At 34.3% G+C, this 121,896-nt stretch overlaps 2 protein-coding genes across 10 annotated transcripts; one reads left to right on the top strand and one right to left on the bottom strand.

The window, feature by feature from the left end:
* Positions 1–12,218: 12,218 nt before the first annotated feature.
* Positions 12,219–93,584, top strand: LOC127865925 (protein pangolin, isoforms A/H/I/S-like). 9 transcript variants are annotated; one of them, XM_052406070.1, is made up of 12 exons: positions 12,219–12,465; positions 12,599–12,653; positions 42,739–42,827; positions 45,737–45,775; positions 74,499–74,622; positions 76,920–76,998; positions 79,318–79,473; positions 80,884–81,055; positions 84,797–85,001; positions 86,026–86,104; positions 86,508–86,565; positions 88,876–89,028. In XM_052406070.1, exons 1-12 carry the CDS (start codon positions 12,310–12,312, stop codon positions 88,894–88,896), a joined length of 1,233 nt encoding a protein of 410 aa, XP_052262030.1. In that variant the 5' UTR covers positions 12,219–12,309; the 3' UTR covers positions 88,897–89,028. The 9 variants fall into 9 exon arrangements, with proteins under 9 accessions (XP_052262030.1, XP_052262031.1, XP_052262024.1 ...); XM_052406071.1 differs by lacking the exon at positions 84,797–85,001 and adding an exon at positions 84,112–84,280; XM_052406069.1 differs by lacking the exon at positions 84,797–85,001 and adding an exon at positions 82,574–82,778 and having other exon boundaries at positions 12,222–12,465.
* Positions 93,585–102,100: 8,516 nt separating this feature from the next.
* LOC127865935 (uncharacterized) lies at positions 102,101–120,640 on the bottom strand. The gene is made up of 12 exons (XM_052406091.1): positions 120,414–120,640; positions 115,561–115,679; positions 114,450–114,569; positions 113,349–113,435; positions 111,076–111,139; positions 110,518–110,580; positions 110,202–110,242; positions 107,581–107,667; positions 106,912–107,000; positions 105,815–105,884; positions 104,269–104,308; positions 102,101–103,407 (listed from the first exon to the last, which is right to left on the bottom strand). The coding sequence occupies exons 1-12, from the start codon at positions 120,634–120,636 to the stop codon at positions 103,370–103,372; spliced, it is 1,041 nt and encodes a 346-aa protein (XP_052262051.1). The 5' UTR covers positions 120,637–120,640; the 3' UTR covers positions 102,101–103,369.
* Between the last annotated feature and the right edge of the window lie 1,256 nt (positions 120,641–121,896).

Genomic DNA, 121,896 nt, shown 5'->3' with positions numbered 1-121,896 from the left:
GTATAAAATAAAGTATAATCTCCCTGTAATCTTTTACTTCATGAATAAAGAAATCCTCAATTTAAAAGGTATTTCATGCGACTGTATCACGATATATTATATCTGTAATATTAACCGGCGAGTACGATACATTTGGATCTTAAATGATACAATTTTAAAAGCTAAAATCACGCTCCCTCTGCGGCATCTATTTCCGGTTTCAACTACACGCAAAACTGTTGCGATGAGGTCTTATAAATCTGAACGGTTTTGAAAGAGTAAAGTTATTGTAAAGTTGTGCGTTCTGAGAAAATAAAAATGATTTACGTCCACAAGTTTATGTGTTTTTATTCAAATAAGAGTGACCTCGAATATTTTGTACAAACTGGAATCTTGATGCAACTGAAGATCGTATAACAGTAAAAATCTCTTTATACCTAGCGATTAGTTGAGTTCCGAATAAGATCCATTCAATTTGTATTTCAATCCATAAAAATTCAAATGACACTAAAAAAGTGAGATTATACCGCTATGAGTGATAATGAGTCATGTGAGGTAAGTGGTAGAAATTCCAATCAACATTTTAACCGCGCAAAACGGGGGTCGATTTGTAATAGCATGCCTTAACGGCAATCGATATATGTTGTGTATTGAATATGTAAAAAGATATCTTAATTAATAGGTTGGGTAAGTTAGCAAATTTGATACGAATTGCTGTGATTGTTCACACGCCGACATTTTCGTTCAATCACATTTGGGAGAGACAAACAAGTGCTACGTGTGTATGCATATGATACAAAAACATCTGCCATTGCCAACAAAGAGTCGAACGGCATCTCCGTTCATCCTGTTAGAGCGATCCAGACCGACATGGTGCCGGGGAAAGATCAGATCTCGCTGGATGGAGGCACTTCCGGGTGAGCGACCACATTTCGCCGGCTAGGGACACTTCCGCCCCCGGCAGATGAGAAACGCTATGCATGTATACATCAAACGACTCTAATGTGTAATGTTCTAGGGTTCATATTTTCTAATAAAAAGCGCCGATTATCTCTTCCGCGGCTGTGACTTCACGTAATGTGGTTGTAGTTTGATGATTAATGTGGTTGGCTCAGTAGACGTTATAAAAGCGGAGGTTAATTTCTTTACGTGATATTATTTTGGTGGCAAATGCTGAAATCCTTTCAAGACGTTTGAAAGTTAATTCTGTCTTTAACAATTCCGTTATACCTTTTTATTGTATAATTGTATTCTAGCGAACAATCGATGTCTGTAACTTTAGCAAGAACAATTTATTAATGTTCTGTTCGGCAAGAGACCGATGCAATTATGTTGTTTGATTATAACTTGTTATTTGCAATCGACGCTTTTTCATTCCACTGACTAAACTTTAAAAAAACAACAACACAACAACATACGGAATGTTAGTAAATTCAACTTAAAACGAATGTTAAAAATCGCCAAATAAAAGTAATGTTACCAATACCGAATACAAATGCTGCTTAAATTGCACTTAACATTTCATTTTGTAAGTAAATGGAACATCTTGAATATTATTGCGTTGTTTTTAATGCATTGAAAAGAAAGCACGCTGAGGTGAAAGGTTCGACTCGCTGAACGGTTTTGGATGCACGCATTCCTGGTCATTTTTAAGAACATATTTGTATCGTAAGTCGCAACGTAAGCAGGTTCGGGGACTATTTATGTAAGGAAACTTATTAAACGCCTTTTTAAATACTACCATATGACCTTAACATGTGCAGGGCTATTCAAAATATGTGAATTATTAAAGAGTTAGCAGTCTGATAGATGTTTTGTGCTGTATTTATACGATAACAAGAATGCATTAATGCACAAAACAGTACATACAGATTGATAATTGTACGAATGTATACATATATGCACGAAATAAAAGAACGAATATATAATGAAGGAAGGAACGAACGAACGAGCGCACGCACGAACGAACAAGTAAAAACATAAATAAATAAATAAATACACAATTAAATGATAAATAAAAACATAAATAAACGGATTCATAAATGCTTAAATAATGATAATAATAACAATAATATTTAATAATAATAATATAATAATAATAATCATCACCATCATCATCATAATAATAAAATTATTAATAATGATGATGATGATGATGATGATGATGATGATGATGATGATGATGATGATGATGATGATTTATTATCTATTATTATTATCATTATTATTAGTTGTATTATTTTAGTTGTTTTATTATTATTATTACAATTATTATTATTATTATTATTATTATTATTATAATAATAATAATTATTATTATTATTATTATTATTATTATCATCATCATCATCATCATCATCATTAGCATCATCATCATCATCATCAAGCACATTCTTATAATAATAATAATAATAATAATAATAATAATATATTATATAATAATAATAATAATAATAGTATTATTATTATTATACTTATAATTATTATTATTATTATTATTATTATTATTATTATTATTATTATTATTATTATTATTATTATTATTATTATCATTATTATTATTATTATTATTATTATTATTATTATTATTATTATTATAAGAATGTGTATACGTAGTAGTAGTGAAAGTGTAATGTGATTAAAAAACGTATGTTCAGTTGACTGAAGGCCATAATGAGATAAAATAAGATAAAATCGTAACAAGGACGGCAATTATTATCAATATAATTGCGAGAAGTAAATGCTATCTGCTGATTTATGTTTCAACTAAATACGCCGTCATTTTTTTTTATTCATAGATATTCATTTGATGTCAAATGAAAATCACCCCCAAGTGTTTACTATTATTAGTAAAGGGCAATAGTTGCCAAGTATGATATCGAATACTAGTATTCATACGGCTGATTGGTTGGTTAAATAATTATTGTAATACAATAAATAACATAAAACGATAAAATTTAAACAGTACTATAAACGAGAAAGGATTGTTTGATTAACGTGTACACAAAACAATAAACGTGCAAATAAAAAACAACAGACACACGTTGGAGAAGCTGCGTGTGTCACCAGACGTACCACAGATTCAATCATTTGTTATTGATCATCGTTGCGATGTTATAAATATAAAATATTATTTTTTAATGTGTTACGTATCACGCGTCATGATTGATCGCTATCTATCTTAAGTCGTAATCTTTCAGAATTTCTAGAGACAAAGATGGTTTAATTAGTTAACATATATCATATGTGCAAAATACCATTTCAGAGTGGGTGAATATGCACGTAGACTGGCGATGCCGGTTGAGGTTCGGCTGAAGAATTGTTGTTAATACGGCATAATGTTTACAGTCACAGTCATCGTACAAAACGTAAATTTTTGTAAGCAAACGACCGACATGACGATCAACATCAATAAACACTACAAAAATGCCCCACACAATTCACTGTTTCTGTTGTGTTTAAATATAAACCATAAAGACATATATTTTAATAAAGTAGTTTGAACCCCAAACACAAAGTTCATTGTCGAATCATGCTAAACTTTATTTATTTACGTATTGTTTTGTTTATTTCCTTCAGATTATTTGCTACAATAATGTTTTATCATGCAACGGTTGTCATATTCCGCTGCCTGTTGACTGTGAAGGACAATAACGCAAACGCAAGCAGAAAGTATACTTTTTCATATCAATTAGCAAATATACCGACAGTAATCAATATTATTTAATAATTAAGGCGTGTCGTGGGAAAACAATGACATCATTCTCCAATTAATGGTGTTTTTTAATTTTCTATAAAGACCCTTATATTTTGCATGAAACCACTGTATGAGCCGAAAGCGCCGTCGTTCGGACTGCCCTGTTTTATCCGGGTTGACACTTCACGCACGTGCTTTCCCACGATACGCCTCATATACTGGTAGTTCAGAAGTAATTCAATATGTGATTATTTACATATCGCAGTTCCGTCAAAGTAAGAAAATAGCGTTGATTCAACGCGTAGGGAATTAATGAAAATATTATTGAATACGGTCGTGTAAGCATGGTAACAGGAAAAATCACAGTTGCTACGAGTTCATATATTAGAGCTATTCTACTGTTCTTTTACATTTAAATAGTGCACTCGGTGGCTGTCTGAATTGCATTCGCTTGTCATAATGTCATAACAAAAAGTTATAAAACACCACCTTATAATAATAGTTTTACAGACCATAGTGCTCGGTTGTAAAACTGCTCCGTTTTCATGTAATCGGTCCTCATTGCTACAATTGGAAACACTAATTATTATGCTATTCGTTGTCTTGACCGATGAGGATTCATTCTACAAAGCCGTAGTTGTTTCATGTTGCCCCGGCTTTTTCTTGTCCGTTCAGGAACATCACTACTTCGTGTACCTCTACCTGTCCATTGCTGCATGCATCCACTGTACAACAGCCTTCATGTCTTGTCATCTTGAAACTGCTCCCCGTGCGTACCATAGGTTCATATCATTCTGTAAACAGGAGGCCGCTGTTGTCCGCATCTGTTGTGTGCCAGCGCACAATGCCATGTAAACCCGCTGTTAAGACTTGCCGGTGTCTGTTTCCGGTAGGTAACGGTATGCATACCGTCAACGATGTCATGTCGCTAAGAGCGACGTTAAATTTGCAAACTTCACATTAAAACTAGTCAATAAATATATTGATCGTTTAACTGTATTCCTTTCTTGCAGTGAAACGTTAACTCCATTTCCAGAAGGTCTTAGCAATATGAATTGAAAGAAAATGTGGTGAAATGTTTGTGTCTTTTATTTAAACATTTCTTAGCAATACAATTTCCCTACCACGGTCCTGGTTCAGTTTCAAAGCAAGTAATAACACTCATTATCATAAACATTACAGAAAGCTAGCAATTTGAGCAACATAAAAGCAGACATATTTACACTGGGCATAGAAGCAAAGACGTTCAGGGCCCCTACCACCTGCGCAGCTGTAGTTTTCTTTGCAAATTTTCCCCTCATTTCACTTTTTAATGATTATACAGCTGTAGTTATTTTCATGTTTTCGCCACCTTTTCATATAACTTAAATCACTGTGCTCGTATTAAATTGAGCATCATGAAATTACGTTAAGGTCTATTAAACCGATTGCATTTAATGAGTAATGGCACTATAACCATACATGTTACGGCACGCCAGACACCCTACTCACTTCAATTATCAATTGTGCTTCCGTCCGTCTTTCCATGTGTTCGTCCGCCTACACATGATATGCCCAACATTCCTGAGTTGAACGGACTGTGGAATTCTTGCTGTAGGTACTTTGGCATGGTTTAACGGGACCTTTTCACAGATTTTGGCATATATTGAAGTTTGTCATGCTTTATATCAATTGTTAAATGTAAACAATGGATCAAAAAAGCTCTAGTAAAAAAAAGAATACAATTAAAGAAAGAAAAAAGTAACTCTCAACTGGGCTCGAACCACTGATCCCTGGAGTAAAAGTCTATCGCCTAGAACACTCGTCCATTCGTGTTCATAATATGTGTACTGTATTTTATACTTTATATAAGCAATACTCGTAGTGTCACAAAATATAACTGACAACAACAAAATTCTCTAAATTATTCAATCGTTTCGCCTTGCAACGCTGTATAATTTTTATGTTTTTAAATCGTCAAAAGATGCATATATAATGGATATTATAGCTCATGGTAAATGCTCAGTATTACTGTTTCCTCGCAAATACCATAACTACAACGAAAATTGCGAATCTGAAACATTTTTTAAATAACTGTTGTCAATTTACCAAAAACGTGAAAAGGTCCCTTTAATGTTCATGGTGGGTATTTTGAACGTGGAAACCTGACGCTCCTCCCCCACATTAGTGATTTTTAGCATAATAATATTGGCTTTGTTTTCAAAAGACTACATCATCTCGAAACAGTGTCCTTCGAGAAGTAGTATGTGTTGGATTATGAGAAATTATACTAACGCCTATATGTTTTATTGAACAAATGCCTTGGTGATATTGCACAGATGTTCGGGTAATGTGACCAAATATAATTGTCTGGACTATTTAACACGCAGTTCATGAACAAATGTCTGCGCAGTATTTCTAATTCATCTTAAATGAGAACGTATAATTCAAGGGATGACAAATTGCGAGATTAAATACACATAAAATGTATGATGTATTTTACACAAAAAACCACAATGTTCATATTTCATTTTCGCAGTTTTTGAATTCATATGTGATTAAATAGATGTAATTACCCTCGCGCGATTCTAGAGTCGCTTCTTTGAAGTGTTCTAATTCCCTCAGTACCAGCGGGTTTTATTACTTATTTTTCTTCAGATATGTCATTAAAAGAAAACGTTAGTCGCGAAACGAGGCCGTTAGTCTACGTACTCACTGCATGTAAAACATACGTTACCTTCTATATGCATTCATTAGCATTCTCGAAACTTCAGTCTTTAGTCTTCAGTCTTCAATTCTTTTCTTTAACAGGGTGGTTGTATCAATGTGATGCATATATATGTACGTTCGGTGTGTGTACATGGGGTAGAGTACGAAATGTAAATAAAATAAAAGAAAATTTAAGGAATATATGAATGAATGAATCGAGGGATGGATGAAGGAAGGAAGAAACGAAATTTCATTCGTGTTAATACTACAACGCGATGACATGTTTCAGTGCCCACAACAAACAGGAAATAATAATAATAATAATAATAACTTTATTTCATGAAGAATTCACATTAAGAAATAATTTCTTTTTTACAATGTGGTCTTCAGTAAAAAAACACAAGTATATATTTTGAAACATGCATACGAACATACAAGGGAAAAAAGAAAATGAACTATACAGTTAAATGTTATAATAAATTCCTTATCAATTCGGACGACGTCGACGACGACGAAGACAACGACGACGATGATAATGATGACGATGATGATTATGATAATACAAAATATGCAAAATATGATACAAAAATCAATCTTTCAAAAATTAATCTTTCAAATAAATCACATCAGACACATCACAACAAAGTATTAACATAGAAAAAACATAAATGGTGCAATAGAATTTAAAGGGGCCTTTTCACAGATTTTGGCATTTTTTTAACTTATTCATTAAATGCTTTATATTGATAAATGTAAACATTGGATCCTAAAAGCTCCAGTAAAAAATCAAGAAAAAAAATAAAAAAAGGAAAAGAACATTGCCCGGAGCAGGTTTCGAACCAGTGACCCCTGGAGTCCTGCCAGAGTCCTGAAGTAAAAACGCTTTAGCCTACTGAGCTATTCCGCCGAGTACACATTCTTGACGTATTTTATACCTTATATAAGCAATCTTCGTAGTTTCACAAAATTTAACGACAAAAACAGAACTCTCCAAATTATTCAATCGTTTCGCGTTGCAACGCTTTATAATTTTTAGGTTTTAAAATCGTCAAAAGATGCATATAATGGCTACATTAGAGCATGGTTAATGTTCAGTATTACTGTTTCCTCACAAATATCATAACTGAAACGAAAACTTACGAATCTGAAACAATTTTTTTTCAATTTTGTCAATTTACCAAAGCGTGAAAAGATCCCTTTAACTGCAGTACATATTTATACGAAATCAAACATAAGTGTATAATATTCATATAGTAAAACGCAAATCCAATGAATACACACTCATACAATACCATCATACTGCGTTTCTTTCAACAAGAGGGCTTGAAATGCACAAAGTCGCTCACCTGAGATATAAAGGAACTGGCGTGTTATGTGCAGCCCAATATATGATTAGAACAAATACTCTAACCAAGTTCCATGAAAAGTGAACTATAGTCTGTAACTTTAAGCGTGCTTACAATGTTTTACTATAGCCAAATTAAGATAACTTCCCCGCCCCCTGGCTGCTATGTTTTTCAAGAGACCAGAACTATTTTCGAAGTCATCCAAGATATCATCAAAAACAATGTTTTGACAAAGTTTCACGATGATTGAACACTAAATGTGACTTTCAGAGGTAATACAAACCATATGAAATGCCTCGCCCCTGGCCGCCGTGTTTTTTTTCAACCAACCGGAACCATTTTCGAACTCGTCCAAGATATTATTAGGGACACATTTTTTGACCAAGTATCAAGAAAATCGGACAATAAATGTGGCCTCTAAAGGGTTAACAAGGTTTTACTATAGCCATTTATAGGCTTATATGGAAATAAGGGCAGCGCACGACGCACGACGGACGACGGACAAAAGCTCCCCATGAGATACTGTGCTCAGGTGAGCTAAAAATGTGAATAGATAATAGCCGCGTGTGCATATTCAATGAGAATCTTTTATCCTTCAAATGAATGATCTCCGGTTAAAGCCACAAAGAATTCTCAAACTATAATAATGATGTATACTAGAAGAATTCTATTACCTGACATTCCCGATGAAGTCGGGTTGACACGATGGTTGCGTTTATTTGAAAGAGAGATTATATCAAGTTGATTTACTTTACAAGAGGCATACTTGTTGCGAAGTTCAATAATATCTCTTCTCTACAATTTTATATTTATATGTCTAAGAGTATGAGCCACGTCATTCGAGAAAGAGTCGATTGACGTGTGCGGCAAGCTTTATTCCAAACCAACCTGAGGGGCTACTCTGTCTGCTATTGAGACCACCAAACCTTGCGTTACTTTATAGCGGACAGGAGCATCTGTCCTAAATACAGTACGTCTTTATACGGATCTGTTTCGACGCTGGCCGCATATGACATAAAGCCCATTTACCCATGACGGTGACTCGTATACAATACCCAACGAATTTTGGCACGTATTCACACTTGTACCACTGGCAGCACTTTTAGTGGTATTAAGACAAAATTTAGCCCATGAAAATAAACTCCCGAAAACAATGCAAGAAAAAAATAAAGCGGTCGACAAATCGTGCTCGCTTTACCAAGTTACCTTGGAAAAGTTGTCAAGGTTTTTATGTTAAGCAAATTCAAAATTGGCCTCAGGCTATCATATGAGATCTTACGAGCCTTGTTCTGAGAAAACTGGGCTTAATGCATGTGCGTAACGTGTCATACCAGATTAGCCTGTGCAGTCCGCACAGGCTAATCAGGGACGACACTTTCCGATAAACTTGAATTCGGTAAGGAGGGACTTCCTTGAAACTAAAAATACCATAAAAAGCGGAAAGTGTCGTACCTGATTAGCCTGTGCGGACTGCACATGCTAATCTGGGACGACACTTTAAGCACATGCATTTTGCCTAGTTTTCTCAGAACACGACTCTTACAAACTCAATATTTTAACCGCGTTTGGGAAAACTGTGTTGAATGCACGTGCACAGGCTTAACAGCGACGACACTTTCCGCCTAAACTGGATTCTCTTTTAAAAGAGACATTCCATTAACGAAAGATTTAACAAACGAGGCAAGTGCCTTCCCTAATTAGCATGTGCATACTGCACATGCTAATCTAGGACGATACTTTACGCACGTGCATTAAAGGAGCCTTTTCACAGATTTTGGCATGTATATAAGTTTGCCATACAATGCTTTATTTTGATAAATGTAAACATTGGATCTAAAAAGCTCCATTAAAAAAAAACAAGAATAAAATTAAGAAAAGAAAAGAAAAAAAAATAACTCTCAACTGGGCTCGAATCAATGACTCCTGGAGTCCTGGAGTAAAAGTCTACCGCTTAGACCACTCGGCCATACATGCTCATATAATAAAAATGTATTTTATAATTTATATAAGCAATTCTCGTAGTTTCACAAAATATAACGACAACAACATAACTCTCCAAATTTTATAATTTTCAGGTTTTTAAATCGTCAAAAGATGCATAAAATGGATATTTTAGAGCATGGTAAATGTTCAGTATTACTCTTTCCTCACATATATCATAACTAAAACGAAAATTTGCGAATCTTAAACAACTGTTTTTAATGTTGTCAATTAACCAAAACGTGGAAAGGCCCCTTCTCCAAAACGAGACTCATTTGAAAGAAACGACTGCATCAGTCTCAGCGGCATGCTGCGCACTCGCGCGCGGGGCCAGCTTGTTTCGAACACGAAAATGCTAATTCTAAGCTTGAAAAATGTTTTGAAGGAGTTCTGTCCAAATACCAATTGTGCAACATCGTATTTGTCAAGTTTTGTCAGAGCTAATGGCCTAAATACTACCAGTCGGAATAACATCACGAAATAAATGGTGGAAGTTCGAACTTTTATGCTTTGTGTATGATGTGGATAAATATTATATGCCGACCCGGGGTTTAATCAATGCTCCAGAACATTTCGAACTTAATAAAATAGGTGAAATATAAAAAAGTTCAAAACGTTCATACGATGCCCAACACTTCGTTCTTAAAAGCTTTCGTTTTTGTTGTGTCCAAAGGAAGTAACCGGAGAAAAGTACGCGGAAGAAAGCATGATGCGATCAACCCATGCCCCGTGCGTTGGGACGAATAATGACGCATATGTATTCCTGCACGGGCGCGCCGTTTACATAATCATATTATTAAGAAACCCAATGTCTCGTTCTCGTATGAGTCTTATATGACTCCCCACGTAGCAATTTACTTGTATTACAGAATCTTCGTCTTTGTTCATATTTCGGCTTCCAAAATAAAACTCAGTGTTAATATTGAATTATCTCATAATGACAATTCATGATATGTTATTCGTGATAATACAATGTGTCAGCATGTAAATGGATCTCAAATTTTTGATGCATATTACCTGCATACACATATAGAATGTATTGTTGATTTTACACATGAAATGTCAAAAATTGTACCTAAACATTCCGACAACATAGGTTGGTTCATTTATTAACATGATATTAAACGATTAGCTCTACAATAGTAAATGCACTAACTGAAAAACGCCTTATTCCATACCTCCGATCAAGTCTACATTACAAGAATTGAGGCTCAAGCTTGCATACGAATCTGGCCTCGTTGAAACGGGGTTTAATGCACGTGCGTACAGTGTCATCCCATATTAACCTTAGCAGTCACCACAGGCTAAGTAGTGACCATACTTTCCGCGTTATTGTATTTTCCGTTTGTAGGAAGTTCTCCTCTAAGCGAAAATCCACTTATGGCGGAAAGTTTCTCCCTGATTATTCTGTACGGAATGCACGGGCTTATATAGGAAGACACTTAACGCACGTGAATAAAGCCCCGTTTTTTTTCAGAGTGAGACTCATATGTTATATTAAAGGACCCTTTAGTGCCAGCCATATAAGAAATATTGATGACAAAAAGTGGGGTAAATGTATAAACCACACAATTAGTTTGCATGTCCGTTTATAATAAGAAACGAAATACGACTATCCTGAGTCGACCATTTACACTCATCTAGCGCATCTGATACCCTGCGCGTCCACTGACCAAAGATGACCGTTTCAAACGAGTTTCCCGCCGCTGCGATGACCCCTTAACCGCGGCCCAGATTGATACATCCATTCATGTTGCGGATAACTTAACATCGTAAGGATATTTGCAAACTTAAAAATCCTTTTTTAACACACGTTAACCTCGGTGCTTTTTTCTTATGAGAATAACCTTGATATTGCCGGCTATTAAACATCGACATATCAACAGTTTATACAAGTGTAATGTGTCAATGCACCTCTGTATTTACATGGACTGTTCTTCAAAGCAGATCTTCAAAGGGAAGTGGAAATAATGTTGACCCAATTTACAGAACACGAAACAGTCTAGCTATTACTCTATTTAGTGTTACATTTTGCTAATCCAATAATAAACTACTAGGATAAATCCACCGTAAGCAAGCCATTTAGACGCAAACTTATTTCAGTGCATATTAACGATCTTATTTCATTTCTTCATCATCGAAACGCGCCTATTTTGTTGTGTTTTCACCAAGTTCAAAGAGAAGGCTCCTTGAGGGAAATTTAATGTCTACAGTATTATGATAAAATGTCCGTTTTGACTATTAAACTCTAACAATATTTATGTCATGTCGGAATCCAATACAGAATTTCCCAAACTGTGAAACAGAGACACTTCTGTACATTTCATAACAGATTGCAAGTAAATAAAGTGTGTATTGGCGTGGCATATGAACGTGCTAACCTGTAAAAAACAAACCCTTTGATCTGCTTTGATCTTTGAAGTGTGCTCCCATTCGGGACCTCTCTCAATTACGTTAGATTTGTAAAACGCGCAGCGATTGGTCAGTTCTTTAAGCGCTCGCTGCCAATTGGGCAATTGAAGACTGAATGTCTTCACTGTGTATTTTCATGGCGGATTCAAAACGTGTGTGTTAACTTCGTGTGTTTTTGTGTAAATTAACAACAAATATCGACTACATATGACAATGCCGCATGTTAATTCTGGCGGCAGTGATGATATATACGACAGTGACGAAGTTAAAGTGTATAGACATGAAGGGGATGAGGAAAATGAAAAGAAATCGTCTGAAAATTTATCGGAGGATAAGTTAGGCCTGGTGACCGAAACTGAAGAGGTGAGGCTTATATCGTCTGAGTCAGCGTGTTTTCATCTCTTGTTCTGTTGATATTTCAAGTGCAAGTTTCTCTTCAGAGCCTCATTGTTTTGTTTTACTTTTGTGAAATGCATTTCTCTCACTTTCGTTGCAGAATAAAGTGGGTTATGCAGGAAACAGTAAAGAGCACAGGCTTGTTGAACATGAAGGTATGTTATTTGGTGGAAAATAAACTTCAAAGGAAATTTACATCATCATAGATTATAGCCAACATGGAAGATCAGATCTAAGCCATTCATATCTTGTAATCTGATTCGGCATTGAATGTCGTGTTTTAAACCCTCCACAATACACTGCATTTAAACCTGTAAGATATACACATTGAATTTGAAATGCAGAAGTATATCTTTCTCAATTGTGTTTATCAAAATAGAAAGTTTACGATTATACATTTTATGTTGGGTCATGCATGAATTGTTATTGTAGTTCACAGTGCTGTTTACTACGCTGTTACACCTCAAACTTGAATGTTCCTTAGGGATCATCAGGTGTCACCTTTCAAGGGAATGTATCATCATGGACATATGATATCCTTGTTCTCAAAACTTTGTAAAATTGAATCATTGAGCGTAACTGATACAGCATTCATCAGGCGATCAATGTGATCTTAACTGTTCAAGATGAACACGATAAAATTAGCTGAAACCATTAAAATTTATGCATAATTACAGACGATTTTAGTTTAATTGGTTTTTAACTAGCTTTTAATTATTGTAGTAATCATCTTGTAGGGTCCTTATGTTTTCATTAAACAGAAGTACAAAACATTAATTATTATGACCTTAAATAATGTGACCCTGACTTTTATTTTAGGTCAACTTACATACACAAAGAAGAAAATCAGTATCTACATGTAGCTGATGATGAAAAACTCTTTTGGATCTCCTATTTTTCTGTAAATCTTTTAACTAAAATTTATAATACTTGTTTTACATTCTAGAGACAAGTACAAATTCATTTGCTGGAACCATACTGGCTTCTCTGAAATTTTGTTGATAATACCTTCAAACAAAGTGTACTTTCTTCATGAAGTTCAACGAGATAAATATTTTATAAAAAACACACACATGAAATAGCAGTTTTGCACATAAAGCAGCAGTAACACACTTTAGTTGTCATATCATTAGCTGATCCATATACATGTTTAACTACTGTACTGTTGGTTAGTCAGACTTCAATGAATTAAAGGACAACCAGAATAACAATCAGCAATCTGTATTGTTCCTTTTTGTGGGCAAAGTTTGCCCAAACTGTGGTGACCTTATTTAAGTGGTAATCCAGTAATGTCAGTCATTGGACTTAATACAGATTAGGAGGGTAAACACACCTGAATCACAAATGGGTCCATTTACTTTGTTCTCTAAGAAATGGTCAATGTAAGGCTTAGGATTTGACAAATTTGATAGGCCACCGCGATTGAAATGAGTCATTTATCAGTGGAGCATTTCCATTTCTTATGAACATGTTCAAAATGTGAAAGCAAACAACAGTTGTCAGGTTTTAAATGAGAAGCTAAATGTTTTTTTCTGCAGTATCTTTATATTATTCACTAGTGGTATCTAATACATAGTATATTCAGGGCTTTAGATAACAAGAGTGTTTATTACGCAATTAAATTAACCTAAAACATATATAATTTCAAAATAAAGCATACAAAAACGCAAATACAAATTTAATAATGTAATTCCTGTAAAATGCCTTGCCCCACGAAACGCAATTCTTACGAACACTGGGCGTATTTTTTAGACTGGTTATTTTTGGTACTAAAATATATCGGATAGTCTATATGCCGTCCTATGAAGAAAAGAAGGCAGTCTTTTCAGTCGTTATCAATCTTTGGGGTATTATTGTATTATTCATAGGCCCGTCCGATTTTTACTTTCATTTTTAAGGTTTTCAACTAAAAATGAACTGAAAATGGGGTGCATCGCTTTGAACAGCTATAACTTCATCAATTGTGCAGCAATGTTCACTAACTCTGTCTTAATCTGACAACGCAAATATAAATTAACTTTGAACAGAAATTCAGTAATTGTTTGTTGTTATGTACAGAAACCTTTGTGTATTCCATTTGTATAAATAATATAGTAACCTTATTTGATTTTTATTATATGTGTATTTCCCTAAATTACCCAATTGAGTTTAAAAAAAACGGGGGTGTAAAACACAATTCAGCTTAAAAGTAGGTGGTGAAACTTTTTGCTAAAAGTATTGAATTGACAAAAACCCAATTGTTGTCAATAATAGGGGGTGAATTACCCAATATACCTCAAAAGTTATCTAGTATAGCCCTGTATATTTTTGCTCAAGTCCTCTTATAAATCAAACCAAGAGAATCAACATACATGTACAAGTTAGTATAACTACATGTAGAACAATCTAAAGATGGTGATGTTTCTGAATTAACCTTCTAGTTTAGTACTTCAATTATGAATTATATAACACAACCATATTCAAATACAATACTGTTAGTTGGGTTTATTCTATACAATTTTTTTTATTTGCTTATAAACGGTCAAAAAGTTAAAAAGCAACCTTATAGAGATGATAAATACAAATGACAATTTATCATGTGCTTCATTACTTTAATAATATAAAACGAAACTTATTTCATTGGTTAAACATTTATGAGTACATTACATCATTTTGCCTGAGGGAACATAATTTTTGGGACATGCTGGTATATATTTTACAAGATCAGATAAACTCACATTTTAGTGTGTTTTATCAATTAAAACATCATGATTTGGCCACACTTGGTGGACAGTGGTATGGCTTGCCATCAAAACCATCCAATTATTTGCTACAGTTAATGGTCTCACATAGTTTACCTGGGGGACATTAGGACTTGTAATAGATTGTACCTACTAATTTTGGAGTGATTTACACCAACCTAATATTGCTTGAGGGTCACTTCAGGTCACTGTTACTTCAGTTTTACCTCGTTTTACTTGTCAAACTTTTTAGTTTAATATGCAGCCTTAGAAACGTAATTTTGTATTTACCATTGTTTATCACAGTTTGGAGTCGAGATGCTAAGGAAGTAAAACTATAAGAGCATTAATGTGATTTGTTTTGACATTATTTTTACTATACTGTCTGTGCTTGTGTTCAGATTTCCTTATGAATTGATCATGAGTACCTTATTTTAGGGTAAATATGACTCACTTGCATGCTGTACTCAAACTGTCATGATCCAGTTCTATTTTCGGGATTCCACCTTTCGACAATAATAATACTATACATGTTATGGAATTCAAAACCTGTTATTTTATGTAATTAAAATAAATTAAATTATGTTGACGTATAATTTTTTTATTTCAAAATTTGGTAAAAAAATGTGCTTTTATTGTCACAGTGATGTTATAAATATATGTGTAGTATAATATAATTTTCGGTTCAACATATCAACCATCACATACAAATTAATGGTTGTACATTACAATATTTATGCCCCCCTTCGAAGAAGAGGGGGTATATTGCTTTGCTCATGTCGGTCTGTCGGTCGGTCCGTCTGTCCGTCCACCAGGTGGTTGTCAGACGATAACTCAAGAACGCTTGGGCCTAGGATCATGAAACTTCATGGGTATATTGATCATAACTCGCAGATGACCCCTATTGATTTTCAGGTCACTAGGTCAAAGGTCAAGGTCACAGAGACCCGAAATAGTAAAATGGTTTCCGGATGATAACTCAAGAACGCTTAGGCCTAGGATCATGAAACTTAATAGGTAGATTGATCATGACTCGCAGATGACCCCTATTGATTTTCAGGTCACTAGGTCAAAGGTCAAGGTCACGGTGACCCGAAATAGTAAAATGGTGTCCGGATGATAACTCAAGAATGCTTATGGCTAGGATCATGAAACTTCATAGGTACATTGATCATGACTGGCAGATGACCCCTATTGATTTTCAGGTCACTAGGTCAAAGGTCAAGGTCACAGTGACAAAAGAAACCTATTTACACAATGGCTCTCACTACAACGGAGAGCCCATATGGGGGCCATGCATGTTTTACAAACAGCCTTTGTTTATGAATGAATTGATTGCCTAATCTGATCAGTGTTGATTTTCTTTATGGCAGTGTTCTTCATAAAGAATTTTAGTAGCCAGTTATAGTTTCAAAGTAACCAGCGGCTAAGAACTAAAACAGGCATTTTTGCACTGTTTTGAATTGATATTATGAAGAAAAGTAGTTGGCATCGAGATTGAAAGTAACCACTTACATTGCCAGTGCTTCAGAAAAACACTGTTAATGGCCTTGTACTTCATTTGATTTATGTTTGTCGCACCTCTGTTTGCTATGTATTTTTGCAAACCAGTCTGTTGGGTCAGTTCATCATATTTATTATTTTTTAGTAAGTCGTGTTATTTCTTCCATAACTACGTGTGGTGTTCTCATGTTATACTATCAATAAAACTTGAAGGCAGACAAAACAAATAATTAAATGGCAACACTTTAACCCTTTGCATGCTGGGAAATTTGTCGTCTGCTAAAATGTTGTCAGCTGAATTTCTAAAATTAGCATTTTCTTCGATTTTTTTCAAAGAATACTATCAGAATAGCAAACAGTCTGGATCCTGATGAGACGCCACGTTCTGTGGCATCTCATCTAGATCCAAACTGTTTGCAAAGGCCTTCAAAATTGGGTTCCAGCACTGAAAGAGTTAATAGCACTAAACTAAAATTTCACATGCCATCGTTTGAACTGTCCAGTTCCTTTATATAAAATATACATGTAATTTTCCGTAAAACATACCAGAGGTTTAATTTATTTGTATTTTTAATTCAAAATTAATGCTTGTGTTCTTTACTTTTATTCTTTTAAACGTACCCCCCCCCTGCAATTCTGCTTAATATTCAAAATTCGTAGTATAGAGCATTTTGTGCACTCGCTGATTCTCGATTATCATGGGCTCTCTTTTGAATTAAATTTAGCATCAATTGAGTGGTGTTCTGGGAAAACTGGGCATAATGCATGTGCCTCAAGTGTCTTCTCAGATTAGCTTGTGCAGTCTGCACAGGCTAATCAGGGACAACACTTTCCGCCTAAATTGATTTTCGGTGTTGAGGGACTTCCTTGAAACTAAAGCTCATTGGGTCATTGTTGACCTGAAAGGGCTTGAAGTCACCCAGGGGTGACTAGAAGCCGATTTTTGTCACCCTAGGGTGACTTCAAGCAGATTCATGTCACCCTGAGATGACTTCAAGCCGACCGGGTGACTAGAATCGGCTTGAAGACATCCCAGGGTGACTTCAAGCCATTTAAGGTCGACAATGACCCAATGAGTGAAACTAAAAAATACCATACCAGGGCCCTCAATCTATCAAATCTGCCACCGAATTTCGGCTGCAGTCCCCCACCTTCAAAGTATATATTTTTTCCCCTAAAACTGTTTTTTCCCCTCAGAAAATGTAAAAAAAATCAACAACAAAAAATCGCTGATTTATAGTTGAAATTTGACTCCAATATATCACGGTCTGTTATATCGCTTTGTCCAATATAGTCCTAACGAAAAAGAAGTCTTGTTTCCGGTTACCCGTCGACCCTGTTTTTTTAACCGCCGACTCAAAAGTTTTTTCTGTTATAAAATCCGCATCCGGAATTTAATGTCCAAAATTTACACAACTGTGAAAAGCATCTGGATTGTTCAGAACTGTTATTTTTGTTAATGTTTTGTTTCATTGACATTTATTCTAATCAATAAATGCTTTATTCAAAACGCAGTCTTCAGTTTTCAAATAATATTTATTTGTACAGTAATTTACAGATAAGGACAAAAGCTTTTTCTGTTACAAATTCCGCGTCCGAATTATATGTCAGAAATTTACGCAACTGCGGAAAGCGTCGGAATCGTTCAGAACTGCTATTTTTGTTGTTTTGTTTCATTTACATGTATTCTAGTCAATAAATGCTTTATTCAAAATGCAGTCTTTAGTTTTAAAAGAATATTTATTTGTACAATAATTTACAGAGAAAGACAATCTGGACCAAACATCTTATTAAAAAACTATATCTGAAAGTTAGTACTATGTCGTCATGCATTTCACACTGCTGATACCTGAAAATAATGACATTCTCATTGAGTTAAATGTTCAATTAAGTGTTGTGGTAAGAAAAAAAGCCTACCTACTGACACACATTTAAATTAGATAACTGTTATATAGTCATTAGATTGAGTAAAAGGTCACCTTTCTGTCCTATAGACAGTCACATATAGAAATATATGTATATAACAGTTAAACACAGTTGTTGTTGTTTTTATATGAAAAATCCCCCATTTGCAAAAAATTCCCCCTCCCTAGGGCTGCGGACCCCTTCCCCCAAAGTAGTGTGAGGGCGCTGCATACAAGCGGAAAGTGTCGTCCCTGATTAGCCTGTGCGAACTGACACTTTACGCACATGCATTATGTCCAGTTTTCTCATTTAATAAAACATTTTGTTCATATGTACCATTGTAATGTAAATATATTCTGATTCCATACATGTCAAGATTGTCATTGTTTCATATTATGACTACCTGCATAAAATGCTGGTGGATTCCTGAAACTTAATTGGATTCTTGCAAGCTACTGGATTTTGGCAAGCCATGTTTGTTGTTTTTTTGTCTAAGAAAAGATCAACACAGTATTTTGTTAGAAAAGTAAGTTGACAATTGCAGATATTGTTTCATTGGTTTTCAATCTTTTAAACAAATATTATTGTTCTTTAAGTTTTACTAAAACAACAATTTTATGATGACTCGTTCAGGAGTATGTGTATACAGTGCTTTCCACAGGATTTTTGTTAGGCGCCCCGGGGCTGATAGGGGTGGTTCGGGAGGGGACACCCCTGCCCGACGTCGCTTTAAAAAAAATTTACGTGTCAATTCATGTTCTGTGGTGCGTTTTAACTCAAAGAAAAACAGCGTCAAAAGACGTCATTTGGTGCGCTATGACTCTTCAAGAAAATTCCCCAGTCATTTTAAAATATATATTTTTTTGTTATATTGTTTAATTGTTTTAAAACTTTCCCGCACATAGGTAATTATAGTAAAGTCCCGACTCGAACGATTCCCCAATACATCCGTTTCAACCCGACTCTATGACTGTATACTTTTCAAGTTTCTTTTTGTTACCCGATAATCTCGTTTATTCCGTTTTTATAAATCACTTTCTGGTAAATATTTACGATAAAAGCTCTCAATTAATTTCTTTAACACAAACCTGGCCATTTTTCTATAGTATCAAATAAGTGACTATTTATAGATTTGATGAAATATTGCCTCTGAACATGCGTCAATCCCCTGGCGTGTTGTGTGCTTGTTAAAACGTTCAATATACGTACAATACACATGACGCGACGTTGTACATGCTGCATAATTTTCGCGCTCTTTTTGATTGAGAAAAATATTCGACACAAAATAAATTTGCACTGCTAATTTTAGGCAAGACTATTTTAACGTTGCGCTAACATTGACATTCGGAAGTGTGTTTCGGATTAAAAACGCATTAACATCGACTTACGGGAATGGGTTTCGGATTACAAATTTAATTATTCCCATTTGAGATTTCAACAAATATTAACAGTTGCGTTATGAATTCAACGATAATTTGTTTAAACACTTACGAGTCGAATAAATGTTTTGACAGAATTATGCATGAAATTCACGTTGTCCATGAGGATTACGACTGGTTGCCATCATCAGTCTTCTAAGTATCGATTATCGGACGAAACATTTACAAGTGTGCGTAATTAATTCAACAATTTTTTTTTTAAAGCGCATTACGTGTCAAATAAATGTCAGAAAACCAGTTGAATCAGTTCTAAATGGACATGATGAAATATACATGTACTGTAATAAAATTGTTATGGCATAATTATAACCAGGTGTTATTTGATCAACTTACTCGCTATAAGAAATTAATTGTTTACCACTCGCAATTAATTTCTCGTATTAATTATATGTCATAGGTAACACTTGTTTACAGTAAAAAGGTGTGATGATGATGCCCGAAAACGTCTTTAATGTACTGTACTGTATTAGTTACCAGTTTTATAAGCATTCGTGTAACTGATTGAATGATGAACATCACAGTTTGACGACTGGAAAGTTACCTGATACATCCTTGTCAGCATTTAAATGACTGTGTTAATGTAGCTAGAATAATCGATACCCGGGTCTTATCAGTGGATTATCAATTACCCCATGTGGTGTTTATGGCGATTACTTGTGAAAGTAGGTACCGAGTGCTTTTTAAAACAGTGAATATTGATACACTGATTTTGTTTGACAATCTCCACTTTTTATAACTGAAAAATACACTGATCGGAAAATTTCAAGCATCCCCGGACACTCTGATTTCGAAATTCAAGCGACCCGGCGAGGGATCGTTAAATGGCCTGTGGAAAGCCCTGTATACTTTTGAAGCGCCATTTAAAGGCAGTTTTATACATAAACAGTTAAATAGTTATGCTAATGCTCTACTTAATGTCCACAGATGCCAGAATTTGTTGTTTGTGAACAGTGAAGTGTGAAACTTGAAGGCTTACTTAGGTTATTATCAGCAATTATTTTGTGGGGAGGATGTAGGATTGGCCAGCAGTTTATAGTTGTAATTTACTCTTAATGTCAGAGTATAATTGTCCAGTGGTATTTCCACAGGCACAGTTTTATTGACTTGTTGATTTTTTTGCGCTGTGCATATGCCTTTTCTTTCTACATTCAAGACAAAGCTGCTTTTTGTACGAAAAACCACAAAATGTTATAAATAAGAATATATTTACATGTCTATTTTCAGTATATTCTGTGAAAACTAATAAACTGTCTATAAGAATTCAAAAGCAAACTTTATGATATTACTTAATAGTAAACACCTTAGACTCTTCTATTAAGCATGCCACATGTACATTTCTAACCAATAAACAGCAATCTTCACCTTACAACATTTATTTTGTTTAATTGGTAATAAATATTATTCATTCACAGATGCCTTATGATTCAACTTGCATCATTCTTTGTATTTGTGAGCAGTGTAGCAGAAAATATTTACATTGTTTTATGGAGCGTAAAACTGTGTGTGTCATTTGAAGGAAAACTTAAGATCTAGCGTAAATAAAGCGTATACACCATCCTTCAATATACATCGCCCATTGTTGTCAAATATGATCTTCATTTTTTACGTTATTTGAACATATGTGCTCTGTATTAATATTTTTTTAATGTTTGTGCACCGTTTTAGATAAATCCCAAAAGTTTACAATTTTAAGGAATAGCAGTAAAGAAACTAATACATTGGTAATTTTGATGAGGTTTGTTAAGTAAAAACTTTGCAAATATTTTGCTTACATACATGTACAAGACCTGACCAAACTTACATTGTTATACTTCAATAAATTGTTTATTAAAATTGCTGTTTTATGATCATAGTAATATCAATAATAATTATTTCTTATATTTTTTATTAATTTTAAATATTTGTCTCATTTTAACAGTAAAATGTGTTTTTGTCACTTGCAATGGTTCACCCGTTTTTTAACTTTGTCATAAAATTATTTATGTCATGTGCATTATGTCTTTTCGTGAATTTTGAGATTGTATTAGTTGTTTGTTTAAACACCTTGCAAATAATATGTAAAGTGTAATAACCTGTTGGAAATCATCTCTTAAAAACTTTTGTTTAAAGATCCAACCCTGAATTATGTTTATTAATATTATTGTCATATGTTAAGAAGTTCTAAAACATGGTTATACAAAAAATATGTTGATTATTCTCTTTATGTTAATGTGTCAGCTTTTACGTAGTGTTTTAACAAGCTGTACCAACATTTTGAGTTGTGTTTAACAATGCATGACTCATAGAAAGAGAATCTACAAGGGAAGTGTGAATGTGTAGTGTGTGACCGTGGCACAACAATTGGGCAAGGACAATATTGGTGTTGAAAATGTAGACAGCTGTTCAAGCTTCAAAGACAACAGATATTCAAACACCTTTACTGTTTAAATGAAATAGATGCGAAAATCAAATTATGTCAGTTAATTTATTATTCAGATGAATGAAAAATGTGAATTAATAAAAATAAATAATGTGATTTAACAACAGTTTTAAGCATTTCTTTTGAATTCATTTTAAATAGTAACTTGAATATTGTGAAATCTTAATGATGTTACACAGTCTGTTAATAGTTCATACAATGATTAAGAATATTAACAGACATTATGATGATAATGGATGGTATCATCATGACCTGTCAAAATTAAAATCAGAATATCAAATATGAAGCTCTAGAAAATAAAGCAGGGCAAGAAACAGATCCAAGACATTCTCATCCATTCTTGTCCATGATTATTTCTGTAATCATCACATTTTTAACTGTAACTCAACATTCAACAGTAATAATAAATAACAATAATCATATTGCCACAATAAAAATCCTTGATGAAACATGTGTGCCTCCACTGCCAGATGTCATCATTCCAGAAAACATAACACCATGGTCTTTACAGTGATTTTATGCTTGCAAGATCCACACTTTGAAAAAAGTTTGGCTGTGAAGCTTGAGCATGTGCTCACCAGGCTTTGATGTGGACTGGCCCCAGGAACAGGTGCTTTGTTAATTGTTGCTTGAGAAATACAGTTTTACAACTTCTTTGTGATGGCTTGATATTATGGTGATGTACATGTATGTGCATTATATTTATCATTTGATTATTTCATTTTTTGTGGAACAAATTTTGTTTAGACATGATAGTGAATTCTTCTTACTAATACACTCTCCCTGTACTGTTAAAACATCTTATTTTTAAATTTTTATACTTTTTTGCTTTGGCTAATCTGGGATGACACTTTACATACATGCATTTAGCCTGGCTTTTCCACAGTGGGACTTGACTGTGTGTGAGTGTCATTATTATTGAAGTTCATATTTTAACCAAATTGCAGAGATTATGACAGTCATGTGCTTATGAAATGTGTATGCCTTTAAATTTCACAGTGCCCACAATTTGTTACTGTTTCATTTTGTGCACTACGCGGTTGACAGTTGACAGAGAGGGATGGCACACTACCTCTGTTGATGATGGTGGATGTTAGCCTCACGCTCATTATTACTGGCATGACAAGGGGCCGTAATCCTTGTCCTTCTGTGTCAATTAGCATGACAGCATTGACAGCTCTGTCCAAATTTTACTTAGTATCTATTACTCATGGGGTGCTTTGGCTAATTGAGTTGTATTTTATGTTGTCAAAACTGAAGACTGCCTTGACACAGTGTTTGTCTCAAAGAAAATATTGTTAATAGCCATGTAACGTTTCCAAATCAAGAACTCCACTAGATAATGAATAACATGATAATGTTGACAATGTCATACTATTTTGTAATTTTCATAAATAAAGGTTTACTCTGATATTAAAAGTCAGATAAACTTATTTCAATAATCACAGACAAATCTTGTATTAAAGACATTTTTTGTAAAAGAGGCATACTTCATGGTAATTTATGTTAATCAGAACTATTAACTTTTTAAATAAATGTAATACAAGTTTCAAGCCAAGGCTTAAAGTATGTTATTTTGTTCTTAGAAAATCTTCAAAAGAATTTAATCAAATATGCAAATATTTTCCCATTGGTTATTAATGCCAGCTGTTAAGAAAGCAGTCTAAACTATATTTCCAACATGTTCTTGACCGGTAATTTGGTGTAATCTGTGAGCTCTTTTTCTTGAAGTTTCTACCTGCAGCTGCTTGATTGCCTTGTAATTAGTGTGGGAAGATGGTGTAAGCTGGGCCCCTAGCTGGCGCCCATGTGACCATTACTGAGAATGTAATATGCAGGTTTGAAAGCAGAGTGGTTCAACATCTATTGGGTTTGGACAGCTGCTCACTAAAAAAGAAATAAATAGATCCTTTATATGTAAATTAAAAAAATATATATGGTTTTAATGTGCAAAAAATATTGTGTAAACAATCATAAATGAATGTGTTATCACCACCATATTTGCATAGTTACTTACTCTTGTTTTTTTAAGCAGTTTATATTAGAACACATCACTTAAGTTGATAATCACTGTGTCTTAAACAGTTTTTAATAATCATTAAAAAAGAGTACTGACAGCAACTAATTATATCTTGTGATTTTCTTGTACATTTTTTTGGCGACCATTTGATTGTTCTTGAAATATAACTTTTCTACTTTTAGGACAAAACCATGTACCAAATGCAATTTGTTTTCATGTTTTTGACGATAATAAAAGACTGAAATATATTATTTAATTGTGAAAAAGGTTTTCAATAACTACAAATTCCTGCCTGCCAACACATTTCAATCAAATGATGGATTAGATATATTATTTCTTTGCTGGAAAATATAGCAACTATTAAGACAAAGACAAAGATAAAGATGCATGTTTCAATTATTTTTTTTCCATCTATAGAGATTGTCCTATCAAAATAACCTCAATGCATGTACATGATTATTACAAAACTGTTATGGTCATGGTTTTTTATATGTCTTCGTTGTATTGAATGAAAAACAACGTGGTCAACAATTCATAATAGTGTGTTCAGTGGTTATGATATTGTATCTGCCATTGTTGTATAGGATAATTGAATTTTAATTATTCGTTTTTCTATCACCAGTTGAAACCAACAGTTTAAACTTGTCAATGATAAAGATAGCAGCCTATTAGACCTGTGATCACTCACTGCATCAGTGAATTCTGATTAAAGATAAACATTCACAAAATTGCTGGATAATACTTCATATTGTAAAATCCCATTGAGGGGGATGTATGGTTACAAGGTATTTGGTTGGTTTTGTAAGTATTATGAATCAAAAAGAAAATATGATGATCTTAATTTAGCTCAAGAAGCATGGACAGCTGTTTTTTACGTGACAATCATACACAAAAATCTGTAGGTCTTCGACATTTGTTTATTTTATTAGTGACTGTGCAATAGCATTGTTAAACTTTTTAATTTGTTATACATAAGAACCATTTTTTTCCCCTCTGTTTGCATAATTAAAAAAAAAAAATCGACATAGCTGTTTAACCAAGCTATTCACCGTAGCTTACCTTTGTAAACGACCAATCATTTTGAATATAAAATTTATTGCCGGTAGGCCTGAAACTTTTCGAACTAGAAAATGTGCAATCTACAAACAGCTTCCACATTTACATTAATATGTTATTTAATCGATTTTCTATTTTTGGTAGGTATATTGTATGAAAAGAAGGAATACTACAGTGTGTTAAGCAACGATGTTAACTGTGTGTTCATCATGATACAATTTTATCTCTAATGATAAGGCTTTAGAGATAAATCAGTTTCACACTTAACTCTCGACATCAATACAGTATGTGTGTGTCCCTATATATTTAGAAGATTGTCAGCGCCAGAGCGTTTATACTTAAAGGCTCTGTTCTAATATTTAGTAATTACTACGATATTGCATTCTGTGCACTCATTTATTGAAGATCATTTAAGTATTGTTGTTCAAAATCTGATATACGCTTTGATGAAATATTTTAAATTGTTTTCAAAATCAACCGTTAAACATCTAAATATATAAAGCTTTAAACTAGCAGTCGTTCCAGCAGTGGATTTGTTACCTCCTTTTAATGAATTGCATTCCATCCCGGAAGGTATTTATGTCAATTTGTGGTCAGTATTAGAAAACGTGATATAAATGCTATCGCGTTAACTATGTGAACTAAAGTTTATTTTGATCACAAAGATATAAAATAAAGATATTTGGCGATATTTGCTTAGACTTGCGCTGTAAAAAGCTATTCGCTATGTTAGATCTATAACTTTTGTTCGTTCATCAACACCGACCTCAATAAATGCCCAATATATTTGTATGCCCCCAAAGGAGGACATTTGGTGATTACACTGTCCGTCTGTCCATATGACTGTCTGTCTGTCACACTTTGCATTCATGTTTCGAAAATCGCTTCAGATGTAACCTTCATATTTGGTATGCATGTGTCTATGGACAAGGCCTTTCCATACGCACACAAACTGACCTTGAACTTAGGGTGTACGTTTAGGTTTCGAAAAATGCTCATAACTTCTGTCAAAGTGTTTTTTGGGAGCATATGTCATCCTATGGAGACAGCTCTTGTTTTAAGATATTAATGGTTTGATTTCCTTTTGAAAAAATAAAATTCTATGACTGGGATTTTTTTGCACTCGCAATTCATTTGCAATTTTGTTTGCTCATTCAGGTTAACTCATTACATAGTTTTATCAAGTAGTGAATGTTGACTAAACTTCAAAGGCAGAACTTAATACTATGAGCAAACAGTAGGCCATTCATTACTTTTCTATCTGTCAATAATGCCCACAGGTTGTTTGTTAAAACTTTCCTTTCTTTCTTCACAGATCTTTAATACCATGGTTTGTTATTGCATACCTAAAACATGATCTCACATTGTCACTATTTAATATATGATGCTTTATCCATACCATATAAAGTCACATTATTGTCTTTTATTCAGCTTCCAACCATATCACTAAGATGTACTCCCAACTCACAATAATATACTGTTTTTGATGTTGTTAGTAATCCATTGTACTCAGAATCCATTTGCTAATTTGGTCTTTATTGCTCTTCAGTGAATTTACCTTGTTGCATTAAGATCACGATGCACAAAACCACAGCATCTATATGCATCACGGGCTTTAAGAATGGCCCCCTTATCCCTCTCATGTGCTAAACGCATAATATGTATATACATCACGGGCTTTAAGAATGGCCCCCTTATCCCTCTCATGTGCTAAACGCATAATATGTATATACATCACGGGCTTTAAGAATGGCCCCCTTATCCTCTCATGTGCTAAACGCATAATATGTATATACATCACGGGCTTTAAGAATGGCCCCCTTATCCCTCTCATGTGCTAAACGCATAATATGTATATACATCACGGGCTTTAAGAATGGCCCCCTTATCCCTCCCATGTGCTAAACGCATAATATGTATATACATCACGGGCTTTAAGAATGGCCCCCCTTATCCCTCTCATGTGCTAAACGCATAATATGTATATACATCAAGGGCTTTAAGAATGGCCCCCTTATCCCTCTCATGTGCTAAACGCATAATATGTATATACATCACGGGCTTTAAGAATGGCCCCCTTATCCCTCTCATGTGCTAAACGCATATATGTATATACATCATGAGCTTTAAGAATGGCCCCCTTATCCCTCCCATGTGCTATACGCATAATATGTATATACATCATGAGCTTTAAGAATGGCCCCCTTATCCCTCCCATGTGCTAAATGCATAATATGTATATACATCATGAGCTTTAAGAATGGCCCCCTTATCCCTCCCATGTGCTAAATGCATAATATGTATATACATCATGAGCTTTAAGAATGGCCCCCTTATCCCTCCCATGTGCTAAATGCATAATATGTATATACATCATGAGCTTTAAGAATGGCCCCCTTATCCCTCCCATGTGCTAAATGCATAATATGTATATACATCATGAGCTTTAAGAATGGCCCCTTATCCCTCCCATGTGCTAAATGCATAATATGTATATACATCATGAGCTTTAAGAATGGCCCCCTTATCCCTCCCATGTGCTAAATGCATAATATGTATATACATCATGGGCTTTAAGAATGGCCCCCTTATCCCTCTCATGTGCTAAACGCATAATATGTATATACATCACGGGCTTTAAGAATGGCCCCCTTATCCCTCTCATGTGCTAAACGCATAATAAGTATATACATCACGGGCTTTAAGAATGGCCCCCTTATCCCTCTCATGTGCTAAACGCATAATATGTATATACATCATGGGCTTTAAGAATGGCCCCCTTATCCCTCTCATGTGCTAAACGCATAATATGTATATACATCACTGGCTTTAAGAATGGCCCCCTTATCCCTCTCATGTGCTAAACGCATAATATGTATATGCATCATGGGCTTTAAGAATGGCCCCCTTATCCCTCCCATGTGCTAAACGCATAATATGTATATACATCACTGGCTTTAAGAATGGCCCCCTTATCCCTCCCATGTGCTAAACGCATAATATGTATATACATCACGGGCTTTAAGAATGGCCCCCTTATCCCTCTCATGTGCTAAATGCATAATATGTATATACATCATGAGCTTTAAGAATGGCCCCCTTATCCCTCCCATGTGCTAAATGCATAATATGTATATACATCATGAGCTTTAAGAATGGCCCCCTTATCCCTCTCATGTGCTAAACGCATAATATGTATATACATCATGAGCTTTAATGATTTCTTAAACCTAAAGAAACCTACATATTCAATTTTATCATTCCCGTTATTCCTTGGATGTGCACAAACCTGTCATGTAAAAGCATCATGGGCTTAAATGATACATTTTGTGTCTAGAAACCCTCATGATTACTTTTAAAACACCATTCCCATTATCCCTTTGGTGTTCACAAACCTAATGCATCTTTGTATGAAATTATCTCTTTTTTGCACAGAAACCCATACCTTTATCTCTAAATCACCATTCTCCTATGCCCCTTTTTTGTACAGATCCATCAATCCACTGCCCTGCTCAACCCATGTGTTACTCCAATCCACATCATTATCAATCCATTGCGCTACTCATCCCATGTGTTACTCCAATGCACAGCATTATCAATCCATTGCCCTACTCAATCCATGTGTTACTCCAATGCACAGCATTATCGATCCATTGCCCCACTCAACTCATGTGTTACTCCAATGCACATCATTATCAATCTATTGCCCCTCTCAACCCATGTGTTACTCCAATGCACAGCATTATCAATTCATTGTCCCACTCAACCCATTTTATACTCCAATGCACAGCATTATCAGACCATTGCCCTACTCAACCAATGTGTTACTCCAATGCACAGCATTATCAATCCACTGCCCTACTCAATCCATGTGTTACTCCAATGCACAGCATTATCAATCCACTGCCGTACTCAACCCATGTGTTACTCCAATGCGACAGCATTATCAATCCATTTCCCTACTGAACCCATGTGTTACTCCAATGCACAGCATTATTAATCCATTGTCCTTCTCAACCCATGTGTTACTCCAATGCACAGCATAATCAATCCATTGACCTACTCTACCCATGTGTTACTTTACTGCACATGATTTTCAATCCATTGCCCTACTCAACCCATGTGTTACTCCAATGCACATCAATATGAATCCATTGCCCCACTCAACTCATGTGTTACTCCAATGCACAGCATTATCAATCCATTGTCCTTTTCAACCCATGTGTTACTCCAATGCACAGCATTGTCAATCCATCGTCCTACTCAACCCATGTGTTACTCCAATGCACAGCATTATCAATCCATTGTTCTACTCGACCCATGTGTTACTCCAATGCACAGCATTATCAATCCATTGTTCTACTCAACCCATGTGTTACTTCAATGCACAGCGTTATCAATCCATTGTTCTCCTCAACTCATGTGTTACCCAATGCACAGCATTATCAATCCATTGTTCTACTCAACCCATCTGTTACTCCAATGCACACTACTCAACCCAAGTGTTACTCCAATGCACAGCATTGTCAATCCTTTGTCCTACTCAACCCATGTGTTACTCCAATGCACAGCATTATCAATCCATTGCCCTACTCAACCCATGTGTTACTCTAATGCACATCATTATCAATCCATTGCCCTACTCAATCCATGTGTTACTCCAATGCACAGCATTATCAATCAATTGTCCTACTCAACCCATGTGTTACTCCAATGCACAGCATTATCAATCAATTGTCCTACTCAACCCATGTGTTACTCCAATGCACATCATTATCAATCCATTGTCCTACTCAACCCATGTGTTACTGCAATGCACAACATTATCAATCCATTGTCTTTCTCAACCCATGTGTTACTGCAATGCACATCATTATCAATCCATTGTCCTACTCAACCCATGTGTTACTGCAATGCACAGCATTATCAATCAATTGTCCTACTCAACCCATGTGTTACTCCAATGCACATCATTATCAATCCATTGTCCTACTCAACCCATGTGTTACTGCAATTCACAACATCATCAATCAATTGTCCTACTCAACCCATGTGTTACTGCAATGCACAGCATTATCAATCAATTGTCCTACTCAACCCATGTGTTACTCCAATGCACAGCATTATCAATCAATTGTCCTACTCAACCCATGTGTTACTGCAATGCACAACGTTATCAACCAAGTGCACAAGTGTGGTAAAACGACACACAACCTAAGAAGTCAATCTCACAATTATCCTTGTTTGGTACATAAATACACTTATCAATAAATTGCCACATTATCCTATTATGATACACCAATGCACAGCATTACATGTATCAAACAAATACCACATGATTCCTCTCTGGACAGGCTTTTTTTATGAACATTTTTGGGAAAAAAGGTACTTTGGTTAAATTGGGAAATTCATGGTGTTATGTCCTTAAAATTTGGAAGTTAATACTGCTAAGTGATAAGTGAAATGAAGAAATACAGCATCTGAATACAATAATAATTAATAGATCAGCAACAATTTCTTAAATTTCTCTCCACTTAGTTATAAATAAATAAGCAAGGTATGAAACCCTATTTCATCACAATTTCATTATTTTTCCATATAGTGTGTCATTTTTTTTTGGAACTTCTATAAAACATTTAACTAAGAACCAAATCAAACATTCTTATATAGACTTTGCCATGACGTACATGTGTAAGCTTTTGTAATATATTTCATGGGTTTTGGAAATATATATTTGTTTGCACAGAAATCTTAACCACTTAATATTTAAATTGTATTCCTTTCCTTTCCCAATCTGATACATCCAAATGTTTAAATATTGTTAATAAGTTATCACAAATCTTGACAAGTTATAAGGCAGTTCAAGTCATTAATTACTTTCATACATGCCTTATTTGTTCAGGTAAAAATCTGGACATTGGATGAAGATTGTTATTGTATTTGACCTTTTGGCATTATGACACAAAACAGTATTTCACGTCACTCTGTATTACCAAAACACAAACTTCTAACAGTTTTAACAGCATTTCTTGCCAATGATGATGTGAAATTAATGCTTAAAGAAATATGTTTAACCCATTGATGCCTGGTGGACTCTACCATCCTTCTAAATTGGATCAATTTATTTCTGGTTCTGGTTAGAGAGTTACGGCCCTTTGAAATTTTTCAGTTGCTAAACCATCCATCGTATTATTTTGTCCAAAGTTATGCTCCTCAAGATGTTTCCTTTTATCTGAATATATAGTGCAATATTGTGCCAAAAAAACCTTTGGGGAGCATCACCCGTTTCTGACGGTTTCTTGTTTATCAGGTTCTTAACCCTTTCAATGCGAGAACCGGATTTTGAAGACCTTTGCAAACAGTTTGGATCCAGATGAGACGCCACAGAACGTGGCGTCTCATCAGGATCCAAACTGTTTGCTATTCTGATAATATTCTTTGAAAAAAATAGAAGAAAATGCTAATTTGAGAAATTCAGCAGACGACATTTTAGCAGACGACAAATTTCCCAGCATGCAAAGGGTTAAAACAATTAAATACATCTTATTAAACACAAAATGTATACATGTACCGGTACATGTTTGATCTTTATTTTTGCCAAATATTCCAAACCACCTTGTTGTTCATATTAATTACAATATGTAATGACGATAATGATGTGTGAGTTATTTCACAAGTTTCTAATTTGTTTTATGGCATGTCTATGATCAGAAAGAATTAATAGACCATAAATTCATAGTACGGAATGGCCCCCATATGGAAGGATGGTTGGTGGGGAATAGGACTTCAGTGAGTAATGGAACTGGACTTAGTTTTACTGCTGGCCATAAATTCAGAACTTGTTGCAAGGAATAATAAACATCAGAGATTTATTGTTTATAGCTCATATGCTTAAGGGTATTTGTTTCCCATGTTTCCTAAATGTTGAAATGAATATTTTTATTTATTGAACAAAGATTTTTGATCCATTTTTAAAAAATTACTTTTGTTCATATTCACATGTTTATTTACATTCTATCCTTTGTAGTTTATTTCTAGTGGCACCATATTTGTTACCAAAAACTCAATGTTTAAAATCTTCAAATTAGTTACGTTCTGAAATTTTTACAAGCCTCATTACCAGAATATTAAATCTCGCTGATAGCTCTCTCTCTTTGATCTGTCCCTATCATCTTAAATTCACATGGCAGATCTTTTCCATATTTCTCCCACTGTTCTCTCTCCATTTCACTCCATTATATTAACTCAATATGGATGACTTAAAGTTTGAATTTTCCACTGGAATTCACTCTAAGAATCATAGAAACTATTGATTGATTGCAAATGGGGAGATGGGTATTGCACACTCTCCTGATTGGAACAGTGAACTGAAAACATGTGTGTTGTGAAGGGTTGCCTTGACAAATGTTCCGATCTCATGACTAGAGGCTGCGTGGAGGCTCCAGACTTGTATCATTTGTCATTAAACGTCACCTTGACATTGCAAGGAATAAGTACTGGTTCTTCATATTCTAAAATGTTTATCACTAAATTCTTTTGGCATTTTTTAGATTTGTTATGTGTGCTCAATTTATGAAAAAATTAGTTCTACAATGATGTTAGAAAGTCCTTAAGCAACTTGACCCTTTTGTAGACCCAAATACCACATTACGCAAGATGTTGACATTAAAAACCTCATTTTGTATTTTTATGCCCCCGAAGGAGGGCATATAGTGATTGGACCGTCCGTCCTGAGTGGTGAAAGGTCAAGGTCATCCTTCAAGGTCAAAGGTCAAATATATGGCTACAAAGCGGCACAGAATGGGGCATTGTGTTTCTGACAAACACATCTCTTGTTTTGATAGTGTATTTAGTTAACATCCAAAAAAGTATCATTCTACATTTTTTAATGTGTTTCACTAGCTGGGCAAAAAGTGCAACAATAACAGTACTGGTATTTAATCCTTGATCGTACTGGTTACTTTATTGTATACTTTGTGACTACAACATATAAAGTATTGTATCATCAAACGATATTTCATCAGAACCTTATGCTGAGAGGTGTACATGCACATAATAATGAATTATCTTGTATTCACTGCTATTGCCCTGCTTTGTGGGGTGAGTCTTGTGAGCCTTATCTAATTTTATTCTCAAAGATGTAGGTTCAGATTATGGTTGCACTTCAAACGCCAGAACGCCTTTGATTTCTGGGTGCTAGATCCAACCCCTGTCTTACAGTTTGCTCTAGCTGTATACATGTGCGCTTGGTGGCCTGGCTGGCTACTATAGAGTCTGTTAAATAGGTCTACAAATACGTAGTGTTTTATTAATCTGCGATTGTTTTATGCCTTGGCAATTTGTACAAATAAGAAGCTGGTGTCTATCTCAGAAGAGGTTACACATTATATGTACTCAATTGCATGTAATGGAAGTAATTGTTAGACATATTTTATGATGTTATTGGGAGACAGATGTCATGTAATTTCACTATTTGCTCTTGTATTAATGGATTATCAAAGACATGACAGTGTTGAAGATTTTTTTTCTTTTAGATGTACAGTACATAACAAAGGACATTGTTATTTATGGAATGCCAGTATATCACAATTGATCTGGCCCCCAAAAAGTTGTTGCACTTTTTTTCGATGTTAAATGCCTTTAATTTCCCCTTATAATAATAACAATCATTTAATTAACTGTATAACACGTCTTACTATATTATTACTGTACATGTTTTCAAATGTCATATTATATTAAGTACAAGAAGTAACTTTGTAAGGCATGATAAGCTTTTTTTATGTGAAAAATAACAGTGTTTTGAGCATTACAAACAAGTTGAATATTAACTAACATCAAAATTAATATAATACAAACATAATGAAAAAGTATATGCCACATAAATGGTTGAGAATTATGTTATAAAAACAAAGTACCACACAATTGAACATCTGAAGTATAAAACATCTGATCATCAAAGCTGTCAATTCAAATGACCTTTTTCATATTTACACATTTACTTTTGGCAATAGTCATGTTTTGGACAAACAATATTTTTTATTTCTCCAGTTGTACGGGCATCATTTATTGTTCTTATTATTGGTCCTGTTACAGTTTGTCCCAGTACTTGTTAATTGATTATTCAATATCAGACACTGATCCAAAAATTACCTCTGTTAAACTTGCCAATTGCAGTACATTCAGTACAAGGCATCATCATTCTGTAATATTTAGTTTCTTTCAATCTGACATGTATGTCCCTCACATTCATATAAATTATAACTGACAGAGTCTGAGATGCTTGTATTCTGTCACTTGTGTTTTGCGCTTAAGCTTGATTCTCATGATATTTTTGGATTAAAGTATTTTTGAGAATTTATTTTTAAAATTGTCATTTATGGAATATGTTGCCAATTTTGCAAATTTGTTGCAAATGGTCATAGTGGCTTTCATCAGCTTAACTCCTGAAACTGGGTTTAAATTATTTATAATTGATGACTTATTATTAAACAATCTTTATTAAAGTGCATTTAAAATAATAAACATTATGAATTTATAGTTGAAGTATTTTGTTTTTCATGTGTAAGTATTATTTCAAAATTTACTTGTGTTAAAAACACAAACCAGTATTTTTTTGTTGATAAAAAAATCTTGACATGTGTTCATGTTAAAGTCAGGTGATTCTCACTACATAAATGTGTAGATGTATTTTTTTTATGAACTTTTAAAAGACTTGGATGGACTTGGTCTTCTCAGGTTTATGAGGCAATCATTATTAATTTCTCAGATATATTTCCACAGGAACAAACGTTATGTGGGGAATGCTTTGATTATAATATAAGCAAATTGCATCGTGTTTTACTCCTACATTTCTTTCAATAATGATTCTGTTTCTCATGATAAATGCTTGCCTTATAAATTGTTTGCTGAATGTACATGTAATGTTACTAGGAAAATTCTCAACAGGTTCCAGAGGTGTTTAAGTATTATATCCGACATATGTAATTTTACTGTCAATCAAATTTTCCCTGTCTACTAGTCGATGGTCTAGTACAATTTAAGTGTGTCAAAATGGTAATAAGTTCAAGCGTATTATTGTTTTTTATGCCCCTGAAGGAGGGCACATAGTGATTGTATTGTCCGTCTGTCTTTCCATCACACTTTTGGGTTTAGGTTTCAAAAAATGCTCATAACTTCTATGTTGCTTCAGATGTGACTTTCATATTTGGTATGCATGTGTATATGGACAAGGCCTTTCCAAACGCACAAAAATGTTGACCCCTTTGACCTTGACCTTTAACTTAAGGTCCGCATATAGGTTTCGAAATCTGCGATTAGGTTTCAAAAAAGCGTTTTTCGGGGGCATATGTCTTCCGATGGAGACAGCTCTTGTTTTAATTATTTTTTATTGATTTTTTATAAATTTAATATATAAAAACTAAAAATAATATGAAGGCCTCTTTATATAAGCAGGATGGAAAATAATGAATCAGATTTTTAAAATGAGCCTGATTGTAGCCCAGTAAAGTGGCCTGCAAATATCACATACAAACTACATTCCCATGAAAATGGATTGATTTGAAATCTCTGAAGGATAATACAATAATAATGATTGTAAAACTGTACAGTTACAAGTATTAATTAACAAATATAAATGAGAAATTCACCAAAATGATGTCCATTATAAGTTTGATCTCTCAATACAAATTCCCATTACAAGTGTAAGTTTATTGTTATTAATCATTTCCTATTTAATTGAATACAGAAAATATATTATGAAAAAGTTGAAAACAACAAATTGAAGTAAAAAATAATTTATTCCTCTTAAAAATGGTTGAAAAAACCCAACAAACTTATGTTATACAGCAAAACCAAACTCATAAACAATACTGTGTGTGATCATATTAACATAATGTGCAATAAAGCACTCATTTCAATCTAGTTTGGTTCAACCATATTCCAACATTAATCTTCAATGACATTTTTACAAGTACACATACCCAAAAACAATTGTCATATTAGGGTGATGAATTAACATAAATATAACAATAATATAACAATAGTATTGCAATGAGCACGCGAAAGTAACAACACTTGTCTGCCTAGTAGTAATACATGTACTGTAAAGGAGCTGTCATTAGCCTGCCTAGTGAGGCCTCTACCACCCATTGGGATGGAAACAACACCGAGAGATGTCAGGCCCCAGGGCTAACCAGCCAGGAAAATGTATGAGAGAGTGTATCCAACATGACAGTCTGAGGCATTTGTCCCAATATATGAGATGAGTTTCCGAGACAATGAAAAGCATGACAGGATCGTTTACTCTCTACCACTGAAATACGCATGTTGACCCAACTCTCTACCACTGAAATACGCATGTTGACTGATTTGTAACAAAGCCCCTTAGAAAATCAAATGAAAGTAAAGACTTTAAAGTTTTAAAGGTTTCATTCGCAACCTTATGATACTAACAAGCAACAAACAGCATCAAAGCTGGACAGACTTTGAGTTAAGCCTTTTGGGCTTTGCTTCTGATGGGTAGAGGATTAATGAGGATTGTATTAATTATAATATAATTTTTTATTGAGATTTGTTCAGGCTTGTATTCTCAGAAGGAAGTGTTTGGTAGTTAGTCAAACACCCACCCAATAATACCACTTATTATGATTAAAATGTTTCTTTGGAAGAAGCCCCGTCCTTTTCACACTTCCTCATATAGCCTGATAAATAATATACATATAGTGAGCAGATGGACAATAAGACAATGATGGGTAGGGTACAGAAAGTACATGATAATTACCGTAAGTGATCAACAACAATTTGGATTGATGCTCATTAGGTTTTAATGCTTCTCTATTGTTGTTTAAATACTTGCATTTGATGTCCTAAAAGGAAGCCCATGAAGAATAGTATTTTTGTTATTCTCACACCCATATGTGTGAACAGCTTCAATACACCATCTGAGTGTGTAGCAAAACAGTAAAGGCAGGGGAAATTGGTTGATACTTTGCTATGACAAATAATTACTGCTTTCCAAGTGTTTTCTTCCCGTTGTTGCATTCTTTGAGAGGCCTGTAAGTAATGAATGAACTGCGGGGTGGGGAAACAATTGTAAACTCTTTAGTGCTGGTCGTACAAATGTTCATGTGTTATGATTCAGAAATTGTTTTTAAATAATAATTGTATTAGTAATTGATACATTGTTCAAATGACTTGCTATTCTTTTATTATTGTGGCTAAATAATTTATGTTTTATGATGTTCATGTTCTAGTTTTCAATATTAAAACACATTCAACGATATTTCTAATATTGTAATTATATTCTGAGAATGGAATATTAAATTTTAATCATTAAGTCTTGAATATTACTTACTGTGTCCATTTTGTTGCTATGGTAATACAAAAATCAATTATATTTCTGTATCCCAAATTCAGTCCCGAAATGATGCGAGCTCAATGTTGCTGTTTAAAGAAAAGAAAATAGTCTTATTATCTTGCCGAGAGAAAGACTGGGCGTGTTTATTTACTAGGTAGAAACAAAATGATATTAGATGATGACAATATATTATATTTCAAAGGGCTTGTTCTCTGATCAAAGGCCTCATGGAAATTACAATGCCGCTGGTCATGCAGTTAAATAGTGTAGTCAGAGACTTGTATTGAATTAATTTTGATGAATAGCTCGCTGGTAGAGATTTCAGTAATGAATAATTATATATAAAACCAAATTGAGAAGTTATATTGCATCTTCTGATGAATTTTAGCTGTTGACGTAAAAAAAAAAGATTCGTGATTATCATGATATGTTTTCTAGCATACAAATATTCCTACTTGATGGGACTGGATTGAGTTAAATATGTACTATGATAGTAAAATATGTACTCCAGGGCTATAGATAACAAGCGTATTTGCGTTTTTACGCACTTAAAATAACCAAAAACGTAATTAAATTCAAAATAAAGCGTACAAAAACCCAAATACAAATTTAATAACGTAATTCCCATAAAAAACCTTGCATCACGAAACGCGATTCTTTCGAACACCGGGGTGTATTTTTCGCTCACCTGAGCACAATGTGCTCATGGATTGTGCTCATGGTGAGCTTTTGTGATCGCCTTTTGTCTGTTGTCCGTCATGCGTCGTGCGTTGTCCGTTGTGCGACGCCAACATTTGCCTTGTTCACTCTCTAGAGGCCACATTTATTGTCCAATCTTCATGAAATTTGGTCAGAAGATTGGTTTCAATGATATCTTGGATGAGTTTAAGAATGGTTATGTTTGCTTGAAAAACATGGCTGCCAAGGGGCGGAGCATTTTTCCTTATATGGCTATATATGGCTATAGTAAAGTCCTGTTAACTCTCTAGAGGCCACATTTATTGTCTGATCTTCATGAAACTTGGTCAGAAGATTCATCCCAATAATATCTTGGACGAGTTCGAAAATTATGCCGGTTGGTTGAAAACATGGCCGCCAGGGGGTGGGGCATTTACCCCTTTACCTCGGGGTTTGTTGTTTGAGGAAGTCAAAACTAACTACGCATGGTGCACATGGATTTCCAAACCTATTTTTAGAAACGCCGTAAATGGCTTGGGATTCCAAACATTGGCTTTCAAATGCAATTGTGTTTATCTTTTTCTTTACCTTTCAGTTACAAATAACATTGTTGGTGTTTTCAGTCACGCAGAAAACTACTAAAATTATATCGATCTAGCTTCCGTGTATATTGCATATTTTGCGACATACATTTTAAATAATCTTTTGCTTTTCATCAATTCACATTTTTGTTACGGTTCAGGTGTTGTTTACAGTACTGTTAGCAGACGAGAAATGTCTAGTTTATTTAGCTTCGGCTTTACAAGTAACTGTAAGTCAAACATTGGCACAAATCTACATTTAGACTTAAATTAGACTTTAATTGCTGTTATCATTTTGTTAAATTAGCAAAAATAAAAAAAAGGTTTTGTGGTGTATCATTTTAATCTTTATTAAAAAAAAGAGGTTTACAGTTAATGTGATATTTCATGTTTGGGCCAGTGGCTTTACGTTGAAGGCAAGTAGATTTTCTAAGCACTTGCCCGGTAGGGCAAGTTGGTTTTTAGGTAAATGTTGAGCCCTGTAAGTGACAACATGGAAAAAAGGCTTCTAATGATTTAATGTGTCCAAAGCCAGGGTTCGCACAGGGCTTGAAAAGTGCTTGAAAACGAGTCCTAGGCTTGAAAAGCCCTTGAACAAAGGTTGGCCTTGAAAAAGTGCTAGAAAAGTACTTATTTCATGTAAAAAAGCCTTGAAAATTTTTATTTTGTTCAAAATTACTTTTATCATCGCCATAAACTTAAATCGTTCTTAAGGAAAATATTACGAAAATTTATCACAAATTCCTTCGCGCAAAAAATGTGTACCAAAATATAAGTTTCACACACTATTGGGTACGAAACATTAAGTGTACACGTCACAGATTATGTGTACTACGTCAGAGGTTCGCCATTGTGATCAATTTTCGCGAGTAAAAATTCAGCGATGGGGAAGTGTCGTTTCAAACCAGAGTGGTTAACTGAATATTCCTGGCGCTACTTTCTGGTCATAAACACCGACGATATGCAGAAAAATGCTTAAATAATTACAACTTATACGATACGTCAACATTCTTTAAACATGAATATTCATGGCGCTATTTTCTGGGCATAAAGAAGTTGTCAAAATGACATTTATCGTTATGTTTTGCGCGAAACTTATGAATGTTCCTCGGAACAGAAAACAAATGACATTTGAAAAGCACATTGTTGGGTCTATATTAAGACCATTGGTGTCGGGGGGAATGGGTGAAAGCGCTTTGAAAAGCCACGATAAAGGGGAAACCCACAAAGAAAACATGAAATTGAGAAGCAAACAGGGGTCCTGCATTGTGCTTTTTGGTGAAACAGGAAGGTGCTATTGTTAAAACTGTGCAATCTAAAACAGACATTAACAACAACAGCCCTGTGAAATACAAAATGTTATAGTAACTGACTTCTGTTTAAATGAAATGAACTAGTCTGTTTGATGTGAGCATATAAAGAGACAGTGTGTTTGTTTGTAATAACTTTAAAAAGTAAATACATATGTGAGACTCATTGAGTTAAGGATGGATAACATTTATGTGTATGTAATAATTAGAAATAACACAAATGATTTATTGTGAAATTAGTTTAATGTGTTAGAGCAAATAAATGATATATACTGTATTAATCTGGCTTGAAAATGCATTTTTTAAAGGAAACTTACATACGGTTCTCGGCCTTGAAAATGAAAATTTGGCCTTAAAAAGTCCTTGAAAAGTGCTTGAATTTAGGTTTGAGATTTTTGTTTGAACCATGAAAGCAAGGTCAAGTTTTAGTCTGTCAGTCAATACATTTACCTTAACAATAAAACACAATTTGACATAGCAAGGATGCACTTTTTAAGTCCTCAAAAGCTCAAAATTATTTTGCTTCGGGGGGCTTCGCCCCCCTTAACCCCCTACAAGGGGTTCCACCCCAAGACCCCGACGGGGCTTGCAGCCCCTGGACCCCGGCTTATTTTCAGGATTGGGACTTCAAGTCCATTACAACCCCTGAAGTGTGTAAAATTGAGCATAATTGCTCCTTTCCCATGAAAAAGTGCAATTTAATACAGATTGCCATGGGTGAATCAGTATATATATAGTTCAGGGGGCCGTTTCATAAACGATCGTACAACAATGTTAACTTACGAGAGAATTTGGTAATCTTACCAAGTAGACGAACTAGCTCACTGTGCTCTTCAAATATATACGGCGCTAAGAGATGCCAATGTAAGTAATTACGTACTGAAAATGTATAAACATATGATATAGACTTTAGCAATTACAAATGTATGCATCTTCGAAAAATGTATCGTATTGTAAATGTGTATAAAGATGTTTCTTGAAATGGTCCCTTGGGCATTTTGATTATTTCGTGGTTCATTTAATAAATAATTTATTGCTAACATCTTATTTAAGGCTTGTAAAGGACACTTGTATTCGCATTATCATACACTCACTTGTAAAATGTTTAAGGAATTATATGTAATTGTTCCAAACCGGTTTCACCGGAGGGGACTTATGGTTTGCGCTCCGTCTGTCTGTCCATCGGTCACACTTTTCTGGATCCTGCGATAACTTAAAAAGTTCATAATATTTTTTCATGAAACTTAGAACATCGATAGATGGCAATATGGACATTATGCACGTCATTTCATTTTGTTCCTACGTAAAAAATTCTGGTTGCTATGGTAACAAATAGACTAGAAATACTGCTAAAAATGGTGGTTTTCTGGATCCTGCGATAACTTTAAAAGTTCTCCATATTTTATGAAACTTGAAATATGGATAGATGGCAATATGGACATTATGCACGTCATTTCATTTTGTTCCTACGTCGAAAATTCTGGTTGCTATGGCAACAAATATTTAAACAAAATATATATAAAAATTCTGACAATGGTGGAATTTCTGACAATGGTGGAGCCAGTAGGGGACATATATTGCTTGGCAATAGTCTTGTTAAATTTATTGGATTATATCCAGATTTTATTATGAACAAATTTATATCATCCAACCAGTTGTCCATAGTCTAGTGAATCTGACGCTCATGCATCAAATTAATTTCACATATGACGGTCCACTTTGAATTTTAACCAAAATATTTCAAGGCTTCTCTGTAAGTATCATTCATGAAAATTCAATTTAATGCACACCATATTAAACCTAAGACTTTTAGCAGATTTGCAAACAAGTAGCTAAATAATGAATTTAAAACATACTGAAACTTACTTTCTAAACAATCTACTTTATATGTTTACTTGTACACACCTTGCATACTGGGCTCAACAAATATATCAGCTGTATACTGACAGTATTTCCATTAGGGTGTTAAGTAAAGAGATCGCACTAAATATGGACCAACAGTTGGTGAATTCAGTTCATTGAGAAGAAGCATTCTAGTCAGAAATTCCGTCCATCAAGACCTCAAAATTGAATGAATCTCTCTTACAAAAAATATTATTCTTTTTTAATTTATCTTAAACAAAATTGTACTCAAAAGTTGCTAGACAGTCCTTGCAACAGATGACTTGTGACTTGTTTGTATTGACTGTTGATGTTTCATGCTCCTGTTATACAAAAAATAAGTTCACACAATTTAATTATTGTATGTTTTCAGGGAAGCCACCACCAGAAGTGCGAGATGGTCCGTTCAGCTACATACCAAATTACCCAGGATTCCCAAATGGTGCAACACCAACAACCATGGTAAGGCAAAGATTATTTTTTTTATTTGTACCCAAACAATGTATTTCCACAGTAGTCCTGTAGTGTCAAGTTGGCACACAAATATGGTTGGGTGGGGGATGGGGGGTCATTGTCAGCTATTTGTTTATGTGATTGCTCTCCATATATCAGATATTGAGAATCTGATTTGTTTTCTGATGATTCAAGTTATAATAATATAACTTTCCATTCAGGAAATATTTAAAAATAATGCCTAAAATTTGAAAAACAAGGAATAACAATCCAAGGGGGTTAACTCAGGATAAGGTTAAAAATGTGGCTCTGTACCTCTGAGTTTGTACCTCACTCATAATGATTAAGTCATAAATATCAGGTTTTTGATGCCTGAGCAAAGAAAGAGATATTTCAAAGGATCTAAATCCTTCAGTTGTAAAACTCAAAGGCAAATATGAAGTAGAATTTATGTTTATCAGATTATCAACTTCAAAGACATTTGGGTTTACAGGTTATGAACAGTTAGCATTTAGTGGAAGAAGCTGTAAGATTGCAGGTTTGAAAGTTAATGTCCCATAATTTTAGTGTACAGAGTTTACTGATCATTAACAGTGACTGTTTGATGTGATTTTAAAATGAAACATTATTAATGATTATTGGATGGTTTTGTGTAGTATTTTATACAAGTGAGGAAATGAAAACACACATTTTTATGGATTGTGTGCAGTTAAAAAGCTATTATTTAAGGCAGCATGCTGGGTAAATTATTCCTAATTAATACTTCAGAATTCATAGCTTTTTTCCCCACCACTTTGGAAATGGTACCAGTGCCAGTTAAACTGGCAAAAATAGCGTCTTTTTCAGGCAAAGTGGGAATTTTATTGTTTTTAAAAGCTGTCCTCAGAATGTCAAGCCAATAAGTGGAATAAATATACATTGTATGCTTAAAACAACTTGTTTTATTTATTCTTATACTGGAAGTAAGGTCAGAAAAAAATGTTTGAATTGTCAATTGCTCCTGCTTTCTTACAAGATCAATGTTTGAATTGTCAATTGCTCCTGCTTTCTTACAAGATCAGTTTCATTCCACAACTTGTGTCAGGGACAAAGGTTTGCATATAATGTATTTCAGAATTGACCACTTCAATTTCATTGTTAATTGTGAACTTAAACGAAGCCTTTTAACTATTCACCCTGATGGTTTTTTGGCATTTTTTAGTGCTTTGATTTGCCATGTCTGTTAACATGTGCATTTCAGCTGGTTCCCATTCTTGCACACAATTTATATAAGAAACATCAGAACAAATTAAATGAAATGGAAACCAAACAAAAACAGCACCAGGACAAGCGGTTACTTTCCATAGTGGTTATCAGCAACTAATTTGAATTGCTGTAGATGATTGGCTTAAAAAGTTTTTTTAAAGTATTTGGTTGATCTTTTAAGATTCCTTTTTTCTTGGAAATCGGGAATGTTTTTAAATGGCAAAAAAAAATGCGTTGGAAATAGTAGCATTGTCCAGTACCAAATTTGTGTAGAGGGAAAACACTGTGCATTTGAATGGTACATTTTGGAACACATGGTTATCGAATTTAATGAAACAAAAATTAAATGTAGATGAACTTGTAAGTTTTATCTACATAAAATTATGTTCAGAGACAGTTTTCCTGCAATTTTTGGGGGATTTTGTAAAAAATATGTCGCAGATTATGTTGTGAAAAACATTTTAATCCAGTATTTAATTTTGAGTGCTATTAACTGGTAGGGGAATCACACTTGATAGAATTTTAAGCAGCACCAGCAATGAAGAGTTTCATGACAGCTGAGCATTGTGGCGCAAGTGATAGTACTAAACTTTGTCACAAAAAGCTATAAATGTTTTACGAGGGTCGTGTCAATAGGACGTGATCGCAAGGACAAGTACTCCGTTCCTTTGATCTTGCCAATATGTATGCATCATAAATAGCACTTGACATCACATAATTAGGAAATTACGATAATTGAATATGGCTGCAAAATAAAAACTTCAAAAATGTGAGAGGTTGCGTATAAATGCTTTAAATGGGCAATAAACTTTCAATTTAGGAGATATTATTTGAGAACATGTGTCTTTTATTGATTCAATTAAATTAATGTATTGATAATTGAAAAATAAAATCAATAAGAATTATAATAATATTAGATTTTTTGTTTATTTTAGAATAATTTTATACATTTCACAATAATGAAATTGTGTTAATGTTTATTTTTCAACACTTATGCATTTTAGTTGCATGGCAGTTGATTCCATTGTGTTATTCTCTTCTCTAACATTAACATTTATGATACAAATTAATAAAAAACAGTAACACAGGCTTTAAGAGTTAAAAATTCTTGCTGAAATAATGTTGAATAGATCATTCTTGCATTACAAAAATATTTAAGAATTTTTTTGTTTGATGGAATGGGGGGATGTGCACCATTTAAGTTTGTATTTGCACAAAAAACTTTTGTTAGAGTAGGTACATGTACATGTAGTAGTGGTTTTCTGGGTTTTATTTGCTGTTTGCTTTCTTTATTGTATGTAATTTTACTAACGTTAAATGCAGATGACAATTGGGCTGTATAGATGTGTCTGATGTACGCTTATTGCTTTGCAACTGCACTGCTGCAGACAGGTAATCATGATTGACACTTGATCAAATTTATCAACTTAATAAAATATTTTACATAGTTTATGTAAAATTATGATAAATTATGTTCGTAAAATGGAAAGGACATACTTATTTATTAAGAAACTCTTTGATATCAGCAAAACTGTATCCGTAACATGATTATTATTAAGAATACATGATTTGTCTGGCGGCAACAGTGCGTTTGTTTTTGCTTGATTACTTTTGCTACTGCTGTGTTAGTAGTGACCATAAATTATGCATGTATTTGTTTATCATTTCATCAGCCGCCTTCAGGCTTCCACCCATACTTTTACTATCTACAGGTAAGTGCCACTATTTCCAGTTTTCAGTGACCCTGTTTTTGCTCTCAATGGAATGTGGGGACATTGACATCTTTGTGCCAATAACACCGGCTTTACTGTAAATGCATGAATGAAAATGAGCCTCATTGTGTGAAAACAGGGCCTAATGCAAGTGCTTAAAGTGTTCCCCAGTGCACATACTTGTCAGGGACGTCACTTTTCATTTTATTTTGGAATTTTCCTTTAAATATCAATCCAGTTTTGTCGGAAAGTGTTGTCCTTGATCAGCCTTTTGCTTAAACTGGATTTTTGTTTAGCAGGGACTTCCTTAAAATACATAATTCCATAATAGGGTAAAGTGTCGTTCCAGATAATCCTGTGCGAACTGACCAAGCTTATCTGGGATGACATATTGTTCAAATGCATCATAGGCCCTGTTTTCCCAGAATGCAGCATGAATAGATTGTGATTTGAGTTGTGTTCTGAGAAAATTGGGAATAATGCAGCGATTTTCCTTGTCCAATTGGGAAAAGTACCCGTACCGGTCCAATTGGGAAAAATCGAGTCGTGAAAACCTCAAAATTGGGAAAAATCGAGTCGTGAAAACCTCAAATTGGGAATTGGTGTATTTGATTTTTTGCTCCCAAATACTTTAAAATTGATAAACAAGTGTTTTCAAGCTAACAATATTATATAAACCTAGGTTCAAGCTATAGAGCTGCAAAGGGAAACTAACTAAATGTTGCTTTAAAAAAAAAAAAAAAAATTTTTTTTTTTTTTTTTTTTTTTTTAACTTTAATTGGGAATTTAAGGACAGCAATTGGGAAATTTGTATTTTTTTCGTCATTGGGAAAGTGCCGTTTACCGGTACTTTATAAAGAAGGAGGAAAATCGCTGTAATGCATGTGCGTAAAGTGTCATCCCAGATTAACCTGTGCAGTTGGCACAGGCATATCAGGGACGACACTTTCCGCCTAAATTGGATTTTTGCTAAGAAGCGACGAAAAATGTAATAAAATCAGAAAGTGTCCTCCCTAATTAGCCTGTGCGGACTACACAGGCTAATCTGGGACAACACTTTACGCACAAGCATTATGCCCAGTTTTCTTAGAACGCGACTCATATTATTAACCTTACTAAAATTTTCGAAGGTAACATTTTACTTAAATAAAGGACTGTTCAATTTAAAACAAAAATACATTGATTACATTTTTCATTGAAAAACTGTTTATGCTGGAAAAATATATTTTGTGTTGAATCTTTCATTCCATAGCAAAGAAGTCAATGTTGTAACTGTTAACTGTCTTGAATGATATGGTTATTTATTCTTGCATCTTGCTTTGACGCATATTGCTTCTGCAAAGTTTTGTGGCTGTTTATTATTTATACATGAAAAACAATACTAAAATATTTTGAACCTAACAATTTATTGTAACATAACTGGAATTGGTGTTAATTGCTTATAATAACAAAGTTGTGTTCATTTTTGTTCAGCATGACTGTTTCTTTGATTCTCTGTGTGCTGGTAGTGCTTGTAATACCAAACATAAAAAAAAAGATAAACAAAACACAAATCATCTGTCCATATTTTTTTTTTCAAAATATGTCTCAGATTTACAGCTTTCTCCCAGAACTCTTACATATGTTCATGAAGTGAACAGCTATTTGGGTAGACTGATATTGATAAGATCCAGGGAAGGTTCATTTTTGTCTGTGCTTTGGTGCTCAAACAGTGTAGATTGTTTGTATTTTACAGTAATGTGTGTCAATAATTCCTTTGATTGTCTGAGATTTATTTGTTTCTGGCTGCACAGGGATTACCAATTGGAATTCCTGTGAGTTCGCAAGACACTCTTTGATCTTTATTCCGTCCAATGAGAAAGGACTGTTGCAAGTAGTGTACGGTAAAGTCCCACCCCCACCCGACGGTGGTCTTGCCCTCAGATGGCCTCGTATCTTCTCACAACTCTAGACCAGCTCTACCAAAGGAACATATGAAACTACAATTAAGTGCCAAACAGAAAGAAAGGCAGAGAAAACTAGCGTTAATTATTAAGCAATAAAAATTATGAATCAAAGGCAACCTCAAATGCACCCCCAAAACCACTTCTTGGGAATTCTGCAATGCCAGTAATTTTATGCCTGCAAGAATGCAAGAGGAGATTCTGACCAGTTGTTCATATGGAACACTTTGGTGTCACAATTTCCTTATAAACCTTTTTATGCTAAAGCTAGTAAAGTTGCCTCTTTATTTCCGTGTACAATTTTGACATTGTCTCTGAGATGATTACTGAGGTGTTTGACTAATTTCCTCTAATTGAACTGCCATATTCTTTTTATGTTCGAGAAATTTTCAATTAATACCCATACAAACTTTATGGCCAAATGTCCTCTCCAACCATTGCGAGAATGTGTGCATTTGTTAATAAGCTCTGGTTTTTCATTTGTTTCGAGAGTTTTTGTGCAATTTGAAAAAATAATCCAATGCATGTTCAGTACCAGTGGAGAGCTGTTTTCCAAAATTGATCGTTTGATGTTCAAAGCATGTTTCCTTTGATGTGCTTGGTTCAGTTACATAAAAGCGGGATCAAACAATGCACTGGGTAACAATATGAAGTTTGTTTTTTCACGTTTGTGGGGGTAGGGTTTGCTAGTTTCAGCTGTAGGCTCCAACAGGCATTCTTAGCAACCTACTTGGTTGCATGGCGGACTTGACACTGCTCTCTGAGTGGCCAGCCTGATCAGATGATGCATGTATTTTTAATTTGACATAAATAACACATCAAACTTGTTTCTAGTTTTTATGTAAGTTCTTCAAGCAAAACAGGCTTTGATCTGTGGACATGAAACAGTAATGCTGTGTTTACTAATGCTTTGTTGTGCCTATCAGATGTTACTATTTCCAGTCTGGCCAGTCAGACGTGAGGTTCTGTTAAGAAGAAATGCATTTTGCAGGATAACATCTTTAAACTACCTTGACGGAAAATTATGAGAAATAAGTGTATGAGAATTTGTGACAGATTATTAGATTTTATTGAAGATTTATTGAACCTGAAAATATTAAACGGCACATGCAAATAATTTAAAGTGTTTTAATAGAGCAGTATTTTAAAAGGTATCAAATTTGTACAATGCTTTGATGTGAGTCGAAGATAAATATTTAAGCGATATTAAGATCTTAGCATTGAGTGGGTAGAGGTGAAGGGAGAAACTAAAAAGAAATCAGGAAAACTGGATTGGACAAGTGTTTTCCGTGCAACTATGATGGATCACATTCCGTTGGATTTTCCGGAATTTGAACCGATCACGTTTAATGATAATCAACAACAACACTATGAGGACTGTATACAGAACAGTGAGGTAGGAACATATTGTATGTTTCAATGCAATACGTCATAAGCATAATAAATATGAAACAATATGATCAGTACGCATATTTTGTGTTGACAATGAATTGTCACACTTGTTCTTTGGATCTTTTCTAGTTGCCAACATTTTCTGAAGTTATATTGGGTATCTGTTTCAATATTTCATATTTGTTTGGGCCTGAAAAATAACATCGCAATATGATGAGCTGATTTATCCTCAGAAACAAGGATTAGCATTTTTTTTGTAATTATGTTTTTCTTTGAAGAAAATAGTGCAAGCTCTAATTGAATATTAACTTCAAAGATGAGGCTGTTGAGAATTGTAAGAGATTTTAGTTTTTTTTGCAATAATTACAAAAGTAAAGGAGGACTACATTGATGAATTGTAAATTATATCAGAATTGGTATAGTAATACTTTTGTATCTTTTTAAAAGTATACAATTTGTCAAGTGCTAAGATTTAAATGCAAAAGTTTTGAACTACAAATGTACACATGTTTACTAACTTTATCAAATAACATGTATCTGTCAATTTTCAAATAGTTTTCAGTCTTCATTTAAAAGTTGTTTCCTGAAAAAAAAATCCTATTATATTTTAGCTTGACGAACATTTGTCTTAAACTTTTGTTTATGTTTAATAATTTTTTGTCGAACATAATAAATTCTAAACATCATGCTAGTGTTGCTTTTCTTTCAAGTAAACACGTTTTATGAAATCAACATAATTGATCTCAATTATTATTTGCCAATTATGTAATTTTTAACCAGTGTTAAAAACAAAGTTTTTATTCTTACAATAATTGAATTGCAGTGTAAATATCTGGTTATAAAAGCAATTTATATACATACAAATATTGATTTGCAGTCTCAATATCTGGTAAGAAAAAATGGTAATAAATGTTGAAGAACCCAACAGGTGATTATATACAGTCTCTTTTTGGATGGCATCTTTTGTAACAATTTTACCTATCAAATTATTCATGTCTATAAAAACAATTGACAATTGTTTTTTGTTGTGTACATTTTTTTATAATAACAGATTTTAAACAGTAGAAATTTTGTTATCTGTGTCAATGTGTGATATAAATTGTAAGATATATTGTATGTTTTTTTTGTTTTTTATCTACACAAACAAAAATAGATCCGTATGAACATGTTAATATTTGTTAAATCTGCGTTATGGTTAATTTAAACAAATAAAAATAGATCCGTATGAACATGTTTAAATATCTGTTAAATGTGCATTTTGGTTAATACAAACAAAAATAGATCCATATGAACAAGTTAATATTTGTTAAATCTGTGTTATGGTTAATTTATGATTATTTCTAAAGGACATGTAAAAGATTGTTTATTACTGTCATTATAATAGTTGATATATATCCTTAATAAGTAAGACAAATACAAATTAAAATTAATGTACCCAGTTATTTACATTTCATAATGTTATGTACAGAAATAATATATGTTTAGAAGAATGATGAGGTTTTCATTTTCCAGGACAAATATTCAAATTCTTAAAGTGATATTATGGGCATTTTGCACTGTTGAATTGAGCTGAAAAGAATTAACAGATCAAAAGAGTTAGTTAAAATGTGGTAACTGACCAATTATCTGCAACTCATCTTGCTACCAGTTGTTTATAAAAATATACATTATATACATTGCTATAAAGAACTTCGAAAATATAATATAATAGACGAAAAATACTTTATCCGAAAACGACAGTCCGAAAAATTGTACGCATTTTGCACATGAAATAAAATGTGCATATCGTTTGACTACATAAAATGTAAACAAGTAACCTAGCAAATACGTAATTATTATGCTATTCGGTTGACATATAACTTTGCAATAGCAAAGTTTGTGAGTAAAAAACAACAAAGTAATTATAACATTTTAATTTCAATCATGAACAGAAAAGTGCAACATCTTTGACATGTAACTTATTATTTAATTATCATCCTTTACTTCAGATCGATAGTCGGTAGAAATTTGTAAAGTGATCAGCTTAAAAATAATTTATTGAGTGTTATGCTTCTTTTCATTTGCTTATTTTTTATACAACTTTTGCCATCGGCCGTTATATTGTAGGCAGACGACAATATCAACTGTGTATTCCATTATCTGCGCATGAATGACCCAATATTACTCGATAGCGAACTCAATGTTGATTGGCCAGCTACTATATGCGCTTCAAATTGTTCATGGAAACAAAGAGAAAAATACTCCGGATTAAAATCTAGCTATCGGATAATATTGGGTCATTCATGCGCAGATGTTGTATAATTTGAATACAAATTTAATATCGCCGTCTGCCTCTAAAATAGCGACCGGCTGGAAAGTCGTATAAAGAGATAAGCAAATAAAACAAAACCGTGACAATACCTGTCAATAAATATTTCTAAGCTAAACACTTTTTATCTTTCTACTGAATATTTACCGATCTGAATGAAAGAGTGATAATTAAATAGTTAGTTATATGGTGATAATATTACACATCTCTTCCGATTGCCGAATTGAATTGAACGGTGATAATTAATTAATTTGTGTTTTTTTTCTCCCAAACTATCCTGAACGACAGCAGCGTATTTTAATTAAAGGGATACGAGAAAAGCAGGAGCGGTTAAATTGTATTTAAAGTCTAATTAATCGCATATGCATTTGTCAAATAAATAGGCGACTCAAATAAATAACGGTACGCGTTTTATTCATTGCTATTCTAGATATCCTTGAAAGAGCATTCAATTAAATGACACAAATAACCGGAAAGGATAAAACGCGGAAAGGAAAAATTAAGCAGAAAGAAGTTTCGGCGAGGAAAATAAAAAATTTTTTTGAAAGTAAAAAAAAATAAATTCAGTCAGGCCGAATTTAGTGGGTCGGTCGGGTTATGCCAAACAAAAGAATTTTTAGGATGGCCTGAGATTGATAAAGATTTTAGAAAAACAGGGGAAAAAAGCAAACAGATAATACCAGAAAAACATTGAAGTAATAATACAATGGTAAATGCATTTTACGCTGAGAATTATGTTTAACATTTGGCAAAACATTTTACATTTGTGTTTAAACAATGACTGATGTTTTCAAGAAATTACATTATATTAGTGCATATAGTTTTTTTTATTCAATATTGAATAAAAACAAAAGAGCGTGTACATGATTGACATTATTGTTTTTAACTTGAATTAACAAGAAGGTAAAAGTACTTTTATTTTTGACAAGTATCCTTTAAAAAAAAAAGTACTTGAACATACAATTTATTTGACCATTTATTTTTTATTTTTTGTTAATTGCAATGCTAACTTTGTTGAACCATATGCTATGCTACCTATTCACAAAAACATGAAAATGAATTGCGAATAAAAAATAAATAAATCTTGACTGTATACAAATTGAAAATGGAATGATGCAGGGATTTCAATAGACGCAGAATCCTGCGTTTTGACGCGAGCAAATTAAAAATGACTCGTTTTTGACGCAACCCTTTTTTCTGCTGTGCGTCATTTTGACGCATCGAAAATTAGACCCGTGCGTCAGTCAGTTAACATATCGAGTTCCATGGTAATAAATCCCGCTGTGCTTCTCATTGAAATTAATGTATCAGAATATGAAACTCGGTCTATAATCGAGAGAATACCCCGGGCGTTGTTTATCTTATCTCATCTCTTCCAATACACATGTCACCGTCTAAATAGTGCGTGCGCACTAACTGGTTAATTAGCAGCCGTGATTACGTGATAATTGATTGACCATCCGATAATTGCAGAGTTTTTTGCAGACTTTGCAGACGGCAAGGTTAAAGAAATACGGCAAAAATAAAGAAAAAACAAAATTGATCAAAGGTCTATTAATTACGTAGATCCACTATTCAGTCCAGCGAGTTTTGTCAGTTTGTTAATTTACCGATAATTACGGGTAACACCCATATATCTTATATAAACTGGAATACCAGTTTTTTTTTTATACTAACAAGTTATAATACTACACATAAACATTGAGAAAACACATTACTTCCGTTATATATAAATTATCCGAGTAGAATTAAATTTCTACGTCATGACTTTCGACATTGTAAATCGCTGATGTATTGTAAATTAAATTATAACCCGCATTCAATTCAAAGCTGGCTATCCAAATTACAAGTAATGGTGATTCACTTGTAATGTAACTTGTGATTCAATAATGGAGAAAGCATTAACTGGATTTAACAAACATTTGATAAGGTTTGTTAAACCAGAAAACAAGAATGAAAATTTGGATTATTAAATTTAAAATACTACAGGTAAGGTATTCTTAAGTGTACATATTTCGGACATGTATAGTATTCGGATAAACAGTAATAGATGTTCCATGCATTTAGATTGTGTTTTGTTACAAAAGCTATCATAGGGATGATGATAATATAATGACGATAAAATATGTGATGAAAAGGTGCTACCATGTATCTTAAATTACTTAAATGTGTTAAAAGACTTAAATGTGTTATGATGAAGTAGATTTTAATGAGCGTTTATTGTTTTTACAAATAAACATAGTATTGTGATAGAAATAATAAAAGTTGTGAAATGAAAATCTTAATGTGGATATTGTTCGCACAAATTATTTATGTTTTGTCCTTATCTTTGTGTACCATTAAAAAATGTTGTGTTATGTATCATGGTATTGTTATTTAATAAAGCAGTATAACTTTTCAAGATATTGTGTTACTCTTAGAGCATATGTTTATAAAAAAACATGAATAATACAGACAAAAACACAATAAACGCGCTTCAAAATTGACCCCAGCATTTTTCAATTTGACTCCTCAAAATTTCAGTCCAGGGGTCATTGACTCCTGGTTTTTAAAATCTATTGAAATCCCTGATGATGGTCATAATTTGATGATAGAAAAGCACATAAATGTCATTTGAAACAAACTTTAAAGTACTAATTAATTAAAAGACCATGATATTGATTTATAGAGAATATAAATATTTCACAAAAATAATGAACAGTTTAGTAACAGACATTAATCACTTCAATAAAATATTACTACACAAAGTCATGGGTCTCTAAATTAAGTGTACATGAGATGTATGTTGTATACAGAAATATACATACATAGTGTTCAACTAATTATTTTCAGGTGCTGGTACATTGATGTCAGATGCACTTTCTGAGAATTTTTTTTTATGAATGCACACTTGCAGTTTTGAAAGACACTAAAACTAATAAAATTCCATTGCATCATAGCTTGTTTTTAAATTTCAAGTTAGTTATCCCCCGCCACAGGCGGAGGGATATTGTTTTGGCGTTGTCCTTTCGTCCTTCCGTCCGTCCGTCCGGCACTTTTGTGTCCGGAGCCATATCTTGGAAGTGCTTTGGCAGATTTCATTGAAACTTGGTACGAGTATATATATGGATAAGAGGATGATGCACGCCAAATGGCATTGTACACCATGTGTAAATAACGGAGTTATGGCCCTTTGTATCTTAAAAAAATGCTTTTTTCTGTGACAAAGCTTTAGTTTGGCGGGGGATATCAATTTAATGAATTTGCTTGTTCATCTTAATTTTTAATATCCCAGTTGTGCAGTCCTGCAGTGACTTGGTTTGCATACTGTCCTTTACTTCTTCTCTAGTATTTGTACATAGTGTTTGTTGTTAAAGTGCCGTGCCAGATAAGCCTTTATAGTCTGCACAGACTTATCAGGGACAACTCTTTCTGCCTTGCAGTACTGCACAGACTTATCAGGGACAACTCTTTCTGCCTTGCAGTACTGCACAGACTTATCAGGGACAACTCTTTCCGCCTTGCAGTTCTGCACAGACTTATCAGGGACAACTCTTTCTGCCTTGCAGTACTGCACAGACTTATCAGGGACAAATTTTTCCGCCTTGCAGTACTGCACAGACTTATCAGGGACAACTCTTTCCGCTTTGCAGTACTGCACAGACTTATCAGGGACAACTCTTTCTGCCTTGCAGTACTGCACAGACTTATCAGGGACAACTCTTTCCGCTTTGCAGTACTGCACAGACTTATCAGGGACAACTCTTTCCGCCTTGCAGTACTGCACAGACTTATCAGGGACAACTCTTTCCACCTTGCAGTACTGCACAGACTTATCAGGGACAACTCTTTCCGCCTTGCAGTACTGCACAGGCTAATGCGGGACAACTCTTGATGCACATACATTAAGGATTAAGGCCCATTTTCCCAGAGCATGGCTCATAATAATAGTGTTGATATAATAGTGTTGATATAATAGTGTTGATATAATAGTGTTGATATAATAAATTATGTTTTTGCCGTAGGTCCTGATGGTACAAGACACAAATTGTATAATAAGCATCGTTCTCAGGTTAAGAAAAGCTACTTTCCAAATCAGTATGGCATTATTAACATATGTATTCTTTTATAAGTCTTAGTTATGTATGACTGATTTGGTATTATCAGCACACTCCCCAGTCCAGAGAGGAAAAAAAGCTCGCAACAATTTGATTTTGTTTTTTTCAATCTTAAACATGGAAATATTGAAACGAAAAGATGTCAAGTATTGTAGGAAAATAGTTGAATAAAACAAACAGGGATCTTACCTATCCGTTTCTCTTGTAATACCATATTAAATATTGAAAGAAAAGTTAAATTGTAATTTTACCAAAAAATAAATATCAATTATTGGAGCTACTAGATGGCCTGTCTTTATAGATTCATGCTGTTATCAAAATGTTTTTGTTCCAGCTGACAGAGCTTGAAACCTAAGCTCATGCAGGCTGTTAACACAATGATATCACAGATTATGGCCTATGGATAGAAGCCTCAAGTTTAATAGAGTAATGATCTAAGGGAAACAACTCTGATTTGTTTGTGTGATAAGTCCAGTTGGCTAGTCAAAGTTCTTTACCTTGAAAACAATGGAAATGAGCTGTTTTCCACAAGTAAGATTTCACAAGGAATTAGTTTTAAACAAATGATTATTATTACAGTTTTATTTAAGAAAATAGTTTCCCTTAAATTGTTTTGTTTTTGCAGTTCACAGGTTTATTTTATTTTCAAGTATTTTTATTGGTTTGAAATGAAATTGTATAATTATAGGAATTGCATTTGTGTAGCTTGAAAAAAAAGGAAACGAAAAGGTTGATTGCAAATGTTTAATTTATATTTAATTTGTCTAGAGCTTTTTATTTATCAGGATAATCGTATTTCTTTGTGTTATTAGTTAAGCTCTAACAGACACTGCAGTGTGATTGCTATGGAGATTTCATTATCCCTGGCATAAAATTTGACCATTGCCAGATTCAATTCTTATTCAAAAATGTCAGCAAGAAAAACACAAATCATTTTACTTATTTTCTTGTTTACACAAAATAAGCCTGCATTCACAACTGTACCTATTCATAGTGTATATTACAGTTATCTTAAGCATTTTTTTTGCAGGAACAAACTTAGCAATTATGGTAATTTTTATAAAGGGAATCTATTTTACCTTGTAAAAGTTATATATTTATTGTATACACAAGACCATGCGTGGCTTTAAATATATTTTCCATTAAATGTTGGTTCTTGTTTACTTCCCATTGTTTGGCCTTTCATCCAACCCATGGGGTAATCTTTTTATGTTGACCCTAATTTTATTTAGCATTTTCTTTTTTGCTTCTTAGTTCTACATTGTAAATAAAGCACATAAATATTTGGCAGTTCTTAAATTGCAGAAATATAATTAAAAATACATCATTATACGCACACATTAAATTTATGGTTATGCAAATGAGTAAATATAATTCTATAGGAGGAGAACTACAATCCTTTTAGCTCCAGACTTATAATGGTGAAATTTGAGTGAGCTTTCTGTAATAGGCACATTTAGTGGAGACATCATAATTGTTTTAATTGTACACAGCATGCTGTTAACGTGATCGTACTAAGTTTCAGTTGACAAACATGTATGGATGTTTTATTTCAACACACATAAATCTTTAGTGTCACCATCACCTTGATTGAAAAAACGACATGTGTATAAGTTAATGGTATTTGATATATTGTGACCATTTAATTAATGTTGGCTTGCCTCCAAAAACAGTGAGCACATACTGTTTGCCCTGGTAATGTTAAGTATATTGTTTCAATTTGATACATGACAAATTCTTTAAAAAATATATTTTCAAATAGTTATGCAGAAGATTAAGACATAGACACATATAAATACATACTTTGTATCAACATGACTACACAGTCGAATCTAGAATGACACTTAATGCACAAACCCAGAAATGCCAGTTTTCGCAGAACACGCATTGGTCATATTGTGCCTTTAAGCTGGCATGTGATGGTCCTTTCATATCCTTCCCAATCATGCGTTCAGTTTGCTTGTGTTTTAATGAAGATCTGGTTGTCATTTTTTAGTGTGATTTGGTGTACTTGGTAGTTGTTGTTTAATTAAAATATTTTCAAGGCTGAATTTTCATCATCTCAGTTGTATGCAAGTCAACAAATAGCAAAAAATAAATAAGGGGTTTGAGTCATTAAATTTTTTGTTAATTATTTTTTCTTAAAAAATATATGTTAAACTTTTGTAAAAACACAAATTAAATGCATATTTTTTTAACCTTATATAACTTGTTAGTATAAATTGCATCAATTATTCACAGCTGAAAATGATCTTTATAAGTTCTGAGTAACAATTAAATCTGTTCTGTCAGAGTCAGTCTGATCAAGGTTGTTTTTTGCTGCATTAATGTGCCTGCAAATGACCAAAGTCACTGACACCATGTGTGTGTGCTGGTATGTTAAAAATATAAAACACCCATTTCTTCTTGGTAGAACACCTGGTGAACAATTTTTATAAAGGTAAATTACAACAAATGAGACTTGTTTTAAATGCAGGAAATAAAGACAGACAATTGTCTCTGTGTATATATTGTGTTTTTTTTAAGCTCACCGGATTGTTCAGGTGAGCTTTTGTGACCGGTCTTTGTCCGTCTTCCGTCCGTCAGTCCGTCTGTCGTCCACATTTGGTTTGTAAACACTCTAGAGGCCACATTTCATCTCGATCTTCATGAAACTTGGTCAGAAGATTTGTCCCAATGATATCTCGATCACGTTCGAAACTGGGTCATGCTGGGTCAAAAACAAGGTCACTAGGTCAAAAAAAGAAAAACCTTGTAAACACTGTAGAAGTCACTTTGTAAAAATGTTTGCCCTAATGATATGTTGGTCGAGTTCAAAAGTGGTTCCGGTCCGTTGAAAAACATGGCCGCCAGTGGGCGGGGCAGTTTTCCTTATTTGGCTATAGAGAAACCTTGTAAACACTCTAGAAGTCACAATTTTTGCCCAATCATCATGAAAGTTGGTCAAAACATTGGTTTTTATTGATATCTCGGACAAGTTCCAAAAAGGTCCAGATCGGTGAAAAACATGGCTGCCAGTGGGCGGGCATTTTTCTCTATATGTATATAGTGAAAACATGTGAACACTAGAAGTCACATTTTTGGCCCAATTTTCATGAAATTTGGTCAGAACATTTGTTTCTTTGATATGAGAGTTGAGTTCAAAAATGGTTCTGGTCAGTTGAATAACATGGCTGCCCGGGGGGGGGGCAGTTTCTCTTATTTGGCTATAGAGAAACCTTGTAAACACTCTAGAAGTCACAATTTTTGCCCAATCATCATGAAAGTTGGTCAAAACATTGGTTTTATTGATATCTTGGACGAGGTCAAAAATGGTCCAGATCGGTGAAAAAACATGGCCGCCAGTGGGCGGGGCATTTTTCTCTATATGTATATATTGAAAACATGTGAGCACTCTAGAAGTCACATTTTTGGCCCAGTTTTCATGAAATTTGGTCAGAACATTTGTTTCCTTGATATGAGAGTTGAGTTCGAAAATGGTTCCGGTCAGTTGAAAAACAGGGCTGCCGGGGGGGGGGGGGGGCAGTTTTCCTTATTTGGCTATAGAGAAACCTTGTAAACACTCTAGAAGTCACAATTTTTGCCCAATCATCATGAAAGTTGGTCAAAACATTGGTTTTATTGATATCTCGGACGAATTCGAAAATGGTCTAGATCAGTGAAAAAACATGTTTGGCCCAATTTTCATGAAATATGGTCAGAACATTTGTTTCCTTGATATGAGAGTTCAGTTCGAAAATGGTTCCGGTCAGTTGAATAACATGGGAGCCGGGTGGGGGGGGGGGGGAGTTTTCTTATATTTATATAAATTATATATATTTTTAAAGCTTGTGAACACTCTAGAAGTCACAATTTTTGCCCAATCATCATGAAACTTGGTCCAAAGATTGGTTTTATATATATCACATAATTAATGCCATAATTATTGCCCTTAGATTGTCAAAATTTTCATTATATTATGCAAAATCCTTGTAAACACTCTAGAGGTCACAATTTTGTTTTAGATTTTATGAATCTTGGTCATAATATTTATTTTTTTGTAAGAAAAGTTCGATGTTTGGTAAGGGGGGGGGGGGGTCAACTCAAAATATAGGTCACCAGCTCAAATCTTACAAAAACACTCCATATGCCAGAGTTTAGGTTCAATAATGATGAAACTTGACCAGGATGTTTGTCTGGACAATATCTAGGTCAAGTTTGATGTTTGGTAAAGATTGAATGAACCGACTCCTCTCAGGTGAGCGAACTAGGGCCATCTTGGCCCTCTTGTTTAATGGTTAAGACATATCTTATTGTAGCTTTTTGTGACGCAACTGTTGTGAGACTTTTACACTTTTTTGAAACATCTTTAACATTATGTTCTAACCATTCCTTTTAAATTTCAAACTCATTACTTTGAAAATATATTGTATTATTATATTTCGGTTTTAAATGGTCTTTAAATGTTCCCATGGTTTGTAACATTGGACTTAAAATGCATGTGAACAATGTTAAGACACAGATAAGCAAATTTAAAAACATTCAGAAATTAGTCATACAACATTAATATAATATGGAAAACATAGCATGGTAATTTAAGTACTTAATTGCAAAAATAAAGTGCATTAACAGAGATTTACAGAGAATGTGTTAAATATGATAGTCTGACTATAAAAAGATGAAAAATATGATAATATTGTTTAAATTTATTTTATAAAAAACATAAGTAGATGAATGCCAAGGTTGACAGTTGAAGGGGCAGTACTTACATTGTTCTTTACTGCAAGCAAGGAGATTTGTTGGTTCCAGTAGATTGTACATTCACAAGTGATTTAAGAGAAATATATATTTTCATAAGTGGAGCAGCCACGAGTAAAATATTTATTTTTTTATGAGTGTCAGTTGATTAAAATAAAATATTAGTTGATAAAAACAAATAATCAGTTGATGAAAATCAATAGTATACTTAATTAACACATTTTCATTTTATTTAGTGCTTTACGTTGTTGTTTTTAGCTCACCTGAGCACAACGTGCTTATGGTGAGCTTTTGTGATCGCTTTTTGTCCGTCGTCCGTTTTCCGTCGTCCGTTGTGCGACGTCAACATATGCCTTGTTTACTCTCTAGAGGCCACATTTATTGTCCAATCTTCATAAACAGGGCCCTCAATCTATCAAATCTGCCGCCGAATTTCAGCGGCAGTCCCCCACCTGAAAAGTATACTTTTTTCCCCTTTTGGGGGAAAAAATTCCCCCTTAAAATTTTTTTTTTTTTTTTTTTTTAAAGAGAGATGTGTCTTATCTCATGATTATTATATCTGAATTCGATTTCAATTTAATCTTTTCAAACATACTAAATTATGAAAAATGCAATGAATTTAGTGCAAACATGTACAAATGTAATAATGAGAGAGTAAGTAAAAAAATCCCCCAAAAAGGGAAACGCCACGAAAATTCCCCCTCCTAAGGGCTGCAGACCCCTTCCCCCAAAGTAGTGTGAGGGCGCTGTGAAATTTGGTCAGAAGATTGGTTTCAATGATATCTTGGATGAGTTCGAAAATAGTTACATTTGCTCGAAAAACATGGCTGCCAAGGGGCGGGGCATTTTTCCTTATACGGCTATAGTAAAATCTTGTTAACACTAGAGGCCACATTTATTGTCTGATCTTCATGAAACTTGGTCAGAAGATTCATCCCAATAATATCTTGGATGAGTTCTAAAATGATGCCGGTTGGTTGAAAAACATGGCTGCCAGGGGGCAGGGCATTTTTCCTTATATGGCTATAGTAAAACCTTTTTAACACCCTAGAGGCCACATTTATTTTCCGATCTTCATGAAACTTGGTCAGAAGATTCATCCCAATGATTTCTTGGATGAGTTTAAAAATGGTAACCTTTGCTTGAAAAACATGACTGCCAAGGGGTGGGGCATTTTTCCTTATATGGCTACATGTATATATGGCTATAGTAAACTCTTGTTATCCCCCGCCAGAGGCGGAGGGATATTGTTTTGGCGTTGTCCGTCCGTCCGTCCAGCTGTCCGTCCGTCCGGCACTTTTGTGTCCGGAGCCATATCTTGGAAGTTCTTTGGTGGATTTCATTTAAACTTGGTATGAGTATATATATGCATAAGAGGATGATGCACGCCAAATGGCATTTTTACACCATCTGTTAAAAACAGACTTATGGCCCTTTGTATCTTGAAAAAATGCTTTTTAGTGTCCGGAGCCATATCTTGGTAGTTCTTTGGCGGATTTCATTGAAACTTGGTATGAGTATATATATGCATAAGAGGATGATGCACGCCAAATGGCATTGTACACCATCTGTTAAAAACAGACTTATGGCCCTTTGTATCTTGAAAAAAAGCTTTTTACTATGGGCACTTTTGTGTCCGGAGCCATATCTTGGAAGTGCTTTGGCGGATTTCATTTAAACTTGGTATGAGTATATATATGCATAAGAGGATGATGCACGCCAAATGGCATTGTACACCATCTGTTAAAAACAGACTTATGGCCCTTTGTATCTTGAAAAAATGCTTTTTACTATAGGCATTTTTGTGTCCGGAGCCATATCCTGGAAGCGCTTTGATTAGGTTAGACCTATTTTGTAAACTAGATTTTTGAAGCAACTTCTAGACTTACAGTAACTAATATTTATATCAGTTTCTTGACAGATTGTGAACTTCTTATTACATTCATTAAGGTATTTGCTGTATGTTGTTTATTTTTTAACAATACTTAGATTTTGTAGACTTGGCTTGTACCTGTTCTTAATTCTCTGTCATTGTTCTTCATTTTCCAAGTTCTTGGAATAAAAGTTAGTAATTTTTGTTATAGCTGCTTTGGTTTTCACTTATAAATAAATTCTTTGAGTGTATTCAGGCGTATCTGACTGGACACCTTTAGTAAATTGAATAACAACCAGTCAGTGGTGTCATCCTGACGGGAAATAAGCGTTCGTCAAATAAATATTTCCACATTACATAAGTGCTCACAAAGTTACATAACTCGTAACCGTCCCGTGACCGGTTCACTTGCGTAAGCGAACGAGACATCACTACCACACCTGGATACGCCAGTTGAGTTAGATAATGGTTTGGATCGGTAAAAAACATGGCAGCCAGGGTGGGGGGGGGGGGGGGGGTCTTTTTACCTTATATTTATATAGTAAAAAAGCATGTGAACACTCTAGAAGTCACATTTTTTGCCTAATCATCATGAAATTTTGTCAAAACATTAGTTATGTGGTTGTCTGGGACAGGTCTGAAAATGGTCATGATCATTGAAAAAACATGGCCGCCAGGGGGTGGGGCAGTTTTCTTTATATGTATATAGTGAAAACATGTGAACAGTCTAGAAGACACATTTTTTGCCCAATCTTCATGAAATTTGGATATATCTTGGAAGAGTTCATAAATGGTTCAGGTCTGTAAAAAAAACATGGCTGCCAGCAGGGCCATTTGTTGTTCATTCTTCATGAATCTTGGTTAGAACATTTGTTCCATTGATATCTTGGGCTGCAAAAAACAGGTCATTTCTTTTTATCTGTGGTGAGCGACTTTGGGCCTTTCAGGCCCTCTTTTTCAATTTGATAATTTTTTGGTAAAAATAACAACGTAATATTACACTGAACATTATCCATGTAAATATTGTTGTTTAATAATTTTTCACTGTTTGAAGGATTGAGTTTCCAGTTTAATTCAACAATATTTCCTATGAACCATTTGAAAGTGTAAAATGTATTAATTTATTATAAAAAACAAGGGTAATACATATTAAATGAAAAACCAGTGAACTAGGATATATAATTGGAAAATCAAGCGAGACATCATGGTTGACTTGTGCATATTTCTTAGTAAGTGCCTAACTATTTGTGCATTATGCAAAAAATTATTCAGAAAAACTGTGTTAATATTTTATGGTCCATGCATTATATACGGTATTAAATATTATTGCCTTTTTGGGATTAATGACTTTCCATTAAACTATATTTAAATTGTTAATCGATGGGTATATGGGATTTTAAGATAGGAAACAGACGTGAGGTAAAATTGGTTTTCACATGAAATATTTAGTAGATACTTAAAGGGACTTGTTTGCAAAATTACATTTTATTTTCATACATATAATTTTGGAAACAGGAGAAATAATATTCCTAACTAATAAAATATTTTAAGCAAGAGGCTTCTGGTTGGAAATGGTGTGTGACCATCTTTAACGTCTTGCACTTTTAAACCAATATAGGTTGCATATTTGAGTTGAAAACAGTAAGATTGGCGCTGCATGTTATACGTCGTTTTTTTCAAACGGTACTTTGAGAGTTGGGAGCATTCAGGGCTTTGGCACTTCAGACTTGTGACATCAGCGGACTGCCTTTCTTGGTTACTATGCTAAATTAAATACTGTAAACATATAGAAATTCGTCGGTATGAAATTTCGTGGTTTAATAAAAAACAACTAATTCGTTGACACGTAATTTCGTGGATTTCAACTTTTCGGGGAAGATTGACAGTCATAATAGTTAAACTTTTCTTAAAACAACCAGAGTAATCACGAAGAATAATCTGCTAATGTGTGTTGACAGCAAGGCTTGTGATTAATGTGCACTGAAGCATGAAAGTGTTGCCGATAATTGTCGATAAGAGCGAATAAGCGGCGATCTTGTGGGTCCCCGCTCGCTAATTGCCATCAATGTTGTTTTGACAAAATATGCAATTCTCTGCTCAATCGGTGCCCTAGTAGTAACAATTGAGTAATAAGGTCCCCAAAATACAGGTGTGAAAACCGTTATGTCTATTTTAACTTTAATTGGCACTAATTGACATATGTGATAAATCTGCAAACTGTTAATTTGACGACGTCATTTAAAAGAGAACAATCGTTGATGTACAGTTTAAATTCCGTTTTTGATATAAAAAGTATTATTACGGTACCCAAACACAACATATTGTTTTACCTAGCATATCTCAATCAAATATCTCAGATAACCGAAAACAATAGAGAATGTCGGCAATGACATTCGGAAAGGACCGATTTCGGATTAAAAATGTAAAAATAATCGTTGGTACTTGAATTCGTGGTTCAGCGGAACAACGAAATCCACGAAAATTCGTACCACACGAAATTTAATGGTTTTACAGTACTTTTATGCTAATGCGCAACATTCCTACAATATTATTTTTAAACTATATCTTATAGGGCTGCAACGAATCCCATAACTTTGTTTGGATCCGAATCCGAATCTAAATATGGTTTCTTACAGTTTTTCGGATCCGGATATCTCAGAAGAGAATATGAGAATTTTCTGTCTAAATTAAAGAAATAAATTACTATCAATTTTTTAGTTTGACTACAAAACATTAAACATTTATTAACAAAAAACATAACTAAGTTTTCGTTAAAAATTGTAGCAATGTCAAAATAAAACGAAACCTTAACACGTATTCACTTAATAGTTTGATCGTTAACATACACTTTTTACTGTACATACAGTTTGATGTTTGTTTTCACAAAAATTAACATATCAACATTGTCCGGGTCCATGCAAGCCCTATGAGCACTGACGAGGTCTCCTGCTGTGAAGAAGATTCTCTCACTGGGCACTGAAGTTCCTTGCATCACAAGATAGCATTTAAACTTTCAAGACATTACATGATGCAGGAACACAATTTGACAGGTCGCGAAATTATGCAAAATTTACCTGAATAACATTCCAGCCACACTGGATCCACTACCATTGTTTTAAATACAACTCAGAAAGACAATAAGGATTGAAAACTTACTTATTGCCATTAGGAATTGCATTTGTAATGTGTAAATCCTCCATGATTTCGAATTAGTTTTGCTTTCGGGGCTCATTATGTAATGTCCAATGACACTCTTATACAATAAAAGTTGAAGGATCTCGAATGATCTGCTTTTTGACTGTCACACGTCAATAAATATCCACTATTATAGGTATTGTTTATCTTTTAAGCAGAATCAGTCTGTATAAAAAAACATACTCGTGAAAACAGCGCTAGGTTACATACATCTATGAAAATAAATATTCGGAACCGAAATTTCCAGGAGTGGATCTGTATCCGCGAATCTGAAGGTCGATCCGATATTATCGGATATTTCGGGTACCCATTGCAGCCCTAATATCTTATGACAATTAGCTTTTTGATTAATATGGTTTATTTTATTCTTAACATTTAAACAGCATTAACCATTTTTTTGAATACATTATCATTAATTAAACAAATATTTTTGACACGAGTTGAAAATGTGTAATGCATAGATATGATTAAAAAATGCATCATGAATAGTAAGTGTTGAAGGTAATAAAAAAACAAAAAAAATAGATGCATTGTCATCAACATTTCATTTGCTTATCTTTTTTTTTTTTAATTTTGTGGTTCACTGTTTAGAACAATCCGTGTTGGTTTTATTCGCAACTAATGAGAAGGAAATACATTTGGGTTGACAATGGCCAGCATTCTACTATTGTCCTTATGAAACCCTTACATTTGGTCAAGTGTGACTTCTATTGTACTGTATTGTCCCACTGTTGTTTTCCAATGGCGCTACAGTTAAGTGATCCACCCATGGTGATCATCCAACTGACCCAGTCATTCTTGTGTTTTGTTTGGTGAGCGCATCCTCTTGTATTTCCACCATGTCTGTGCCTTTCTTGGCAGCTCAGTGCCTTGTATGCTCAGTTATCAAGCTGTCATGTGTCACTCTGTGAAACCTGACATGATGTATAGCTCCACCACACTACTGTCATACAGGGTCAAGCCGCATGATTATTAAACAGGCTGATAATAGAACCAGAAATACCGACAGTAAATACTACCACTTGTCGCTCTGCCTCAAAACTCCCCCCTCAGTTTAACACTATTAACTTTGTCAGTCAGTTGAAAATCATTGCCTGTGGACCAGCTAGCGGTAAACTCACGAGTTGAAGGTACCTGTGTGCCGCACCACTGCAGGATAGAAATTATGAATGGATTGGCACACTACTTTCATTTCACACTAGGACAAGACACTCTGGCCAGAACTTTTAGGCAGTTGTGGACCAACCGTGGTTGTGATCATACATGGACTTTCAGATTTTATTGGATATAATTATTTATCAATTATCGAGTATTAATTAGTGGCTTACATGTATTTCTATATGGTTGTGAAAGACTAAACTTTGCTTGTTTCTACATATGTATGTGCCATTTGTCAACGGACTGAAGTTATTGTATTAATTTTTATGAGCACTGATGTTTCATAAGTATATAAATATATTTATTTATTAAATATTTATATATTTTGTATGTGACTACATATGCATTAAACCAGTATTTAAGAAAAAGTGGACAAAAGCTGTAGCCTAGCAAATTGGCTCTAGTGGCTATACTGACAGAACTTCCCCCCCACGAACGGAAATTCGTTGATATCATCATAATCCATAAAAAATGTTTTATAACCTTTAGCCAAAAGTTACATTAAAAAAACAACTTAAAAATATGTTGACATGAAATTATGCACATGGAATTTGTAAACTGCGTCAAAATTTGGAATGTGGGATTCTTTAACAAAAACCTCAGCGGGAGTAGCCGGTTGTAAAGAGTGTGAGGCGGCAGCCACGGGTTGTCGGTCCGGTTGCAACCTGGCACCCGTAACTGTTGAAAGGGACCGGGACTTTCTGTGGATACGCACAAAAATGCCTGTCTGTATTTGGCCTGAAACATGTTTATTGGGCTGTACATCTTCATTGCACGAACATCTGTTGGTAAGTTGAAGCACACCAATAAAACATTTTAAAGTCTGAAAACAACAACAAACCTTTTTCATATTTAAAGACACACAGTTGTAGAACTTTGCATATTTCACTAATACTATAAATGAAATATGCAAAGTTCTACAAATGATGGATTAAATTAATGGTCTTATATTGTGAAGTCATTTGTGTTTAAATCATTCGATCATATTTTAATTAATTGGTACATAATTATAAAATGTACTTGATGTTGAACAAAAATTATGACAAGTTTGGTATCTTGCAAATGGCTGTGGTTTGATAACTATATTTTGTTTAATGTAAGCAAATTTATTGTCTCTAATTAATCTAAATTTAATTGATATATCTTTTATTATTTAGTAGCTTTAGATTATATTTTTACAAAAACGTGGCCGAAAGTTATTATGTTACTGCCAACATTTTATCTATTGACTATTTTATTTATTTGCCTAGAATATCTTTTTCATTTAATGTTTAATAATCCTACAGCGTAATCCTCCAAAAAATTGTAATGTTTTAAATGAAAAAGGTATGTATATATAGGATCTGGCTTGAGTTGTTGTCATATCATACCATATTTTATTAAACGAGTTCAGGAATTTTGTTAGTAAGCGAGCCTTAATATGACAACGAGTGTCAGATCTTTTTTATCACATGCTTTTAAATGAGCAAATTAAATAAATATTTACGCGAACATAATGATAAATCCCAAATGTTGTTTACATTTCGTTAAGTCATTTGAAGTTGCCACGTCATTTCAGCAAAATAACAAAATGCGATTGGTCAATAAACGAAAACTAATCAAATGAAAACGCTTTAAAATGTTGTATTACACATGTGTAATAAAAATAATATGTAATGATTGTATTACATGGGTAACAGGGTATAGCATGTGATAAAACAATTAACACAGCAAATAACACATTAAATGTCTAAGACCTTGCGGAATTTTGGATTGTTAAATTACATGTTAATGTATTTTATGTCATTGCAATTAATGCTTTAAAAAAATGGTAAAAAATGCCGTTAACAAACGAAAATAATATGTTAATCCATTACGTAATACGAGCTTGTCACATCTTGTGAGGTAAATGTTTTTTCCCTAATTGCGAGAACAAAGTTGGAAGTCATATTCATAATATATTCATTTGAACAACACCTGATGATAGCAACTCCAGTGACGCATAATGACTGGGGTAACCGGATCGTATTTACTTGTCAATCATTTTAGCGTAATGTATTTTTGTCATGAAAATCATGTTAAAGAATTAGAAACAATTAAATTGAGGTATTAAGTAGCGGCTGAAACTATAAAATGTTTTTGTTGAAAATAAAATCTAATTAGGGGCTAACTGTTTACAAATTGATAAAACCAATCTTTCTAATTGGGGTGCCATATTCCTTGTCATATAATTAGAAGTTATTGTAGTTTTTGTATTCAATTAAGTGTCAAAGTGATTTTTATTAAGAGGCTTTAACTTCTTTTATTCGTAAATCATTTTTATAACTGTTGTTTCATTTTACGTTAAATAATGTGATGTATTTAAAATAAGATTGTTCAGAAAGTAAAACATTTTTAAGCATAGTTTTCCTGGCAAATTGTATAAGGTTAAAAACCTAATGTATAATATTGTGGGATATCATAATTATTGTATGAAATGAAGTTGATTTCAAAAGTAATTACTAGGAAGTGTTACTTCCTTTCTTTATTATGGTTGATTATAAATCCCAAATTTAATGTCATCAACAACAAAATAAAAATAGCATATGGCAGGTTTTTAATAAGAAATAAGTCATTTTGTAACTGTTAACTTTATTTAAATTAATCAGGGCTATAGATAGTAAGCGTTTTTGCGTTATTACGCAATAAAAATAACCAAAAACCTAATTAAATTCAAAATAAAGTGTACAAAAACGCAAATACAAATTAAATAACGTAATTCCCATAAACAACCTTGCGTCACGAAACGCAATTCTTACGAAAACCAAGCGTATTTTGTAGACTGGTTATTTACCGTACCAAAGTGTACCGGATAGTTTATATGCCCTCCTATGAAGAAAAGAAGGCAGTCTTTCCAGCGGTTATCAATCTTTGGGGTATTATTGTAATAATTCTTAGACCCGTCCAAGTTCTACTTTCATTTTCAAGGTATTCAACTCAAAATGACCCGAAAACGGGGTGCATCGCTTTGAACAGCCATAACTTAATCAATTGTGCAGCGATTTTCAAGAACTCAGTCTTATTCAACGCAAAAATGAATGAACTTTGATCAGAAATTCAGTAAATGTTTGTTGTTATGTACAGGTACCTTACGTTAGTAGATTTGTATTACATATGTCATTCCGTAAATTACCCTATTGAGTTAAATAACCGGGGGGTGAAAACCCCAATTAAGCTCAAAAGTAGAGGGTGAAATTTTTTGCTAAAACCCTATTGTTGTCAAAAAACTGGGGGTGAATTACCCATTATACCCCAAAAGTTATCTATAGCCCTGAATTAAGCTAATAGTGTCAACCCTAAACCTAAATGGCAACAAGAAGGCAGACATACAGCAATAATTATCCCTCGCCATAGACGGAGGGATATTGTTTTGGCGTTGTCCGACCTTCCGTCCGTCCGTCCGTCCGTCCGTCCGTCCGGAGCCATATCTTGGAAGTGCTTGGGCGGATTTCATTGAAACTTGGTATGAGTATATATATGGATAACAGGATGATGCACACCAAATGGCATGGTACACCATCTGTTAATAACGAAGTTATGGTCCTTTGTATCTTGAAAAAATGCTTTTTTGAGTGTCAAAATAATGTAACATTTTGTGTCCAGAAGCATATTTGCGGGGGATATCAATTCAACGAATTTTCTTGCTAAATATATTTTAACATTGTATAATAGACATCGAATAATGACAGGAATAAAATAACTGCTATTATTTTTAAGAAAAGCCTTTTTTTCTCTCACAGAAGGCCATAATAACAAATGCAAAAATCTTAAAAAGATAATTATTTTGTGGTTAACATGTAACCAATAGCAACCATTATGATCATAATACAAGCCCTTATCTGGTCGTCATTGTTGTGCTTCTGTATTTTGCAGTGCTTTTTATGTTGAAGTGCTATTTCCACATCAGCTGTAAATGCAAAATTGATGGATTGTCACTTATGGAATCAGAATATTATTTTTATTACCAGAGTTACTGATAAACCAGTGTCAATGTATTGATTCTATTTTAATGCAGCTTTTTGTCCCATATCCTAATAAAAAATTAATGAATTGTGATTTTAAAATCACTCTGGCATTAACAGTGTGACATGATACCCGACCCAGTGTGAAGTGTCTACAATTTGGTTATGAGCTGTTGCAACATTCGCCCCACCGGGCCATAATAAATTTATTTCTGATTACCAAAGCTCACTTTGGGATTATGTTCACAACATCAGGGACACTTTAAAAGATATGCACCTGTCACCGTATATAATGTCAAATTAATCAGCAGGGAATAAAAATTAACATTTTGAAAGAGCATTGATTACACAGACAGTATGCAATTTCTGGGAGCTCATTATTGACTGACAACATTGTAATGGACGTTATTACGCTTAATTGTCAGTGGAAACATGTCAGTTTCTTATTTCAGAATTGTCACCAAAGCCAATACCACTATTTGAAACTCCACTCTGTCTCTCTGTGATCATATTTAATATAATTTGCAAACAGAAGATAATATGATTTTTAAACAAATTTTAGTTTCACACTGTTGATCAATGTTTTGCCTCTTAAATTTATTCTTAAATTCAATTATCACCTTTTATTGGTACTAATAGAAATTGCAGATAAATGTATTTGTCATAGCATTCATATTCAAAAGAAGAATAATTTATGCCCTATTTGTTAAAATTATTTATAAACTACTCTAAAGTGTTATTATTTGTTTTGTCAACACATTTATTTATAATTTGCTATTTAAGCATTATTAATAACTTGATTGACAACATCCCATCATTAATATAACAGCACTCAGGCATTTAAACCCCATCGGCCAACAGTAGTGTATTCACACACATTGCCAGCCTGAGCAAGCGGGAAGGTAGAGCAAGTTCTACTTCTCTGCTCCCCTGTGCAGGTTTAAAATGACTGACGTGTGTCACAATCGACTGTACCACTATTGTGGGTGAATCAGGTGGGCTCAGGTATAGCGTTAATCAGACCTATGTTCTTATTAGAAATGTATTGGCATGGTCTAAAAGGATTTTTAAAGAAGATAGAGAGGTGAGAAAGAGCTGTTAATCTTCAGGAATTTAAGTGAAGTGCATGTTGAAAAAAAAAAGAGTTCATAAAGAGATGGAGATTTAACTGACATGGGGCTTGATACCCCCAGCAGTTGGCTCATTCCAAGTGCCAGTGAAGTTTCATTTTTGTCATGCTCCCTGAACTTGACACCAAACATCAATATCTTTTACTTCTTGTGATTAATGTCTATTAAAAAGAGAAAAAAATTCATATAAAAAGCATGACCTTTCTTAAATGGGTCTAAATAAACATTTTATTGTTGTTGAAAAGCATTTTTTGTAGACAGATCCATGGGTGTTAACGTTTGCACCAAGCACTGAGTCTGGATCCCAGGGCTTTAATGCTGCTTTGTGATTGGAAGATTATAGCTCTGATAGGTAGGCAATAGATAATGTAATCGGGGAAAGAAGAATTCACGACCAGATCACTGTGCCAGATTTTGCAAATTTTATTTGGCCATTAAACTGTCAAAGAGTAGTTAAGGCATAAACCATACTTACATATTCAGAAAACGGGTTAAACAACCCGGCTTTATTGTCTTGGTTTAATGAGATATTACGGCACTGAAAATGTTAACTGTATACAATAATCAGGCGTTTTTAGATACAGCAACTCTAGAACTGATTTTATATATTTCTTGAAGAAAACAACAACACATTAATAATCTTGAAAATAGGCTACTATAAAGGCCATATCTTTATTCTTAGTTTAATTTAAATTAAATTTAAAATAAATATTATTGGTGATGTTAGTCTCTTAATTAAAGTGTGTGGTTGAGGTATTACCTCTCTTTTTAGTAATAGACTTGGCCTTATTATGTGGACTCATTATCAATTTTGTTTTTATGCTCCCTTGATTATGGGTAGGAGTACCTTTTGTAGTAGAGACCTTATCAGAGTAATCAATTTGTTTGTTGCTAATTTGATTTATCGCTGAGACATCGCTCTTCCCTGACATTTGACCCTTTTGAAAAAAATGAAGCTCTTTTTACATTGATAAATCAGCGGTAGATAAATACCTCAAAACAGTTGTGTTCCCCGGCATTATCAAGGTTTTCTATATTGTTTTGTCTTCTGTACAAGTTTATCTTGGTCCATGCCCTATTCACAAAACAAGACCTAAAATTGGTTAGGTGTTTAGGGTATTATATGATACCAAAATTGCGTGTCAGTTTTGATAAGCATTGACAATGTTTTTGGTTAGACAAAGCATATAATAGGGGTTTAATTGCGTGACTGTAAGCGGTGATGGTATCGCAGTCATAAGATACCTGATCTCTCTTGATCTACCGCAGTGGCATACCACCCGACTGCTAATTTATGACAATTACAGGTGATTGCTTTACCCAAATCACTCTAATTGCTACTCATCATTATTGATATCTCATCGTGCTAACTTATTTATTTTTTCTCTCATAACATGAGCGCATTTCAGATAATTAAAAAATGACATTGAAGAAAAATTTGGAATTGTGTTATTGTTCACTCTAACATTTTATTTGAGGATTCATGCAGACCCAGAAATAGTTTATGTAAAATATCTGTTTTCAATATGTTTTCAAAACCCTCAACATAATTCTTGCAAGATTACATGATCACCTTATTGAGGCTGAAGTGACTTCATCACTGAGCATGTCAAGATGGACTTAAATTAAAATCCTAGAAGGAATAACTCAAATTCTTAATTATAAACTAATATATACAGTATTAGGAATTGTTTGAGCAATGGTCTTTGTTAAACCTAACTTTTAACTTTTTCAATAATAGAACATTGTGTATGTGTATGTATATGTTTTCTGTTTTTTGCCTGACAGAAAAGATAATAGTCTTTTAGATAGTTTTCACATGCCCAGGATGTCTTCTTCATAAGCTAGGGATAGAAGTTGTCTTTCAATTCAACATGAAATGTTATTGCTCAATTATAAAATAGTTCAACTGCTGCAGTATCTTCATATGGATTGACGCCCACATTATTGTGTGATAAAATGCTTGTTGTATCAGATCATATCATATTATCAAGTGTCCATGTTTATTTAATTCATTTGAAGAGGAGCATGTCCTCCAATTGTTGATAATGTGACACAAACTTTGTAACCCACTTGCTATGGCCACCCATGTTACTGTAGTACTGCATTTACAAGAAATCATAGCCGCTGACATCTGACATGGAGATTGCCAGATGTACTTGTATCACACCTGAGGCAGGGCTTATCAAGGTTCACACCTGGGCTATTGATGTCATGACAATGCATGTTTCAGATTAATATGCCTATATGCGTGGATTATTTGCATAAGCTGTTTTTTACTTGGATTGCCATGCTGATTTGTAGTAATCATTTTTCTTGATAGTGAATAATTATTGTTGCTAGAATGGTTTCTTCAAACTACTACTAGAAGTACAATGTAATATGTATTTTTGCAAATGACAATTATATTCCTTTCTTTGTCCAAATACAACATGTACAGAGGTGTGCTCTTTCTTCTTTTCTGCTTATTACCTACCTTTCAATGTCAAACTAATTTTACAATAAGTTATTTACTTTACTTGAAGTATACACAATTGAAGAGTTTTAAGTGGCGCCCTGGTTCGGGTGATTTTCTCCCCTGAGGCGTTTCTTAAATCACACCCCTGCATATAATATGCATGTTTTGTGAACATGTGTATATTACACTCTCCTGTAGCAATCGATGATTGAATCAAGCACAATCCATGCTGCATGCACTATTTTATTTAGAATCTCAGCGTAGGCTTGTTAATGTATTCTGTTTTATATAGACAGACCTGTACAATAATTTATTGTAGAAATAGAAATTTAGGTCACAGATTACCACTGTAAAATTAAGTAATATGGGTTGCCAGTATGACGGACAGTGTCCCTATCATAGTATGCAACTATTGCATGTGTCTTTCACATTATGGTGTTTGTGTGCTTCAGGGAGGCAAGATGCCCATGTTGCAGTCCCCGCTCAGTGTCATGATGTACAACAACGAAGTGCCATTCTCATCACCTCCCCCAGCACACATGGGCATACCACCCGTCACCATAGACCCCAAAACAGGTATGTGGCACCTGAACCCTGCCCCATTCTTGGCTGTTAGGTTCTTTGGCTAGATATTTAATTGTCCAAAAAAAGGTAGATATATTTTCACCCAAAAGCTGATTTTACACATGCATGTTCGTTACATTTCAAGTGTTCCCAGTTACTCAATAACTGCTTTTGCCAAATATTAATTATGTGAAAATTCTGATCATTGGTGTTCTATTATTTTTAATATGTTTAAACAAATGAAATTTACTTAAGTCAAAGTTTTTCATTCATAGCAGTTGATTAAATTGGCCAATGTTAGAGTAAACCCTTCAAATAGCAAATGTGTTTGGATAATCTGTAATAATACATCATTTTAGTGTTTCCGAAAGTCAAACTAACAAGAGTTTCTTTCAAAATATATAAACATCGTATAATAATAGGTATAATAACTTAAAAATTCCTTCTAATTGAAAGGTCAAATAAGAAATGTCCAAACTAACAGTGTAAAAAAGCTGTTACTTGAATTTCAGTTTACGACGGTTTAATTCATATTTTTATCAAGTAACTATTTACTGTTGGTCAGATCTTTCATAGAATCAATATAAGATTGGCTTTGGAAAGGAAAACATTTCAGAATAAATTTTAATGAATTGACTGATATGAAATATTATATAAATATTGCTATTTGCTGAATGAATACATATTCAGCAGTGCCATGTTTATTTCCATGTAGAGAATGTGTGAATAAGGGCTGCACAGGAGATAAAACATTTAAATATGGAAACAAACATTTATTCAGATCTGTAGAAATAATGGTTGATACAATTGTGATTCTGTATGACTTATCATTTTCTTTTGTACCATGTAGTATTTATTTATTTATATAAATTAACAAGACACCTGCTGGTTATTATACCCCCACAAAACGAAGTTTAGGGGGGTATATAGGAGTGAGCTTGTCTGTCTGTCGGTCGGTCTGTTGGTTGGTCCGTATTCAGTGTCCGCTCTCTAATTCGAGTTGTTTTCATCCTATCTTCACCAAACTTGGTCAGATGTTGTATCTAGATAATGTCTAGGTAAAGTTCCAATATGGGTCATGCCGGATCAAAAACTAGGTCATGGGGTCACTTAGTGCGTTTTTAAACATTGAGCATGGTGTCTGCTCTCTAATTCAAGTCATTTTCATCCGAGCTTCACCAAACTTGATCAGAAGTTGTATCGAGATGATGGCTAGGTCAAGTTCGAATATGGGTCATGCTGGATCAAAAACTAGGTCACGGGTCACTTAGTGCGTTTTAAACATTGAGCATGGTGTCCGATCTCTAATTCGAGTAGTTTTCATCTGAGCTTCACCAAACTTGGTCAGAAGTTGTATCTAGATGATGGCTAGGTCAAATTCGAATATGGGTCATGCCGGATCAAAAACTAGGTCACGGGGTCACTTAGTGCGTTTTAAACATTGAGCATGGTGTCCGCTCTCTAATTTGAGTAGTTTTCATCCGAGCTTCACCAAACTTGGTCAGAAGTTGTATCTAGATGATGGCTAGGTCAAGTTCGAATATGGGTCATGCCGCATCAAAAACTAGGTCACGGGGTCACTTAGTGCGTTTTAAACATTGAGCATGGTGTCCGCTCTCTAATTCAAGGAGTTTTCATCTAAGCTTCACCAAACTTGGTCAGAAGTTGTATCTAGATAATGGCTAGGTCAAGTTCGAATATGGGTCATGCCGGATCAAAAACAAGGTCACGGGGTCACTTAGTGCGTTTAAAACGTTGAGCATGGTGTCCGCTCTCTGTTTCAAGTAGTTTTTATCCGAGCTTCACCAAACTTTGTCAGAAGTTGTAACTTTATGATGGCTAGACCAAGTTCTTAAATGGGTCATGGCAGGTCAAAAACTAGGTCACGGGGTCACTTAGTGCATTTTAAACATTGAGCATGGTGTCCGCTGTTTTTTGTGAAGACAACATGCAAAATATTCTGTGTCAATGCGGCGGTGGGGGTATTCGTCACCTCAGTCACAAAGCTCTAGTTTTGATTATTTGTACTTGTGATACCTTTGTCTCTTTGATAGCCTCAAGAAATGTGCAGAATTTAAGTGCTAGAAAATAACCATTATATTGATAATTTCCTCTGTCATCAGTTGAAATAATGCTAGAAAAGGGTGAGATGAAAAAAATAAAATATATACAGGTTTCTTTTTGTTATGGAAGATGTTAACAAATTTGCTTTGTTTTTTGAATGAATGTTCAAAATGTACCGAAGTTTTCTCATCAAAATACGATGTGTATCCTATGAGAATAATGCCCATTTGCTCACATGATTTCAGGTTTGCCTCTGAGGCACCCGTTTCCATACCCCACCGCCCCTGGTCAGTTTCCGCCTTCATTATACCATGACATACAATGGTGAGTAGATTACTATTGGAGCCTTCATTATACCATGACATACAATGTTGAGTAGATTACTATTGGAGCCTTCATTATACCATGACATACAATGGTGAGTAGATTACTATTGGAGCCTTCATTATACCATGACATACAATGGTGAGTAGATTAATATTGGAGCCTTCATTATACCATGACATACAATGGTGAGTAGATTACTATTGGAGCCTTGCTCTGTGAACAACAGGAGTATTTCAAGTGCATAAAATATCGTTCAAGATTAGCCTGTGCAGTCTGCACAGGCTTATAAGGGAGGACACTTAGCTTTTATGGTAATTTAATTTTTGGTTAAAAGAAAGTCTCTTCTTAGCAAAAATCCTATTTAATTAGACAGTGTGTTCAGGCCATTTGAGATGACTTTTGTTGCACATGCTTTAAGTCCCATTTTCCAAAGGCGAGGCACATGCATATATGAGCCTTGTTCTGAGAAAACTGGGCTTAATGCATGTGCTTAAGTATCGTCCCAGATTAGCTTGTGCAGTCTGCACAGGCTAATCAGGGACGACACTTTTCGCCTTAACTTGATTTTTTGTAAGGAGGGACTTCCTTGAAACTAAAAAGATACCATAAAAGCGGAAAGTGTTGTCCCTGATTGGCCTGTGCAGACTGCACAGTCTAATCTTGGACGACACTTTATGCACATGCATTAAGCCCAGTTTTCTCAGAATGTGGCTCATATGTAAATTCTCCCGAGCGACTGACATGCATAATCTTGTTTAAGTTTTAATCATAAGATTTATCAAAAGATTTTGTTAGCATGCATGGAATTCAAAGAGAAGTATTCGTGGCTCATGGCCCATGGCCCATTGTTTAGTAATGTTTTCTTCATCATAATCTCGGTGATTACCGATTATGAAAAACTACAGAACACTTCTCTTTTTATGCACGCTTGTTTATTTATGTGTTGTAAAGAGACGGTCATAAAAGTGTCAGCCATTTCTGTGGTATTTATTTTCACGTTTATGAACATTTATGTGCTTATTTCTGCCATATTGTTGTCATGTTTTATAAATCACAACTGAGTGTGTTACTTAATTACAGACATTTTAATTTTTTGTTCATGGCTGTTGCTGATATTGTTACAAATAAATATATGTGATGCTTTTTTTTTTGCTTTTTTAAAATAAATCTTTGCCAAGTGTATGAAAAACATTTAAAAAATAAAAGATAAATAAGAAAATGTAAGCTTTATTTTTTTCACTTCAGGTGTTCTGTTAATACCAAGGGTCATACATTTAATTTAGTTTGTAATATTGAACATAAAAATGAAAAAAAATGATTTAGCAAGATCACACCCTGTGTAAAAAATGTACAACAAATACTCACCCATGCAAATCATAAAACACGTACTGTCATTATGTTGAGTATTTGTTCAAACCATTTAACATGATATTATAACGTGTCCGCCCATGAGAAATGCTAATTTTAGCCATAATGTGATTAATCAGTTAGTGTAAATGAAGCTTTGTTAACCATTGGATGAAGTATGGTATTCAACAAAATTATGGCATTTAAAATGAATCATTTTCTAAAAAGATGAAATAAATGTGACTTGTCATTAATCTAAAAAATGCAAATCTGACAATAGAACCATGTGCCCTATACTTGATATAAGCGGAACGATGTTTACATGAAGTCAGATACTGTTACAAAAGTTTTTATGCATAATAATTCAATAATAAGGAAAATACTATTATATGTCTCCCAACTCACAAGTTGGTGTATACAATGGTATGAAAACTTAACATAATATTTGTATGTTCTTTTCTCAAGTGAGGTCAAAATTACAACAACATGGAAGCGTCTGTGTTTGTAAAAATACAACCCCATCAAATTTATTGTCTGATTCTATGGCACAACTATTAAGTTTCATATTTGTATAATTATTTAATGAAGTTATCCAGATATTATTGCAGTTAAAACACCTTGTAAGTAATAATAATGCAAAAAAAAATCATGCCAATGTTAATGATACATGTGTTTACACAAACCTTTGCCATGCAATCCATTTTATTGTATTGTTTAATGGGGATCTAGATTAGTTTAGATCTACAGCAGGAGACTGTAACGTGGTACAATAAGCTCTTGTAAGTGGGTTTCTACTTGTAAGCATGTTGAAAGGCATTTAAATGAACATTTTGTGTTTCAAAAACATGAATTCAAATTGTTAACAAATAGTAACTTACTTACAAACGTTTATTTAGACTGTCAATAGACAGAAGCTGGCACCTCGTGCAAAGATGGACACTGACCTTTGTCTCTGTATTCTCCTTGCAGGCAGCGGCCCCCAGGTTACCCCATCTCAGGTGCCTTAGGTGGGCCCTATCCGCCGTCTTTCACAGCCCGCTACCCCCCTGGCCTCTTTCCCCCTGGTGTGCCCCCTGGCATGCCACACCCAATGGCGGGACCAAACAAGGACTCAGACAATCACAGGTAACCATGGTGATTTGAAGGCTTTTACAGCATTTTTTATTTTCATGAAAGTTTTTTATATTATGGTCATATATAAAACAATGATTTGAAAATAGTTTTTTTTTGCTGGAACATTAGTTAATGTTGGTCTTTTATCATTTCTTATTCATTACCATTATCATTATTATTAATTATCTTTGGCTGCAACTGCTTTTAAACAAACTGACCCTCAAAACATTTATTGATCATACCGGCTGCCGTCCATTACAACTGTTGACATTGGGCTAATAAGCTGAAATTATATTTGTCCCAGATGAAATACTTTGTATTTGTCCAGGATTTGAGACCAAATATTGAACCCTGTGATGATGATAATTAATCATACAGGGAAAATAGAAATGAAAGCAATCTATTATTACAAGTTATCTGAGAGAAAATGGAAATTATGAGTTCTCAGAATTCTGTAATTCAAGTCTTACACATCCTCTTTGGGGTCATTTAAGGTTCTTTTGCGCTTTATAGTGTAATAATTCAAATATAAAGGAACCCCACTTGTCATAATTGAAGTAACTTAAGACAAGCATTTGAACTGTCATCATCATACATCACCATGCAAGCACTTGTTGCAAAAACTGATAGGTTCATAATTATGAAAACTGTGATTGCTTTGAAGATCTATTTTCATATCAGCCAGTAAAAGCAATTTTCAGTAAATGGTTAGCTTATATACTACATGTGGCTTCCAGATCATTTGTTAAGAACAATGCATCTTCCGTTTCTTTAAAACAAACATTATTTCTGTATCTAAATGTGCGTTATTTATTGGCAAAACCTTTGCTATTTGATGCTGCAGCAATAACTCTGTTGGTATAAAATAAAAGTTGTTTTACATTTGGTTTCATAGTAAAGATGAGATGATTATGTTTATAATAATTGACTTTTATTTGTAGAAATACAAGGACTGAGAGAGTTAAGCTTCATAATTATGTTCAGATTTCTTGTACTTCATTATTGCGTTCAAATTTGATTATATCACATTCTGGTATCCAAGTCATATTGTTGTGTATTGTTCAACTTAAACTTGCCCGACTTCTCCTACATAGAGTGTATATTTAACTGCCACAAAATCTAATTAGCCTGTGCGGACTGCACAGGCTTATGACCAGTGCCCGCGCTTGGTCAATATTTTTTGTATCCAAATTTATCTTGATATGTCTGAATTCTTATTATTTTTAATATTTGATTGGTGATTATAAAGAAAAATTGTAGCAAAATTTTCTTGTTTGTAGCCATTTTCTAAATTGGCAAATGGCAGAACAAGCCCTGAATGTTGGACAACAGTTAAGGCACATGCATTAAGCCCCATGTTCCCAGAACAAGGATCATATATTTCCTTGGAAGAAGCGCTGATTTGGTTGGTTCCTGTTTCAGACACGGTTATGACGGAAGCGGGAACCAGAGTCCGCAGCCTGAAAAGAAGAAGCCCCATATCAAGAAGCCCCTGAATGCTTTCATGTTATTCATGAAGGAACAGCGGGCGAAGGTGGTCGCAGAATGCACCCTGAAAGAGTCTGCAGCAATAAATCAAATTCTGGGAAGACGGGTATGTATATAAGAATCACTGCTCACTTACTCTGATTTCTTGAAATAATATTGTATTGAGTTATGAATGAAAATTATGTAACTAACTATTAAAGTAACATAAATACTCAAAATCAAGGAAAATTTGCCAAAATATATTATAAAATGAAGGTAGCCTATAAACAAATCAATGTTCCTTCGATGTTGCAATAGCCAAAATTTCAATGTAGATGTGGTGCAGTAACATAGACTTAACGAGATACATAATGCTTGTTTTTATATATTTATGGCATAATGTATTCCATTTTAATTTCCTGCAACGATATCAATTCATATAGAACACAAACACTAACATGGTACATGAACCTGTGTTGAATTTATTGTCCAACAAAAAAGAGCATTTTGTTTGTTGTTAAATTTATGTTTCTGACCACATCTAGCGTTGAAATTTTGGCCATTGCTATTAGGAACATAGATTTTTTATGTGTTAACTTAATTTTTTTAAATATTGTACGAAATATGCATTGATTTTGAGTGTTTATGGGCTATTAAGATAAATCATTGATAATTATACTCGTCTGCATTCATATTTTTCACAATCATCATTTGGGAAATGTACTTGTATGATATTTTTGTAACATGCAAAAATCATAGGAGTTTATTGATTTTACAGTTTACTGTAAGAATTGGATATCTCTAAAAATTAAAGTTAATGCTTATGTTTGAGTAGTCAGTGGCATTTTAGAGAACTGTTTGCAATGTAAAGCTGATAATAGACATTATTTCATTGTAAACTGATCATATTATTGACTAATCCGATGAAGGTGAGTAGAAAACAAACCAAACAACACAATAACACAACTGCACAAACACATGGGCAATGTATGATCTGCATATGGTGGGATGATGAAAGACAGTTAAGCAAAATATGCACCAAAGATAACCACAAAGGCACCTTGTGGAGTTGAAACAAGCCTGTAATTACCCAATCATTACTAGTGACCTTTCATGTCTTGATATTGAGAGACTCTGAGAAACAATTAATACTCTATTATGCCTACAGATAAAAAGAGGTCCTGTCTTTTGATGGCGTCTTATAGTATTTTCCAGCGCTGGCTCGTTTTTGGACCAACTAGTCATAGTTTGCTTGAACATTGATTTCTTTGATTTTTCCCTGACATCTTTGTTGCTCTCACAGCTTCGTACATTGTGTACATCTGAAAGAAAGATTTGCAGTGGTAGGTCATATAATTTTATCTTGAAGAGCTTTACAACTTCTTCTGTATGTACTGTAAAAGACTTTGTTCTTTCACTTGGAATAATGGCAGCAGTATTAGTATGGTTATGCAATTTGAGCTTTTCATTGGCCAGGGCTTTTATATGAGCCGGGTTCTGGGAAATCTGGGCTCAATGCAAACTGTCGCAGAGTAATAATATTATGGGATAATTGTCTACCAGTATATCAGTGTATGGTCAAACAGGAATGGACAACTGGTACCTGTCTGTAGAACCATGGTAACAGTGATTCCTGTGTTTTCAGTGGCATGCTTTAGATCGATCGGAACAGGCTAAGTATTACGAAATGGCGCGGAAAGAAAAAGAATTACACCTACAACTATACCCTGGTTGGAGTGCACGAGACAATTATGCTGTCCATGCAAAAAAGAAAAAAAGAAAGAAGGATGTAATACCGGGCCAGAAAAGCCCACGGCCCGATGATCGATTTATGGACAATCCTGCATTTGGTAAATATAGGGGCCCTTAGTTCCAATGCATGCAGGGGTAAATCCTATTGGCATTTTACTCTCAAAAGATTTTGTTTCAAAAGATTTTGTGAATATTATGGCTGGACTTACTGGACAGTTTTCACAGTAACAAGTTTATGCTGTGTTACAATGGTCAAAGGAAACAAATTGTTTAGTTTTGAAACCTTACCATGTACCCATTTGTTATGAAACTCTTGACTTGTTTGTTGTTTTGACAAATTTCACACAATTGTTCATGTTGTTTTTTGTTGTTGATCAACAAACGCCCGACTACACTTGAAGTCTTCAATTCCCAACAAGGTATGAATCGTTGAGAAAATCCGATATTTTCTGGTATTTGTGCCTCGTCCATAAGTCTTGTGCACTCCAACCTGTTCCGGTATAATAAAATAAATACACAACCTTTGTGTTAAGCAGCAAATGGTGATACAAGTATAGAGGTGGCATGGCTGAAATAATTGCATTTTATTACAATAATAAACCCATCAGAAAACAATAAACTTCAATGAAGAGTTCACACACACACACCTGTTACATTTCTCATGGCATTATACAATCGACAAAAGGATTTCAATAAAAAAATTATACAGTTACATATATTAAAAAATATATACAAAGTTACATATATTAAAAATTTTTCATATAGACATTTGATTTTTGAATCATATTTTACATTTGATAATTAATCACTGTTACTTGACAAGTGCCTTTTGAATATAGAAGTAGAAAAAGTTAAGGTGTTACCATGTTTTAACTCTTCTCAAACTAAACAATTTTATGATTGTGTCTGTTACTACATAATAATATTACATACAAAAGTCAGAATAAACTTTGTTTATAATTTTTGAAGTCAGTTGCATGACACTGCAACCATTTCCATTATATACTAAGCATTTGTTCAACTCTACAAATAGGGGCACAATTTTCATTAGAAAATGACTTTCCTTAACATATCTTTGGTTGAAAAAAGAAAAAGATTTTGTAAGAAATATGAACTATTTAGTGCTGCCTTTCTGCATACAAAAGGTGACATTAGCAGGTTTAATATGAAAGTTAATGTCTGGTATTAAAATTAAAATGCACTTTGCCATGCTAAAACAAGAAAACTTTTAGCATGGCAAAGTGCAAGTTTTTTGCAAAAGAGCTGGCTGCAAACAGCAGTGAAATAAACATTTAAAAGTGACCATCTTAGTCTATAAAATAGTTACATGTTCTGGTTAAGCTCAAATGTTAATAGTGCCAATGGCCTATAAAGATTCAATATTTGCGCTCTAACATTAATGTTGATTGTGAATGGCTGACTGTTTTACAGTGGCATTCCCTTGATAAGGCGGAACAGGCTAGATATTATGAACAGGCCCGCAAAGAAAAAGAATTGCATGTACAATTACACCCTGGTTGGAGTGCACGTGATAATTATGGGACGCACGTGAAAAAGAAAAAGCGGAAAGCAGATGAAGCGCTTAAGGTTGAAACTCCAGGTAAAGAGTTAGATTTCTAACTTAAGTGAAATCAATCACTTGAAAGAAAGGGCTTAATAGTTATTATGAAAATGTAGAATACATTGTGAGCACTTGTAAACCAACGAGATTGTTATTCACAAAGGTTCAGAGTACAAAACTAATCCCAAGTTTGGAATGTTCAAAGGTTTGTTTTGGTTCAAGCCACAATCTCTCTGTGCACTTCAACCAGGAGCCCTATGCAATGCAACACATCCTTTTCAAACTGCGACTTGCGTCACCTGGTACAGGTGTAACCATGACATTCACAGCTTCTATCGGTACTAAAATGCCATTGATTACCTAACAGCTTTCCATTTTTTCCCCCAGTTATTCAAAATTAAGTCACCCAGTGTTCATATTGCTGGCTTCTGTTTGTTAACGTAATTGTCTTTTTTTATACACATTTTCTGCAAAACAGTGACAAAAATAAGATAAAACCAATTAACCATGTGAAAAGCTAGTTCTATATAGGGGTTAATTTGCTAAAATTTTCAGTGGCATTCTTTAGAAAGGTCAGAGCAAGCTAAATATTATGAACAGGCGAGGAAAGAAAAGGAATTACATTTGCAATTGTATCCTGGGTGGAGTGCACGAGATAATTATGCGACGCACACTAAGAAAAAGAAACGAAAAAAGGAAATGTCACAAATCGGTGATGCAAAATCCTTTCGGCAGGAAGATACATCAAACCCAGCCTTTGGTAAGGGAGAACATTGTGTGAAGTTTGATACAATAACAAGCTCTGACATTGTGTAAGGTTTTGTTGCAAGTTTGAAGACCCATGAATTTAAGGATTCTTCAAAATACATGTATTGCTAGATTTTTTGATAACTTGATTCAAGAAATAAACATTATGTTTGTTCTATTGATTAAAAAAATCATCAGTGTTTAAAGCTTTTACCAGAATTCGAAAACACTGTAATCCTTAAATCTGCAATTATCATAAAATAGAAAATGTTCATTAATTTTTTACAAGATAACATTCGTGTCACTAATGCGTGTTTTATGTCGATCTGACATTAAATGTAGCTATTGCATCTAGCATTGTCACATGATGTGTGGTCTTGATTACGAGACTGATTGCATACATGCCAACTTTTGCAAAAGTCAAATGCTACAAATATCTCTTCACAACATCATTATAATCTTGTGAAATTAATTGTTTTGAAATTATTCTGATTGCGATGTTCATCAGGAGAACTACACATAGTTATTATTAATCCTACTTGTGCAACTGGTTGTCATAATTATGAAATGTGCTGATGAAATGTAGATACCCAGGGTTTTGTGTCAGTACTGGATAGAATTAATTTGTAATGCCCATTTATTATTTTCATGGAAATTTTTTTTTTTTAATTTACTGATATTACGATAAATAGTAAATTTCTTATACTTGTGTGCTTCTCTTATGATTTCTTAATCTAATATTATGAAAACAATCAAAAATGTTTGTCCATTTTTGTGGGATCATGCTGTTATTCTGCATGACTTCATGATGTTGTGAATATTTTGAGCAGTGTGGTGCAGAAATGGGTCTCATGCCATATGCCTCCAGTGTATTGAGACCAGGTCACTGAGTGACTTAATAGCGACCATTTTAGCACCAGACCAGACTGCTCCATTGCCAGGGCTTGTCTGGAGCTACTGGCCCTGATATGGCATAAGACCCATTTCCTCATGATGCATCTCTTGCTGTATAGTTATTATATTCTGTGTAATTTCAGGAGAGTGTACAAGTAATGCCAAAAAGTGTCGTGCGCGGTATGGTATGGAACAACAAAAGAACTGGTGCAAACCGTGTCGGTATGTATCTAAAATCGTAGAGAAACAGTTCTTGTTAAAAATTATGTTTTACTGCTTCAGAAAGAATGTTGAGCATATTGCAAAATGAAATAACATGCATAAGACACATGATATTTTAAAGATGAATTAAGTGTCAAACAAAGGTAATAATTATTTTGCACATACTGTTTATTTTAATACCGCTTAACAATACAAGAACAGTACGTTTTGCACAAATTTAACGGAACAGCAGCTAAAGAAAGATGACTGAAAACCCCAGTATAAAGATGAGATTGTGGAATATTCCTATGTATTCACATATAAGTCTGTAGGTAGGCCCATGTCAGATGGAGTTCTATGAAACCTTATTGTGTTCACTTGAAGGAAATTGTGCAGAGGCTATACATGTATTTATTGATTTCAGGACGGATCTAGCTTGTGATCAAAATGTAGATATTAAAATACCTAAGTCAGAAAGTGAGGTAGGCGGAACGTCTTGTGCCGCATGAACGGATGGCTATTAATAGTAGCGCTTTGTCTGCTGCTTACTGCATTTTCATTGGCTGAGAATAATTCTTCTTTTTTGCATGTTACCATCTTGGATACATATTGTTAATTAAATTTAAATTAATGGCCTAATGGAACCATGTTTTGCTTTGATTTTGTAAGTGCAAAGTGGGAAACAACAGATAATTGTTGACTAAGGAAATTTTTCAGAAATTTATAAAACTTTAAAGTCAAACTAACCAGCCTTGAAAATGACTTGCTGCTTTATGTAATGCTTTGCTTTTTGTGTTTGATAACCATAGCATAATCAGAGCTGTACAGGTGTCAGCAACTGTCTGCTGACAGCCATTTATTATGCAGGTGAATCATTTTATCACATGGTTGATTACTCGTGCCTTATAATATCAATATCAACATATTAGTTGTACCTAATATAAACATACAGGTCAAAGAGAGCTTTTTTATCTGGTCACTGGCTTTACTTTTACTGCTTTTTGCTGCTTTTATTGTTTTGTTAACAACTTACTGAGTGATGGCTGTATTATTTTATTTATCTGTATATTACACAGAGCTTCGTGTTGCTTGATGCTTAATAACATTATAAGATTTAGCTAGATCATTTTACAAGTAATTGTGTTTATTTGTCCACAACCACTGTTTTTATCCAGCTAGTTGTTGCATGATATAACCTTAGAAATGCTGTTCTACATATATGTAGCTAATATAATTAATAAATACTGCTAGAAGTCTATGTTTTCTGTTTATATACCAATATCCTGCAACATGCTTTAAAGTTTGCCTTTGATTGTACTTGGTATTCAAAATGTATCAAATATTTAAAATATGAAAACTCTCAGATTATTCTGGCATATTAATTTTGACATTAATCCCCTTTGATAGAGGAGCTATATTGCTTAGGATCAGTTGGTCAGTTGTTGGGTAGGCGGTCTGTCTGTGTAAAGTTGGTTTCTTGACAATATCTAGAGAACCCTTTGACCTGCAACCATGCAAATTGTAATTCTGGTTCATTGGAAAGAAAAGAAAAAGCTATTAATTTTAGGTCAATAATTCAAAGGTCAAGTTCAGAGGAGCTATGAAATTTAACAGAGGATTTTGTTTAGTTCAGCTAGATTATCAATTTTAATATTCTTATGATCAGAGAAATTCGTCAACACTAACCAGAGTTCTTCTGGTGCCAGTTATAATGTTAAACGTTGGATCTTTATGTGCATTTAGTGTGCTGGGTAGCATTGATAAATGATGACCCCTAAAGATGACTTGCTGCAAGTCGAGGGGGCATACATGTTGTACAAACATCTTGAGTTTGTTATTAAATAACATTGCTTTATTCATGATTGAAAAACGTACATTATCAACACCACTGATATTAGAGCACAAGCTGTATACAAGTTTTGTCTTACGTTAACCAATGTCACTTCAAGTAATGGTTGTATTTGCTTTAGTATTACTGTAATTAACAGATGCTGACTGTATGCTACACTTGTCATTGTGATATTGTTGTTGTTTGGACTTACAATTACTGTAATAATAGTGAAAAATATTGATGCACTTCTTGAAATCTCTAAAAACATTTCAACAATAAAAATCATAATTATTACATTTGTACAATTATGTTAAACAAGTAAATTCATTTTGAATTAAGTTATTTGAGTCACGCTCTGAGAAAACTGGGCTCAATGCATGTGCGTAAAGTGTCGTCCCAGATTAGCCTGTGCAGTCTGCACAGGCTAATCAGGGATGACACTTTCTGCCTAAATTGGATTTTTGCTAAGAAGAGTGTTCATTTAAATGAAAAATGTCATAAAAGTGGAAAGTGTCATCCCTGATTAGCCTGTGCGGACTGCACAGGCCAATCTGGGATGACACTTTACACACATACATTATACCCAGTTTTCTCAGAACACGAGTTATTTTATAGTGTTGAATAAATGAGCCTTGTTCCGGAAAAACTGGGATTGATGCATGTACACAAAGTGTCAACCCAGATTAGCCTGTGCAGTCTGTACAGTCTTAGCAGGGAAAACACTTTCCACTTTCCACATGGGATTTTTTTGTTTTAAGGAGATCTCTTCTAAACGGAAAATCCAAAGTGTCTTCCCAGATTAACCTGTGTGGACTGCTTTTGCTCATCCTAGATGACACTTAAGTCTTAAAGTGCATGCATTAAGAACAGTTTTGCCAGAAAGAGGTTCAATTGATTATAACAACAAATCAGTTTGTAAAGTACAATGTCATAGTGCTAACATATGGTTTGTATTTTTCAGGAGGAAGAAAAAATGCATTAGGGTTTATGGTGACGATTGTACAGACGAGGAGGACGATGAGATGAGTGACAGCCAAATGGGCGGAGACAGTTACCATGACAGCGACTCCATGCTGGGCAGCCCTGCCCTCTCCTCTGCCAGTGAGGACCCTTTCTCCACCCCCAGCAAGTCCCGCAGCCTGAAGAGGGCAGGCGTAGAATCTCCACTCGTACACAACTCTACATGTGACCTGCCAACACACGACCTGGATCATGCCTTCAAGGCGGCGTCTCAGGGAGCAATGCCTGCCAGCCATTCACCATTCTCAGTATTTAACCTCTATGACCGTGATCGACATTTGCCGGACCGATACATTTCTCAACAGTTTCCTCACATGTCAATGAACGCTAGCTCATCCCCAAAGCCTTTCGGGCTCAGTAGATCATATAGCATCGAGTCTCTGGCAAAATCATCCGTCAATTCTGACTACAAGGAAAAAGAGCATGCTGATCAAAATACGTCAATGGAATACGCAGAACTGTCCCCACTTTCAAGTCCAGGAATTTTAGGCTCGCCAAAGTTTAGTTTGACCACATTTGGCGAGGACATCAATAAAAACCTGAGCCCTAAGAAAGCTTTAAATAACTCTTTCAGTATTTCAACCCTTTCTGTTTCTTCAGTCACTCCCTCCAGAGTGCATTGCAGCTAACACGTAGTGTCGTTACTGACAGAATGGTTCAAGTGTCCTTATTAAAAAAAACAAACTTTCACAAGGCCTTTTGTTTATTCATATTTCATCGTATGTGTGGCATTTAGATCAGTCCGCAGATCGGTCAATTTGGCAGGAGCATGAACAACAACCAGTCTTCAAGTTTAGTTGTCTGCTGTACCCAGTCTACAGAATCGTCCCACGAGTGGGTGTGATCGCATTCCTCATTGCGTTTGAACCAGGGATCTCAGCTGTTTTTCTGTGCTACTTAGCTTTCTGACCACAATCACTGGGGACTCATTTATTTAACGTTACGTCTTCATCTACTAACTACTAAGCCAAAAGATTGTCAGCTGATGCTTGGACAAAGTGCATGTCATATTTGTGTGGTCTCTTGTTGTAAAGCTTTATTTCTGTATTAAACCAAAGACTCTTAATATTAAAGAGCTTGGTGAATGAAGAAAACATCTAATAAAGATGATCACACGAGGCATTGATGTCAAAGTGAACATGACTGCCGAGGCATGCAGCACGTTTCCAGTGATGTCTTCAGATTGCCAAATCTTGACTGTGTTCATACAAATCAAATGATAGACTGGTTTCTTATAAGGAAGGAGCCACATTGGAAGTGTTAACAATGAAGCCTTGTTCTGGAAAACTGGGCTAAATACATGAGAGTATAGTTTCTTCCCAGATAGATAAGCCTGCATTTTCTGCACCGGTCAATCTGGGATGACACTTTCCGCTTTTATGGAATTTTTCCTGAATAAGAAATCTCTTTAATGAAAATTCAGCTTAGGCAGAAAGTGTTGTCCCAGATTATCCTGTGCAGACTGCACAGGCTAATCTGGGATGACACTTTGCTCACATGCATTGACCCAAAATTCCTAGAACAAGGCTTAATGCATGTTTAACAGTCTCACCTGGTGACTTCACAACATTATTTTGTATGTGTACTTATTAAACATTGTGTTATACATTTTTGTGGGGGCATGTTGTTAGTATAATGTTATTATTGCTATAAAGTTTGTAAAATTGTTAGCAGTGCATTTTTCTGTATAATGTGATATATAGGAACAACTATTACTCTTTATTGAAACACTTCTTGTTATTTGTTTTCACTGTTGTAAAAAACAATGCTTCAGTAGTTTAATTTTTGTTTGATGGCTAAATCATTAAGTAATCACTTTCTTTTTTATGTATAGTTTCAACCGACTACTTCAGTTACCTACTTACTGTATTGAATAGTTTGTACACCATTTTTAAAAAACTTTTTCTAATGACTTGTTTTAATGTTTTTATCAATTAAAATATCACAGTTAAATCTACTTGTATATGAGTTGATCTCTGGGAATACTGTGCTATTAGATGTGTGTACAGAATTGCTGCAGATTGGCATGTGCAGTTTGTACTGGCTAATGGGGATGTCACTTTCTGCTTTGTTGAATTTTTTCTGATGGAGGGTGTTCTCTTCATTACAAAAATCCAGTCAAGGCGGAAAGAGTCGTCCCTGATTAGCCTGTGCAGACTTCACAGGCTAATTCAGGAGGATACTTTATGCACACGAATCAAGTCCAGTTTTTCCAATGATTGCTCATATGTTATATGTGTGTAAAGGAAAAACAAAAACTTCAATGGTGACCATAAAATATCTTTTTATGTTATGAACATCTGAACCAAGTTCTGATAAATTGACCAATTAAGTGATGTACAAACACTCCGCAATTGTTAAAACAGTTGTGTTAAAACCAAAACAAACACTAATTTTAGTATTTTATGGACAGATATCAGTCGGTCTGTTGCAATACTGTTGATTTTTTACAACAGACAAATATCATGTAGCTACATATCACATTGAAGTTGCAAGTTTAGAAAAGCTTTGTTTTCCACAGCAAATTTCAATCAAACAGTAAGTTTAATTCCTTAAATGTGAAACTAGTTGAGGTCTGTAACTGGCCCAACAGACATTCATTGATTTCTTGTCTACATGTCATATGGAACTTGTAGCCCCTATCGTACAATATATAACATATAAATGTTATGATGTGTATATTTTTGCAAAAACAATGTGCTTTGTATAATGATCTTTTGTCCGTGCCATTTTTGTATGTGTGGTTGGAAACCCGTAGGATAGCAGTATGCATTTTAAATGCCAACACCTGCTCAATATCTATGGATCATGCAGCATGTATAGAGTCTCATAAATGCACATATCTTTCTTATTAACATGACATACAGGGTCCTGTGTTATTATAGGATCTTATGGAACAGAAAACTATAATTAGGACAAAATTTGCCCCTTAACTTCTTCTGTAAAAATGCATAATCTTTTTCATCTTTGAAATACCAGATGTATCAGGTATTATGTTGTCCATGTTATAGAGTTTTGTGCAAACAATTTGCCAGCGAAGATGATGTCCATTAAAGAATTTTAGTCAATCTGGACACTGTTTTCACTTGTTTATGTCGGATCAGAAAGTGTTGATAATCATCTTTAGAACTCTGTGTTCAGAGTTTGTAACATGGACACTACCAGTGTGTAAATGAACTATGAAGCATCGGCAGCAACATACAAGAATGAATGTGCAGATACAATGTGTCTTGTTCTGAGAAAACTGGGCATTATGCATGTGCGTAAAGTGTTGTCCCAGATTAGCCTGTGCAGTCCGCACAGGCTAATCAGGGTTGCACTTTCCGCTTTGATGGTATTTTTCGTTTAAAGGAAGTCCCTTTTTACTGAAAATCTAGTTTAAGCGTACTGCACAGGCTAATCTGGGACGACAATTTACGCACATGCATTATGCCCAGTTTTATCAGAACAATACACAAATGATCATTCTGAATAGAAATAAAGACACAAATAGTTTAAAAAAATCTGTTATCAATTATATTGTTTGTTCATATTTGTATTATGTATAACATAATATTGATACATGTATGTATAATATATATAATTAAGTGACATTTGTCCGGCAATTAGTTAAGGCTAATGTAGACTGATATTTGTTGCCCTCTGTGAATAAGTAAGCAACTTGAAATGTTCTGAGACTTCTGCTAGATCATTGTACAAACACTGGGGCTGTCGGCTGTAGTTATAAATTAATATAAGAGCTTGATTTACTTCATGAATTTTGAAACAGCAAGTGTGTGGCAGTCTGACAGAAATATTTATGTTTACTTATCAATTAACATTAAATGTTTGGCATATAGCTTATCATTTGTACTGACTTTGTTATGCCATTATTAAGATTAATTGTTTTGACACTTCAGGTAAATGATCATTGGTGTTTGCAAAATGTTAACAGAAATTTCTTTGTAATTTAAACCTTGCAGTTCTATAGGGATATATCTGACTGATGAAGTGTTACATCTAAAGAGTTTAGATTTTTACACTTGTCAAGACAATTAGTATCTGCTATAGTAATATTAAAACAATAAATCCTTTCTCTGTATCTATTAAATAATGAATGAAATATATTTTGCAGTGAACACAATTTTGGTAAGAATTAATTTTGTCAGAGAGATATGGCTTTTGAACGTACCTGTGTCTCATTATGTACATTTTGCATATGTATTTCCACTCAGTGGATAGAACGCTTGTTTGTCTGATATTTCAGTTTGTGTATGATATAATATGTTGGTCTACCTCTTTCTCTTGTTTTCTTGTTCAAATTTTTTATGAATAAGTACATTCTTATAATACGTAATGAAAAAATAGTTCAGTAAGGTCTCACCCAAAAAAAATTAAGCTAATCTCAATAATAACAGGTAAATGATGATAATATGCAATTTCCTTTTAATTCTTTAGGAAAATACCTTATGAATACTTGTCAATACAGGTCAGCTTAAAAACACTTGTTTGGAGTATGGAACAGTTGGTAGTTATATTAAATTCTAGTCAGATGTACTAACTGCCAGTGTAGATGTCCGCAATTGTTCACATAAAGTAGCTTCTCTAACCTTTGCATTTCAAATGTTGTATATCTAATGTGTGTAAACCAATGATAGCATGTATTGTTTGTCAGATATAACTCTTGCAATTATTATATATGTATTTAATTTATAAACATGATAAAATTTGTATAGAGAGTTGGAGATCTGTGGGCTTTTTTGTTATTTTGCTGCTTGTTTCCATCAATCAGGTCTGGATATCTGTTCAGTAAAGAAATCAAAATCTTAATGACTGTTGAATATGGTTTTCTGTTTATTTCTATTATCTCAGAGTTTTAACATTTTATCATTTGGTTAAATTTTGTTGTACTATAGATAGGAGTCTGGTTGTGAAGCTGTAGATACATGTAGCAGGCCAGATTACCATACATACTTTTATGCTAAATACCATTGACTCAAAATATGCACATGCCATTATTAAAACTTGTCTAAAGTTAGTAACTACCTGAATAACTTACAGTCTGATTATTGTATATATGGTTAACTATTTTGCTTATTTATTTTATTTAAAAATGCACAATGACTTCATTTTTTTATTCCGACATTCCTTTCAGGAATGTAGCCATTTAATTACAATTTCTTGTTTCTTACCAGGAAAACTAAATGAGCTCCACTCTGTGAAAAGGGGGCTTAATGCACGTGTGTCAAGCGGACTGCACAGGCTAATCAGGGACAACACTTTCTGCCTAGTCTTTATTCTTGTTTAGAAAAGACTTCCTTAATTTTTTTCTCTCCATAAAATCCAAATTGAAGACCCTGAAAAGCTTGTGCAGACTGCACAGGCTAGTCTGGGACAACATGCATTAAGCTAAGTTTTTATGGAGCGCCGCTCAGATGGAACTTTTTTTGTTCTCAAATAATGTTTTATTGCTCTCTTTTAATAAATACAATCACCCTAGTCTCTTTTATTCCCTCAAGACTAAAGCAATGCTTCTGCACAAAAACATTGGATCATTTCCATTTTTACTAAGAGTTAATATACTTTTGCACTGAGCTGTCAGACAGATACCATCAGGTTGTATATGCTGCCTTGTTCTTGTTGAGTTGGATCTTATATATAGTTCATGTTCATTTGTTTAGTTTATCAAGCTTTTAAAAGCTCTCATGTCCATTCATTGATTCATTGTGTACTTTTATGTTAATGAATTGTTTCAATAATAAATTTACAGTGATTTATATCCAGCATTCAAATTGTTGTGTCACAAACACTGCCTGGAATCCACAGTCTTTAACATTTCATGGACAATTGATACCTTGCTGACACTAGCCGAATACTTGTAAACTATGGAGGCACAATTTTAGAAATATTAATGGAAAAGCAAATTTAAACGTGTAAAGAATTTTTTGAAAAAAATACCTGCCAAGCATTAATTACTTCATTGACGAAAACAGTAATATAGCTGTGGATAAAGTGACTTCATTTTTCATGAAGCTGGTGAAGTTATGTCACAGTCTTCAAGGTGTGAAAGATAATCAACCAAAATGGTGGGAAGAACAATGCAACTTTCTTAAAATGCAGAAATATAAGTACTTAAGGAAATGTTAGTTTTCCAATTCATCATATGACTTTAGGGAATATAAAAATCGAATAATCGCCATAAAATACCTGCAATAACAAAATACAGGAATATCAAACAAGAAACAGAAGATAACTTATAAATAATCACAATAATCCAAATTATATTTGGCCAAAAATTAAGGCTAAACAAAAAACATGCGGTGACATCAGTGTTTGTCCAAATGATTGGCTACATGTAGATGATTTCTCTTATTTACTATATGATAATAATGCACCATCCATTTTATTAGCTCGACTGTTTTCGGAGAAAACCTTAGGTATTGTCATAGCCACCTCGTATTGTCTTGTCTGTCGTCGTCCGCGTCGTGCTAAAACCTTAACATTTTGTCAAGGTTTTGAACATTGGCTCTAAAATCAAAAAGCTTCAACCTACAACTTTGAAACTTCATATGTAGCTGCACCTTGTGGAGTTCTACATGCCACACCCATTTTGGGGTCACTAGGTCAAAGGTCAAGGTCACCGTGACCTCTAAAAAAATAAAAAAAATAAAAAAATATTCTGACAAGCTTTCATCTATTCAAAACCGCAGCCGAGCGTGGCACCCGTTGTGGTGCTCTTGTTAGAGGATAAGGCTGTGTATCCTGCTTCTAATACAATCTCTCATAATGAACCATTTGTTTTATCAGAAGCCCAAGATGCCACTAGAAAATTAGCGACTAGTACAAATTGCTGTATAGACAATATTCCCTCGGAATATTATAAACTAGAAATGGCGCGGCAGAGGCCGAAGCGTATCCCCACGCCGCATGTTTGACACATGGGCGCCCCAGGGTTGGTTATGGGGCCATGCATAGTTGAGATTGACCATATTGTCATAAAAGATGTTCAGTATAAATTTGAAGTAATGTAGAAATGAAGAAGTTCATGTAAAATAACCTAAAAAATGAGTGCAAATCTATACCCTAATTTCTCCTCCTCATCCTGCTCTCCTAACGAATCTAATAATGAATCAACTTCACTGTAGTCAATTATGTTCATGTCATCCTAATTGGAATGACTTATGAGATGGCTGAAACATGCTCTCTTATAGCCAATCTTCTTGCTTCTGTTTGGAAAAGTTATGTTTTGAGGTTAAATGGTTGACTAAATAGTAGCGTCTCAGAAATCACAATCTTGTACACAACAATGAATATGTTGAATTTCATGTCTGTCTTTGATGTGCCTGTTCAAAGTCCATCTTTCTTTAAATTGTTTCTCACATTTTTCCCACTTGAACATTTTGCTAGATTTTCAGTAATGAGTCTAAAATTGTAATTGCACAAATTGAAAGTTTCAGCCCTTTTATAGATTCTTGAGGCTCTATTCCAAGAGTTTCTCATGCTTTTTATGCTTGACTGCATTCTATCTCTTCTCTCTTATACAGGTGTCCCTTTGCTCCAATATTTTATAATCCCTTGTATAAACAATAGATGGATGAGCTTAGCCATTTCACAGATGAGTAAACACAAACAATTGAATACTAAACACATCTCTGCGCCACTACTGTGTAACTCTATGCGCCACTTTGATTTTATTTGATTTTTTATATCATTTGGCAGGTTATTTACTTACTTCCTTTGAAGCTTATTACTTCCCTTGGATTTGTTTTTTTGACCTTTGACCTTGAAGGATGACCTTGACCTTAACCTTTAACCACTCAAAATGTGCAGCTCCATGAGATACACATGCCTGCCAAATATCAAGTTGCTATCATCAATATTGCAAAAGTTATGGCAAATGCACCTTACCAGTGGCATAAAAATAAGTGAAAATCTCTGACCCGGCCCCGCCCCAACCCCCATAACTTTTGACCTAGGGCTCAGATCAAAATTCCCTCACTGTCATCGTCGCACATATGCTCATAGCTACCATGTATGTAAGTTTCAAGGTTCTAGTGCTAATAGTGTAAGAGTAGCAGGTGGCCAGAACGGACAGACACACATCACCACAATATCCCCACTTTTTCTCCGAAAAACGTGGGGATAATAAATTATTGACATTTTAGCACCATATTTAACAAGATTCAATTATTATGCCCCCCTTGTATTGCTTTGCTCATGTCGGTCTGTCTGTCGGTCGGTCTGTCGGTCCGTCCACCAGGTGGTTGTCAGACAATAACTCAAGAACGCTTGGACCTAGGATCATGGAACTTCATAGGTACATTGATCATGACTCGCAGATGACCCCTATTGATTTTGAGGTCACTAGGTCAAAGGTCAAGGTCACGGTGACCCGAAATAGTAAAATGGTTTCCGGATGATAACTCAAGAACGCTTAGGCCTAGGATCATGAAACTTAATAGGTAGATTGATAATGACTCGCAGATGACCCCTATTGATTTTCAGGTCACTAGGTCAAAGGTCAAGGTCACAGTGACCCGAAATAGTAAAATGGTTTCCGGATGATAACTCAAGAACGCTTAGGCCTAGGATCATGAAACTTGATAGGTAGATTGATCATGACTCGCAGATGACCCCTATTGATTTTCAGGTCACTAGGTCAAAGGTCAAGGTCACAGTGACCCAAAATAGTAAAATGGTTTCCGGATGATAACTCAAGAATGCTTAGGCCTAAGATCATGAAACTTGATAGGTAGATTGATCATGACTCGCAGATGACCCCTATTGATTTTCAGGTCACTAGGTTCAAGGTCACGATGACCCGAAATAGTAAAATGGTTTCCCGATGATTACTGAAGAACGCTTATTCTTAGGATCATGAAACTTGATAGGTAGATTGATCATGACTCGAAGATGACCCCTATTGATTTTCAGGTCACTCGGTCAAAGGTCAAGGTCACGATGACCCGAAATAGTAAAATGGTGTTCGGATGATAACTCAAGAACGCTTATGGCTAGGATCATGAAACTTCATAGGTACATTGATCATGACTGGCAGATGACCCCTATTGATTTTCAGGTCACTAGGTCAAAGGTCAAGGTCACAGTGACAAAAAACATATTCACACAATGGCTGTCACTACAACGGAGAGTCCATATGGTGGGCATGCATGTTTTACAAACAGCCCTTGTTCAACAAGATTTTTAACAACATTTTCAAAACAAATGATTCCCAAATTCATGTGGGAAAAGTATGATCCGTCCTATTCACATTTCAGAACTAACACGTATGCCAGCAAACCATGTCCCTTAAGTACAATGTATAAAAATTTCATGGGTATCATTAATAAACAAATGGGCAGAAACCAATAATAAAATTGATGAATCACAGTCAGGCTTTCGTACTCAGAAATCTATAATATTTTCTGTCCATAATGCGATAGTTACACAAATATCTTTAAAAAAGGAGGTACTTTTTTAGCTCGGCTGTTTTCGGAGTAAACCCGAGGTATTGTTATAGCCAGCTCGTCGTCCGGCGTTTGCTGTCCGCGTCGTGCTAAAACCTTTACATGTCTCTACAATCAAAGTGCTTCCACCTACAACTTTGAAACTTCATATGTAGATGCACCTTGACGAGTTCTACACACCACACCCATTTTTAGGTCATTAGATCAAAGGTCAAGGTCACTGTGACCTCTAAAAAAATAAAAAATATTGACAAGCTTTCATTTATTCAAAACTGCACCCGCAGCCGAGTATTGGCTCCCTTTATGTGGTGCTCTTGTTGGGTCATTAGGTCAAAGGTCAAGGTCACTGTGACCTCTACAAAAAATAAAAAAATATCAGACAAGCTTTCATTTATTCAAAACTGCACCTGCAGCCGAGTGTTGGCACCCGTTATGCGGTGCACTTGTTCTGTTTATACATTGACTTCAGTAGAGCCTGTGGTGAAATCAATCAATTTTTGTTCCAATCGTCATAACACTTGGGCAAAACATTTGTTCTAATGATATCTTGGATCATTTCCAAGAAAGTTCCGGTCTGTTGAAAAATATCACCGCCAGGGGTAAGGGAATTAATCCAAATATGGCTATACTAAATCGTTAGCACTCTAACAGTTACATTTATAGTACACTCTTCAGGAAACTAGGTCAGAACATTTGTACTTATGATGTCTTTAGGCTGCACTGAGCAGGTCAGTACCTTTGTATCTCAGGTGAGCGACCTTTGCCTTTCAGGCCCTCTTGTTTAGGAACTGCCATAAATATTTCACAAACAAGCCTATTTGCATATAAATTATAAAAAAAATGGCTACTTAAATGAATGATTACAATTTTACTTGTATTGTTAGTAGATAAGACAATACACATTTAATAAACCAAAATTTGTTAAAACTTGGGTTAATTTTACTGGACATAGAATCTGATTCAGAGCAATAAGTTATGCGACATAGAAAAGGAAAATGCAACAAAATAAGTAGACCTTTGATGTATCGCTATACTGTTTCAAATGATACAAAAGATCATGTCCATCATTTTGATTTTGTAGCACTACTCTTTCAGTGCATGTTGAGCTTTTGTGATTGCCTTTTGTCCATCGTGTGTCGTCCACATTTGCCTTGTTAACGCTATAGACTGAGGCCACATTTATTTTCCGATCTTCATGACATTCGGTCAGAAGATTTGTCTCAATAATATCTTGGATGAGTTAAAAAATGGTCACGGTTGCTTGAAAAACATGGCCACCAGGGGGCAGGGCATTTTTCCTAATATGGCTATGGCTATAGTTTAACCTTGTTGACACTCTAGAGGCCACATTTATTGTCTGATCTTCATGAAACTTAGTAAGAAGATTTTTCAAAATTAAATCTTGGATGGTTTCTTGGAAGCAGCAGATCACAGATGATAGCAGACATAGGATGGCAGCCTCTTCAAGCAAGACGCCAAACTTCTAAGGTTACCATGACCCCTATCTCCGCCCTGCTATATCATCCACTAGAGGCAGCAGTATTAGATACATCGTACCATTCTGCAGAACTGACTACCTCCGACACTCCTTCCCGTCAGCAACAAGACTGTGGAACCAACTGCCTAACCACCTTGTGATGGCTCCCAGTCTTGAAGCATTCAAGGAAGGGATGGCACCGACATAAGCCACAATGAATTTGTGCATAGTTTTAAAAATTATTATAATTGCGCAACACAGCTATTTTTAAACCATTTTTCTTGTACGCCATTACCCCAGAGAGGAATATAGTACAATAAATGAAGAAGTTCGAAAATGGTTCTGGATTTTTTCTGATATGGCTATATATATGGCTTTAGTAAAACCTTGTTAACACTCTAGAGGCCATATTTATTGTCCTATCTTCACGACACTTGGTCAGAAGATTTGCCCTAATGATATCTTGGAAAAGTTCGAAAATGGTTTTTGTTTGTTGAAAAACATTTCCGACAGAGGGTGGGATATTGTTTCTGATATGGCTATAGTAAAACCTTGTTTACACTCTAAAAGTCACATTTGTTGTCCAGTCTTCATGAAACTTCGTCAGAACATTTGTCTCAATGATATTTTGAACAAGTTCGATAATGGATCCAGTTGCTTGAAAAACATTGCCGCAATTGGGCGGGGCATTTTTCCGTATATGGCTTTTTATAACCATAGTAAAACCTTGTTAAAACTCAAGAGGCCACATTTATTGTCTGATCTTAATGAAACTTAGTCAGTAGATTTGTCCCCATGATATCTTGAAAGAGCTCGAAAATAGTTCCGGTTGGTTGAAAAGCATTTTTTCTTTTATGGCTATAGGAAAAACTTGTTAACACTCTCATTGTCACATTTACCAGTATTGTCCAATCTTAAAATAATTGCTCAGAACATTTGTTTTAATGGTATCTTGGATCAGTTGGAAAATTATTCCCATCTGTTGAAAAAAATAGCCACCAGGGAGCGTGCAATTTATCCTAATATTACTATAGTAAAACATTGTAAGCACTCTAAAAGTTACATTTAGTTAACTCTTCATGAAACTTGGTCAGAACATTAATTTTGTTCTAATGATATTATGGGGCTGGACTGAGCAGGTCAGTTCTTTTGTATCTCATGTGAGCGACTTTGGGCCTTTCAGGCCCTCTTGTTCCTTATATTGCTATAGTACAACCTTATTGACACTGTAAGTCACATTATAGTTCAATCTTCATGACACTTGGTAAGAACATTTGTTCTTATGATAATATGGCCACCAGGGGGTGGGGCATTTTTCCTTACATGGCTATAGTAAAAACTTGTTAACACTGTCAAGTCACATATATTGTCAATGAAACTTTGTCAAAACATTTTTTTAGTGATATCTTGGACGAGTTCGAAAATGGTTACGGTCTGTTGTAAAACATAGCTGCTAGTGGACGAGGGCATTTATGCTTATATTGCTATAGTAAAATGAAACTTGGTCAGAACATTTGTTGTAATGATATCTTGGGCCACACAGACCAGGTCAGTTCCTTTATATCTCAGGTGAGCGACTTTTAGCCTTTCAGGCCCTTTTGTTTACCATTATCCTGATCTTCAAATCTTCTTAGTTGTCTACAGTGCCATATGAACAGAGCCATTATGGTCCTGCAGATTTACGTCACCATCACCTGCAAATATCAAGTAAAGAAACCCCGATGTGGGCCTCATTCTGATAAAGCTGGGCGTAATACACTTGCGCAAATAGTCTCCCTAGATAAGCCTGTGGATTCAGGGACAACACTCTCGGCCTACATTGGATTTTTGTTTTGACAACCCTCCTTTACATAAAAATTCTATGAAAACGGAAAGTTTCATCCCTGATTAGCCTGCGCTTTTTTACAGGCACACACAAGGTGCTGACTCATCAGTATTCAATATTTACAACAATGTAATTGGAAATAAAACTTCACAATTTGCATCGTTTCTACAAGTAATATTCATTAAAATTGATTTTCTACCTGGAATGATTACAGTATCCAGACACAATAATCTTTTAACACTTAATTTGTTTGTAAAAATCATACCCTTATTTACCGACAAATGCCGATGGATGCTGACAACCCTGATATATACAAATCTTCCAATAAGTTTTTATATTGATAGAAAAACAGTGAAATGTATGATACTCATTAAATGCATTCTTCGAAGCGGACATCTAATGAAAACTAAACAACAAATTGAGTTTATTTGTTTATTTGCTGTAGTAAGTAAATATACTTGTAGATTATGACAATATAATCACAATACTTATACATTTTTAAGGTGCTAAACTTGTTACTTATATAAATTATACTAAGAATAGAACCAATGCACAACCCACAACCTCTGTGTTCTTAAAACCGTCATAATTTCATTTACTTATAATAAACAATTTGTATCTAAGTGATTGTTTGCAGCACATAAAGGTTTATGCAAAAAATAGATTTAATCAAGTGTGTACTCAATAAAGGGACGGAACAAATACTGATACTTGACAAGGTCTAATCCAACTGTATATCTAAAAATGCCCTTTTTATTAACTTAACAAATTACTGTGCTAATTAACAGATTCAATGATGCAACACAAGTCTACATACAGGATAAAGCAATCTCTAGCAGATTTTTTTTAAAGAAACAAAACTAGCTGCATCTCATGAGCAATATTGGTAAGTAAGGAAATACACTGTCTTCCAGGAATTAACAAAATAAAAAAATACTAATTTTCAAACATATAAAACATAATGTAAATTCAATTGAGCATGGAATAAGCAATCACATTAGAAATTATATGTTGATTCTCACATTCACATTTACCATTTACAGGCACAATTTAAACACAAACATGCATGGAACACAAGCTGACTAAATATCCTCCTAAAACTTGACGTTAAACAAATTTTTAGAGTCAATCGTCAAAAATATAATTTGTTTTGAGAATTAGGCGTTGTAGTTTAAAAGTCCATAACTCTGAATACATTTTGGCTTAACAAGTAAAAAATCAAAACATTTTCATGATTACATCTAACTAACTAATCAATTATTTACTTAAATACATGTAATACATAAATGAAAGCAAATAGAAAATTATTTTAAATACAGATTTTAGAATATATCCATTATCTAAAAGGTTGATCATTTTCTCCTATATCAAAAGTAAATAAGTTACATTTAACAAGGTTGTATGCAGTTCAATTCATTATTTTGGCACTTCTGATTCAGTTTGAATTATCAAAAGTATTTTGTTGTGTGAAGTATGCAATGTTGTATTTGAAATAAGTTAATTGTTTCAAAAGAGAAACAGAAGACTAGATGATATTAATACATGTTTCACTTCTGCTAACAATTCTAGGCTTAGTGTTTATGTATCAAATGTTTATGTATTTGTTTCTAACTTCATTTGCTGTTGTTAGTGGTGAGCGGATCTTTCCAGTTAGGAATGGCTGTTGGTCCGTTGAACTGGTGGACATTCATAGAGCAGAGGGGGGAATGTAGTACCACTTGTCAACTGGAACAGGCACAAACATGAGAATGGTCACCTACTTGCAAACAGACTCAAAAATGGTAACTGAATTAGAATTGATAGAAACTGCAATACGAACACATTTAAAAATGGTCTATGACACAGAACAAACACAAGAATGGTTAATCAAATCACAAAAATTGTCACAATGTTAAGAATTGTTTAGAGCTTGTTTAAGAGCACATAAAAACAAGGCTTGGACAGTATTGAAAGCCAAGCTGGAGTCAACCACCGAAAAAAACTTCTATACAATAACAAGAGCACCGCATAACAGGTGCCAACGCTAGGCTGTGGGTGCAGTTTTGAATAGATGAAAGCTTGTCAGAATTTGTTTATTTATTTATTTTTTAAGAGGTCACTGTGACCTTGACCTTTGACCTAGTGAACCCAAAATGGGTGTGGCATGTAAAACTCATCAAGGTGCATATACATTTAGTTTCAAAGTTGTAGGTGGAAGCACTTTGATTTTAGAGCCAATGCTCAAAAGGTTAACAAAATGTAAAGGTTTTCCGAAAACAGCCGAGCTAAAAATAATGCATAGCCTTTATATTTCATTTTATCTGTTCAGATGTATGTATTGTTTTGTAATCAAATCCGATGCCCATTCATCTCCAAAGACTTTTTAAACAGTATGGGACTTCCACTCAAAGGGTTATTATTCATACAATTTGAGACCCGGCTACAGAAGATTCTTTAAAAAAACAATGTTCCATTTCATGAATATCAATTATTGTAACACAAAATCACAGCATCCAGATGCAAAATCTTCAATACTGAAAACTGGACAGCAACTATCATCACGTTTGTGTAATATACAAACTATTACAACCTACTGCGTACACTTACCAGAACTGGGCAAGGCCTCCGGAGCTCCTGCAGGTGCAGCCTGAAACAGAACAAGTGGCTTGAACATCATAAACGGACTGCATGTCAAGGCTGAACCCTTAACCCACTTATGCCTATTGGACTCTCCCATCCTTCTACATTGGATCAATTTATTTCCAAAATTAGGGATGTCTAGTATATTTATATCTATATTTAGAATATTTCTTACAGAAATTCCTTTAAGCAAACAGCGCAGACCCTGATGAGACACCGCATCATGCGGCGTCTCATCTGGGTCTACGCCCTTTGCCAAGGCTTTTTTTCTAGACGCTAGGCATAAATGGGTTAACCTAGCTACATATTTAAGAGATTTAACCCTTATAAGAGATTCTTACACCGCTTGTAAACCAGATCTGGCCCAGGGTCATTTTGCTGAGTCATGTCTAATCATATGGGAGGATCGGAAAAGGTAATAAGCAACAATTGAGTAAGAATTCAAATCTTGTAGAAACAGTATTTCACAGCTAATTTAACTCATTATGACTGGAACTTCGGGAGTAAACAGTAAATTCGTTGAATTGATATCCCCCGCTAAATAAATTTTGTGTATGAATGGGTGTAGAACTTAAAGAAAAGGTATAAGTGAAGGGTTGTGCCTGATAACTGAGAACAATTAAATCAGGACATTCTGAGAATCCATTTTAGTATGGTAGAACCCTTACCAAATAAGGCATATTTAATCAAAATGTGTGATTTTGACCTTTATGAGTGACTTTGACCATGACCCAAGCAACCTGGATCTTATATTTGACACTCAGCTAGATAATGGAGAACAATTGTGGACAGTTATTACAGAATCCCTTTATGCATAGTTATGGATTGGCTAAATAATGAATAATTCATCAAATTTGTGACCTTTTACCTCAATGTGTGACCTTGACTTTAGCCCCTAGGATTATGGGTGTTGAATGTGAAGCACCACCAGATGATTGAGAAAAACAATGGCAAGTTTCATGGCTCTGGCTCATGTGTTAATGGAGAAAAAAGCTCTTATATTAAAAGGCATTTATTTAGATACAAAGGGCCATTACTCCATTATAAACAGATGGTTACAATGCCATTTGGCGTGCATCATCCTCTTATCCATATATGTACTCATACCAAGTTTCAATGAAATCCGCCAAAGCACTTGCAAGATATAGCTCCGGACACAAAAGTGAGCATTTTTTCAAGATACAAAGGGCCATAACTACGTTATTAACAGATGGTGTACAATGCCATTAGGCGTGCATCATCCTCTTATCCATATATATACTCACACTAAGTTTCAATGAAATCCGCCAAAGCACTTGAAAGATATGGCTCCGGACACAAAAGTGCCGGACAGACAGACAGACAACGCCAAAACAATATCCCTCCGCCTATGGAGGGAGATTATAATAAAACCCTTAAATATATCCACTTTTTGGTAACTCTGAAAAAGATATTTTACCAGTTACAAAAATATATTACAAAGACAACTCGTCATAATTTACTAGTGCGTTTGTATATCTATCTCTTTTTTTACCTGCTCAACAATGATTTTGGTCTCACTAGAGTCAATGTGGTATGGACTGTCCTCAACAGTTACATTCTTGCTGAAAAAGAAAATATACCTTTCTGTAAGTGAACAGAAACCAGGATGTAACATACACTAAAGGTACAAATCACAACTCTTACATTTGTCTTTCTATAATACCTCAGTTCTTTACAAATCCAGTAATGCTCATTCTTGCTGAACAGTCAATATTTAATGCTAAATTTGAGACAATTCAAAATAATAAGTCTTTCTGAAAATTGGCCATCCAATATTGAAAATCATAACTTTCAGTTTTGCATTAAAAAAATAAATTTAGGCCTGTAAATCTTGCCAATGCCCACCAGTAATGTAATTCACACCCTAGATTTTTGCATCACTATTCTCATGTTGCAACATAGAGCAAAGGAAATAGGCATTAATTCACAAAGTATATTATGAATGAGTATACAAAAGAACTATGTTAATATTATAACTTTGTAACATTAACATTCTATTTCTTATCAGCTACCATCCGTATTCAGTCCAATTTATAGTGGTTTCAAGAATACCTAACACCATTTATAAGTAGTGTCAAGTCTAAGTACTCTTCCCTTTATATTTCACCCCTAGTTGCCTCCCCTCACAAGCTAAGGTCACAATTTACGGAATATTTCCTTACATAATTAATTGTTTAAGCGGTAATGTAAATGGAAAATAAATGTAACATTTTTGCACATAGATTTTCTTAAAGAGCTTTCTTAACTGAAATTACTTAAACAAAAAAAGGTATGTCATCTCATTTTTTAATAAAGAACTCAACAAATAAAAATCAACTGCTTTAACCCTTTTCTTTATCCTTTATAATGTATTTAGTTTCAGAGCATTGTTTAACTACAGTCTCTAATTTCATCATATTTCAGTGATTAAGTAGTGAATATCTATGCTTACCCTATCCATATCACACAAAATAAAATAACACCAACTGCCTAAATTTTTAAACATGCCTACAAGTAAAATGTTATGATTTTTCAGAACGGCCGGACCAACATGACTCTATTTTATAATACAATGTAAGAATAAGCACTGCAAAGTCTCAGAACCCTTACCATGATATTTCACCTCTAATTGCCTCCCCTGATCCAACCAGTCTCTGCCACTGATGGTTGGTCTCCTCAATGACCTTCAGGGCAAACTCCTGTCAACAAGGCATTGAACACATACATACATGGCTCAGGTGTGTGTATTTCAGGGTAAGTATACATGCCCAGTGCTTTATACAAAGGCTATAAGCAACAGAACTTCAGTCTAATGTTTACGTAACATTTAAGTTGGGACACATTCTCTACCATACCAGCTAGGTTCAGGCTTTGATTTTTGGCATTTAATTTGGGATTCGGCTAATGCTAAGGGCAAATGCTGGACTACTGGGAGTAAAACCCATCTGCTGTTGACAACCAAACCCAAATCGCATGTGAATTTCTCCAAACAAACTCACTGAAAATCCAGCCTAAGGAGGCTCGTATGTTACAACTGTTCAATGACTCCAATGTTTAGCACATTAGAAACCATACATGTTCTCAGAACTATGTCCAAATCTGTGTTTGGAATACCATCCACACTCTGATTTAGTTTATTTATGGACATGTCACATATGATGTTCTTCAAACCGAATCATCACTGTATGTAAATTGATACAAATCATTTCAGTTTGAGTTTGTTTTACTCTAATGTATTCTGTTTGTTTACAACTGAAAATGTGAAAGAGAAAGTCTCACTCTGTTTTTGGCTTCCCCATTGTAGGCAAACTTGTTTGCAGGTTTTCCATCAGGAATTTTGTAGACAGTGAACCATTCTCTTGTAGCCTGTAAACAGGATACTATACATGAATAGTGTATACATTCACATGATCTTCACCATCACAATCATCATCAGGGTACTATAAATGAATATTGTATACATTCACATGATCTTCACCATCACAATCATCATCAGGATACTATAAATGATTATTGTATACATTCACACGATCTTCACCATCACAATCATCATCAGGATACTATAAATGAATATTGTATACATTCACATGATATTCACCATCACAGTCATCATCACAGCATCATTATAATTGTCCACCTTGTGAGCAGCATTATTTTACCTGATACAGTATACTTGTTATAAATTGACCAAGCAAGGCCACATGCTGACCATGTATGTTTCCATATTACATTACAAGCTTTTCATATAAGGCAGGTAACTTTATATTGCAAAAAGGAAGCAAACAACAAGTAAACAAGACAATGTAATAAAATACTAAACTTTTAAAATGTTATAATGCCAAAAGAATTGTACGAGTACTTGGTGCAATAAATTCTTTACACGGCTCATTATCCACCATATTGTACCAGTACTTGGTGCAATAAATTCTTTACACGGCTCATTATCCACCATCCAAAGGAATTGTACGAGTACTTGGTGCAATAAATTCTTTACACGGCTCATTATCCACCATATTGTACCAGTACTTGGTGCAATAAATTCTTTACACGGCTCATTATCCACCATCAGTACTTGGTGCAATAAATTCTTTACACGGCTCATTATTCACCATGTACGGTGTGATATAGGGTGGTAAATTTATGTTTATATGCCCTCACCTAATATTTATTTACCGACCCTATACCAAATACCAAAAGGGTCATTAAGAAACCTTGTAACTCAAGATATCAAGAAAGAAGGTCAACCACCTAAGGAAACCACAATGTCGTTGTGCTCACGAGAGCTAAATACAGGGAGCCAAGACCATTCCTCACTTTAATAGAACTAATAAATAGTCTAATTTGGTTCATCTAAGCTCATAGTTTTAAAAATTGATCCAGTAGATTAAAAGAAAAATGGTTGGCTGAAAAATTTGGCATTCCAAAGAATGCAATCAGGTGAAAGCACAATTCTATGCTCTTACAAAACTAAAGCATGTGTGATATTTGGGATTGCAGTTTGTCTTTCAAATTACTTTTCACTCCACATTGAATAGTACCAAGTCAGGGTTCCCGCTGTCGATTGCCATTGGCGCCAATTGCGACAAAATAAAAGATCTGGCGACAAAATTTCGTAAATGGCGATTTTAAAAAAATCGGCATTTTTCTGCGTTCATATTTTCTTAAAATGACAAAAGACGCTGTGTTAACCAGCCGCTTTACGGCAGTCGTAATACTATAGATTTCCATGGTGTAAGCGATACAGCTGTAATCAATGGAGCGTGGTGCTCACTGCCGACTACCGCAAAGTGGAATGTTATGGTGATAATTGCGATTATCTGGGGTGTTGTTGCAAGTTATCTTAATTGGTCGGCAGTTTTATTGCTTCAGAGATAAGGCAATATTGAAATATACCGTATTTGCGCTTAAATGTGAAGTGTTTGTCACAGTGTTCGAAGCAGATTCAAGACCGTTAAATTGACAACAATGACAATCAAAAAGGTAAGTATCGATTGTTTTTAGAAAAATTGGTGTAATTATAGAAAATAGTAAAACATTTTACATCTATTGGTTCTATTTAAACGGTGACATATTGCTGTTTCACTCGTCAAAATGGCAAGTTCAGAGTGTAAAACGACTTTTAGAAAGTGAACATTAGATGCTGCTTATTTTGAGACTCATTCAAAATGCAAACGTTCCCACCGCTATTATTCACCAGCTAACAAACAAAAACCAAACAAAGACAGTTGTTTATCAGAATTTCATTTCCTTCAATATGATTTCCAACACACAATCTATGCTGTGTGAACTCTTTATATCCTCAACACTTATCAATTCATTCACTACCGGATGTACCTTAAAAAAAAGGTAAACATAGTTTAGCACATGGAAATCAATTTGACATTTGATATACACAAATGCTTATTTTATTTGACTGTTGTGTTAAGGGCTCTATGTAGTAGATCATATGCTAGCACACATTTATATTATTTATATACTTCACATTCATTGATTATTATTAGTATTATATTAATATTATATTTCCCTTTTTGTATTTTCAGAATACCATAAAGCTTCTGAAGCACCAAAACAGTGGCAACATAATCAGGCTGCTAAAAAGGTGTCAATCAACAAGAGTTACAACTGATTGAATGTGCCTTTATTTAATTAACAATGTTAAATGTGTTGTTATTATTAATACTACTGTTATTAAATCAATTCCTTTAACATACTGTAAATGCTCAGTTTTTGTTTGTATTATAATAACATGATCTTCATTGCCCAAATGTAGCCCCAGTGTGGCGACAACTTTTTAAATTTGGCGAAAGTAAGTGGCGACAACTTTTGAAAGCCCAGAGGGAACCCTGCAAGTCACTATGCTACAAAATCAAGGCAGCAGGCTGTTTTTATTCTCTACTCACCTTAATAAAGCCTGGCATATGCTTTTCTACATCATCAATATCTGTAAAATAGAATTCAGCGTGTATATATTTTCATTATTAAAAAGAGAACATAAACATGCAAAAAGTATCACTTAATTATAAATGGAATTATTTCAAGGATGTTCGGTTCATCAGTTAATTAAACGGTTACTATTAAAGGTTATCAGGTTAATGTTTTAGTAATCTGTTTCCGTCACTGCTGATAATACATATATTTGAATGCATAAAGATATGAAGTAAAGCTTATTATTGGCCTATTGTGCCATCATAATAAACATTCATATGGACCACTTACCGTTCAACTCTGGTGCTAGTGGGTCATTGACATCGATACAAATGACCTTCCAGTCAGTCTCTCCTGCAAACAACATGTAATTTTGCACAGTTTCTTGGACAGTTCACACTTTTTCACTGTACAGAATTATAGGACACTATTTAAAAGATGTTTGTAATTCAATCATTTACCATTCTGTCCAACAAATCTTAATTCACCTCACACATTTATATTTTTTAAACATAAAGAGTTCCAGGGGTGTCAAATGCCAAAAATCTAAAATCCTGAAAATAAGCCTTACATGTGAGGGGCCAGTGCCAAAAGAGGATTAATAATTCATTTAAATATGATAACTATGCAAACAATATGTCAAATAATTTAAGTTTAAAATGACATTTTGTGACAAAAATCTTTAAATACCAGAAAAAAAGAATCCTCTAATTTATATCAATATAAAAAACAGTTTTTGAGGGCCTAAATCCTGATAAGCCATCCATGAACTTTGCACAATATTCTGCTCTTCAATTATGCTATTGTTTATAAACTAAAAAAAATTATACTTTTAAAGCTGATATATACCTTCATCTACTAGGCACATCACTCCTAGAATCTTGACCTGGATCACAGAACCCCGCTTGTGAACCTGTCATGGAGAACATACAAAAGTAAACACTTCTACTGAGATTCAGTCCATTATATTTTTTACAATATCTCCAGGTCACAGAAAAAAATCCAACAACAAGAGGACCAAAGGCACACAGTCGCTCACCTGAGACTTCAGGGAACTGAACTTCTCTCAGCAAATTTTGAGATGTTCCTGAAACCATTTTCACACTTGGCAAAATATCAATGAGAGAGTAAACAAGGTTTTACTAAAGCCATATAATGCACAATGCCTCCCCAGGCGGCCATTTTTTGGCAATGAACCACAACAATTTTTTACACCGCAAAGCTATTTTTTAAAAGTGATCTGATCAAGTTTCATAAAGATTGGAGCTTAAATGTGACTTCTAGAGTGTTTTTTAACAGACAGGAACCATTTAAAACTCAGCCCAGATATAATAAGAACAAATGTTCTGACCAAGTTTCATAATGATTGGACTAAAAATGTGACCTTTAAAGTGCTAACAAGGTTTTACTAAAGCCATATAAGAAAAATGCCCGCATCATGGCCCCCATATTTTTCAACAGACCGAAATCATTTTCAAAATCATCCAAGATATCATTAGAACAAATCTTCTGACCAAGTTTCATGAAGATTGGACAATAAATGTGACTTTGAGAGTGTTAACAAGGTTTTACTATAGCCATAAAAGAAAAATGCCTTTCCACCTGGAGGCCATGTATTTCAACAGATTGGAATCATTTTCAAACTCATCCAAGATACCATATGATTAGAACAAATGATATGACCAAGTTAAATGAACCATGCAAAACCATTTTCAAACTTGTCATAGTTTCATGAACATCAGTCAACAAATTTGGCCTCTAGCGTGTAAACAAGGCAAATATTGATGACCATCAAAAAGCAATCACAAAAGCTCACCATGAGCACCTTGTGCAAACATGAGCTAACAAGAGCACCGCCTTGCGGGTGCAGACCGCTCATCTATTTTCTTTTTAAAGGTGAAGGGACTCTCATTTTCAATCACAAAGGATGGAGGGGTGGAGTGAAGAGGGGTGTATAGTGTGGGGGTGTGGATATTTATTACATTATCTTGCAAAAATGCCAAAAAAATGCAAAAAAAAAAATTTTTTGGGGGGGGGGGATTCTTTGGTGCGATGGTTGGACGGTATTTCAAACATAAAATAATAAAAATATTTGTGTTTTTTAACCGTTTCAAAAAAAATTTGGGGGGGGGGGGTGAGGTGGGGGGGTATAGTGTGAGGGTGTGGTGGTAATTTGTGAGATGATCTTAAAAAAAAAAAAAAAAGGGGGGGGGGGGCACGGGGGATTGTTTGGGTGGAGTCTATTGTGGTATGTCAGGTAAGAGTAGTTTTGTCAAAGTATCAATCAAATCTAATCATAAATAAAGAAGTTATGGCAATTTTAGCAAAATTTAATAATTTGACCTTGAGAGTCAAGGTCAGTCAAAAATCAAGGTAAAATTCAACTTGCCAGGTACAGTAACCTCATGATAGCATGAAAGTATTTGAAGTTTGAAAGCAATAGCCTTGATACTTAAGAAGTAAAGTGGATCGAAACGCAAAATTAAACCATATATTCAAAGTTAATAAGTCAAAAAAGGGCCATAATTCCATAAAAATGACATCCAGAGTTATGCAACTTGTCCTTTTACTGTACCCTTATGATAGTTTGCGAGTGTTCCAAGTATGAAAGCAATATCTATGATAATTTAGGGGTAAAGTGGACCAAAACACAAAACTTAACCAAATTTTCTATTTTCTAAGTATAAAGGGCCCATAATTCCGTCTAAATGCCAGTCAGAGTTACATAACTTTGCCTGCACAGTCGCCTTATGATAGTTAATAAGTGTTGCAAGTATGAAAGCAATAGCTTTGATACTGTAGGAATAAAGTGGACCTAAACACAAAACTTAACCAAATTTTCAATTTTCTAAGTATAAAGAGGGCACATAATTCTGTCAAAATGCCAGTCAGAGTTACATTACTTTGCCTGCCCAGTCCCCTCATGATAGTAAGTAAGTGTACCAAGTTTGAATGCAATATCATTGATACTTTCTGAGAAAAGTGGACCTAAACGCAAAACTTAACCGGACGCCGACGCCGACGTGATGACAATAGCTAATTTTTTTTTTCAAAAAATAGATGAGCTAAAAATGCAAGATTATCACAAAATAAATGCAAACCACACATTTGTTTCCACTCACCACTTGCCCAATCTCACAGACATCGAGCGGGTCATTATCTCCCCTGGTCCCTGTTGTAGGCTCGGTATGGCCCACATCCTCCCAGGTCTGCAAAGTGTGAATGTCTCAAGTGAACTCCATGTCTGAATATTCTAACATGCTCTTTCACATAAGGAGCATAAATGAAATCCTAATGCAATTTTTTTCAAGCGTTAATTACAGATTTGTAACATTTTGATAAATTAAAAAACACCTTATATATAACATAAAATTATTAATACACAACAATGAAACTCCAACAGGCCAAGTAAAATGGAACAGCCTTTTCAGTATTGAAAGCTCAGAATGGAAAAGCCTTTAGGCATGGGTATTTAAAACCACAAAAGATTCATACAACCAATGGTTCCAAGTGAGACTGACTCACAACATACTAGCCACAAATAACTTGTTAAACAAAATAAAAATAAGTGACTCAGACAAATGTACTTTCTGTAAAACAGAAACAGAGACTCTTGTCCATTTATTTTGGAGTTGTTATGTCATACAAATGTTTCTACATCACATCACATCTGCTATTAAAAACATTGATAACAATTTTAGTTTTGATTGTAAAACATTTATACTGGGATCAGTTGGTAACCAATCTGAAAAGTATAACGTTTTATGTCTCGAAATAAAACGCTTTATTTATAAGTGTTGACGTAGAATGGTAACCCCTACAATTCATGGTCTCCAAAGTAGCTGCAAAATAGCCTCTGCAGTTCTACAAAACACGCATTAAGTCAATAGTTATAAAGTTCGTGGGAATCGGTCGAATCTCTTTGTAATACTAATTTACCTTCATAATTATTAGTATTTTTGTGTTGTATTTTTATAGAATTGGCTTACATTATTGTAACATGACTGATTGTACTTTAATTCAATTTATTACTATTCCAGCGATGTTTGTATTTAACTGTACAATGCATATTGGCGAATAAAAATATAAATGGATTTTTTTTTTTTTAAATTTAAAAACAAAAAAACACCAGAATTGTTAATTTTTGCAAGATTTAATGTTAATGTGACATTTCTAGCAAATATTTATTTAAAAATGTTTCCAATGTAGTTGTAGCAGCATACCTGTGGAAGAGCTCCATAGTTCCATATGTAACCATGATGGGGAAAGCAGTTCTTCACAAATCTAACTGCCCCACTTTTCACGTCTTGCTTAATTGGGTTCAGCACTTCTTCCTTACAAATCTACAACACACACTTGTTCACAGTATTGTATACATATGTGAAAAAAAACTTAATGTTCTTACTCACAAATTTATATTTTTAGTTTATAACGACATTTGCAGAAATGCATATATTCTTTTAAGTTATACCCTGCCCCCATTTTTTTCCACATAGTTCCATGCATAATTAATGCTTCATTTCATTTAAATAATCTTGGAAAATACATGCATTTGGTGAATATATCATTGAAATGTTTGCTCACTGTCTAATCATTACCTGTTTCTTTATAATTTTCACATTTTAAGCAGAATTATTACTGTGCTTTAAATCATGAGCATGACAAGTAAGAACACAAACCCAGGTAAGGATATTTTCATATGACTCAAACAGGCAGTCTGCAGATATCAATACAACTGTAACTAAAGTGTGACATTGAAGTGATGAATACCCATTGATGCTTCATGATGCAATATGTAGCAAGTTGTAATAATCATTTTATAGAAAGTCATAATAGAAAAAGGCCTTTTAACATTTAACAAAAGATAAGAAAAGTAACCTTAATGTGTGTTATGAAAAAAGCAGTCCAGCATCTTAAATAACTGTCCAAACAATAGTTAAGTAATCCATAAGGACATTCTCTGCCATTTGCCAAATTACCAAATGGCAACATATTAGAAAAATATGGCTCAAGAAAACTCCATTTGGCTATACCTTTATCTTCATAAAACCTTATAAAACTGATAAAATGTGAGGAATGCATGGGTTTTTCCTTAAATTTAGCTAATGACATTTTAAGACAATTTTTTTTTTGCATGTAAAAACACGGAGGTGGGGTGGGAGGGTAAACTCCACTTATCAGTACAATGAAACGATGCTAAAAATGTAAGGTTAATGACAAACAATCACTATATTAATAGAGATGTGACGCCAAATACCGAGTATGGTATGCAACATTGCTCATTTTATTCTTGTTTAATAGGACAGAAAAAGAGCGATATTAATGTACATGTACCTCCATTTTGTGATTGGTCCAGCGTGGGATTTCCACAACCATGTTGCATTCTTTAGTCTCTGCGTTCGAGTAAAGTGGTATATCATGGAATGGTGAAATCGCTTTCCAGTCTTTATCAGCTTAAATAAGAGAAAGTAGCAATGACCAAAGTTTTTTCAGTGTGATCAGTGATTATGCAAAGGGAAAAGAGAGAGTAATAGATTGTAATAGACATAGGCCAACAAAACTTTTTGATAACTTCTATCAACAATTTAACAAGTTTCTATTTTATCTTCTTTTAAAGGGATCTTTTCACGCTTTGGTAAATTGACAAAATTGAAAAAAGTTGTTTCAGATTCGTAAGTTTTCGTTTTAGTTATGATATTTGTGAGGAAACAGTAAAACTGAACATTAACCATGCTCTAATATAGCCATTATATGCATCTTTTGACGATTTTAAAACCTAAAAATTATAAAGCGTTGCAACGCGAAACGATTGAATAATTTGGAGAGTTCTGTTTTTGTCGTTAAATTTTGTGAAACTACGAAGATTGCTTATATAAGGTATAAAATACGTCACGAATGTGTACTCGGCGGAATAGCTCAGTAGGCTAAAGCGTTTTTACTTCAGGACTCTGGCAGGACTCCAGGGGTCACTGGTTCGAAACCTGCTCCGGGCAATGTTCTTTTCCTTTTTTAATTTTTTTTCTTGATTTTTTACTGGAGCTTTTACGATCCAATGTTTACATTTATCAATATAAAGCATTTAATGAATAAGTTAAAAAAATGCCAAAATCTGTGAAAAGGCCCCTTTAAACAACATGGACACATAAAAGTACTCAAAAGACAAGCATTGCAAAAACACAAACCCTCGCCTTTTGTTCAAATAAAGTTTTGGCATATATGTTTCTATTAAAAGTAGGGATGGCAACAAATACCGATTTTGGTATTCCAGTATTTGGTCATCCTTCCGAATGAATATTCGGATATTAGGTCAACATCTGTTGGAAACAAATCAACAAATTCAAATTTGTTAACCGTACCATTACTCCATGAATTCTACTCTCTTTTCTACCGGAAGTTCACCAGAAGTGACATAATATTGACACAGCGCTACCATCGCTAGATGTAATTGTTAAAATTGAATGACAAAAACTGTTTTTAAACTTTTAATGTTGTACATCAACAAAAGAACGAGAAACATAATATTTAAATGACAACAAAACAATTACATGACAAAACAGTTAGATGCAATGTGCGCACTTAGTTCATATGGTAGATTGTTTTAAGCAACATTTTCTGAAAATCAGAAAAAAGTAAATGTATTTTCTTTAAAATAAATCAAATACATAAAAGTATTGTGCTTATACTAGCTCAGTCTTTAGTTGCAATAATTCAAGTCTAAGCTATATAAGCCAAAGGGTTGCTGAGAGTTGCAATGCCCTATCAATTGTCTTAAGGTGCAAAATTTGTAATGTTTACCTGTCTAAAGCACAAACTAGTGCAAATGCTACAATTAAAGCAAGAAATAATTGCTTTTAATTTACTTTGTTATTCTTTCATACACTCTATCCATCAAATTGAAAAAACGGTTGCAATGTTGTTGACTTAAAATATTGCTATTGGTTAGGTTGCAGTGCACCAATCTCTTGCACATGGTTATGTTTATTTACTGTTTAATGTAGTCAATAATGACGTTGAATATATACACTGTTCCAAATTTCAACATAAAAATATCAGCAAGAACGGTGTGTTGAAACAATAAATTACTTCTTCCTGTTTTTTATATTGCATGCAAAGGATAACGTCTGTAGACTTCTACTTAGGTAAATTTAATATGTTTTTGAAGTTTATTCATCGCTTTCCTTAATTGGTAACGAATGAAGCCTGTTTAGAGATGTGTACTGAATCGCTGTGCAGAACTGCAGTTGTGTTTATGAAGGGGTACAAATGGACTCCCAGAGCTGTCATAGCAAAAATTATCAAAGGCTTTGGGAGTCCATTTATATGGACTAGGGCAGTTGTCTGCCTCACTTTGCAAATTAGGTACAACTTAAGGATTATTTGAGTTGCAGTAAGATTTTGAAATGCAATTTAAACAGGTTTTTTCCTCATTTTGGTCCTGTCTGTATTTATTTTCAAGCGTAGTAATGTATGTGACCCAAATACTCAGAGCACATGGGTGTGACGTCATCACCACAGCCGCGCTCTTAATGTAAAACATTGAAATCAGGAGACGCGCGATATAGGGGAATATGATATTAAGTGCAAACATAAAGAAACAATTAGGGATGTCAACGAATACTCGAATATTTGGTCTCGCACCGAATATTCAAATACTATTTTCCTAATCGAAAATAAATTGAGTAATTTCAAAGACTTTGTATTTGTGAAATTTGCTTCAAACATGGTTAAAAAAGTTGTTCCTCATATCATAGTGTTTATTCCGGTAGGCCCGATAATGCGTCGCTATGGTGATGACAGTATACCTGTCATAAATCCCGTTAATTGCCTAACTTTAGGAAACTTTAACTGACCAAAGACAGTCACTTTGTGTCAAAATTATGATAGGTGCAAATCGCGTTGGCAATTATAACACCGACCCTCACTTGATCTAATGACTTGAATTACATTTAAAATGATCAAAGATTAAATGAGTAAAGGAAAAGCCGACTTGGTGTAAAAAAAAGAACTTATGCAAAAGATTTTTGATTGACGTAAATCGCGTTCTCCTATCGAAAATGTTTTTTGTCTTTAATTAAATTGAGTAAATGCGTATCCAGCGTCCCAATATGAGACAATTTGTCCCGAAGTTCGTAAAAAACAACATACTCTCTATAAGTTCAAAATAAAATTAGCTATTCAAGCTAATTAGGCATTCACACCATGGTTTTTATGATAGGGAATGTTAATTGATCTTGATGGATGCATCGTATTGAAATAAAAGCCGACTACTGTTGTATTTCATGGCCCAATCTAGGCCAAAGATACTTTTTTTATTATGCCGGTTTCTGTATATTATACGATTGGAGGCTAAAAAAATGGCATAACACCAATTTTGAATATCAAACAATTCAAGTGCTTACCGATAAACAATGATGTTTGACATAAATTTACGTTTGTTTTCAACTGATCTAACATCTAATAAAAAAATAATCAACAAATCAACTTCGAATTAGCGACCGCAACGCTGTGTCAATATTAAAGTCACTTCCGATGAACTTCCGGTAAAAAACGCAAGTAGAATTCATGGAGTTATTGTACAGTAAAGAAAGTTGATCTTGTTGATTTTTTTCCAACAGATGTTGACTGAATATTCGTTCGGAGGGTGACCGAATATTCAAATACCAAAATTGGTATTCGTTGCCATCCCTAGAAACAATCATTGATTACGAAAGTAACAGAGGCAACATACACACACAATGTCATCACAAACAAAGATTAACTTATCAAAAATTTGAACCATTGAGGTTGTCTTAAACTTGTAACAGCCAGTTAAGGTAAAAGCCTGTTAACTTCAGACCCAAATTTTGAGCAACCGTGTCCAGGTTTATCAACTAAACTTTGTCCATATAAACGTACTCCCAGAGCCTTTAATAATTTTTGCTATGGCGGCTCTGGGAGTCCACATGCACTCCTTCATAAATAAATCGCAGTTTTGCGCACAGATTTTGTGTACATCACTAAAAAAACGTTGTTGGTTACCAATTAAGGAGAGCGATGAATAAACTTCCAAAACACATTAAATTTACCTGAATGGCAGCAAACGGACGTTATCCTTCGCATGCAACCTAAACAACACGATGATATGTCAACACACTATTCTTGCTGACATTCTCATTTTGAAATTTTGAACAGTGTAAATATTTGACAACTGGTCGATATTGTTATCAACTTAAGGCTAAATCAAATATCACGATGTTGAAAATATTGGTGTACTGCGACCGATAGTGACATTTTTTGTCGGAAACATTTTAACAGTTCTCAATATGGTGGATAGAGCATACAAAAGAAAAACAAAGTAAATATAAAGCAATTATTTCCTGCTTTAATGGTACAATTTGCACAAGTTTTTGCTTAAGACAGGTAAACGTTGACACGTTTTTGCAGTATCAGTGTTCCATAGCCTTTGCACAGGTGGAAGTAACGTACCCAGGATAGTTTTTTTTTTTATTTTTTTTTTTTTTTGGAGCCCAATATATTCAAAATAATATATAAAATCATGTTTAATGAGAATTTTTTTTAAAAAGAGCCATGGAAAAAGTGGTTGCATATGCATGCATTATTTGACACCCCTCGTTGTTTTAAAGGAATAGGACGCGAGCTATCGATTAAGGGGCAAAAACTAAAAAAATATTGTTTGAAAGTATGTCGAAGATTTATTCGGGTTGACAAACGGACAGGAAATATTGCTTGGTTATCGACCGACTGTGAGTTAACAGCTGGACAGATTTTTTTGAAGTTAACTTTTTTTGAAAGGTTGTCCAATTGCCCATAGGAGGATCAAGGGATGCTTTGGACTAAAGCTATTTTTGACATTTTTGCGGCCCGCGAAGACAGGTCTAGGATAAATTCTAGTTAATGACCTTGTTATGATTCCAATATCAGAGGGTGGGGATTTTTTTCATGGCTCTTTGTCAATTTTTTTCTCATTAAACATGATTTTATATATTTATTTGAATATAATATTGGGCTCCTAAACAAAAATACTATCCAGGGTACGTTACTTCCACCTGTGAGCCTTTGCAGTGGTGATACAATTTTGCACGTCATGTGTAAAATAGACAGCACATTGCAACTCTCAGCAACCCTTTGGGTTATACAGCTGAGTTTTGAATTGCAACTAAACTAAACTAATCACGTAAGGTGCTTACTGATGAACACTCGATAGTCGGTCGTATTAAGACGACCTCGTTCCACGCATTTGTACGACATGGCTTTGCTCGCGAGTGGACGTGCAATTAAAGGAAGAGATCCCCAAACTTTTGGGAGGGGTGTTGTGCTGATGGTTTGTTGACACAGCCACGAAATCACACAACGATATACCTTCCCACGTCGCATTGATTGCAACTCAACCGGTAAATAATGCGCGCGCATGTGCGTGTATTTCCGACATGGGTTACAAACTGTACTGAATGAGGTTACAACGGTTTTCCAAACTTCACTGCGGCGGTAAGAGCCTATTTGCCAGTGGTTTAAAGGGGCCGTTTACAAGATTTTGATAGTATTGAAGTTTGTCATTAAATGCTTTATATTGATAAATTTAAACATTTGACTAAAAATCCCCAATAAAAAAACAAGAGTAAAATTTTAAAAAAGGAAAAAAGTAACCATCAACAGGGTTCGAACAAAGACCTATCTATAGGTCTTTGGTTCGAACCACTGACCCCTGTAGTCCTGAAGTAAAAAGTCTCCCGCCTAGAGCACTCGACCATCCATGCTCATGCTTAGGGCGGCTGTATTTTTTCGGCGTAAGCTGAATAAGCCAGCTTTTCACCCTGACTTGACCTTTGTAAGTGTCCAATAATACTCAAATAAAATTTCCCGCGGCTAGGTACGAATGAATACACTTCATTTATTCCATTGGCTGATTTGAGTATAACACCAGAACATTGGAAACATATCCGCGTCTTTGTAACACTGTTTTACTGCATGAAACAATTTTATCTCTAATGAAAAGGCCCAATAGATAGAACAGTTTTACAATCAATTTTCGACATAAATACAGTTTGTGCGTTCACCTTTTATTTTCAGAGAATTACCAGCGCAAAAGCGTTTAACTAAAGGCTATGTTGTCATATTTAGTACTAACTTGCATTGCATTTCAACCCGCGAGGTTTCGGGTCAATACGCGGTCATTTTGTGAAAGTCAGAGTTTATATACAGTTCATCACCGGAGTTCGCAAAAGGGGTTGCGATCATTGTGTCTTACTGACAATAACGTAGTGACTGTAATGCATTGCATTCCAATCCGCAAGGTATCAAGGTCAGTTTGCGGTCAGTTGCAGAAATCTTTATATAAACGCCGTCTCGTAAACTTTGTGCACTTGAAGTCTGTTTTGATCAGAAAGATACTAAATAAAGATATTCGGCGATATTATTGTGGTATGTCAATCATCGATTTTTAATATGGTTTCAAAATTTGCATGATAAGGACCAATTTTGATAAAATTAATTAGAAATATTTATCCATTTAGACCAGTTTATTAAGCATGACCACAATAATTCGCTATACTATAATTATGCAATTAAATAAGATTCGAGTATTGCCGGCTGACCTATATGCACTCGTTTATTTTCATGTTTCTTGTGTTTTTCTATTCTGTAAATATAGATATCTGAGTAATAATATCACAT

Source organism: Dreissena polymorpha, chromosome 2 (genome assembly GCF_020536995.1).
Source record: "Dreissena polymorpha isolate Duluth1 chromosome 2, UMN_Dpol_1.0, whole genome shotgun sequence".
NCBI classification, from domain to species: domain Eukaryota; kingdom Metazoa; phylum Mollusca; class Bivalvia; order Myida; family Dreissenidae; genus Dreissena; species Dreissena polymorpha.
The sequence above is the reverse complement of the archived record's forward strand: the minus strand, read 5'-3'. Positions and strand labels throughout refer to the sequence as shown.

Bases quoted from the DNA above. Each gene is read 5' to 3' on its own strand.
- LOC127865925 (XM_052406064.1), top strand. From the start codon at position 12,310: ATGACAATGCCGCATGTTAATTCTGGCGGCAGTGATGATATATACGAC. The intron at 76,999-79,317 runs GTGAGTAGATTA...TTCTCCTTGCAG, and splicing joins TTATACCATGACATACAATG to GCAGCGGCCCCCAGGTTACC. The intron at 85,002-86,025 runs GTAAGGGAGAAC...GTGTAATTTCAG, and splicing joins TACATCAAACCCAGCCTTTG to GAGAGTGTACAAGTAATGCC.
- LOC127865935 (XM_052406091.1), bottom strand. From the start codon at position 120,636: ATGCGCGCGCATTATTTACCGGTTGAGTTGCAATCAATGCGACGTGGG. The intron at 107,001-107,580 runs GTGAGACTTTCT...CCTTGTTGACAG, and splicing joins ATGGGGAAGCCAAAAACAGA to GAGTTTGCCCTGAAGGTCAT. The intron at 105,885-106,911 runs GTAAGGGTTCTG...TTTCTTTTTCAG, and splicing joins ATTAGAGGTGAAATATCATG to CAAGAATGTAACTGTTGAGG.